Source organism: Dufourea novaeangliae, unplaced genomic scaffold, assembly GCF_001272555.1.
Source record: "Dufourea novaeangliae isolate 0120121106 unplaced genomic scaffold, ASM127255v1 scaffold96, whole genome shotgun sequence".
Taxonomy (NCBI): Eukaryota; Metazoa; Arthropoda; class Insecta; order Hymenoptera; family Halictidae; genus Dufourea; species Dufourea novaeangliae.
In genome coordinates this window covers 346187-490365 of record NW_015373974.1, presented here as the reverse complement: position 1 = coordinate 490365, position 144179 = coordinate 346187, and the positions used below count along the sequence as shown (strand labels likewise).

General features: G+C 38.9%; 9 protein-coding genes across 11 annotated transcripts; 5 read left to right on the top strand and 4 right to left on the bottom strand.

The window, feature by feature from the left end:
* The first annotated feature begins 1299 nt into the window (after nt 1-1299).
* On the top strand, nt 1300-4739 carry LOC107186999 (Bardet-Biedl syndrome 7 protein-like). Its single transcript, XM_015574988.1, has 13 exons — nt 1300-1441; nt 1501-1690; nt 1778-1946; nt 2011-2087; nt 2151-2403; nt 2532-2794; nt 2849-3038; nt 3112-3192; nt 3256-3399; nt 3460-3581; nt 3637-3746; nt 3861-4140; nt 4553-4739. Exons 1-13 carry the CDS (start codon nt 1300-1302, stop codon nt 4683-4685), a joined length of 2154 nt encoding a protein of 717 aa, XP_015430474.1. The 3' UTR covers nt 4686-4739.
* Nucleotides 4740-4742: 3 nt separating this feature from the next.
* On the bottom strand, nt 4743-8019 carry LOC107187000 (zinc finger protein 354A). Its single transcript, XM_015574989.1, has 7 exons — nt 7759-8019; nt 7179-7697; nt 6947-7103; nt 6654-6872; nt 6440-6582; nt 5335-5987; nt 4743-5254 (listed from the first exon to the last, which is right to left on the bottom strand). Exons 1-7 carry the CDS (start codon nt 8002-8004, stop codon nt 5236-5238), a joined length of 1956 nt encoding a protein of 651 aa, XP_015430475.1. The 5' UTR covers nt 8005-8019; the 3' UTR covers nt 4743-5235.
* A 1064-nt stretch (nt 8020-9083) lies between these two features.
* LOC107187019 (transmembrane protein 184C) lies at nt 9084-15288 on the top strand. The gene is made up of 7 exons (XM_015575009.1): nt 9084-9444; nt 9524-9839; nt 12648-12684; nt 12762-13039; nt 13385-13591; nt 13673-13888; nt 14611-15288. Exons 2-7 carry the CDS (start codon nt 9592-9594, stop codon nt 14891-14893), a joined length of 1269 nt encoding a protein of 422 aa, XP_015430495.1. The 5' UTR covers nt 9084-9444; nt 9524-9591; the 3' UTR covers nt 14894-15288.
* A 1433-nt stretch (nt 15289-16721) lies between these two features.
* LOC107186968 (dynamin-like 120 kDa protein, mitochondrial) lies at nt 16722-24179 on the bottom strand. Of its 3 annotated transcripts, XM_015574942.1 has the most exons (19): nt 23939-24179; nt 22961-23204; nt 22755-22890; nt 22528-22659; nt 21898-21942; nt 21285-21371; nt 21037-21194; nt 20802-20965; nt 20456-20720; nt 20189-20380; nt 19915-20099; nt 19682-19843; nt 19199-19386; nt 18916-19130; nt 18581-18838; nt 18299-18499; nt 18018-18222; nt 17613-17723; nt 16722-17529 (listed from the first exon to the last, which is right to left on the bottom strand). In XM_015574942.1, exons 1-18 carry the CDS (start codon nt 23965-23967, stop codon nt 17659-17661), a joined length of 2931 nt encoding a protein of 976 aa, XP_015430428.1. In that variant the 5' UTR covers nt 23968-24179; the 3' UTR covers nt 16722-17529; nt 17613-17658. The 3 variants fall into 3 exon arrangements, with proteins under 3 accessions (XP_015430428.1, XP_015430427.1, XP_015430429.1); XM_015574941.1 differs by having other exon boundaries at nt 16722-17723; XM_015574943.1 differs by lacking the exon at nt 21898-21942 and having other exon boundaries at nt 16722-17723.
* A 3131-nt stretch (nt 24180-27310) lies between these two features.
* LOC107187065 lies at nt 27311-89886 on the bottom strand. Its single transcript, XM_015575060.1, has 10 exons — nt 89839-89886; nt 79666-79787; nt 50739-52366; nt 49614-50639; nt 47323-47746; nt 45997-46097; nt 40352-43536; nt 33994-40261; nt 31813-32336; nt 27311-30651 (listed from the first exon to the last, which is right to left on the bottom strand). Exons 2-10 carry the CDS (start codon nt 79727-79729, stop codon nt 27747-27749), a joined length of 16125 nt encoding a protein of 5374 aa, XP_015430546.1. The 5' UTR covers nt 79730-79787; nt 89839-89886; the 3' UTR covers nt 27311-27746.
* Nucleotides 89887-109331: 19445 nt separating this feature from the next.
* On the top strand, nt 109332-125626 carry LOC107187013 (Golgi integral membrane protein 4-like). Its single transcript, XM_015575002.1, has 7 exons — nt 109332-109445; nt 120235-120417; nt 120751-121193; nt 121446-121577; nt 124616-125025; nt 125383-125498; nt 125571-125626. Exons 2-7 carry the CDS (start codon nt 120237-120239, stop codon nt 125624-125626), a joined length of 1338 nt encoding a protein of 445 aa, XP_015430488.1. The 5' UTR covers nt 109332-109445; nt 120235-120236.
* Nucleotides 125627-130391: 4765 nt separating this feature from the next.
* On the top strand, nt 130392-131852 carry LOC107187060. Its single transcript, XM_015575055.1, has 2 exons — nt 130392-130769; nt 131476-131852. The coding sequence occupies exons 1-2, from the start codon at nt 130398-130400 to the stop codon at nt 131569-131571; spliced, it is 468 nt and encodes a 155-aa protein (XP_015430541.1). The 5' UTR covers nt 130392-130397; the 3' UTR covers nt 131572-131852.
* A 665-nt stretch (nt 131853-132517) lies between these two features.
* On the bottom strand, nt 132518-138090 carry LOC107186942. The gene is made up of 6 exons (XM_015574914.1): nt 137893-138090; nt 136283-136296; nt 136043-136185; nt 135227-135424; nt 134113-134321; nt 132518-132697 (listed from the first exon to the last, which is right to left on the bottom strand). The coding sequence occupies exons 1-6, from the start codon at nt 138088-138090 to the stop codon at nt 132518-132520; spliced, it is 942 nt and encodes a 313-aa protein (XP_015430400.1).
* A 3171-nt stretch (nt 138091-141261) lies between these two features.
* Nucleotides 141262-143909, top strand: LOC107186941. Its single transcript, XM_015574913.1, has 2 exons — nt 141262-141425; nt 141804-143909. Exons 1-2 carry the CDS (start codon nt 141262-141264, stop codon nt 143584-143586), a joined length of 1947 nt encoding a protein of 648 aa, XP_015430399.1. The 3' UTR covers nt 143587-143909.
* Nucleotides 143910-144179: the final 270 nt, after the last annotated feature.

The following is a 144179-nucleotide window of genomic DNA, read 5'->3' as shown; positions in this document are numbered from 1 at the left end:
TTTGTAGAAGCCTCTTGTCCCTTCAAAAGTACTGAGGAATTCAAATTAATTATTACATTTTGGGAATGTGTTTAGCTTAACAAGCACTCTGGTAGCATCCTCCTTTAGGATCGAATGGTTTAATCATAGACAGACGTTTCTTTTTTATTTTTTTTTTTTCAATTTCCTGCCAGTATCTAGATATAAATATGTAAGAGCAACCCCTTAGATCAGAGTATATTTTTTATTCTTCGGTTAGTTGTGTCCAATGGACACGGGTATATATAGAAGGAGCAAAATAAAAGATTGTTAAAGTCAATGTGTACTTCTTTCTGAAAGCACGAGATTACCAGTTAGGGACTAATTCGTAGAAGTGTTAATATTTAATTCAACCGGCGCTAATAAAAGGACCAATACTAACCCCCTTGCTGTTCTGTTTCTTGCAATGACTTTAGGCCAAATGAAACGAGAAGGTAAATAAGTGTACATCTCAGTTATATCTGAATTATAATGATATAGCCAAGGAGATGATTGAGAAGGGAGAATTCGTTGTATTATTTTTTATAATAAAACTATGTGTAATTCAACGTTTCCCTCTTTTACTACAACGTTCTAGTACTTTTAAAGCGGACGAAGTTGTAGACTGTCTGCAGTGATCATTTGTATCGTAAATAATTACAAATTCAGAAATTGTTTTAAAATATACTTTTCTAAGTATTATATACAGAGTAATGTACAACTAATTTAGATAACTTTTTATGCTTGATATAGTTTACTGAAAAAAAAATAAGTTTGAAAATACACTTACACTGCCAACCCTAGCCTCGACCAATAATTGTAATGTATTGTATAAAAACCATGAGAATACTCAAAAGTTTATATAAACAGTTCATTTAAATAAAAGATCCGTTGAACATGTATGTATATAATTTGATTTAAAAGAAGTCTAATTTCTTTATTGTATACATATATACATTTCTTCATTTCTTCAGAGATGTAGTCATGTTCATGTCTCTATTCTTGGGTTAACACTTTTTTATGTTTTTTTAAGTACCTGTTATTTTTCACGTGAAGTAATCTACACATTTATTCAAAAATCAGTCCATACATGAAAAATAGTTTGTTGTGCTAGTTGTTGCTATAGTTAAATTGATCGTCGCGCATGTGCGCCGAAATCACTGTACAATAGAAACAATCCACTATTTGTTGGACAATGGTTCATCATCCTTCTTTGACCACACACGAACCATTTCCTAATTTACTATTTTGAAATTCGAGAATAGAACCTAAATGTTCACTAATTCATAATTGTTGTTCAAAATGACTCTACCATTATCAAGAATAGACTATGTAGCTGTGGGTGTCACTTCTAGAGGCACGACAAAGATATTCTCTGCAACAGAGCACAGGCAAACTCAGAAATTTGCTGTCGGTGATCATGATGGAGTATTACATGTATATGGTAAGTTTTCTGTAATCTACCCTTTGAAACTGTTTCAATATATAAAACTATTGATACAGGTATGAAGAAAGGTGAGCTACAGATGTCATTCAAATCTCTGCCTGGACCCAAGATCACTAAACTGGCTTTAGGAGGTACAGCACGGGACAAGATTTTCATTGCCCTTGACAATACCGTGAGGGGATACACAAAAAAGGGAAAGCTGTTCTTAGATTTTGATACGAACCTCATAGATCCTGTCTCAGCAATGTCAGATATTATTTTATAATCATATACAAGTACCAACAAGTTCCCCTGTAAAATGTATAGAATATTAATAGTAATAATTCTTTCTAGGTATGTGCTTGGTCCAAACCTTGCAGCCTGTGCCAGGGATCTTTATCACAGATACCAAGACTGCAAGGATGCTGACTCTTACCTGGCTGGCGAAACCTTGTACGATGTTCTCCTTTTGCCTGCTGATAGTTCCACCATTTATGCACTTCTTGCTTGCGGAGACTGTGCTGTGAGTGTTGAAACGTGTGACGTTGAAAGAACTAAATTGACTGAATGAACTTCACTTCTTCCAGATACGTGTCCTGTATGGCACTAAGACTCCAGCAGTTCTGAGACTTCCAAGTGTGCCTACTGTACTCGCCTTGTACAGGTACCTTGTTATTAATTACCTTATACCTGGTATTGTTACCAACAATATTCTCCTCTTTTGCAGGGAAGGGGATGTTGAGTCCAAAGATCGTGTTCTACTTGGAACCATGGATGGCAGAATAGGGTTACTCATTCTTCAGGGTAATAAGACTCTAAGGATCACCTGGCTGTTGAACATGACAGGCTCTGAAGTCACTTCTCTGGACACGTATGAATTACAAGATGGCATGGATATACTAATTGGTCGGCAGGATGGTACTGTTGAAGTATATACTTTCCCCGATGAAGACACATTACCATCCCTTCGTTTTCGTCATGTAGGTACAGTATAATTAAAAGTCAACCCTTTTAGGTTATTTGTTACACACTGATAAGATGGATATTGGTATTTTATAGGATTGGATAGAAATTTGAAAGAGACATTAAACAACTTGTATCTTTTTAGAATGCCAGTGAAAGCATCAGCTCAGTGGCAGGCGGAGTAATTGGAGCCGCAGGATACCCTGAGGTTCTGGTTACAACCTATTCAGGACGAATATTTGGCTTGACCACCAGACCACCTGGACTTCTAGAATCTGATCAAAACGAGGGCATAGCGAAACTGAAAGCAGAGATCCAGCAGCTGCAGGAAAAGCTGAATGAAGAAAAGGAAACAGCTAACTTTACCGTTGATCCTTTAGCACCTTTAATTTTGTCGGTGAATCACAGGTAATTACGGGTGATTTTTAGGAGTGCAACGAAATGTAAATCAATCACTTTCAGAATGGTTTTGAACAAGGAGGATGCATCGTATTCACTTTCCATAGAACTCGATACTCCAATTGATAATATTTTGATACAATCAGATACACCAATAGCGTTGTTGGATGTTGAAAGCAATAGTGCAGTTGTGAGCCTTTCTGCATGTAATCCGAAGGAAGGTAATTTTGTACTTGCCACGTACCGTTGTCAAGTAAGTAAAAATGAATGGGGAGTGATCGTTAATTGAACAAGTTTGTCATTTAAATTGGTCGTTATTCGAACAGGTAAACATTAATCACCTTGAAATGAGATTAAGAACTATAGAAGGGCAGCCAGGTACTTTGCAAATCTATGTGACTTCACAGGTACGTTTTCTTTTGTACATGTAACATGAAAAATATAGAATTTATAAATACTTTCCAATATAGGTACAGCCAAAGTGCTGTCGTAGAATATCCATACCCATAAGTGCCCTTTCCCTTCACGTAAGACAATATGAAGATGACAGCACAGAGTCTGTTTGTGGACCTTTCAACGAATTGAAAGTGATTGGAAGCTTCACCGTTGCTGAGGTACATTCATAAATATTATTTCAACGTTATCTTTCAATAATCATGTTTCACATATTTCAGATGCATGCTTGGCTCTCTTTGGTATTACCTAACATTCCTGAAAGGCCTCACTTGAAAGACGGTGAAGCAGTTTTAACATACGTCTCATCTTTTGTGGGTACAACCCTGAAATGCACGTACAAGTAAGTCCATGATTGCACCTTGTCGCTCTGTGTTGTACATTTTAGCAATTTTCAGGAAAGGAAACGCTGTTTTCCTGGGTGAAAATATATCCAGCATTTTAATTCTAAGAGACATTTTGACCAGGGAGGCAACGAAAAGGAAAATCAAGCTAGATGTGTTTTCTGGTATGACGTTCTTCTGCAGAAGTATAGATTACATTTACATTTGTGTCCTAAGGCTGAGTGTACAGTTAATAGAACAATTCGTGTATACAAATTACACTATAAATATTTTTATAGATACTTCAGATGCCAGCATATCCAGGGTATTGGAATTGGTTTTGCCGCGATTAAATGCTGCCCATGAGTTGATTACGAAGGTGAAAATTTTAAATGTACTCGAGGAATGGGAATTGAAGGAGAATCCAAAAGAAACACTGTGCTCGGAGTACCAAGAGTTGCTGCAAACGGAAACGGAAATCAAATCGCAAATGACGAAGGATAATGCAATTTTAGACAGGCTGCATGCAGTTATTACCGATCTCTATGTTGATTGGGAGAGAGCAAAACGAGCCCGCAGGTAATGGTATAAATAATATGACGTGTATTGATAATATAGTACAATTAACAAAATTTTGCATGCCAATTTTACTTTTCGTCTGTTTCTTCTTTTATCTTTAGAAATTTAGGTTAAACATTGAATTCTTCATTTGCCATTAGTTCTTTTTTCAAATATTGACCATTTATTCTATCAAGCTATAAATTATAACGAAAAGATCAGGAACATAATGTTTAACGCAATATCATGAAAATAATTGGTACATTATTTCCTTAATTATTCTATTAACAATAAAATCTTTACTCATTATCGTAGTTGCACGTATATTAAAAATTAAAGTCCATTTGAAAAAGTCATTCGGGAAGAAGTTTGAAAATATTGAATAATAAATTGCACCACAATAACTTTTTATGTACAATCCCATGCGTTTCAGACTCACTAGCAAAGATGCTGCTGAGAAACTTAGCGCAGCGCTCGAAACGCGAGAATTAGCTCAGCTTCTACAAGCTTTCATTAATACAAATAGTACGGTGCCCGCACCATCTTCCACCCCTTCGATCACCTAAGACTGAGCTGTAGACATTTATTCTGGAGAATGCAATAAAAATGGACCACACAGTATTTCTATAAATGTCTTCACGTAAAAAATATATTTTTCAACGACCATTCGCGATATATAAACGGCTAACTTACCTAGACTTAAAAATGTACAATGTTTCCTTGATTAGTGTTAATTATAGTACAATATGTATATATATATATGCATATTCATATATATGTATATCGTTACGCAATTAAATTGATATATGTTTTTAGGATTTCCTTTCAGCTTTGTACTTTCCCGAGTTTCCTGCTAAGAACAGTCTTACGAATATTATTTAACCAGTGTTATGCGTCGTGAACGCGCTCCCTTAAAAAGTATACCACAGAGAAACTGGAAAGTACACTATGCATATTACATAGGGCAGTGTATCGATGCATAGCAAGTCGACTGATCATTTACAATGAAGTTTCGCCATATGTCAGAAAGCTTCCTGTTTATAAACCAGACATTCTAATTTCAATTGCTGCTCAGTGGTTATAGTACAAGTTCTTCGGTTACACACCCAATAGTCGTTACATGAAAAAATACGGCCTGCAAATCAATAATTCAAGAAAATAACTCCCTACAGTAGTTACTAGTAAATTAAGGGAAATTTAATGAAATTAACTTACATGTTGTCAGCAGTACGTACAACCGCTTCCAATGGATCTCGGTCTGGATTTGCATCAGGCGTAGTTGTTACTGTGTACTCTAGAGTCGGTCCTCCTGCATGGGGCAGAATGCTCTCAGGATTATCATCCGGTGGGATAATCTCCACGACACCTGTCGCCTCCACTTCCAACTTCAAATCTCTGACCAGATCATGTATCGTTTTTGCCTGCGATCCCTTGTCAGCCTCCTCCTCCATGGAGTTTACGGTCTTGCCCGACATCACTCTGGTCAAAGGCCTTTCGTTCCTTCCCCTCGAATGCGTGTGCATGTGTCGTTTCATGTCGCTTCGTACTCTGAACGGTTTCCCACAAACTGTGCACGCATGCGGTTTCTCGCCGGTGTGTATACGACGATGATTCTGCAAGTAGCTACTCGCCCGAAAAGTCTTGTTGCAATACTCGCACCGGTAATTCTTCTCGCCAGTATGGATCCTTCTGTGAACGATCAGGGAATATTTCCTAGCGAAGTCTTTGCCGCAATATTCGCATTGATACTGCTTTTGCTCGGAATGAATGCTCGTCGAATGATATTTCAAGTCGCCCCATTGACGGAAATGCCGACCACATTCCTCGCATTTGTACGGCTTGTCGCCGCTGTGAAGACGTTTGTGTACCTGCGCACCGAAAACAGCTCAGTTAACCTCAAAATCCTACGGCGGTTGGATCCATTGAACCAGAAAATCGAAAAATTTATAATTGGAACCACAGTGGACACTTGATATACTGCCGTTTGGCATATTGCCGCGGGAAACACACCCTTCACACGTACACTGACGAGCAAACTCCGCTTCCGCTAGGGGAAAAAGTAATGTAAGGGAAAGACCTCTCACTTGGTAAATTTATTTTAAGTACTGAAATAAAGTTTAAATCGAACATTAATTTGGCATAAATTTCAGGAATTCCCAATATCAAGTGCTCAACGGCATTTCTCCTTCGCCATTTTCCAAGCCCATAAATTCGCCTTCCCAGGAGAATTTTACTCTTTTACAGCCACGGCAATATATCAAGAGGTCACTGTATTTCATTAGTGTAGAGTTCAATATAATCATAACAATATTTGCATTACCTTTAATGCACTGGCAGCGAAGAAACTTTTCCCACAGACTTCGCACTGATGCGGCCGTTCCCCGCTGTGTGAACGCATATGATACACTAAACTATTTTTATGATGGAATGACCGGTCGCATTGCGGGCATGTTACCTCGTCATCTATGGAAATAAAGGACTGTTTTAAAACACGCTGTTCACAAGAAGAAATCTTCGTACGTGGTTATACACACTTGCTTTCCGTGCTTTGTAAACTTTTTTTTTCTTTGTTGTCGGCGGAATATCAGTCTTTTCTTTTTCATGCAAGTCCTGCTCGTTAACTGTTGACGGTTTCACATGGTCCCTATGTACATGCTCCGTGACATCGGTGATAGTCCACAGTGGCGATGCATTGTTTACAGTAGACAACGGAGATTCCGTGTCATCGTCTATGTGTGCACCAGTCTCTTCCACTAAAAACATTGGAAGCAATGTTAATCGAAGTAGAAAAATTGTTGATGTTATTCAGAGCACACCGTACGCTTACCAACACCTCTGATGCCCTCCATGAGATCTTCAGGTTCACTGAATTCTTCGATCACAGTGTTTTCAAGACTTTGGACCGACTCTTGTACAGATATCGTGATGTTAGTATTTGTTGCTTGCGCTATTCTTGCTTCCTGCTTCACAGGTTCGTAATGCACCTTAAAGACGAACGAACGTTACGAATAACATCACAGCTCTGATAACTTGATAAACCATTGTAGAATCCGAAATACCTTAAGATGCTCAAAAAATGTTAATTGACTACTAAATCTAGAGCTGCACAGTTCACATTTGAACATGGGAACTTGCATGTCTCCAGACGGTTCCGTCTTAGCAACGTCTAAATTCAACTTGCTGGTATCCTTCCTGGCAGAGCTACGCTTCGTTTGTTGTTTCAATTTACGGGGAATCCTCTTTTTGTGCGGCAAGGACCTCTTCGGTCCGGAACTCGGCGCCGCATCCTCGCTACTATCCGCCGACACGTCAATCTCGTACTCGCTCTTCACATTTATGAATTCCTGCTTGACATTATGAGGAACTCGTTTGAAAGGTTGCAAAGTCGGATATACCGGTGGAGCACTTGGCTCTGGTACTGTTTGAATGGAATACGTATTAACAGGAGTCAATGTTTCCAATTGAGAAACATCTGGCAAAGTGGGATCCTCGTGTTGTGATTGACTATGAAGTTGCTGCTGTTTCTGTTGTTGCTGCAATTGTACTGCAACTAGAGCTGCTGCCAATCTACGATCCTCCTGCACAAAAAGAACAAAGATTTAGCTTTTAACAAGTAGAGGCAAGGAAAAAAACATTTACCTCTGTTAGTTCGTGCTGTAACAAATCTTCCGCTTCATAATATTGCGTTGCTGTACCATAATCTGTACCGACACCAGCATTGATCATATCGACAACCATTCCCTCGGAAATTAGCTCTCCATTCAACGTTAAGAGTGGCACACTCTTGCCTAGAGGCTCTCCATCAGCCCTCTGAATGGTGATGTATTGCGCACCTTCCATTCCCTCCAGCAACACAGCTTGGGCTTCTTCCGTCGTAACTTCCATAATTACTTATTACCACTGCTGATGGGAAAAACTGTACTCTGTAATTATTTCCTACCCATCTGTGAAAGCTGGCTGGTTGTGCCTGAAAGTAAAGTTACATTTTTAAAACCAATAATCAGTGTACAAAGATATACTGATGTGTTTTTCACTTCTGAGGGCAAATTACGATTGCAACCTAATCCTCTGAAACGTTTAACTTTTCGATTTGAATTGATAGGCAGAAAAACATTGGAGGCGAATTATTATTTTTGAATAGGCTTAAATGGATCCGGCGGGCCGGGAGCACGATTCGAAATTCCCGCGTTCTCATACTTTAGAGATGACAGAGGAATCAAGGTCACTGCACCCGGAGCTCGCAGAAAATTTCTCTCACGGCTTGATTCGCGTCCCGGCGAGAAAAACCGCTTCCTCCGGCCGTCTTGTACCAATCTTCGCGTGTCCAGATGGATTTCTTCTCTCCTTTCGTTGGAACACGAGCGACATAAACAAAGCAAAATATTGAAACACTGTAGGACAAAATGTGACAACAGTGCTTGGGTCTTGACGCCATTAAAACGGATGTTCCCTTCCCCTTCTAGTGTTCGCGATCGTGATCAGCGGCACCAACGTGAAGCTTCGAAAAGTACTATATAGAAACCATTGAATCAAGGTCTTAACCATAAAATAATATTCCTTCCTCGTTGTCGTCAACGAATTCTTCCGATATGTTTTTGGACCTTGGAAATGGAGAGCGTGAATGCTCGATCGACACGTTCCCATACCGATTTCGAGCACCACCAGCTCACAGGGACTCATTCTCCCCGAATGGTATTGGGCCCGCCTGCCAGATGACTAAGAGCACTTCCGGGAGCAGAGTTCAATACAGTAATATACGCACAATTACCGGAAAATGTCAAAATAGTATTTACACTGGTGCGATACTTTCTCTCGTGCAAATTGTACTGCTTTAGATATTCGCGGTTATCTATTCGTCTATTCGTTAAATCTCGCTAGAATGAGTCATTCGGCTGACATACGTTTGAAAGGTGATTTCACTTCGAAATCCGGCCTATCAAAATCGTAACGGAATATTACGGTATTCGTATTGAATTACAGAAATCGAAGGAACGTATGGTTCTTACTTCAGTGGGAAGCGGAATTGATACGGTTGAATCGGAATTGTTAATCCCCCGTTGATCGTGTAATTAGGGACGAGGGTGTCCACGGGTGGCTTCCCCCCTTTGTGCTGTCATAGTCAGCTGACTCGGGTTCATCGTCGATTCATCGTGTCTGACAAGGTTGTTATGACTTTTTTAACATCTCGGTTACACTGCGTGCATCATGTTTACGTCGTCGTTAGCCTGTGAAACGTCGTAAAACTCGATGGAAATAATTTTCTGCTCGATGGAAACGTCGTTCGAACCCGCTTATCTCGCCGTCGTGTCAAGGAGCATCAGCTAGGTTCGTTGTAACCTAACCAGTGGACCAGCACACGCGATATCGTAAGGAGGGTCATCAGAACGCCGGTTTCTGCTTTCAGAGGCTCGAACTGGGGACCGACTTGGAAAATTATGTGATACTTTCCCTGCTCTACTTGAATTCACCGCGATGGCTTCTATTTGTCGCCGCTGGCGGCTATGGATTCTGCCAGTTTTAACTTGCCTCTACGCGCTGCTCATCATTGTTTTGGTGCCTATTCTGTTGGCGAACTCTATTAAGAATGGCTTCAAGAAGCAGGATCAAGGAGCTCTGGTCGGTGGCGCGTTTGTACTGCTGGCATTGCCCATTGCTTTCTACGAGATTGTGCAACACATGATATATTACACACAGCCTAGACTGCAGAAGTACATAATCAGGTGAGTCCGTTGTTATTTGTTGGGTTCGCTTTGGATTTATAATGTAAGGTGAGCATGGCTGGTGGTTGAAGTAGGAAATGGACAGACAGGTCGGTTGTTGGCTATTTATACTCTGTTCTTTCAATATGAAGGATATGTACCTAATCAGAGATTTGAGGCTTTCATGGCCGGCATCATACAGTTCTCACTGTTGAGGCTTTCGGGTTCAGCTGACCAATTAAATTTCTCTTTTGATTGGTAAGCAATGAACCGGAACATGACCAAGCTCCAGTGTATTAGAGGAGCACCACAAGACACACACCAGCATCAGTGTGTCTTTGACCCCCTGATGAAGCTACCTGTAATGCTTGCGAAACGTTAGGAAAACGATTCCACAAGGACACGGCTTACACCCGAAAGCCTCAAACGATATGTACCTGATTATAGTCAGTAGGTTAATCGGCTGTATACTGGACACATTTGACACAGTCTGTGTTATGTCAGCGGGTTAATCAGCTGTGTAGTGGATACAGCTGACAGAGTCTCTGTTAAGTCAGCTTTATGTAAATTGAGGGAAAGGTATAGGAATACAAGAAAGAAAGAGAGAGTAGGCCTCCTGTTCTCGTACCTCTTACCAATCATGGGCAATGAACCTATCTGCTGTTCTCAACCTGACTATAACACTTGTTGATGTGTAGGAACTCAAAATAATATACAAATACAAAGTATTGGACATTAAAATAGAAAATTATGAGAAACTCGGATTGAAAACTCTCTTACTTAGATCGTTTTTGTATGATATTTTTACACGATTATGTAAATATAATGTACTTAAGCAAATGTATGCATAAAGTATCTACAAACTTGTCTAATGGGTCTGAATAACCTTTAAGAGCAACTTGCTGTTGCATCCTTGTTGGGAGTTACTTCTTGAATTATATAAAGGAGCTTTGATTCAGTCATTAATTGATCCGTTTTCATGTAGAATACATACCAGTACCCGGTTACATAATACATGTGTGGGTAGTATATGTGTGTTGCTATAAGCAGATTGACCATTAAATGGATATCTGTGCCATTGTTGATAAGAAAATGTAGAACCAACAATCGAAAATTGAAATTGCAGTAGTGATGAAAAGTTAAGAGAATAATATTTCGTTAAACAAAAATTTAAAAGTTAATAGCAATGTAATTAATTTTATACTCTAATTATATATGCAAGGTTATTCACTTAACTTAACGACTTGAAATTGTGAAATACAAAAGTTGCATGATTTTGAGAACATTTGTTAGAATAATAGGGTTCTTTTTTACATTGTTTACACATAAATTTTTGAAGGTCAATTTTTTTTAACGGAACACTATTTTTTACGGAAATTAAAGGACCATTCAGAACTGAGTAAATAGGTATTAAGGTATAATAAGTCTAAAGTGAATATTTATTGAAATACTTACAATATAAGTTAGACTAATTTTCATGGAGAATAATTCAAGAATGTATTATTAGTGTATCTACAAAAATCGTCGGAAGTATACTAGACAACGTGTGTCCGTCATTTGCCCGACGATTAGATGTCTTTATCAGCACGAGCGGCCGACAGTTCAAACACCTTTTACAATCAAACTTTCATTGTAACTATCTCAGTAAATACCCACTTTCGACGCATTATGCATTAACACTTATTCGATCAGCTTTTAACGATCTTTTAATTTTCGTAGAGAAATATAGGGTGTTCAATTTTTTAAAAACTCAAGGTGACCTTCAAAACTTTACGTGTAAACAATAATTATTTGTATAATTAAATTAATATTATTATAATAATTATACAATAAAATGTTTCCTTTGAAATCCTGTAAATTTTGCTTCATACGCTTTTTCGTACAACAAATTGTTTCGAGTAATTTCAAGATAAAAAAGGAGGAGATTAAATGTACTTTACGTTGTTCGCAATATTACGTTACTTTTTTTCGTCATTTAGTTTGCGACATTATTATTCTCGTAGCAACTGCAACTTTGTATTATGGTAATATATGCGATGCACGTATGTCTTAGAAACTCAAGGTCAAAGAACTGTATTGATTGACCTTTGATACAGGAAAGGTCAGCAGCCACAGATATAAGTAGCTAAAGACTATAAGTGAATAAACCCATTTCTTATACGATCTAGAAATTCTAAATTTTTTAAAAATAATAGACATTTTTTTTATAACAATATTTAGTTTCATAAGAATAATGTTTTAACAATTGCCGACGAACGAAAAAAGATTTTTTTAATCGTATTTGTCGCAAAAAAGACCGTTTACTGCATAAACAAAATAAAAATTGTAAAAATAAATTTAAAAAAATAAAAATATTACTATTCATAGAATATTAAAACAAAATTCACTTTCCTAGAAAGTTGATACAGAACATCATGTATAACTCAATATTATTGTTTAATAATCGAAAATCTAATTGTATTGAAAAATGTATTGTTATAATTAAAATATGTATACTAAATTGAATACACACACTGATAATTTTGTATTATCTTACAAATTTGCAATGTTAACATTGTAGCTCACTTATCATATTTAAATGCTTCAGACTTATTACACAATTATCCAGACCGTTTCTTATACACACAGATACCAATCTAACTTTGATATACCGAGTGCTTGAAAAATCTGCGACTGCGATTCAACGTCTAACCGAAGTTATAATACCATAAATATGATCATGTTGGATCAGTGTATTAGAATTTATACATGTAAAAGTATCAAATAGATATTGATTTATAATAAGTATTATTTTTACTTACTATAAGTAAATTTTATAACTTGTTTCAGAATACTATGGATGGTACCAATTTATGCAGTAAACGCTGTAGGTATACACAATTCTATTTTGTAAAATCATATATTCTTTTATTCTGTATATAATGCTTTTTTCATTTTGTACAGTGGCTTGGTCTGGTGTATCCAGAAGGGAGTATATACGTGGATAGTTTAAGAGAATGCTACGAGGCGTATGTAATATACAATTTTATGATGTATTTATTGGCCTATTTGGACGCGGATCGCCAATTGGAACACAGACTTGAAATCTCCCGTCAAGTACATCATATGTTTCCCTTGTGTTGTTTACCCGACTGGGAAATGGGAAGAGAATTTGTACATATGTGCAAACATGGAATATTGCAGTACACTGCTGTTAGGCCCATATCAACTTTAATATCATTGTATGTATTCTTAATACGTAACGTTACATTAACAATGTATCCTATAAGTATCGTGTTTGTTGTTTTGTAGTTAGTCCTGTCCTAAGTTCTGTTACAAATGTCGTCGGGAATGAAATAAGAAACATTATTTTCAACTAATCAGAATTTGAGGTCACACTTGAGTGTAAAAGAAACATAATGGTAGTAATTTTAAAACAACCCTATGATTTTTCACTTGTATGCAGTTACAGAAATATATTCTGATCGATTGAAAATTGTAATTTCATTCGTGTAAAACAACCTTAATATATTTGCAGCAGCACAAAATGGTACAAATGTATTTCACACAGATTCCAAAATTTTCAGTATTTGTGAGCTGAATGGTGTATACGGAGAAGGTGAATTCAGAACAGACGTAGCGTTTCCGTATATGATTGCTGTAAATAACTTATCGCAATTCGTCGCCATGTACTGTCTGGTGCTCTTCTACCGTGCCAATGCGGATGCTTTACAGCCGATGAAACCAATCGGCAAGTTCTTATGTATCAAAGCAGTCGTGTTCTTCTCCTTCTTGTGAGTTCACACAAGTCTGAATACGCCCTACGAGGATTAGTATCGTAAGATTTGTCTGTAATCATCTTTCTTGTGTTACAGTCAAGGTGTACTTGTTGCGTTGCTAGTGTATTTCGATGTCATATCAAGTATCTTCAATACAAATGACATGGATGATATCAGGAGTATATCGTCGAAACTGCAAGACTTCCTAATCTGCATCGAGATGTTTTTGGCAGCGGTCGCTCATCACTATAGCTTTTCTTATAAACCATTTGTAAATCTAGCACAAGGACAAGCATGGTGGGATGCATTCAGGTAGCGAACAGTTTTTATGTACACCTAAAAAATTATCTTTCTTTCTCAAAGTACAATAGTTTACGTAGCGTACCGAATTCCCAGCCTAACTAGGTTCAAAAGTAGACGGTCGTACATATACAATTCATTTATATTTACAATTTTCATCTACAATTACGTGAAACTTCATTATTCAAAAAACTCATCTCTTACTCCTGCGTTATTATATAGGGTGTCCCAGTATTGATGGTACAATCAGGGAAGAGGTATTTTCTACATGAGAAAATAAGTTGAAAATATGGAATACATTTTTGTTCATTTAAGGCAAGGCTTTGTTTTCGAGAAAATCGACTTTGAAAATTAATCTGAAACACGTGCATTGGTCATGGTATTAACTAGAAACGGAATGCAATGGACAGACACGCTAAACAAGTCCTATTAAATCGCACGCGTATCCAGCAGATGTACCATCAATACTCGGACACCCTATATACTGTCACGTATACGAAAATAAGTTAGGTCCATCGTGTGCGTAAGGGTCAGTCAGTGAGATATTTAGCTTTACAACCGGCATTTAGAGAGGCCTCTGAATACCACACATATTTATGAATGATTTATGACCGGTCGATCTCACCATTTCAAACCGTAGACCTTTTTCTATTGACTGTTTTTCCATACGTGAATTGAATGACATCTGTCGACCGAACGAATGTTTACATCTATGAAGGACCTTTTACTTGCAGAGCCATGTGGGACGTCTCGGACGTACACAACGACATAAAAGAACACCTGGGGGTAGTGGGGTCGTCGTTGAGTCGCAGGATACGTGGTCGCAGTGCTTATCAGCAAGCCTGGAGCAGCGCAACGGAACGAACGTCTCTGTTACCCGAGGCGGCGGTGGTGGCCATGGCCAAAAGTGCACCAGCGTGTTCATTTTCTGGTTACAATACGGGTGAGATGGGACAGAACGATCCAATCGATCAGATACCAGACGTGCAGGATACCAATAACGCGGTGAAAACGTAACTCTGACAGTGTGATGTGTCTTGGACTCTCGAGAACATTCGAAGTGTCAATGTCGTCCTATTCCTAACCTCATCCAGGATCACTCTGTATCGCTAGTGCATTGTATGTTTAACGAAAAGAAAGAGGTCTAGTTTTGCAACGAGCGTGCTCCACCCACCCTGTGTATTTGTACAAATTCTCATGTCACGGGAGACGATTTGCAACTACGAATTAAGGATTTGATACGTCACGACGTCACTGCGAGTAAGTGTCGTTTAACCACACGTCCATTTAAAACGCTTTTTTCCTCCTTATTTGCGGCCAAACCATTCGCGCCTTCGTGTTACCAATGGTGTACTAGCAAATAATTGTATATAGTAATGTTTATACATAGAACAATATATCGGTGCAGTCCTATTTATGAACGTGTTGCGCTAATTTATTGCTGGTTTTACGACCCTGGAAGTATTTGGTGTCAAAAAAAGTTCTCTATTAACGATAGATTCAACGAAAATTTTTTATTGTTTAGTAAATAATGTGTCGATATCAGTACATAATTCATTCTGTTTAGTTTGTAAATTTTATGGTATTTTCACTTTTGCATTTGTGATATGAATTTGTACACATTTAAGAATTTTATCATATCTTATAATCTATTGTTTTCTCTGCACAGTTACCAGTTACTTTTGTTTGTATAAGTCTCTTTAGCAAGTGTTTTCAAAATTTTGACAGAATACGCACTGCAATTAGTACATTTTTGTGTACCAATATTCAAGACTTTATTGTTAATGGAATGTACAAGCTTATGAGACCTGAATGAGAAACTAGATTAAATGGTGCTATATGGTTGAAGATAATTATATTTTAGGCAAGTTATTAATGTCTGAAGTTTGTATTGTAAAACATGAACTTTTTCCGATACCTAATACTGGACTGAACAGAGTTGGGCATCATTTCTCAAATGAATTTTTCCTCGTGTAAGTAAAGGGAAAAATTTTATGCAACTATATAATTGTTTTGACACTTTTTAGTCACAATTATAATTTTCTATTGGCATTGGGAAATTTATTAGTGAGTTCTGTTAAAAGTTCCCAGGCAGGTAATGTGTCAGTATCGATTGCTTGTGATAAATTTTACTACTTATCAGGAAATTAGAAATCTGCCAAACTCTGACTCTGAGTGTACCGTAAACAATGAGGAAAAAACATTAAACATTTCTGCCAAATGTACATCGTTGTTTAATTTTATATGAGCTGCGTTATAAAAAAATATATACAAAGGGAGAAATACTCAGAAACACATAGATTTTAATGCGCTAACGACAAATGGAAATTCACATATTTTAATCAATTCCATACAAAGAGTGAGTTTACTGAAAAAAAAAAACATTTAGCCCATGTCGTTGATGTATTTAACACACAGGAACATACACATACACACCATATCGACCTATTTCTCGTGCATAAGTGTGTTAATTGTCGTAGACAAAAAAAAAACATTTTATTTTGTGTACGTTGAGAAAACGGCCTATAATTTTTACAAAATTTTGGCATCCAATCAAATCAACATTTACAAATGCTAGGATTGCGAATTTTGCGAAGCAGTCATGGTGGAAGTGTACGAACTTTAGATATTTTATCAGATAATTGGACCAAAGATAGGGTATATTTTATCTGGGAGTAGTATTCTTGGAATTCAAGTACAGGTTAGAAAGAATCGTAGTTACTCCGGCCGACCTAGCGATTTCACATAGTCAATTAAATCCTTAAAGAGATAATATGAATATTTTTAAAATGTTTCTACCAGGTTATTTGTAAGTTTGTAATATATTTGGATTCAGCAGGATACATCGTAAATATCATGTACTGTTAGGGGAATCGAGAACAGAAATTACGTATTTTAATAATCTCTACCATTCTTGTACAAAAGCATCTTCCGATTTCGTGAGTACTTAAATCAACGATTCTGCTGGATTGTGAATGACAAACTTTCTGAGGGAGTGATGGTTATATATACAATAAAAAGAGCAATTGAAACAATGTCTGTAGACAGATGAAATTGTGTATGTGGGAGCTACTTTTTTTCTAGTATTTGGGATGAAAACATTATTCTCACGATACGGGTTCATTTTTATTGAAACAAAAAAAAAAATAGAAAGAAAATGATTTCGGAATCACTTCGCCATACAATTTACAATTGTAATTTAAAGAGCACTCAGTTATTGTTCTATCCGTTTATTTCAATCGGTTCCCTATCCGTACAACAACGTTTGTTCCATTCATTCCGTGTATGGAGACAATATATACAAGATGAAATGACCGTTATTGTTTTTACATGAATTGTTAAATATATATACGTAAGAATTAATATCTACACACGACCTGATATACATGTGCACTGTTTAATACGTATAAGAGGCGTTAGTTCAGAAAATTTTCCAGTTACTCTTGGCATGATCGGTATTGACGGTACTCGTAATAATGCATTCGTGTCCAGGGATACATTTGACAAAAGCATTGCCAAATATACAATCAATTTTTTTGTCAGTCGTGCGATGACTGATCGAGAACGAATCGTGACTCTGTATCATTAAATCGTGTCTCTCGGTTACAGAGTGTCTCGTTAAAAATCGGTGACTAGTTTTATTCGTCCCGTTGCTACGTTCAAGTAACGGGAAAAATAAATTAATACCTAAGCATTCGCACATCAGCCACCAGGGCTAGTATCATTTATCACATACCATGCATTTCTGGCTTCAAATATCTACATTCTCGAGTTAATCCCCTTCATTTCTCTTTGTTCAGCGCCTGAATGAATTCCTCTAGCTTCTCTTGAATTTGCCTAACACGTTCTGGAACACAAAATGAATGCGATAATGCCTCGAATACACCCTTTATACGCGGTATTCATCAGACACGGGCACAATTTTATTCGAATAATACATAGTGAGAAGCAGCAGTATCTATGATCGTCATCCTGACCTTTAACAGTTCATGAGATTAAATAATTGTTTGGAAAATGTTTACTCATTCCAGAAGAAATATTATTTCATGATAAAATTTCTTTTCACCTTTTATTCGTTATTCGAAACTTTTTATCTAGATAATGAATTTGCCCATCTCTGGTATTCGTGTAATCTACGTACTCAGTTCTTCGGCTAACGTGACTCTTCTACCGGTTAGCAACTTCTGCTTGATTTCACCGTCCTGACTATAATCCTCCAGGACCTCTTTGATTTCTTTGTCTAGTCTACGAGCTTCACGGTTCATGATCTGCTGTCGTAACGCGTTGGCAGTAACTTTTAGCATCTGCTGGATCCTCCAAAACAGGACCACGTCGCTACACTCCACCTGGAAATTTGTAAAGATAAATTCTTATTTAAAAAAAATACAGGCAACTGATTTTCATTGCAATTCTTCTACGTACTTCACTCTCGTGTCCAGTGTGATACAGATAAAATCCCTTCTTGCAGTCGTATGCCCTAGCCAAACTCTGTTGCAGGAAGAATCTTCTGTAAACGGGATGCCACGTTTCCCGAATGAATTCGTGATCGACTTCCAAGCCATTTCGTTGTATATTCTTCCTAATGGTTGTCAGCTCGTCCTGCGTGAGGGTGGGAGCGTGTCTCTGTTAACCGAAATGACGTATTAATTCTCTTGAGTTTAAAGATTTCTATGGTATAGCACCATTTTCCTTCGTTCCCCTTACTTTGTCCGAGTACAGAATTTTATCCAACTCGTTCTTCACCAAGACACGGTTCTGTTGTTCTTCAGTCTGACTCTGCCAGTAAAGCCAACGTTCCTTGCGACCAGGGCCCAGCATTTCCCGCAAGATCTGCTCTGTTGCTTGTAGTTTCTCCCTAACGGAAGTTTCCAAGAAACGTACCGCCTGATCCCAATCCCTTTTATCGTTCACACTTCTATCTTCCAAAGTGTTCAGTTGAATGACCCGTAACATTTGAGATGCCTGGAAATATATGTTCCTAAACACCCTGTAATTCACTATAGTGTTACAATACAAGAAATCGTTTTCAGCAAATTTACTTTCTCCTCCCACGTATGTCGTCTCATCGCTTCGTTAACAACTGCGTTTTTCAGATTGTCAAAAATGTCGTCGTGATCGGTGCTCAATTTTGCTTTGTTCATGAACTGCTGAAACTCTTGCTGCAGACATTCCCAGCCGCTCTCGACGCTTTTAGCTGGTAATTGTTGTTCCGCCCATTGTCGAAGCTTTATGTCCGCGGTTGTGTTAAATGTGCCTGAATCGCAAACATTATTTGTATTGTATAGAAACTTCAGTGCTTTTGTTATTGTAAAATTCACGTACTTGAATTTCCACTTTGACCAGCTGGCAGGTAGATACTCTCGAACACGTGCATGCTAACCTTGTCCCAGAGTCTGGTCATTAATACCTCGTCCCAATGTCGCGGTGAAACCTGGGACAAGTTGACAATCTCATCCAAGATCTCACCACGCGCTTTCTCGAACAGTTCGTCCCTGTCCAGTTCCCTCAATCTACATAAAACAATAATAATTCTTTGAATCTGTATCAGAGGCAACATAACTTTACTTTGACGAATATGCATAACTCGCAAGTAGACTGCGGATGTTTATGCAATTTACACCATAATCTCTTAACTTGGAAAATGCAGTAAAGGTTTTACCAAAGTTTAATACTACGTATTATTAATGTAGTAAAGCATCTAGAACAGAATTCAAAATTGTACTCCATTTGAATTTGTCGATATTAGTACCCAAAATTGCGAATTTGCATAAACTTCCGCAGTCTACCCGCGAGGGATCACATCACCTTGGGAAATTATTCTTCCATTCCGTTTCAAGATTGAATCTGGTCGCTTTGAAAGCATCGGCCTGCTGCTCGACCGTTTCACGGACCATTTTCCAAAAGCACTCTGCTACCGCGAGACTCAGATTCCTTGTGGTCACTTGTCCAGACATTGCCAATCCGTCCCTATCAGAAGCAACGAATACCATTAAAGGAACTAAATTTTTATTACACTTTTAATATAATTACCAACGTACTTGAACATCTTCGAATTTCTAAAGAATTTTTCCTCGTAGTCTTTAATTGTCTGTATACTGTCATCCTGTCTGCCACGACCGGTGACAACGGCAAAGTATCCTAACGCTTTCATAGGAAATAATTTACCAGACAATATTTTACGCAGACGGTCCGGATTCGCCAAATTCTCTTCTGCCAAATCTACCTGTTTAAGTCAATGCACTGTACAGTCGATTTTTTCGTACTGAAAATGTCCAGTAATTTTAAATTGCCATTATTTCAACGTAGTCGTACCTTTGTTAGAACGAAAATGGTCCGTTTACCGGTCGGATCCATTTGAGCCACAAGGTCTGTTACATTGCTCCTTTCGGCGTCCACAGATCCGTCTTGGATGCAAAGAATAATCGCGTTTGGGTTGCTCATGTACTGCTGAGACATTTGTCGAATGGCGTCCCGTGTGTCTTCCGCCATGTCAACTGTAACTGTCTGTTGCAAAAGTTTTATGAGCGTCCAATTCTTTTCTTTTTTCATTCAATTTAATTCACTCGAGGTATCGCTTACGCTAATTATTCCGGGCAGATCAACCAGAACCATACGTTGAAGGCCTGGTCCTTTCACCGTCATCGAGATCACATCCTGACTGACTGTTTTTCCATTTTTAACGCTGTTCTTCATGCGTAACTCCACCTCGCGTCTCAGATCAGCCAGTTCCGATTCCTTCGTCAAATCGAACTCTCTGGAGCTGTCTTTGAACTGAGCTATGTGATACGGACCCTCGCTTAATGTGACCTTAACCGGAGCTCTGGTCATCATTTCACCACCACCTCTGAAAGCAGAATATCGTACAGAGAAATATATTATTGGAAAATTTGTAAATAAATTGCAAATTAAATGGTGTGATATTTACCTCGGAAATATTCTTGCCTGAGCAATCATCTCTAAGACAGAGGTTTTGCCTGAACTTTGATCACCAACGACTACCACTCTTGGTAAGTGATCAGCAGTAGAATAAGCACTGTCGTAGTCGCTGAGTTCGTCTAGAACATCGCTGTACATGTCGATTAACGATTTCTAAAAGCATTTACAATGATAATGTTGGAATACCCAAAGGTTATGTTTATGTTTTAGATAGTTTGACTAACTTTTATCTTTTTGCTGCTTAGTTTTTGATTTCCACGTAGAAGCATCTGCTTTCTGAGCTCCTTATTCTCTCTCTCTAGTCTCTCAAGCTCACGTTGGTACTTCAATTGCATTTGCATCACTTCCTCCTGCATAGCGTTCAATCTCTGTTGCGATTTTTCTTTTCAATGAAATTAGAAAACGTGTAAAATTACAAGTTACTATTTACATCTACGGTACATTTATTTGTGATACACCGATATGTACATACGAGCTTTCTTACGTTCCTCTTCGATATTGTCGTCGACTAGTGGCCGAGCATATGCTACGGTATTGTTTATGAACTCATCCTTGGCTTCTGTTTAACAGAACATTTGTGATTTGAATGAAGCCCGGAACAGCTTGCAAGAAAGCTGGTAATTGAAAACGCTAACACTTTGCCAATACAAATCGTTTCTGTGTATATTAATACATTCATCATTATAATTGCTGGAAAGCAAATACCGTATTAAATTGCACAAAATTCGCTGAAACGACTGTATTAATTTCTTCATGGAATGAAACAGTCACACGTATTATAAGATATCAGCAAAGTGTTAATGTTACGGACACACAAGGCAACCAAATACTCAAAAATAATGAAAATAAGTTTAATTCAAGCTATGTTTGATGAGAAAATAAAATTAAAAAATGGGTCTGTCCCATTCAGTATTTAAATTCATTCCTATTGCTTATTCGATTAAAAAAAAAATCTGTTAGTTGCTTGCAGATGGATGTATATATTAGAATTTCAAAATCGACGAAAATTATACTAAAACTATGGGCAAAAAAAATGCTGAATGGACAGACAGTTGTATGCGGATAATTTTGAGTATTTTACACACCTGAATAAAGTTGGTATACTATTGCTCTGATCGCGTCAAATATACCTGAACAGAACAGACCATAATGAAATATTTCTAGATGTGTAGTGGAACAATGTACTGTATAGAACTGAATGGCATTGCAACATGCTAAATTTTATTCATTGATCTATGAATGAGACACGGGTTGAAATTATTTTAACGATAATTTAAAAAGTCAAAAATATTCGCTGGTGATGTATTGAAATTATTTGAATAGAAAATTTACGATTTAAATTACTTTATGTATCATTCATACATTTTGTTCGCATAGGGGATTATGTTGCGTCGAACGCACTAATGATACTAAACGTTAAAATCACAATAATAATAATTATTTTTGTTTCTTCAGTTCCTATAATTATAATTTACTATTTTAATTTATATTGACATGAATATCGTCAATGTAAAATGCATCAGTTTAAACGAATATTAGTGCGAAAAATTTGTGATGAAGGCGTAAAATATTGCTGCAAATATAATTTAAAAAAGCAGGTGAGAAAACGTCAGGCAAACTGAGGGACTGAGAGCAGGGAGGATGGTAATGACACTGAAAGTAGGACGTTCAACATGCAATGATACAAAAATAACACAATCCTGTAGACAACTCACTCTTAGAGGAAATTCCCAGACCCGACTCAGTGTCTGTAACTTCAGCAGCCTTGATAGCATCGTCCAGCCTCTGATTAAACCACTGTCTGTACTCTTTGTACTTAGCTTCCCCAAACTGCTTTATACGTGGATCTGTTTGTGTTTTTGTCCATTTTTTTTATGCCTCCAATTTCTTTTGCCTCACGTTTTCGCATATTTGGAATAGTAATGTCTGTTTTCTTACTTACCGATCTCTATTTTATCTGCCATGGTATCCTTTACAGACATTAATGTCCCACGAAAACCTTGCCATTTTTCTTTATCTGGAAAAACATCCTCTAACCAGGTCATATCGGGCAGGATTTCTTTCCACTGGTCATATTTCTTAAAAAAATAAAGAAAGCAGCATAAAGTGCATAGTTGCAAAGGGTTCCAATACTTTTATGATACTGACCTTCTGTAATGTTACTCCACCACCAACTGCACCTCCCAACAATAAATATCGAATTTTTAATGCTCCCTTTAAAATTCTTCCAATAAACATAGCATATGCACGATTAGGGTTTCCAAAATATCGTACATGGGGTGATGATAACAATGGCCTGTAAACTCTGCTCATTCCACCAGACGTTAACTTCCTTGTACTGATTACAGAAATTGGATATCGGGATGACTTTGAGATTAACAGGACACTGTCCCTGAAAAATGAAAATATTTCATGTTTCATATAACAATACATGAACTAGTAAAAATCAAATTTAGGAACAAAATATGCTTTCATAATCAATTATAGAACTATAATTATTATATGATGTTCTTATAGGTGTGTGTTTTCAATTCACTTCAAATCAAATTCAATTATAGAACTATAATTATTATATGATTTTCTTATAGGTGTGTGTTTTCAATTTAACTTTACTATCATGTACCCTAATAGTAAGAAAATTATCTTTTACCAGTTTTTTTGTATCACTTTATTTCAACATTTATTCTGCTTTTATTGATGCAAATTAACTGAAAACTTATTCAGCATTGTTTCTTCAAATAAAAACCTATTGATTCATACAACAAAAGGGTACAAGTAATTAAGAAAAAATAGAAACTATAACGGAGTAGTGTTTAGGATGAACATCTGTTTTTTTTGGTCTAATAGAAGCAGTACAAAAATACGAGATGTACAGTTTTAAAATATCATTTCTGTAGAATGAAAGAACGAACATCAAAGGGACAGTATCATCTGGCAAATAAAATACTGATAAAACGGAGCTTTTGACAGTTTCATAGTTTTAATCAAAGACGAAGACATAACCTAAAAGTTGCAAAATCTAGCACGTAAACATACAGTGAAAATATGTTACGAAACATAAAGTACACCTTGGGAGAATCGAAAGGTTTATTTACTTAGCCCGTTTGACGACTTGATTGATCTTACCCTATCTTGCCACAGAGAATTTGTTTCATTTTGCGGGATACTGGTCAGCGGCGAGATACGAAAAACGATTACTAAAATATATTTTTCTCGGTGATATACATATAACGTGTATATCAAAGCAGGTTTGTAAAACTTCTCTAAAATCCGACGGATTGTGGCGTGTGTTTAATTAACAATTCATCGCCTCATATTCCGACCTATTTGAACGATGCACACGGACATGAGGGAAAGGGGGTTCCGCTAAATCACACGCGTGAACATATTTTTAATATTTTTATGCTTGCCAATCGAATGAATTTTGGTTCTAGATCTCGACCAATGCGATTACGATGGTCACAACGATGAAATAACTAGAATATAATTCAACGTTGATTCATCTGCAACTTCGAACTTGTATTAACTTCTTTAAATTTACGTTTCTCGTGTGAATTATGAATTAATTATTGAAAGAAAGATTTGTTTCTTGTTGTTCGACTAAATACTCATTGTATTTATGAACTTTAAAAACGTTAGTTCATATTTCCATGTACAGACACTATTTTTCCGCGTTTTGGAGGGATTAAAATTCGAATACGAAATCGACCAACGGTAACAGTCAACGAATTTTTTTAAAAGTTTGAATGTCCTCTGCGTTAACTGTACAAATACTTACATTGGAATAGAACGCTTGATTTAATTAAAAGGCACTTTTTAACACACGTGTTTCAACGATAAAACTGCTCAAAGATTCCTTGCAATGAATGAAAAAATATTGAGATAAATCCAAAGGTAAATTCCACTAACCTACATTGAAGAATAGGACAGAAATCATTTAGTTCCTAAAATTGACTTCTAAAAGTATAATTAGAATAATAATTGTGTGAACTCATTTATATTTTGCTAAATAACACAATCATATTTTGATCAATAAAATAAAATATTTCGTTTGCATTGATCTAATAGAATTGAATTCAGTTAAATAAACAACAAAAACTGAAAATGATGGCTCGGATAAAAATGCACTAATTTTCCATCGTAAAAGGGATTTTTAATAGGTATAATCTTAGTGATTTTTTTTCTTCTTCATGTAGTACGGGTGTAATGGCCATAGATAGACAAATTTTAGCAGTGCATTGTACTCATTTCAAGAATGAAAAAAGATCATATAAACTTGGATCTAAAAATTTTTTCATTTTTTATGGAGATATTAGTGTTTGATTGACAAGTAGCCAATTAATTTAACAAAAAATTAAAGAACACACTGTCACATTATGTTATTTAAGTTTTTCTATTAAGCATATAAATATTTACATGTTACACGGTGATTATTTGGATCACAACAGTATTACTAATTATATTTGTAATATTTCCATTTAGGACTCAAAGATCCCTTTATATAATTCAACGGTACTAATCACTGGTAACTCCCAGGGCCAGTACACGTGTGTTAGTCAAGTAAGCGTACAAGAAACTGTTTATAATCTCAAGTAGGAAAACATTTTGGGAGCCACATTTACATGCCATTTCTTCATCCGTAAGATGAGCAGAAAGACACCAAAGTTTGTCTAGTCACCTCCGTTACACCCTGTGTATGTATTAAAAAAAAGTTTTCTTATTTTCTATCTAGTGTCGACTATAATTACTTTGAAGAAGAGAACTCAGATCAATCCAAGGTTTATTTAAATTCACTTCAAGTTTGCTACACCAAAGCTATGTCCACGTACCGCAACTTCGGGATACCCTGTACATATACACCGTTACAACGCAGTATGAAATCTTCCCCTTTGCACGATTATCATGCTATCTCTCTCTCTCTCTCTCTCTCTCTCTCCGTCAATCAAGGTTCGTCATTCATTCCATATAACACGTGTAACACATTAGGATGTGTGATTCATTAATAATTTTATTTTTCCTTTTGCGATCCTTATATTACAAAACATACTTTTCCAGACACATTGAAAATATGCTCTATATACAATCGGATTGTTGTCTAGTTTCTTTTTTTTTTGTGCTAAATATTTCATTTTTTTTTCCTCCCTCATGTCGCTCTGTCCGTTGTTTTTTTTTTTGCCGGTTGTTCATCTTTACAGGAATTAATAATTAATAACTATATTCGCATAGGCTCTCGTATATAATATAATAATGATTATGGCAGTACATTTTTATAATTATTTATATTTATACCATATGAAAATCTACGGTACTTAGAATTATGTGCATCAACTAGGCGTGTACGAAAGGAAAATCTTTCTAATCGCTTCTTCTCCGTTTTTTTTTTGTTTTGTTTTACAAGCTTGCTGCTTTTTTTGTTCTTAATATTCCTTAAATACGTGGCAATCATCACAATGTCATTGATGACGCGACACATGAGATCTAGGAATTCGAACGCATGGAAACGGAGATGGGTTCCTCTATTATGGTAAAAACGCGGCTTAAGCAATTATCCGCGTGAATGGTTTTCTAATTTTTGTTTATCTTTAAACGCGGTTCAATAGTTCGTTTCTTTATTTTATCTTCGGATATCGCGATATGTACGATCACAAAAAAAGCGGGCGAAAGCGCTATGTAACTCGATTGGACCCCAGTTTACAATCGTCCTTCGAACAGTTAAAATATCAGCCGTTTTTATCCATTCACCCACCCACTTCAGTTTCACTGCTGTACTTTTCCAACGTGACACGGATTCCCTTTTCTTGTTTTTTGCTTTTTTAATAATATTTTTGATCAGTCACCTAAAGATCCACTACGGAATAACTAAAAACGTTACAATTGTCCTAGGTATTGTCTAAAGGTGCTCTTTTTTTTTTTCTTCTCGGTTTCGTTTAATTAATTTCGCTATTTCTCACATTCAGTCTAACGTTAGGGTAATATTTATAATATTTATAAGAGCTTGGAATCATAATGTTCCTTAACGTAATACGAGCTTGCCCCCATTTGAACGTGAACGCCAAGCTGTGTGCTATGTACAAAATGGTTAACCTAATCTAATCTGCTTCGCGGTCTCTTTTTCATTAAAATAAAACAAAAAACAAATGTGACCGTCTCATTACGACGCACGAACGAACAAAAGAAAAACTCGAATTTCTCCCCCTTGGCAGTATGTTACATTTCGTTCCATCGTCCGATCGAACAAATAAGCGTGTGTCAATTGTAACAATTTAAGCGCCACGTCCACTACAACTAATAAGATCGTCCTCTGCCACACGAATCATCCATGAACATTTAAACGAAAAACTAAATTCACGCAACAGCGTCCATTTTTTTTCTTTTCTGTATACTTGAGAAATAATACAAAGAAAACTTGTCCACCACCGTCAGTACCTCTGTCCTCTGGAGTTCCTCTAACTGGCTAATCTTGAACGTGTGTTCGTTCTGCCAGACACGAACTGGTTAAAAATTCTCTCTCAGCTTGGAAAGTTACTGATCCTGTCTCGTTACTTAATGATATACTTCGATCTACCTCGATGGACTTAAAATTCCCTCGTAACCTAACCAAACCTAACCTAGGCTAGGTTAGTCCTCAACCTAAGGACTAGTATCAAAAAGACCTAGTTATGCTACATCTTGTTACAAAAAGTGTCTCTCTCTCTCCACCTATTCGTCTCATCTATAGAGTCCTGGGGGCGTATGATTTCAGGAATGAAAACTACGAAATATTCCCTCAGTTCCTGGTCCTTTGAGGTACTAAATTTCCTTTCATTGCCAGCGATCACATCCTGCTTGGAGGATCACTGTGCCCTCCTGGTGTATTTGCCTTTTAAAAACAAAATAACCAAACGTTCTCTGGTATTCTGAATTGTTTAAAACGAACCTAATCATGAAACACGTATCAAGAGGTGCTATTCCGGTGCTTTTTGCTCTTTGTCTTGCCAGGCTCGAATTCATCCTCGCTTCTTCTTCGTTTCTCTTTTAATTGCTTCTCCATAGCCAGCATGGTTATCATCCTCTTATGGGAATCACCCACGATCCAACCATGCTGCTCCTGGCGGTCGTCCTCCTCTTCCTCGACCGCAGGAACCACATCCAGCATCTCTTCTTCGTCGCTGGAACTGGACCAATAGTACAACTGATTGGCAGCGGCGCGTTTCCGTCTACCAATCGCCACACCGACCCCCTCCTCGACTTTGTTCCACGACTTGGTCGTCTTCAGTTCTTCATCGTCCGAGTCTCGTCGACCACTCGAGGATCTACGCTCCTTATCCTTAGATCCTTTAGCGTCTGTTTTGCTCTTGGACTTGTCAGCGATCGAACTCTTACCCTTTTTAATACTCACTGCTACCTTAGTGTCTCCTTTCGAATTCTTCTTAGGTTTCATTGGTGACTTTGAATGTTTTTTCAGCTTGTTAGCAGACTCCTGGTTCGTCTCACTATCCTGATCACCTTCTAGGCGAGTCGATTTGCTGCAATTGCTCTCAAGGCCATTCAGTTCTTCATTGTTCTTCGTAATGCTGACATCCTCCTCTGATTTGTTCAGCTTCTTCTGTTTCTCCTTTGTTTGGTGTTTCTTCTTCTGCGTTTGCTCCTGAACAATTTTTGCCTCGCCAGATGCTGCATCGTCTGGCTCTTTTGTGTCGTTGAAGTCTGCTTTTGCATCGATACACTGAGTAAGGGATTCCTTCTTCTTCCCAAGCTCTCTAAGGATTTCTTCTTCTATAGCCTTTTGCTCCTTGGCTATCATTTGTTCGTGCTTCTTCTCTATGTACCTTTCCTTTCGTTTTTCCTTGGATTCTCGTTTCTGTTTACGTGGCTTCTCGTGATCCGATTTGTCGTTTGATTTCCTGCTGTCCCTCAGGCTGATTTCTTCGTCCGAGCTACTTATTTCTGCCAGCAGTCCTTGCTTCCCAATAGCGCACTTTCTCTGCCTCCTGGTTGGCTGGAAGTCCATCAGAATCCTCTCCTGTTCCTCTTGCATCTTTTTTAACTGCTGTTCCTTCCTCTTTTTCGATTCTTGCACCTTTCTGCTGAGGAACACATGTAGTGGAAGGTTGTCAGACTCCTTTTGCGGCTTCTCATTGGTCGACAATTTCTCTGGCAGAGACAGAAGATCATTGTCAGGCTCCTCTTCCTGTTCCTCCACAGGGCTGAGAGGCTTGACTTCTGCTTCTAGAACTGGATCTGGTGTTTCGTTTACAGGTTCTATGGGTGCTATTATGTCAATTCGTTCCGCAGACCTGGCTTCTTTTCTGAAATTATCATAGTTCACCTCTAAATTAGTATCAGCCTGATCCAAAAGGTCCAAGGCCTCTTCCAGCGGAATCAACTCGTCCTCCTGCATGTAATCTATATTATTATCTGTCTTTTCTTCAGACAAACTTGGATTTTCGACTTTGGATTCCTCCAGAGGATTCGGAGCTTCTGAAACAATTGGTTCTTCAATATCTGAGTCAGCCACTGAACTGTCCTCCCTGTACAAATCATCCAGATCAAAGTTTCTCTCGTACTGAGTCTCAGTTTCCTCGTCGCTGTTCCTCTGTTCGTCCGAATCCTTTCTCTCATCGATGACCAGAGGTTGTTCGGACATCTCTGACTCGGACTTCTTATTGTCACAGTCATTCTTGTTATTATCATCGTCCTTTAAATCCTGGTCCCCCCAATCGTGTTCACGATCTTCGTTCTCCAAACAGTACTTATCGACCAGTTCCTGATTTCCTTCAGCATTCCCAAGCTCGATCACCTTTTTGGTTACCTTCTTAGCTCTCCTCTGTCTCTTCGTCTCGTAATCCACGTCCTCGTCGTCGAATTCACTCTCGGACGAGGTATACAGCTCCGCGAATATATTCTGTTTTCCTTTGGAGCAGGTTCGTTGGCTCTTCGAGATCCCCACACCAACATCCTCGGCCTTTACAGCAGTCCTGTACTCGTCCGAACTGTCGTTCTCGTACCAGGCGTTTCTAGGCTTTTTCTTAGGGTTCTTGCTACGCTTCTTCAGCTTCGAGTGCTTGAGACTCTGTTCCATAGGTCGTTTTGGCTTCTGTTGTTGCCTCCTCTCGACAAAGTCATCCATAGGTCCAGTGACCTGTCGTTCTTCGCTTTGGAAAGCTTTCAGTGCACCTTTGGTCTTCGGAGCGAACTTCTCCAGCTCCTTGAACTTCCTGTCTATCATCGACTCCAACCTGCTGCTCAACGCTTCGCTAGCTTTCCCATTCTCCAGGGTGTCACCGATTGCTTTGGACATCAGTCCAGCCACATCCACTTCCTTGGTCCTTATGCAATTCACTTCGTAGCCCGGTCTACTCCTGTAGGACATCACGCTGCCTAAATTGGGCTCGATTTGGCTCTCCTCCTCGTCGAACTCGTAGACATCCTTTATCCTGTCCGATGAAAACTCTTCTTTTCTCTCGAAACCATCGCGACGCTTCTTCCTTTCGACCAGTCCTCCGTGCTCGTTGCGACGTATCAGAGGGAAGTCCTGGTGTTTCTTGGTCTTCTTGGTCTTCCGTTGTCTGTGCACGTTCAGCTCACGAAGAGCAGCTTCTGTCTTGGATTTCTCCTGTTGCTGTTTCCTCTCGTTCATCTCCTTCTTCCTCTCAAAGAGTTCCTTGATGGGGTTCCTAACCTTTTTCTGTAGATCTTTGGCGATGGTTGGTGGACCTACATCAGGGGTACACTCTTTGTTTATCGCAGAGATTTTCATTGGGACTTGGATGTCCTCTTGGGACGGTAAGTCTCCTGTTGTGGATGTTGGGGCTCGGGCACAGGCCAGCTCTGCTAGAACCTTCATCGGTGTGGATCCACTGCAAACAAAATGGTTATATTAGAGTGCTGGTTGCAATTATATTGATCAGCAAACTATAGTAACTTTTCCATAGGAATTATATTCCATAGACGTAAGTGAGATTTCTTTATATTTCAAATTACTTGTTGGTGAATTATGAGAGAGATCTGACGATACGCAGAAGAACTAAAGGTCCCCCAAATCCACTGTCATTTGAATTTCTCTGGGGTAAATGTAAAATATAAGAACTGTCACTGGTGAAGTAATGGATTCAAATCAATACATAACACCAATGAATAGGAAACCATTCGACTATAGTTCTTCACTTTTCTTGTTATTTCCAGATACCTCTGCTTGGACTATGTCATTGTTAGGACTGGAAATCTGAAGTTTCTTAGAGCTCAAAATTCTAAGCTTTGAAGTCTAGTGAAATTGGAGGATTTTAGAACTAAAAACTTAAAGGTATGGATATTTCTTATTTATTAAAATTGTATACTTTAAATATTTCAATAGGAATGGAGAGTCACCAAATTTGGAAACTATAAAACGTGTTATTTGAAAGGTGAAATGTCGAATTCTCATTTCCACAGAACAATTTACTTCGTGAATCGGGGAGAAAAACGTAAAAGCTTTTGGCTCGCAAAGTGGGGGGGGGATTTAGTTCAATATCCATCAGTTTTTTTTAGGACAATGGCAGAGTGATGTAGCAGTCCGCGTAATTGACAGACTGAATAGAAACAAGAAATCGCGGTGAGATTAAAAAGGCGCGATCAACAGGTTGTAGAAATGAAAAACTGGTTATTTGACATTTGATCCATTGTAGAAATTGTATTTTTCACAAGAAGGGGTACTCATTCAACGATTAGCAATGTAGAGTTACGGTTTTTATGTAATACAACAGCAAACTGTATTCACTGGTTTGTTAAATATTTTTTAAAGAAGTACAAATGTGTTAGATTCAAGAGACTTTCAATATATACAGCGAAAGCATTTCTGTTGACTGCAATGTCATCTGATCTGTCAAATCCCTGATACTATCATAAATTTCTGTAACATTTTCAAGACTCCTATTGAAAGCAGTTCAGAGTGTTTTTTTTAATTTCACACACTCGAGGATAAGTGTAAGGTCAGTACTAATGATCTGAAGTACTTGCTACAGTGCAACACTTAAATTACTTACTTATGATCATGCTTTCCATTATTGTGGAGCAAGTTGGATAAAGCTTTGTCCAACAGACCACCCAGTGCGGAATTCATCTTGCTTTTGAACCCTGAAGACTCTAGATTTAGTTTTCCAGGATGTTGTTCCTGTAAGTTTCTGACATTTAGATCATCATTGTAGTCTCCATTTGATAGATTTGGTCCAGACAAGTGACCCCCGTCTGGCATACGAGCATAAGAATTTCTCAGGATGTTCTGTTCCATATTCTTCGATGGGTGTTCACCATCCATAACTTCGTTGCTGCTCTTCTGGCCAAATGTGCTGGCTATCAGGCTTTCACTTTCCCTCATACGCTGTTGAATCTTATCCCTGAGCATGTTGTTGTGTTCGAATGCTACGTCCAGACTGTCCTCGTAGCCAAGATTGTCCGCTCTGGATATGTCTGGGCTGGCTGATCTGCTGGAGTGCTCGCTCCTTATGTTTCTACCACCACGTTTCGGGTAATCCCTTTCTCTGGTGCTGTACATCTCCTCTCCAAGCAACTGAAATCGTGTGAACTCATGAATATCGATTGACTTAAGCTGACATTTTCTGAAATGAAACTCTGCACCTTCAGAATTGTTTTTAGTTCCTGTGAATGTACAAAGTGGACCACTTCGAGGATGACGGAATCAAGAAATTAGATGTTTTTGTTCTAAATGATTTTTTTAGTAATTTCTAAATGATTTCATATAATATTGAAAATTCGAATGGGTCACTTTGTAACATAGTAATATTGAATCGCAGGTACGTGTTAACTGATTGAATTGTATCTTATGATATTAAGATAGATTCTTTTAAAGTAAGTTTAAAAAGAGAATCATTTTGTTGGCAGATTGATAAGATCGAGAGGAATATTGTATTTTAGTGAGTGTAATGTTAAAATGAATGAGGAGGATTAGCAATGCCAAGCTGAACATTCTTTTCTACTAGAAAAAAATATAGGGAAAGCTGTAAAGTTGTTTTTTTTTTTTGTTTTAAGAAAGAATCGATGGGATGAGCCTGACAAGTATATATAAGTATGAAAGTCGAATGAAAAATTAAAAACTGAAGAAACAAACTGTAATTAGAGTTGTGTAGTAGTGGACAGACTTGATTATTTGTAATTGTCGTTAAATAATTTTATGCAACATCGTTGGAATAGCAGACAACTGTCATAACTACCGTACACACTAAGAAATGTCGAAGGAATGAGAGAACTACCTTTTGCATGCATACTGAGAGACATTGTCTGTATAAAGCTGGTTCATAGGTCCTGCAAACATTATCACAATAATGTATAAAGTATTTTCCATGTGGAACTCCGTGTAAGGGTGTGATCCATTTTACTACTGAAATTTTATTCCTAGAATATTCAAACAACTAAATCTACATATGTTTTGTAAAAGGTGTAATTAGATCAAATTTGAATGATAATTTTGACAATTGGTAACATTAATAATGTTTGACGAAATGTATTACTTGATAATGAAGATTCCATTAGAATATAATATCATGTATGAACAATCATTATAAATTTTTGTTTAAATGGTAAAATAACTAAGAGGAAGAAATGTAGGCTTTTCACCACAGAAATCGAAAGTAGTATTGTTCTGGAGACACCCCTACAGATAAAAATTCCATGAGCATCTATAAAAAGAAAACGATCTGCAGAATTAAAAAGCTTTCTTTATAAGCAAACTGTAGAGCACACAGTGTGAAATCACAAAGCAATGCCACAAAAAACGGAAAGAGAAAAAAAAGAAACAGAAAATGACTGCATGCAATGTGTAGTGTTATCGTGAAACTGTGGACTTCTTAGAAATATTCTGAAATTTCTTCGACTTACCGTGAACATTTTCAATTAATACTATCTTTTAAAACAAATACAATACAAAAAAAAAACACTAATTTCTGCAGTTATTATTTCCAATAATAATTCTTCAATATTTTTAAAGCAACACAATAGTGTCAAGTTGACGGAAAGAATTGAATTGTGTCTACAAAACAACAATTATGTAAAATTGATTAAAAATAATGCAAATTAGGTTTCTAAACTTTACATCAACTTGACGCAAGGTTTCCAACATAATTGAATCTTGTTCACCTCTTACGTGACCTAAAATAATTGAAAAAAATATTCTCATGCATGCAATTTCAGCACTCTATTCAAATACTCACCTGATTCACGGATTCCAGGAGACTTCCAAGGCTGTTCTGGCTCTCAACATCCCTCCACCGGTCCCTGGGTCCTCTGAATCCTTGTTGCTGATCTTCCTTCCTATGATAGCCCTCGCTGTGATCCAGCTTGATTTTCTTAGCACCTCTGAGCTCATTCTCTGTGGTGGCTTTCAACCTGGAGCAGCACTCAACAAACAACTCCTCATCGAAATTCAACACTTTCCCTTGCCTGGGTTTCGCAGCCTCTATTTCTTGGGGAACATCCAAAGCATTGTCCTCGATGGCATCGGTGGGTGCAATGGTGACCATTTCGGTTTTATGAGTGGAAGAGGGTGATCTGATGACGATTTTCTCCCCAGAGAATTCACTGGAACTCCTTTTCCTTGCTGCAGTCTCACTGGCATCTAGATTTTCATCCTCTTCTTCATTTTCACTGTTCGAACTGCTCTCGATGGAACTTCTGGGTGTTCCACAGACAAACAGAGGCGATATCCTCCTGTGCCCCATATCCTCATTTTCTTCTTCATCGATCTCAGAGTTCCTAGTTGTTTGAGAATTCCTGTCCAAGCTGGGTGATCTGTTCCTTACGCTGCTTGGGGCCACACTGCTGCAACTGTTTGAGGATTCCAGATCAACAGACAGTTGTTCGGTCAATGTATTCTCTTGGGGAAGATTTTTAACAGAGTCATGTTTATCCCCAGATTCCTTGACACTCTTCTCTGTATCCTTCTCCACTGGATCGTCCCAATTATCTTCATCGCTTTTGCTTTTGCTTTTTCTAGAGGCTGATGATTTACGTTTCTTTAGTTTCGGATTCTTCTCCATGGGTTCTTCCAGGGTCTCCAGCTTCGAGGGGTCATCGTGATAGTTGTAGGGTCCATTATCCTTGACACCCGAGTCTTTGCTCTGGTTTCTCAAGCCATAATTAGCTTCCTTCTGCTTAGCTTTTTGCTCCTTGGTCGCGTTGGATTCAGAGAGTTCGTCCTCAAAGGCTCTAGAGATTCTTTCCTCGGCTCGTTTCTTGCTGGGCCTACAGCTTGTCGGTGGCAGAACCAAGAAGTAATAGTTGGACGCTTCTGGATCTGATTTCTTTCTGTTGTTCGAGTTCTTTGACTTGTTGTGTTTACCAGAGCGATGCTCCTCCTGAATTTCAGGCGCTGAGATCTGATCCTTGGTTCTGTCTGAGAAAGAGCTCTTGGTAGGTTTCTTGCTTGTTCGTTTCTTTGGACTGAAAGGTGCGGATGATGAAATGGAATGTCTTTTCTTGTCCTCCTGTTTAGTCTCTGATGTTTTCAGGTCATTCGTGCTACCAGGTCTTGACATATCAGAGTCATCCTCTGATTTGGAGACCCAATCGTTGAGGACCTCTTTCACTTTATCAGTCTTTTCACAGCCAAAAACCCTTCCGAACACACTTTTCACAATTTTACTCTTGTTCTGAGACTCCTTTTTGTCTTCCGCGTCGCTATCATCACTCTCACTGGTCAGATCAGCGATCTTGCTTTTCAGGGAAATCTTTTTGTTCTTAGATCTCCGATGACTATCCTTGCTACCATATCTCTGCGACCTGGACGCCTTCTTATTTAAATTCTGACGCTCGGAGGTGTTTGATTTGCGCCCATTGCTAACTGTTTTTGCTTCTTTATCAACTTTTACTTTTGGCACTGCTTCAACGTTCTCGTGTTCCGACGAAATTGTATTTTTGTCAGAGTCTTCTGCTGGCTTCAATATTTCAGATTCTTCTTCAGATGGAATTTGGGACACAATTTGCTCATTATTAACCATTTCATTCTCATCAGATATTGGATCATTTTCATGAATATTTCTGGTATCATTTTCAGTACAATCTTGATTTTCTAACTCGACTTCAAGCTTTGATTCCTCAAGATTCTTCAGAATATTTGAAGATTGTCGTCCTTTCTCTTGCTTAATATCTGCCTGCAATTTCTCATCAGCCATCAATAAAATCTCCGACAAAGGTTTGTCCTCGAGACTAGACGAGGAAGCTTCATCTTCTTCATGGAAAGACTGGAGGATTATACGTCCTTCATTATAATTTGAATTTTTCTTTGGTACTATTTCCACGTCAGGACAAAATTGTGGATTTTCAAAAACTTCTCCAATGGATCTACATTCATCTTCGTTACTTGCCTTCATAAATTCAGACAGATCATTCTCCAGCTGTAAGTTCGACAATGAGAATTCTTGTTTCTCGTTCTCAGATGTATCCAGTCCCAAAGTTTCAGAACATTCTGTGGATTCTTGGTCAATTATGGTCTCTGGAAGTTTCACCAATTCCTTTTGGAGCTGCCTGCTCTGATTATCTTTGGACTTTGATGTTTTCTTAACAGTTGAAAGATCCGAAGGATTCTCTACTTCTTCTAGATGCTTCTTACTCTTGCCTTTCTTGACTTTAGTGTGCCTCGAACTCTTCATAGACTCACTTTGCAATCCTACGACACTGTCTGGTTGAGTTTGTTGATCTAATGGCTCGTTTGACATAGTGCCATCCACCTTAATATTATTTTCATCACAATCTACCTGATGCGCTTCATTTACATCCTTAACTCTTTCTATATTTCTTTTATTTACCTTCTTCAGGTCTTTAGATACGTTAAAACTCGATTCTGCATCGTGCTGATCAGTGACAGGTCTCAAATCATTTGAATCTTCGACAGATTCTTTTTCCCTGTTCTGCACAGAACTGTAAAAACTATCAGTCTCTTTAAAAGGTTTGGATTCGTTGCTATCAATCTCTGTTTGATTATAATATTCTTTGTTGCGTTTACTTATGGTCAATTTTAGGCTGTGACGTTCTTGTGGTTGATCATTTTTTGAGGTAGGTTGTTCATCATCCGGAACAATTTTTGAGGAATTATCAGTCTTTTCAAGAGGAAGTCCAAAATCATATACATTGTTGTCAGAATAATTTGTCTCCTGCTTTTGTTCTTTTTCCTTTACAATTTCCATGTCCTGATCGTCGTTTGACATGAAGATATTGCTACCATCCAGACATTTGTTCTTAAAACTTTCCTCTTTCTGGATCGATTCTAAATTGCTTGTAGTCTCTGCATGAAAATGTATACTTTCAGTATGTTCCAAATCAATTTCAGCATTTAAAGTCTCTGAAGAGTTCAAACACAGAGACTTTGCATCCAAACTGTTCAGAGTTGGGGATTCTGAAAGTATCTCAGGCTCAGAAGTATCCAAAGGTTCATCGATCAGGTTCTTCTTTTTCCCCTTGTCCTTCTTTCTCTCGTGTTTCTTCTTCTTTTCTGGTTCTTCTAATTTCTTAGTCTCTGTTTTTATAGGCGTCGAGGCGCATTCTGGAATGGGACTGGTGTGTTCAGTGAGGACATACTCATCGTGGCTCATGTTTTCAGTGATCTTGCAGATCTCCTCATCCAGGAGTTCATCTTCCAGGGTACGTTGCTTCATTTGAGGATCAATTAATAATTCCTGCTCCATTGAAGCTGTGCAAACAGCTTCCAAGTCCTCTGAGCCGTCAAGACTACAAGAATTACTCTCTTTCTGGTCATTCCTACAGTCCTGGGGGATGTTCGCTGAGTCATCAGTAAAATTCTTGCTATCCTCGCTGAGTGTTTCATTCTGACTGGACATTTCACTTTTCCAGGTGGTGTTACAGTCCTCATCGGTGATATCAGTGGTTCCTTTATCCTTTTTGGAGTTGACTAATTGCAGCAGATGCGACTGAGAGAGATTATGTTTCTTCAGTGAGCTCTTTCTGGTGAAGCTGGTCGCACAGACGTCGCAGAAGAATCTGGCTGCCTCCTTCGTCAGTTTCTTTCTCTTTTCCACTATCAAAATCTCGCCTGTCTTCTTGTGCACTACCACAAAGTTACCTGCTGCACGTTTCTTGGGAGCTTGGAAGTCCTCCTGTACTTGAGGAGTATCATCTGTTTTGACGTTTATCTTTTCAGTCTCACTTGTCTCTTCGTCTTCTTCTTCTTCATCCTCTTCTTCCTCCTCTTCCTCCTCCTCTTCAATACTCTTCTCAGGTTCTTTAGACTCTGCAGGTTTTTCAGGTTCCACAACTGTTTCCTCTTTCTCCGCTGCTACTTCTTCCTCATTTTTGTCACTGATAGTGACGTTGGGTGTTATAGTATCATCAACCTTATCCTTCGCAGTGGATAATTTTGTCTCCAGTTCCTGTGGAATGTTGCTGATAATATCCTGCTGCTGTAGGCAGTCCTCTATGTCCATGGGAATGTCGAAGTCGTCGACTAGGTCGAACTGGTCTTCAAAGAAGGATATGTTCTTCTTGGCTCGCCTCTTCAGACTCTGCCTTCTGTCACTGTTCCTCTCAGTGTCTGCAGATTCAGAGTCAGTGATCGAAGTATCTGTTTGCACGTCATCTGGAAGCTCTTTCGAGGCTTTCTTCTTCTTCGAGAACCGTTTCTTCCGGAAGTAACTGGACTCACTGACGCAGGAGCTCTCAGACAAGTTATCTGTACTCTCTGCACGTCGATTCAGGATCTCCTGGCCCGACAGATCCTCAGAAGACAGTTGTTTCCTCTTCGAAGACCTTGTTCTGCTAGTCTGAGTTAGATCAATGGATCCAGAGGAGCTGGACCTCTCCAGCCCAACCTGGCCACTGTTGGAGGATTTAGAGGCACGTTTCCGACCTTCAGGCAAATCCTTCTGGGATGTATTCTCAAGCTGATTCCCTTTTTCACTGACAGCCTTCGCTTCTGAGCCATCTGCGTTACTTTCGGATTCAGCTAGAGAAAGATTGCTCTGATTGTCCAAATGTTCGTCGGTTGTCGATTTTCTCTTGGACGTCCGTTTCTTGGTGTGCTGCAGCACCTCTGTCACTTCTGGAATTTTGAAATGATCTGAACGAGCATCCGAATTCTTGCATTGATCCTCAAGTTCTTCAGCAGGTCGACTTACTCTTAAAGACTTTCTGCTAGGAACCTGATTCACGGCAACTGACTGTGGCTCTATAAAATGTCCATCCATCTTAGAGTCGTTGTTCTCTTCAAGAGCACCGCTTATTACCGTGGATTCGCTAATTAACAACTTCTTTTTGCGACCCCGTTTCTTGGGGACTTTTGGGGGTGTATTCTGTGGTTCTTTCAGACCAGTCTCCAGCACACTTTCACTGCCGTTTTCTTTCTCCGTTCCTTCACTCTCTGGATCTTGCATGCCAGAATCTTCCTTAGTAACTTTTGTTTGTTTTGCGACAGGCGATGTAGGTTCCACCAAAGGTTCACCCTTTGCCAGCAAGCCTGTCAATGACTCCCCAATATTTTCTACAAGAACATTGTTAACAGTAACGTCACCTTCAGGTTCTTTAAACATTGCACCTTCGTTTTTTGATTGAATACTAAATTTTGTCCTGGAAGACCTTCTTCTTGTTGTATCAGACGTCTCCGATTCGTCTTTGGACAACAGCTCATCCTCCTGATTCAGTTTATCCTCCACGAGTGATCGCCTTTTAGAGGATCGCCTAACTGGAGACTCTATTTCAGGTTCCTTTTCACCAGAGGATTTTCTTTTCCCTTTTACTTGCAACGACGAGGTCTCATTTTGTTCAACGTTCATTAAAGTCTCCTCATTAACTCGGTCTTCAGTCCTTCCAATTGACACCTTATTTCCTCCATCCTCTGTCTTTCCTGCAGCTTCTGTTTTGAGTTTCTTCGACGGATCAGTGGACTCTTCCAGCCTCTGCAGGTCGACAGTTACTTTAGCAAATGATAAATCTCTCGTTTCAGATTCGTCGTTCAGTGTTTTCCTCTTGCCAAGCTGAACTTTTCCAACGAAGAGATCGTTCTCGATGTTTTCTTTGGTAGAAGGCACTTCCTTTGTTCTGTTAATCAACTTCATGATATCAGCAAGATGCAACTCCTCAGAGATTACACACTCTTCAGGTTCGTCTGCTGGTTCGACAGACTTTCTCTTGTTCTTCTTTGGTGAATTTCCCTCCAGTGAACGTTTCTTCGATTTTCTTTTCACCTTCGTGTCCTCTGTCACTGGCTCCTGATCGTTCCTCGGTGACTTCTCCTCTGGCTTTGGCGTGCATGTCCCAATAGACTGCGAAATACTTTCAGGTAATGTAATTCCATTCGGTACAGAGTTAGTTTCTCCCAGAACAATCATTTTTAGATCCTCAGCGTCTGTTTCCGTGATTTCCATTGAATTATTGTCTTCTCTGTTCAAAGATTCAGTTTCAAATCTTGTATCTAATGGTTTCCTCGAGGATTCAGTTTCGACACTCTGTATTTCCATTGAATTATTGTCTTCTCTGTTCAAAGATTCAGTTTCAAATCTTGTATCTAATGGTTCCCTCGAGGATTCAGTTTCCACACTGAAAGGATTCTTCTCCTCTGTCGACTCTTTCGCTTCTTTTTGATTATCACTGTGCAGATTATTAAGTATTTCTATGTCCATGTTCTCACTAGCTTTAGTGTCCTCGGAGCCCACAGCAGAAGTTGATAAGGACTCCTGACAGTTTTCATCGGTCACATTTGTCTCTGCCTCTTCCTGTCTCTTGCCATGAACCTTTTTCTCAGCTACAGGCTTACCGACTCCTGGATTCTCCACTGCTTCCGAAAGGCCAGGGCCAACTTCGTCCAGAATACTGGTCAATTCATCAGCCGCTGTGTCCAGCAGCGAACCAACTTCACCCTCCAGCAAAGCATCCTTCTGTTTAGCTATCTTCGAAACGATCTTCTCCAGGAAAGACCCTTTTCCTTTTTGCTTCCTTCTGGACAGATCTAAAATGATGTCATTGGTAGGTTCTTTGATCTCATTAGGGGCAGACTTAGCATTCTGAGTCTTGGCCAACGAGACCTCCCCATTCAATTCTTTCACAGAACCAACTGGTGTCTGCACTGGCTGCTTTTCTTCAGGATTTGGAACACAGGATCCTTGGTCATCGTTCAGTTTGCCAGGATCATTAGCAATTTCGGTTTTGTCACTTTTGTCTGCGCACAAGGACTTGGAACTGCCCTCTTCTGGCGGTTGACCACTGGTCTGCAGGGATCCATCGGGATTCACATTGTCCAGGCTGGTCTGAACAGTCAGAACCACGCTCTGCTGAGACTCCACAGGAATATTCATGCCCTCTGTAAGGATCCCGATCACATTGTTCAATGATCTCTTAGATGCCCTCTCCCGTTTAGATCCCCAGGACTTTCTTGGTCTGCCAACTTTCAGTTTCTGTGGACCAACCACTGTCTCCAGGGAGTTCTCTTTGCCACTGTCCATCGAGCTGCCAGTCTCTATCTGCAAACGATTCACGTTCATATTTACACTTTCTACTTCAACGTGTTCCTGAGGATCAACATTTGGTTGATCGACCTTGGCCAAAGTATCCGGTTCCTCTTGATCATTCTTGGCAGGCTTATCATCTTCTATCGTTGCTTTGTCATCGGTATTTATGTCACTGTCTTTACTGATAATTTCAATGGAACTATTTTTATCAGTTTCGTCGCTCCTTGCCTGAGAAACCTCCAAGCTCTTTCTGTCCGAGGTGTCGTTGTTGGATTTAATCCGACCTCTCCTTTTTCCAAGGGACGTGTTCTTCTTGAGGGACATGTCGTTTAATTCCACGGAGGTTTCCTTGGCCAATTGATCTTCATTGGCATTTAACAACGAGCCTCTAGTTTGCCTCTTACCGCTCGTGTTCTCGTTGTCGCTAGTTTCTGGCACCTCAATTTCTGTTCTGGTCTGAGACTCTGAGGACGACACCGATTTACTTTCACTGGACAGACTACTGCTCCTTCTCCCTCTAATAGCTGTTTTCACTTCATTCACTGCGATTTTAAGTTTGTTCACTTCTTCTAACTCTGTCTGATCATTCTTGGGCGCCCTTTTATCCTTTTCCAGCTTCTTTTCAGTCTTCCTTAAGGACTTTCTTCGATCAATCTTCTCCTTCTTCCCAGACATATCTGTAATTAATTCTGAGTCAAGGGCGAATTTTTCGAACTCCAAATCTTTTTGAACTTTACTCTTACCTTGGTCTCCTTTCGCTTTTGGCACGGGTTGTCTCAGGCAACGCTTAGAGTTGGTGGCCCTGGACGTCAACACCAACTTGGTTAGCAGATCCTCCTTGCAATCAGATCCGATTAGTTTCTTCACCTCGAATGGTACACTCTGTATTTTTATTTCATCCTCAGTGTCTAGAGTTTTGTCCAATTTAGCTCTGGAATTGCTTCGAGTTTCCAATGCTTTCTGCTTCGAGTCCTTCTTTGGAGTTGTCTCCTCTGGGGTCTTCGCTGCGCTTACCTTCTTCTCTTCCACAATTCTGCCTGGTGCACTTTTCCTTTTGAACTTCTCTTTCGCGACTCCTTTCCCCTTTTCCTTCAGACTTTCATCCTTGCTAACGTTCTCCAGGCTCTTCTCTAAATTCTTAGCATCGACCTTCTGTCTCCTAACTTTGGTCTGCTTCAGATCCTTATCTTCAGGTGGGTCTCTGGTCGAATCCTTCTTTTCTGCCACTGTCTCAACCTGATCTCCTTTTTTAGGGTTCTCCTTGTCGTCCAGGTTCTTGCTGTTCATACTCTTGCCACGCAACACTTTCTCTGCACTCGACGATGGATTAGCTGGCGACAGGATCGGTAGATCGTTGGCTGAGGCCTCGACATCCTCTTCGTTGTTGGAGGCAATCTGGACGGCAGGCTCCAGTGTTGGCATCTTGTCACTGTCTGAAGACAATCTGGTGATCCTCTTGGGCAACTGATCGCCGGTTTTACTTTTAGGCGTTGTCCTCAGCTTGGATCTGGTGACCGATGTGTCTGGACTAGCCTTGTTGCCCTTCCCCTTGACCACTTGGCGACTCGGGGGTCGAACCTCCGGTGACTTCTGGGGACTTTTATTAGGATTCCTAGCGAACTTTCCATCCTGGCTCCTGAGCTGCGACTTGGCTTTGATGGAGGCGTTCAGAGAAGCCACAGGATCCACTGGCCTCTTCTTCTTTGGGGTGGTCTGGGTGGATACTTTAATCTTGGTCGGTGGATGGGGCGATTTCGATTCTGGAGAATTAGCCTCCACCTCTGTCGCCTTCTCGGTAACTTTTCCCACGACTTTTACGCTTTTTGGAGTCTTTGCAGGCTCGTTTGGCGCATCTACCTTCGCCTCTGAAGGATTCTTCAGTGCACTTCTCGGCCTACCTTTCATGCCACCGGGCTTCTTGGGCTGGTTAACAACCTTGATCCCTTCTTTTATCTTAATGTTTCTCTTCTTCCCGAGAATCCTCGGTCCCCTCGAAATTTTCCCCCTGATAACCGTGTTCGTCTCCCCTTTCGTGTCCTCCTCCTTCGTCTCTTTGGCATCCTTTTCAACGTCCACACTTTCTACACCGTCCTTCGCGACCTCGACGGACGTCCTCTTCTCCTCGACGTTGTAGTTTCTCACCACGCTCTCGATAACCGCTGATATGTTGTCGATCCGGCAACGATTCCGCTGTATCGACTTCGCGTTCTTCAGCAGCTTGTTCCTCAGGGCCGCTTTGTTACGGGACATTCGCGACGCGGTGGAAATATCGCCGACCATACGTGGTCTCGACCTGGTTTGTACCTGTACAGATAGGTAAAGCCTTCGTGGTACTCTGTGTGTGTGTGTGTGTTTTGGTGAATGAGTAGATAGGTAGCTTCAAAGCAGTAGCGTGGTAATAACACCATAAGTCGCTGAAATATTATATTAAATCTTCAGACAATTTAACGCTTCAGTTTCAAATTGGACTAAATCGCTAATTATTAGGACCATTACCCTTGGGCACACTATCATCCCAGTGTTTAGATTTGAAAATACATTTTGAATCGCTGTTTCAAATCCTACAAATGAAGGTGGTCCGAATTAGGGATTAAGCCGCGAATACTTACATAAAGCTTCATTTTAATAAGCAATCGTCAGTGTTTGAAAAGGGCTGAACTATTAAAAAGAAATTGTAAAAATTCCAGAATAAGAAATATCTTCAAGTTATAGAATTATTTTTATTAGTCACTCGGTTTGAGGAGGTGTGCTTAACTTCATAAAAATGATAAGGACCCCTGCAGCTTCATTTCGAATCCATTCAAACCCTAGCAGTGTCTTCAAAATAATCACGCCCATATTTTACAACTATTTTTAGCAACTGCTCCATCTTCCTCCAGTGAAATAACAACCTTCAAATCCCAAGGACGCTATCAAATTCCCACAACCCTTAAATTTTCCCAGCATGAATCATATTCCTCAGTAAAGTCCGGAATACCCCAAGAACAACCACCCTTAAATGTCAAGGCCAGCATCAGTAACTCCCCCTCCACTCCTCACCCCCCCCCAGGGTCATCTTCCAAATCCAATCTCCATTTCACCCATTCCCAAAGTCCTTCTGTGCCATATCATTGGTTTGCTTTCCAGATTAATTCAACCCCAAGGCTGCATCCGACGGACTCGTGTCGAATCAATCCAGACCAGTTGTCTTCCAATATGAGATTTCCGCAAAGGGCTCAGGGGAGTGTCCAACGAGGGGGTAACCGTGCCAGTTTTCTTAGCAAAATATGGGGGAGGGGAAAGGTGGACGTCATCGACAAGAAACAGGAAGAAAATCATCCTGTCTGTGTAACCACACACGACATATCCAATAGCAGTGTGTTCGTCTGGCGTATAGTGGTCTCTTTAGTGTGTGTGTGTGTGTGTGTGTGTGCACGTGCGGACGGGCGTGTTGGGTAATCAATACTCCACTTATATCCGTGTCGTCCAGCCGAAGCCGGTCCCCGCGTTATTGCCTTATCATTATCGAGTTTCATCTTTTTTCACCGCGAACGAACAGGATTCGGGTCATCGGCTAACTTCGGCCCTGTTCTCGTTCACCTAATTTCAAAACTGGACACGACCGCACCGCCCGTTGAACTCTGTTTTAGGTTAACACGTTTTCCCGCCAATTTCTTGGCGTTAGACGGGAGCCTCTGCAATCGCTTTCTCTGGTTTGTTAGTCCATAATAGCGATGGACGATACGGTATCGATATTTTTCAATTTAAATATCGATTATTTTGCATCGATCTTTTCCATAATAGTGATGGGCGATACAATATCGACACTTTTCAAATCGAATATTTTTTTAAAAAAATATCGATACAATTCAAACGTATATTCATCACTAGTCGATAGGGTTGGGTTGGTGCTCGCTAACCAGGATTGGTCAATGAACTCTCCATGTGTCACTGATATTTTTTTTCCCCAATTATATTTGATGAATTGTATATCCACTTTATAGACCATTTCGGAAAAATGTTTTAATGAAAATTTATTTTAAGGCCACGTTTTTGTAATTTTTAATTTTGTTTAACGTTTGTTTAATTAACTTCTCGAATCTCAAAATCTGCATGCTTTGCACTACCTTGGGGTGGCATTTTTCTTATAATTATAGCAGAAATTTCTTTGGTCGCTATTCGAACTAATTTGAACCACCTATTTTAATAAATGTGATAGGTAAATTTACACAGTTTAATCAATGAAGTTTCATTTTGTTAAATGATATTAAGTATCTGGCACCAAGTTTGGTTCAATGTAGTCCAAAATGCATTAGGTTACAATTGGAGCAGTCTAATTCATCTTATAATAAATGTAGAGCCTCTTATATTGGAAAGATTCACTAACTATTTCAAATTTTTCTATGTTCTTCTTGTGTTATTTAACCGTGCCAATATTTCGAAGTGTTTATCAGTAATTAAATAATAACACTACTTTGTGTTAACCCTCTTGCTTCCGGCATAAAGCGTCCCTATATTGTTAAAATATAGAATATAATAGAACAACATCGAAATCTAACTCCTTCTATTGATTTTAAACAGAGACATCTCCATTTAAAAATTGGCGCCAAAGAATTCTTCGCGCGTGAACCGAATAGGCGCGAATTGACACACGGGACTAAAACGGTTGAGTAGCATTTAGATGGTAGTATGTACAATTTAATGTTAATGTTAAGCAACACTTAGAAGGAAAATTGTATTAGGTGAGATAGAGGTAGTAGAATTGTTTACATGTTTATAACTTACATTGCGGAGTCTACCCTGTGTTCTCAGTGCACTGTCCTGCATCACTTTTCTGGTGGCCCTTTTGGGGGGTAAGTTTGCCAACATTTTCTGAATACTCTCACCTGCATAACAAAACAACATACAATCATGAATTATTTAAGCACGGATACAGACTTCACTAGTATTAAATACAAGGTGATCAAAAAGGACTCTACCATCCTTGTAATTATATGTCATATGAAAGAGTAGTGTGATTGTAAGTAACAATTTATAAAGCAAGTATCTTGCTAATAGTATTAATAATTATATATACTCCTTAATATTAATAATAATATTGATGTCATTAGAATATTCTAAAGTAGCAGTTAAGCAATTTTTTCACCTGTGAAAAATACATGTCTTCTGCTTTTAAATTTCCTGTGAAATAATTTGGATACTCATTTCAATAGTTTGCAAAGTCATATAAGACTCTGCTAAGACAGAAACTAAACAATCAATTTTATTTAACTAGGATTGATTTAAAATATGTATCATAAATTATACAATCTCACACTTTAAATTCTGTGGGTCATTTAATGTTTCACTGTCTAAGAGTAATTATTTAATTATATAAAATATAACTTGATTTTGAGAAACTGGTTAAGGGGGAATACTGTTTCTTAAAATGTGCTTACCAACTACAACGAGATATTAATATTAATCAGGATACGATTAATCAGTTCGAAGTTATGCCATAAGCGGCCGATGTAATTATTGCATGGCTAAAAGGAAGTTATTAGATAAGTGATTCAACTAAATGAAATAAAGTTTTAATTAGTCCAGTAATTAAACGCTCATCTGACATGGCTCAACAAACTCAACGATACAAGAGGGCATAGACTTTCTCTTGACACATGAAATCACATAATTAATGTTTTCTTAATACCCCCTGAGAATTCGAACAAGGGTGAAAGGATATTTGCTCACTTTCAATCACACTGTATACTTCAGAATTACATGCAACTTTATTTAAGCAAAGATAAAATCTTATGTAACCCTACTTAAATTTGGCTCTTATTTGACACTCTGGTTCCATAAAGAACAAGCGAAGCAAGTAAAACTTTTGAATCTCCACTAATCTTTATTTGTATACCTTAAAAAGTGATCTCAACTTGAACAAACTGGGTGAAAAGAATTTATAAATGAAAGAAATAATCTTTCTTGTGTATCGGGCAATTATATGTTTAACTAGTTTCAATAATACAACATTTTTGGATTCCTGTGCTTGATTCCATTTGAATTAATAGAAGAGTCTCCCTGAACGTGAACTATTGTTGCAGAAAACATAAGCTGTAGAAAAGGACTTACGGTCACTGGGTCTAACTCTTGGGCCAGTCGGTTGCTTCTCCTTTGGGGTGGTCATCCTAGGTGTCTGGGAGTTCTGGATGTTCCTCTTCATTCCTCGCTGCCTTCTCCTTCTGCTGCGACTGCCGAATGGTCTCCACTTGCACTTCTTCTTTCCATTACCGAACAGGCCCAGCAACCATGCCTGGTCACCGCCACATTCCAGCATGTGCCTGTGCAGCTCTGGTAAGGTATTACAGTTTCTGGAGCACTTGGTGCAGACCTTCTCGACTAAAATGGCAGCTTTCGCCTTTGCAGTGGGATCGTCCTTCCCTGGCAGGAACAGGTGCTTGTAGAGCTCCCTTTGGTCACCGGAGAACTCGAAGTGCGAGCACCAGACATTCGGATGAGTGGAAGCTTTGTGGTCCTCCATCTCCCTCAAGGTGACCTGGAATCAGAGGGTAAGAAAATTCGATTAATCCTAGCAGATTGTGTATCATATTGTAACTAAAATCAATTTTTCATAGTATTTTTGATCTATAAAAATCTTTACACAGTAAAGGATCGGTTGAAGTAACAGACTGTTTATTGGGAACCATGCTAAGATTTATAATTAATTTTCAATGAATTATTAGGTATTATTAATATTGACCAACAGTTTGGACATGCTGAACGAAACTGAGAAAGTAAGTCAGAGTGAGATTTATAGGCAACATTTGTTACATTTCAGGAGTAAAAGTATACTCCCGGTAGTTGCTGACAGCATGAACTAGATATTTTATCAAGGAACTAGATGCTCTTTGACATCAGAGAGATACAAAGCATAACGGTTGAGTATAAATTGTCCAGTATCTCCATAGGCATTGCAGTCCCTCATGATCTCTTGTCTAGAATAAGAAAGTTACATTTTGCTGGAATTGGAATACTATTAATGTACAGTATTTGATTATTTATTTCATCATTAATATGAATACTTCTTTAGTTCGTAAGTGTAACTGAAATTACACATTTGGAAATAATTTGAAAGGAAAAAATTAAACAATAGTTGATTGATAATTGTCTTGATATTATGCACTTGAATCGATAAGTCTGGACTGGAAACGTATTCCAGAGATTCATTTAAGATAGCTGATACCTCTTTCGACGCTACTGACATTTACAAACGATTAGTTAATTAATCGACCAATTGATTGGCAAGTATAGATCGAAATCGTGACCAGTGAAAGGACGTCCCTTGATATTGATTGACAATTAGTTGGCATCAAATGAATCTCGATTGATCACTGCTCTCTGTTACAAATTAATGTAACGTCTACATGCAATAAGCGTGATTACTCGATTTGAATTAATTACTCTGTTTCATTATTGATTAAGCTCTTCTATGTCACTCGGGAATTAAAAAACCATTCGAATATGTAGAGGAGACGATAAAGTATTCATAAAACAGTTGAAATATATTCAGTACATTCAGAGTATTAAAATTACAGTTTGACAGACCAATACGATATTAGATAATTTTAATACTGTTAAATCACCTCATATTCCATCAGTCTGGATTACTTGCTATTGATTATTTTGCACTGACTTTTATTCAAGGGTATTCTCGTAATTTTATTTAACATTAACAAACGTTTTTGACCAATTTCAACATTAATTCACAGCCTGTAGAATACTAATTTTAGATATTAATTTCAAGTTGAACTGAAATTTTCTCGTTCTTCTACCATATTTCACAAATTAACCATTTATACCACCATGTAATTGAAGTCATACACTCATAGGGTAGATGTCCCAATTATTGGTACCTTAAGATTTTAAGGTAACTTCATTCAATCATTTTATGTGTTGTTTAATCTAAAAATCGTCCGAGTTTAGAATATATTATTTAGTATCCTAAAACAATTGTTTTATACATTAAGTATGACGAATTAATTAAAATCTTCGAGCAATCCCAGATTCTTCTCCACAATTCTTTCCATGTTACGTTTTTATTAAGTAAAATAAATGAATTGGCAGGTATTAGAGACATTGGTAATAATTGGGACATTCATCCTATATCTGAATTAAAAATTTTACTTCGTGTTTTCACCACAAGGTGGCATAGCATCTCATTATTGAACCACCATTTCACAATCAAGGATTTCAATACATAACAAATTAAAAGAAAATTCTTAAAAATTGTAAATTAATTATTAATTCACATCCAAAGGTTAACGTTTGCTATTTTGAGGTTATATAATTTTCGTTTTCTGTCACCAAAACAAAGCTAGGTTATAAATGGTTAACAAACGTTTCATAAATTTCAAGAAACTCACGTGTTTGGCAGCGCAGGCGCCACAGATGTAGATCCGTGGTCTGGACCATTCCCCGGTCAGCTCGGCGTAGACACGTTCCTGCTTCTTCGCCTCTTCGCTGGTCGTTTTCTCGTCCCACTTCCTGAGTCTCAGGAAATTGCCGAATTCCGGGGTGAACTCGGTGAGCAAGTGGGATGTTTTCGCCTCCCGCACGTCCATCTTGTGCTCCTTCGATTTAACGTCGCAACGGGACGACACCTGGTCGATTTCTGGGACTTTCCTGTCCCCTGTTAATTCCTCCAGGTCCTCCAACTTCCTTAAACTAAGGATCTCGGTCTGGTCGATGTTCGTGGTCTCTGACGGGCTGTGAAGTGCAGTCTGCTGTATCCTGTTCAGAGTGATCCGTTCCTTCAGCAACTGTTGCTTCTTCCTCAGGGTCAGCTGGGTGGAGATGTCGAACTTGCTGAGGTCTTTTATGGAGCACGTCCATTGTTCCTTGCCGTCGTACTTTCTGGGAAAATTGTACTTCTCGAAGGACACCCGTCTTGGATGGGACCAGTTGCTTTTCCCGGGCTTCTGGGCGTATTCACTGGAGTTCTCATAATCCTCGTTAGTGTACTCCTTGGAGTAGACAGGGGTGGCAGCGGTTAAGGAGATGTCGATGGGGAGCTGAATCTGGCTGACGTTGTGCTCGTAGAAGGACTGTTGTTGTTGAGGTTGCTGCTGAAGCTTCGAGTCCATTATGGACGTGGCCGTTGAGGTTAGGGCGGACGTGGAGCTCTGAAGTTTACCGTCCAGATGGTGAAGTAGGTTCTCCCTGATGTTGCAGCTGACACTGCTGTAGAAGGAACTATCGAATTCTGGACTGCCTGGGTTGCTGAACGTTTCCTTCCCCGAGACCACTGGCTTCAATAGGATAGGCTCTGTTCTGTGCTCGTGGTCAGGCTCATCTGGCCTTCTTTCTTTGGGACTTGGAGGTTCTGGCTTCTCCCTGGCACATGGGTTAACTAGGTCCTTGCTGGGCGTGGATGATTCCTTCATTTTTTCCTGGGAAAGAAAATCAGAGAAATGTAAAATTCATGCAAACGAATTCGATATAGTATATGGTCTGTCCAGGGGTTAATCTGGTCTAGAACTTTGTCTTACCTGAAGGTTCCTCTCCACGTTCACCCCATGGTTCTCGGTCATGTGGCAGACCAGAGCTTCCCTGGTGGGGTACCTCGTGGAACACTGAACACAAGCATGGTACTTGTCGCCGTGGCTGCCCACCATGTGCTGGAACAGTCCATCTAGACTCTCGGCGCACTTGTCCGAGCAGTACTGGCAGTTCTGGGAAGGTTTCCGCGAGTTTCTTTCCGATCTTCTGCCGCCACCCTGCTGGTGGACCCTTTCGGTGTGTCTTTGCCTCAGAGATATGGAGAGAAACTTTCTGTCGCAATAGAGACACAGATGCCTGACTGTGGGGGATGGGGGTTTGATGGGAGACTTGGCTCCCTGTGACGAGGAGGAGGAGGAGGATGAGGATGAAGGGGATGATGGTGACTGGGGAGCTGCCAAGTCATTTGTCTGGCAATTCTGAAGCACCGAGGCCACCTTATCCAAGGGTAAACTACAATGAAGACTTGTCATAGAGAGGTCTTGGTTCCTGGTATTCCTGGAGTCCTCCTGAGAGTTCTCCAGGGTCATCTCCTCTTTCTCTTGACTGTTCTCATCGATCAGCTGATTGATGCCGTTCAGAAGATCATTTAAAAGATCCCTGCAAACGTTCCTCAGCTCCACGTTCTCAGACACAAATTCCTTAGGATCCTCCTTGGTGAAATCATTGCTTATCTTCTCATCCGACTGATGATCGCTCAGCCTCTCCATGATGATCGTCCCTAACGAACGGTTCTCCTTCTTCTCCTCATCGAAGCTCTCCTTTGCTGTCTCAACGTCCTCCACTTCCTTGGAAGAACACTTGCCACTCTTAGACACGTTATCATCATTGGTTTCAGCTTGACAGGGTTTCACCTCTTCGTCGGGAAATTTTTTCTGACTACTTCTCACCTCCGAACAGCTTGAATCCTCACTCTGCTGCGAGGTCACGTCTTTCTCGCCCAATTTCATATACTCCAAGCAAGGCTCCTCGCCCGCGGCGCCACTTTCCACGTTCTCGGGCTTCCCTAAAAGGAAGACAGCAGTCTCTGTCCTGCTTTCGTTTGGCTTCGAAGGCTCGAATTTCGCGCCTGGACCTTTCGAGTCTTCGTCCTCCTGGTCCTCGGGCAATTTCTCCGGCTCTGTGCCTTTTTCACATTCCTTTTTCCCGACCTCTTTGCCGTCCTCCTCCTCGTCCTTGATCACCCCGTTCAGCACCGTCATCACATACTTCTCCAGTGTCTCCAGGTTCCTCTCGACGCTATTCCTGTCGTCCTCCTCTTTTCTGGGGGAGTCCCCGGTCCTCGAGTCCGGTACCTTTTTTCGCAGATTGTTTATCACGTTGCTCAACCGGCTCCGCTTGTCCTGGGCGGTCTGGGCGGATCTGTACGTGTGCCCGTGCTTCTCCTGTTGCTGCTGACGATCGCCGTTGGCGCTCGCCGGGTGACTCACGCCGAGATCGTCTAGGTTATGCGTGGATGCGACCATTCTTGCGTCGACGCACGATGGGGACGACGCTGTTGTCGTCGTCGCGATCGTGCTCAGCGTCGACGTCGTCGACGGTGAGAACCTCGACGCGCGAAACACCTCGGCCGATTCGCTGCTGGTCTTGCTTCCAGCCACGTCTGTGGAAGCAGCTTCTGGAAATCGATTAATGAGTTCGATTAATTCGCTGACATTTTTCAGGATCGAGATTTTGGTTTTTTTTTTTTCACAATATATACTTAAAAAAAGTAGTTGTTCAGAACAATATTTCGTACTACAGACTTCTCTCGATTATCGTCCCGAACTCGGGTCAACGCCGGGACAATAATCTTGTAGGGAGAAATGCTTCAGACCCTCGTAAATTTGTTTTTTGCCCGAAGTCTGAACCTCAGCAACAAAAGTGGAGGGACAACAAAGTGACAGATTCCACCCCACCCCTTCAGTGGTGGGAAGTACGCCTGGACAATAATCGTGTAGGACAAACCAGACGATAATCGAGACGAGTCTGTATACTTATACTGTTCTGTATTGTACTTATATTCTAAGGAAAGGAACTTCCCTAAAAAAAAAATTTTTTTTTAAATTTGGATTATTATTATTATAAGTATAAATCAGTCATATTTTTCGAAATTTTAAGGTCTTTGATATTTTTTTTAAAATGCGACTACATTTTCAAGATCTTCGCGTGACCTTGAGTACGAAAGATCCAAATAAGAAAATAACGGTAATAGAGGGATTACTGCAGAAAAGTTTGTCTCTAAAATCTTTCACTGTATAACATTGTTGCAATACATATCTGTGTGTTTAATATTCTTATAAATATCTCTGGTACTGGTAGACCCTGCTATATTTCTGATTTAATATATTGGATGATTGTGGATTTAAATAGGTGTGGAGAAAACATCCTTACATCTTTAGAGTAGTTATGATTGGTGGTACAATATGAAAGGTTGTGTTTACGTTATTTCATTATATTATACAATACTTTGTACCCATATATTTTTTTAAGCTGAAATTCCTTCTATCAAGTAACTTTTATTCCCCAGTGCACCGAAGATCTCGATGCTATGATAAAAATACTTCAGACTAAACTTATGAATATTTTTCGGGGGGGAATAGCAAATTATTCATTGTAATACTTCATAAAAATAGGACTCCAAATGAACATAACCAAAATTATCGTTTCCTATGTAGTTATACGAACTTGTTTATAATTTTATTATTTTCTATCTCCAACTATATTTCGGATTGCGTCTGCGTTGACCGATGCACTATTACTTCGACATATGATCAGGAAGCAATCAAACTTCCCCCAGGATGCACATGCAACAGAACTGAAATATCAACGACGTGTGTCTAGCGAATGAGAAACGTTTCCCAGTGCGGGCAAAAGTGAACGAAAAACACAGGTCAGGTTATATAAGCACTGTAGAGATCAATAATTCCCTGGTTGGACCTCTGAGGGAAATTTACTGAAAAGAACTGACACCTGTTATAAAACTGTGTTTATTTTCTAAAAAAAAAAAACAATTCCCTTGACCCTTAAAAATTCTTTTCTATTCAGCACTGATCCAGTTACTATTATCAAACTGGCACACAATGTACTTACTGATATAATGAAACTTTAAACCACACTATATAAGGACTTTGACAAATTCTATTTCATTAAAGTAAATTCTAATAAGTCGAGGACACTATTTGTGACAAAGCACAGTTACACATGTCTTATGAGATACAAGATATATATCTTAGTATTACACAATGGCTGTAAAATGTGTTTCATCAATCACTGGGTACATCAAGCTAGATGTAAAATCATTTGTCTTCTAATTAATTCTTTCATACGTATTATCTTGACTCGTCGTACACTGCAATTTACTTGAAGTAATCTGAGAACAGTGTAATTATCAGAACAATAGTACGCGCTAATCATTTCCACAGATAATTTTCTATTAATAGAATTATAATTTTCGACTATACAAATGTTCTAAAACTACTTTTAGCAGTTCTACTCTAGTATTTGGTAGTTCTACTCATGCTACTGTAAATTTTTCTAGTAATAGAAAAAATTAAATATTCATATTCTTATATATTACATTTTATATTTCATTTATAATTAGATGTAGATATAATATATTTTATATTTTCAACAAATACAAAATTTTCTGTTAATAACAAAGTATAGTATATAATAATTTAAAAATTTCCATTCTGTCGTCTTGTTTTTAACAGTCACAAACCAACTATATTAGAGCAACAAATTATGCATTGAAGGCAATACATTGCTCTGTTTAATAAAATACACACTTAGTAAGGTTTAGCGACAATTTTCATCCACGATGTTGCATCCACTGCAATTTTCTCTGGGCTATTGTCCCGTCGAATTTCGAAGGGAAACCGTGTTTCTTTCGAGGGAAAAACAGATTTACACGAAGCCAAACAATCCTCGAGCGAATAACACCGGCTGGAACAAGTTCGCCGATTCTCGTTTAATATCCCGTGTAGAAGTTATTAAAGCCTCGCTTGTAAGCCGATTAAGTTGTTATACGGCCGTAGACCGGCGTCCCGTCCGTACGAAAAATCTCCTGAAGGATCCGCCCGTTGTTTCCGGTCGCGCGGTAAATTAAATCCTCGGCAAAGGAAAAACTTCCGTTTCTGCTTAAACAACACACCTTTTAAGGAATGGACGGAGCTTTGATATAAAAGGAGATTTTAATTTAAATTCATTTATTTCAATTGTAATTGTAATAAAATGCAATGACATATAGTAATAATGAAAACATTAATATTACATTGATATATTGTTATATCAATGACATGGTATAATATAATAATTATAATACATATATTTTAGAATATATAATTAGAATTATAATATATTATGAAATATATTATAATTAATATTATAAACTACTTGATGGTAATTATAGCACCACTTAAAATCAATTAGAAACTAATAATAATGTTCATTGGGATGGCGTACTCCGATCAAGATCGCCTGCAAACACTAATTCGTGGAGGTTATACTTTCTGGAAGCAATATCCCTTATCTACAATTTCACATTAAACAAGGGCATTTAGAGGATAGTGAACAGTGAAACTGATGAAAATGGCATTGCAGTAATCCGGGGAAGCTCTCCGTTATACCTGTCCCTTTTTCGGATATAACCTCGAAAGTCGAAATTTCAGGGTCTATTTTTTGTCAGTGACGACATAAATTTTCACATGTTTAGATTTACTGGAAAAATTCATTTAAAATCAATTTTAAAAAACTGACCACAATGATCCACGGAATAGCGTGCTCCGATCGAGATCTGCGAACACTAATTCGTGGAGGTTATTATTTCTACAAGCAATATCCCTTATCTATAATCTCCTATTAAACAAGGGCACACAATGAAAACTACTGGAAATGACATTGCAGCAATCTTGGGTAGCTTCTATGGTGTACCCATTCCCTTTTCGCGTTTAACCTCAAAAGACGAAATTACAGGGTGGTACCGGAATCCAAGAGATATCTGATTTAAAGGAGTCAAGATTTTCAGACGAATCTGAGGTCTGATATCCTGGAACATTAAATTAGAGGTTAGATGAATGGAGTCTTCGGGGGTTCAGGATGTCTCTAATAATAGTTTGCAGTCTCAACAACGATAGGGGAGGTTAGAATTAGACGAAAACGTCGGGTTTGATTCCCCCCGATGGATCCAGACCGGCTGCTGGTCAGGTATAGCTGAAAGTTCATCGGGATTGGAATGTCGAAGGGTCCGCTTCGGTCAAGATGCGTTTATTTTCACGGGCTGAATGCCAAGTGGTGCGGGAATACGGCGCTACTGCGTCCAGAAAATTGCGTTTGCGAAACGCCGCCGGATATCTCGTTACCGATTTACAGAGTTTTCCGCGTGAATCTTCCTGGGAAATTGGAGTGGGCATTGGCGGACCGGAGATGATTTATTTTGTAGGTCTATATATGTCTGGATCTATGGATGTCACGTGGATGTCCAAAGGAAAAGAGGGTCTTATCACAGGTTGTTAGAAAATAATATCAAAGGAAAACAAAAATTTCTTAGCTATTGGATGTTGGATTAAAGTCTAATGTTGAGTGAAGTCTAAGTGAAAATGTTCAAGATGGATTAGGGACACTAGAATATTGTGATGTCTGGACCTATGGATGTCATGTGGATGTCCAAAGGAAAAGAGGGTCTTATCACAGGTTGTTAGAAAATAATATCAAAGGAAAACAAAAATTTCTTAGCTATTGGATGTTGGATTAAAGTCTAACATCGACTGATGTCTAACAGAAGATGTTAGAGACAGATAAGGGACATTGAAATATTGTGATGTCAAGAGGATATTTATATTTCTTGAAGGCCACTAATAGGTTTTCTTATCGCGCAACGACAATTGATGCCAGGATAAGATACTTTGGACACACAACATCTATTGAAAATGAAGGAAATCCATTATACTGATGTCATCATTGGAGGTTAAGAGGAAGACAGATCCTTTGAATGATGTAAGAGACTTTTGACTCTGTGGATATTGGATAGAAGTAGGAAATACACTCTGTAGGAAGATGATTAGGACTGAATAATGAATTACATTACCATACTATAAACTATAGTTACATTTGTTCAAAAATAAATGTAATTATGCGTTATCATGTAAAATCATCTACCAAATTGTTAGTTGAAATTATAAAGACTGTGTTGCACACACCTTCTGTTCAGGTGTAGAGGAAACAAGATTTACTTTCTCCTTTATCATGGTAATAATAGTGATACTTTTCTGATTGGCTGGAATGATCATGGTGAAAGCTTTTCTTTTCCATCTATCAAGAAAACTGGAGCTCGCTAGGATATAAATAAAGGATTCCTTCATACCTTCCTCTGATTACATGTAGGGTAATGGATTTCAGATGTAATCAAGATTACAAAATAATGAAAAATGCAGTTTAATTTAATAATTCTGAATCTGATGTTGATATAAGAACCAATAGAAGAAAGTAGAACAGAAGAACTATGCAACTTTCTCACAGTATGCACTACACATCACTGCACTGATCGAAATGTAGGTGAATCTACAAAGTAGTGAAGAAATTATTACATCAAATCACTACAACCTGATACTTCAGTGGAAACTAGATAGCCAAGCCTTTTTTCTTTCAGAATAAGGTAGCACAATGCTCATCCCAAGAAGTCAGCAATGCACGAGAATGAGAGCGTCTCCCGTTTAGGGATGCATAGAATTTTACAGAAGCGTCATCCTCGCATTTATCGGCTCGCGCGCCTTGAATATTTTTCCAATATTTTTCGCTGCACACGCCAACGCGACGTCGCCGGCGACAGCTGCATCGAAATTCTTCCGGTACAGGTTTATCTTCTGTCTGAAGGCTCGTCTGAGACCTTACATCTACCTCCTTCTTGCCTTTAGACCCAATTCAATTCTTTGATAATTAATCAGCAGCTTATAAAATGTAATACTTTTTGAAAGATCAGTGATACTGGGTCTGCATGACTTTTGCTGAGAACAAGTAGATAAAATTTAGATAAATGAAAACTGTATTCAATAGATACGCAATGTTCTTACATTGATTTGTTTATTGGGGCAATTTTAGGTGCTTTAGAAATCAACAATTTCATGTAACGAAACACAACCTACCAAATTTTTATGTATATTGGGGTAAATAAAACATAGAAATATTGAAAATACACTAGAAATGGAAATGTACCTCGAACGACTTAATTTTTTGTTTTAATGATCTTTCCATGAAAATAGAGAGTAAATAATAATATAGAAGTAGTGTGTATTGCATTTAGAAAGAGTATTTCTATTATTATGGCAAGAAAATTCTGGCAAGGTCAAAGGGACTTCCCCCTTGGTGAAACGGAAATTCCATTTATACAAAAAGTACTATAAACAGGCCTGCAAACAATAGAGGCTTGTAACTCAGGTACTGGTCACCAGATGTTCTTGGTCAATAATTTTCATCAAAATAGTTCAGTCTTCTTCCAACTCTTAAAGTGAACGGACGTGTCTTGGAGGTTCTTCGCGCGAAATAAATCCAAACGTGATAAACAAGAGAAAGATACGATGTGATAAAAGACTGAAGCCACTAAATAGTGGCTTAGTGGTTTCCAAGTGTTTGTGACTGTGTATCAGAGTGAGTTTCTATTGGATATTTAAAAAGTGACACTAACCAATAACATGTTAATTTTAATATCAATAACTGAGTGTTGTAGAGTGAGGTAAACTTCGGGTAAACAATTTTTCTGGTAAAATTGGTGAACTTATTCTTTGAAAACTGTCTAGGGAAATTAGTCAATAATAATTCAAAGAAATGTTACCATCTACTGATACAGTAAACTTTGAAGTACAAAGGGATTTCTATTATCCACTGTGCAATGTGATAAAGGAAACTTTTCTATTTCCTTGTAAAGTATAACGGGATTCTTTTTGCTTTGGTAACTTTTAACTTCGTTACGATGGTAGTCATTGGAAACTGTAGAGATTCTTCCTTACGGAATTGTTCAGTGCTCACAGCAGAGATCCATTTTCCTGGGAAATGGAGTCTTGAAAGTAAGAAGAATTGGAGTAAGAAAGAACAGTATTCGAGTAGTAAGAGAACAAAACAATGAGATAACGTATTTTGAGCTAATCAGTGCTACCAACTATCGGTACATTTCTTTGTACCCTTGACCTACAAATTTTACAGTTTCATATATCCTTTAATTTTACAATGGACAAATCAGACTGATTTCTTATATTTTTCAAACGCATACTCCGTAGTCAGCCATTTCGAACAATTTGTTACAATTTATCAGACATAATATAGAAAATATTTGATTGCTTTCTATAAATATTAGAAATGGTACCATCGATAGCTCACCCAGGCAACAATTTTTTTTTTTTTTTCGAATTTTTAACGCCAATTACATTTTCTATCCAACCAGATGATTAAATTTACAATCAAATATTATTACGTTTCATTTAACTGTTTGCCACAGTGCAACGGGAAATCGAACGATCGCCAATATTTCCACGAACGCGACGATTCGAGCGAATTACGGGGAAAAAATATAGGGAGCGCGCGAGGTCGTGCAATTTTATCGCACACATAACTCCTTTTTTTCTCTCTCTCTTTATCCCTCTCTCTGCAGCATCGTACAACCTTTTCCGCCGATGTAGTTTCCTCTCGAAGCTCTTCCCATTTCTTTACTTTTCCCGTGCTGAACCGGTACAGTAGGAAGGAAGAAGAAAAAAAAATTCACGGAATTCCTCACAGATAATACTCGAAGCACTAACCACCCTCGGAATAAAAATACTTCTGGTGAATTTCATGTGTATGGAGATTTGACGTTGCAAAAAATACTGGAATCCTTAATATCACTGTAAATTTAATTTATAGAAAGATCTCGTGTCGGACAGACATTGGAATTTAAACTGCAGTTAAGTTAATGTTAGATTCCAGATAAATGAAAGCTTTGGAGGATGAAGGTGTTACGGTGGAAATATTTAGTTTGTTATAAAGTCAGTTTAAAAGTCATTCTTCCTGTATTTGCCTTTTTGTACTTTTTTATTCTGTGGTATGACAAAGTGAAATAAGGTATGTATTGTATTGTGAAAGAACATGGCATACCACTTTCGTTCACTGAGAAAGCTTAATTCTCACAGAAATGTTATACAACCCCTTTGTTCCTCTGAAGCATTCAAATGTTAACAGTGGTTGCAGAAGTACAGTTTTGAGTATTGTTTATTTGTAAGGCTGGAATGCAGTAAGATTAAATAGTCTGGCCATTATTTTTAGATTCCAGTAGCGAAAATAGACTTTCAGTAGAGTAATAAATAGACTGTGCAAAATTTAATTCTGTTTACACATTATTATCAACATATTAAAACTGCTAGTATAAGAAATAAATTTGTATTCAGGTTTTATTTTTATGCATTAGTGTCTAAAATAGTTCATTAACAGTCTAGTTGTACTAAACATGCTTTATAAATCATTGTTTAATCTTTAGTGGAGGTTTTATTAGACAATATGGTCATACATAAATCAAGAAGACAACATTGTTCACTCTTTAAGTGACTGCTGATCTGGACTATCATTTATCTAATGAAGTACATAACAGTCAGTTGTAGTTTCAATGAAGTTCATCATGTAACAATGATTGACAAGCATTGATTAATCATAAACAGTACTTCTGAGAATTTTAAATTTTGTATGTAGTGAGCAGAATTAACAGAACATTGAGGCAACAAAGTAGATTCAAGCTAGGAGGATTTTAGGGAGTTCTAGGAAGATCACAGTGTATAGTGATATCTGTGGTGAAAATACTTCTAAGTACACAGTTCATGCTTTCCCAACACACATGCTGCATCTGTTAATGGAGGTCATTCTAACCGAATAGAAAACACATTAAGTGGTTAATCATTAAAGCATGAGTTAATTGCAAACCTGCATACTACAGCCTTAGGCACTAGTTTCCCAATATACTTCTTATTAGAATTTTCATATAAACCTATGCCTACAAAAATGATAACACAGTTAATAATCGTTAAAATATTTAGGAAGATTAATTATACCCCAGTCTGCTTCAACTTTTGAACTGTGTTGTTTGATTACTCATCTGTATTTAATACTCTTCCTCCTTCAGTAAGATGAAGTTTCAAGTCAGTCTTCAGGAGTACTGAATTATTTGTTAATCAGGAAAGTAGTTAAAGTAGAAGTCTTGGGGTTCCAGCAAGTGGAAGAAAATTGAAAATTCATTGCAGTATACACTATTTTAAAGACTTATCACCCTATTCACTTTCCAAAGAATCATTAACATTCAGATCACTATACTAAATTTACTCTTTAGCTGCTTTAGTATTGTATCAAGTAAATAATTATTATTCAAGGAAATTGTTATATTGCCTTAAAATCACAGAATTTGATTAGATTCAAAAATAAATATTCAACTTCCTGTAACATCTACAGTTTCTACAGTACCGGGTAGAACTTTACCAGGCTGTTTGAAGAGAAAATCAGTGTAACTGTATTTGAACTATCAGGCAGTTCATGTAAAACGTTTACGCAGCCGTAAGGTGCATCGAATGGAACGGTCTAACTTGCATACTCGGTTTCCGGTGGACGTAGGGTTTGCAGTGGGCTCCGCAACTTGTAATTGGGTCATTTGGTTGATACTATACTGAATATTCGATTTTTCGGCGCCCTCCCACCCTGTGCATCGGTTATCACGTTACTATCATAAATTTGAGAAAATATTTGCATCATTTTAAACTAAAGGATCAAAGTATTAATAACATTTCTATAGCAAACGTAAGTAACAAAAGTTGAGGTTATACAAAATGCATATCAGGTTATACAAAATAGGAGTTATCAGGTAACTAGTAGATTATCTAGTTCCTTTAAGTACTATTTTTCAAGTAATTATATATATTATTCAGTACACAAGATAGGGAAAACTTTTCAATTTACATTTATTTTAGTTTCAGCTTTTTGAAGGGTCTCTGAAAACAGTTACACCTAAGCAAAATAAGTTGTTAGGTTATGAACAGTAAAATTGGAGTTACCACGTCACTAATAAATTCCCTAGTTCCTTGAAATACTACTTCTGAAATAATCAATCGGCCGAAGTGATTATAAATATTATTCAATACACAATATCGGGAAAATTGTTTAATTTCTATTTATTACAGTGTAATGGTAATAATTCCTGATCAGCATGCAGTATTTATAAGGAGAGACGTTTCAACAGTGATTGTAAATTAGTTTGCAATTTAAATAGAAGAACCAGTGGACCGCGAAATAATTTGCAGAGGGGATTCTCCGGTGTCGAATAATTTGCACGATAAAACTTTAGATCAATCGGCACTGTTATATATGAATAATAATCCGAAAACAAGTCCGTTGAAAATAATGCCCGGGCCCCACTGGCTTAAACGATTACCTTCCTCTTTCTCTCTCTGTTTGCGTTCACTCGTGCCGAGTGTGTTTTGCATTTCGCTTCCCTTGTTTCCCGTTCGCTGCACGTGACGCGCGGTATTGTAAAACAATTTTTATCGCTCGAAAAACCTTGTACCTGTGTCCGCAAGTCTCCACGTTGTTGCCCTCGCGCCGAGCCGTTTTGTTTATCACAATATTTGCGCCACGCCATCAGGCAAAACGAGCTTTCATTCGGCAACTGTCCGAGAGGAACAATAACTTTTCAATATTGTCGAATTAACTTTTCCAAATGGATGGAAATTTTCGACTCCAATCAGAGTCTATTTTCGAGGCAAATCAATTTCAAGCGAGTCGACTGAATTTTCAGCTTTTTCGTTATGTACATGAATGTTCTCTGCTCAAACCTCTAAATATATTTTTCATTTGTTCCCCTTAAAATATTTCAATATTTTGGATTGTTGTAGTATTATTGTATTATTCTGAAATTTCAAAGAAGATAACATTTTTTGAATACTTTGTTTCTTTTTATTTTTAATATTATTTGAAATGTTGTGATGCTTTGTGACTTTTAAAGTTACTTTCCTTTGCCACAATGTTATAAATACTTCAATATTCTGTAGTACCCAAGAAGGTAGCATTTTTTTATTAGTAATTCGTTCTTGTTTCCTCTGCTTAGGCTGTGAAACAGTGTTTGCTACCCTCCATTTATTCTTTTAACCATGAGCATCCCTAACACAGTATTTCAGAGTATTCTGTAGTTTCAAAGAAGGTAACAGAATTCCAATAATTTTATCTTTCCTCTGCTTGCAGTGAGACAGTTTTTTACATTGCCCCATACATTCTTTTTACCACAATATTTCAAAGATTTTATAATTTAAATTGAACATAATTCCAATAGTTTGTTCCTCGCTCTGCTTGGAATGTGAGACAGTTCTTTCCATTTTACCAGTCCCAGCCCTTCACCGCAATATTTGAAATATTTCAATACCCTGCAGTTTTAAAGAGGACGTAATCCCTAACCCTTTATCAAAATATTTTCAATATCCTGCATGCTTGAAATACTCCAATTATACAATAATTTTCGCTAATTAACTACTGTAATAAACGGAAAATCTGAAATTGCTCAGGAGATACCTTTAAATAGAACACAATATCCAGGTGAATTAAAGGGACTGTAAATTGACTGGGGATGCTAGTCTGTATCCAAGGAATTTAAGAAAATTTCTGTTGTTCTCCCCATTTATTTTCCGCTTATAGCTTCCCCCGTCCCCTTCTCTCTCACACTTTCCACCAGTAAACAATATTTCCGCTCCTCTCGTCGGCTGGTCGTCCTCATTCGACCAGTTTCCAGGGTGGAACGAGAGGGCTAAAGGGGGAGAAGACAGGGTGGAGTGAATGATTAGAGGGAAACGAAATGGAAGGGACAAAGAGTGTCGTGTAAACACATGAGTCAGAGTGAGATGGGGGGCAGAATGGAGAAGGTAGAGAAAAGAGAAGGAAGAAGGGATGGTAGGAATGAAAAGGGAGAGAAGGAGGGCGCAACGAGGAGAAGAGAAACGTGTAGAGTGAGAATTGAGAGGGACTCTTGGCTGGAGGGGGAGAGGAGGCAAACAAGGAGGGAGGGGAGCAGTGTGTATACAGGGTGTTGAAAAAGTATGAGGAAGAGAAGCATGAACTGTGAGAACTGGCAGAAAGAATGAAAAATTAAAATACAGGGTGACTCAGTTAACTTGATCACCTTGAATAAGCGTCAAAATTAAATGACATCAAGGGACACATATTATAAAGTACGTGTTTTTTTGAATGACCTATTTTTTATGTCATATCTTAATGCCATTTAAATTCGACGCCTCAGAATTTTTCATAAAGTGTACTGTTAAGTCATTATTCGAGGTGATCAAGTTAGCTGAGACACCCTGTATTAGGATGGATGGTTGAATCCTGAATTTTTGTGCTACTTTAATTTGTCAATTCTAGGAATCAATACTTATGGTTGGTAATACTGAGTTCGAGGATGTGTCATTTAAAACTAGCAGTTTCTGGATTTCTCGTGAAAAATATTTAACACTGAAGTTTGAGTTGACAGTGCAACATCTTATTCAAATTATGTTTAAAGAGAATCTTGTAATTTTAACTTTCCATTTTCAATTATCAATCCATGGTCTGGAAGCTTCAGTTCCATCTTTGACTCAGGAACAGGCAATCCTAGTTTTCGATTCTGTAATTCCTGAAGGTCATTTCAATTTCAAAGCCTGACTCGAGACATTCTCAAGTCACCATTGAATCTAGATCGCTCAAATATGAATTTCCACTCGAGAATCCCTCGGCTTGAATTTCCAGCTATCCCCTATCCCTCGTACTATATTCTCCTTAAAACTGGATCGTGGATTTCATACAGTTCTGGACTCCCCCTGTCTTCATTTGACAATTTCGCAATTCCGACTCCAGGATCTCCCCTTTAATTCCAAAGCTTGAGAATGCCCAGGCGCCGAAAGCCACGAAACAAAAAGTGATAATAAAAAAAAAAAAAAAAAAAAAAAAAAAAAAAAAAAAAAAAAAAAAAAAAAAAAAAAAAAAAAAAAAAAAAAAGAAACACGCCCGCCCTAGAACCACGGAACAGAAAGTACCCAGAACGATAAAACGAAAAAATGGACGAAGTGGCGGAGGGTGGAACACGAAGAAAGCATGAAAGAAGGGAAGAGGGTGATCAAAGAAACGAAGACCAAAGAGAGGAGAGAGAAAAAGACAAGGCAAAAAAAAGATAAAGCCGGTGCACGTTTCTCCTGACGCCGTTCTATCCGGAAGTCGAGGAGGGAGGGAGAGCTCTAGAATCGATAACCGCCCCTCTGCCACGTCGAAAGGGGTCGCCTCCACCCTCCTTTTAAATGGGGGAGATTGAGAGAGAGAAGAGACTCGAACGCCAGGTCGACCCCCGAGGGGGAAAACCGGCTGGCTGGGCGATGACGCCGACGATGACGATGATTCTCGCACACTCTGATCGCTTTAAAAGACCCGAGGCACTTCCGAACTTCAAACGTCATTCCTGACGTTCAATTTTGGTCCTGTTGTTGGAAAAGACACTTTTTTAAAATTCAGATTGCGGATTTTATGCATTTACAGCGAATTCAGGTGTCTAAAATTCGAAACGGGTAAACGGTTGATAAAGTTCAAAGACGTTTTTATTTTATTTCGAACCTGAGTTCAATGAAGTTTTTAGGTTACTTAGAACCCGAGTGCAGTGAGGTTTTTATTTCATTCAGAACTGAAGTTCAATTGAGGTCTTTGTTTCATTCAGAACCCAAGATCAATTGAGTTTTTATTTCATTCAGAACCGAAGTTCAATGAGGTTTTTATTCCATTTAGAACCTGACCATGAATCTAACGAGGTTTTCATTTCATTCAGAAGCAAAGTTCAATTGAGTTTTTATTTCATTTAGAACCTATAAGAATTTTTAATAGAGTAAAGAATTTTTCCATTTGATTCCAGTTTCTGTAAATAAATCCACAGAAATCTATATTGACAGTCTGGTCTCCATTTTATGGACCCTTGCATTTCCAAGATAGTGGAAGATCATTTAATTCTCCTGTATTAACATTTAAGGTTTCGAATAAATGTAACACTTGCCATAAGAATGGAATTCCTTTTGTGTAATAAAAGAATAAATCGATTTTCTTGAGATTGAAGTTGTAAAAGTAATCGTATGACAAGGGGTTAACTATAGCCCAAGAGAAGACACCCATATGGTTAGTGTCGATAATGTACCAAAGCAAACTAGTTTATACTTATTTCCAGACAAAGAAATTCCTTCAAATATTTAACTATGACATTCATTTTCATTTATGGTCTTGACACTCATATACCTCCATAGCTGCCGGGAATATTGAACTGTTTATTGAAAGGAAATCCGTTTCGTGCCGCGCGAGTTTTTCAATTTCCACCGTGAATCCCGGGGCATTCGAATACACGGGATTCATGTAAAACCAATTTACATGACAAGAGTGAAATCAAGAGCAAGAGGCATGGATTGGAAGGATAAGCCCATGAATACTCCATTTCTGTTAACAACGGTCTAGCATGAATGCACCAGACGAAGTGGGACAGCCAGGTACCCTGAATGTACTGAACGATTGATGAAGCTCAGAGCACAACTTTGTATTTCAGGCCGAGTTTCCAATTAAGTTTCCAGTCGTCCTCTGTCTGATAAGTTCTCGCGATGGAATTAAGTTTTCGGGACGAATGCTTGCTGGAAACTAGTATCCAATTGTTAAAAAGAAATTGTACCTGATCATTTCTTCAGTCTTATAGATGGAATAGGATTAAAAATTGAATTGTTAATATCCTACTTATTATCATTTGTATTCTACCTATAATAAAATACATGAGCCAATTCAAGGTAGATTAAACAATTTAAGATAGATCGCAGTTCCTATGGCCGAGTCACCGGTGACCCATCGGTAAACACAGTACCCAACTTTTTACACATCGAGGAAACGAATATTTCGAGATGTTGCTATGAGTCACGGTTGACCCAGCCACAGTTTTTAACGGTCCGTACTGTAAAGGTTAATCAATTCAAGACAGATGAGCCATTCCAAGATAGCTGAGATTTCTCCTCTTGTAAATATCAGAATTTGGTTTTCCAAGATTTTCTCGCTCTCCTCGCAGCAAAATAAATGCCGAATTCCATACCGATTCGAACTGGCGAGTTCTTGGACCAAATAACAGTGTCCAAATTAGGCTGATGGGAGCCAACAGATAAGGGACTAATCAGTCAAGAAACTAGTCAGAATCCGTGTCACTTCGGAGAATCCCCCCAAAAAAAGGAACCGTGCCGGAAGATTAAAAGGAGGCACTGGCAACGGTCCAACCGTCGTCTGGATTCCAAAATCGTGATCCACGAGGACACACATACATACACACGTCCGGTTGGTTGTTGATGATGATTGCCGGGGCTTCATAATTCCAGGCCACGCTCGTTAATGATCCTTCAAGCGTGTGTGTGTGTGAGTGTGTGTGTGCGTATGTGGGGCCGTGTTTCCGTGGAATCAACGGTGACGGCCCATTGACGAATTCAATTGCGTCGAATGGGGGAATTCACACGGTTTCCTGTGTACCAACCAGAACGGGACTCTCTGACGGTCGACCGTGTGTACCACCCCGGAATTGTCCGGGTAAGTTTACCTCGACGTCTAAATTTGAGCGGCGGTCGACTATTTCTGGGTGATTTGTAGCATCGCGTGTTGGAAGCGGCATCATTCAACCCACGGGGATATCAACGTGGAATTGCGAATAAGTGGAAGAAAAAGTGGGCCGAACAGAAAGACAAGATGGACGTCGTCGTTGCTAATTCGAAGATTCTCCAGCTCTGAGTGCTGTTGAGTCCACGTACCAGTAGCAAATTATGGTAGTGTAATGTTAAGTAGATACGTATAGTGCAGTATACAACAAGTATAATATAGTATAGCACATATTGCAGAATATAGTAAAAAACGTAGCACACGGTATAGTGCAGTATATAGCAAATATAACACAGTATAGTATATAGTATACTGTACTGCAGTATACTATAGTGCACAGTATAGCACACAATATAGCACTCAGCATAATGTAGTATATAGCAAATATAATACAGTATAGTATATAGTATAATGTACTGCAGTATATTATAGTGCACAGTATAGCGCACAATATAGCACTCAGCATAATGTAGTATATAGCAAATATAATACAGTACAGTATGTAGTATAATATACTTGCAGTATACTATAGTATCGCATATAGTAAAGTATATAATATAGCCCATAGTATAGTATACAGTATAGAATAGTATAAAGTATAGTAAAGTAGAAGTAAGTAGTCCAAGATTACAATTAGGCTGATTTCTTAAGCGAAGCTAACATCAGACCTAAAGATAATGTGAAAGTCTCTGTTGAAGAAGTCAGCACTGAATGTTCAAGATTTCCCTAATGACAATTGGACGAACAATGAAGGGTTCCAAGAAGAAAACAACGGATCTGCTGGAGCCTCAATTCATTCCATAAAGGGGCATTAAGTTACCCTCATCAAAAGTTTCGATTCAAAGTATAGAATCACATCTTAAGATTCCCCAGCGTATAAAAGATTGTATATCATGATAATCTTAAAGTTTCTGGATACGAAAATTCGCTATCGAACACACATACGCGCGACTGATCCATTTCTCCTTGTTCCTATTGTACTGGTAAGGAATATCGTTCATAAAAGATCCGCTAGGAAGTGACCCAGATAGAAGGAACGTCTCGAACAGAGGCTTCATCGATCAGGAAACTCTAAGCACAGCCACTCCAAGTTTCTTCAAACCCGGCTAAGAAGTCCGCCGCCGCATCATTTAATCAGTCTTACCAGCCGGACCGAATTCAACCCCCCCAGGGAGAGCTTCTAATGGAGAAGCTGGCTTCTAGCTTAGCTTCTTCGTCCGTTCGCCAAAGTTTCAGGAAATTTATGAAACGTCCGGTGGCGATGATCGATGACCAACAGTCCTATCGTTCAACGTGCAGGCAGCTCTGTTAGTTGGGTCTGTTGAAAGGATCTGGCGTGGTTCTAAAGCAGTACTTGTTATTCCCATTTTCGTGCTTTAGGAGAAATCATGCTACTTAGTAACTTCGGCTTTTAGGCGAAACACGAGTAAAATATATGGACTATTAGTCATGTAACGGGACTGACAACTTGGCAATCTAGAAATCAACGTTATCCCCTTCAAGACAGTTCCCTTGAGAAGCCACTGGAGACATTGTTCCCACTTCTTGGATGTCTTAAACTGCTTTCAGCTAACCTGTCTCAACATATTGGATGTTGTTCACAATTCCAAGATGATGACCCCTAAGTTGGTTTTTTTCTTTTATTTTTAGAAAAAGGGAACAGTCACGTGGATCCAGATCAGGGGAATAAAGGGCTTGTGGACCCATAAGAATATCCTTAGTGGCGAAAGAAACACATCCACAGAGAGTGCAGTCTGACAATGAGCATCTAAAAGAACTCCCTGCAAATTAATTTTTTACCAAAAAGGAGATTCTTGTGGCACCACGTGCTCTTTGCTCCCCTGATCCGAGTCCCTCTTACCATTTTCCCCAAAATAAAAAGAAACCCACTCAGAGGTTATGTGGAACTGTGAAGAACATCCAATAGGTTGTGACCAGACCAACTAGAAGCAGTTTCAGTCGAAGACTTCCAGCTCTGTTTCCAGAAGTGGGAACAATGTCTCCAACAGTTTGTGGCTTCCCAGGGGAACTATCTTGAAGGGTATAACTTTGATTTCTGGATAACTTGATAATATAAATGTCTACGCCATCAGTTCAGTTCTTTTTCTGACAGAACTTTGGACCTACTTTAGCCACCAATTGATTCTATAACCACACCATATTTTGACCAACGGGAACAGCAATTAGAAATATTCCCTGGACGTAGTTTAACCCAGGGGAGCATTCTGGGCCAGGAAAGGGATGGAATAAATAAAGATTTTCAGAGGGGGATGGGACTCGATCAGGAACAGGCTGTCCCATTGTCGAAATTCATAACATTAGACCCAGCAGGATATCTCGAACGTGAACCGCGCAGAATGGAAATCGAGGTCCCTTGATCTAAATATTTATGGTGGACGGGAATAGCTTGGCCGGTGATTCTCTCTGTTGAGAGACAGAAATTGTGCGATTCTTTCTGTTTGGTCGAACCAGATATTTAATTACACTCTTTGGGTCGAAAGCACTTTGGGTTCATAATATTAAAAGACTCCATAATTACAGAATCTTGTGGAGCTCTAGACCTTCAGCTGTTAAAATTGGTCCATTTGACTCTATTATAAGCTAGATCAAATTAAAATGATTGTAGATCTCATGGTAGGGAGAAATAATGTTTGCACAAAAGGTTCAACATTATCAATTATCATCAATCTTTTTTCGTTGGACCAAAAATTTAATTTTATTAGTACAATTTTAAAAACCACCCAATTTGCCTTAGTTGTTTCTACATAGTGATCTGTTCTAGCACATAGATGGTCTAATCCAGAATTCTATTTTTTATGATTCCTTTGTAAAATTGCAATTGTTATTGATTTTCCATGATTCTCCGTGTATTCTACCCCCTGAAAAGTCTCGTTTGGAGGGACCTCTGTTCATTCTTTCAACTGAACTCTTTCCTCCTAAGACTTCATATAAAGGTCATTAAGAAGACAGCGTTGCAGCGTGAGCGTAAAGAAACCGTGGCTAATCCATGCGTCCCAGACTGCACGCCATCTTTGGCAGATGTTCTGAACCGTGGGGAAGTGTCATGGGCTACTATTTTCCTGGATTCGTCGTGAAAAGAGTTAAACATACACCCAATTCTGGGCTAAAGCATGGAACAGAAGAATATAAATTGGTTGGATATATTTTATTTACCGTGAAGACTGAAGAATATAAATTTTCTACTTTCCAAGAGGAATTAAATGGAGTTGGGATATAGGACAGCCCTAAGAGTAAAGGATGTTTTCATCAGTGGGAGTCCCAATGCTACTTGGTGAAACTCGAAAGAAGAAAATAAAATAAAGAACGTGTAGAAATGGAAGAAAGTTTAAGAAAAGAAGATAGATGTTCTGAAATAGATTTATGGTATTTTAGATGGTGTTGGGACATGGAATCCAAGAAGAAAAGAATCTTATGATAGACGAAGTTCTCAAGAGTTTCTCTCTACAATTTTCTACCTAAAAATCATGAAGGGTTTAGGTTTAAAGAAGACAGAAATTTATGTCTTTCAGGCAGCATAAAATATTTCTGGGTCTGATGTCTGTTGCAAAACTTCCAGATCTGAAATAAAACGAATTGTAAATTCTGTATCAAGTAGGATTGGAGTGTATTGAGTTGAGCAAAGGGGCAGAAAATCCAAGTGAATAGAGGATGTTGAGGATGTTTCTGTTCCTTTTAGCATTCTTTATCAAAGCAAGAAGTCATGAATAACGGGATCAATATTTGCAGGGTTTTGCCTGAAGATTTAAGAATTCAACGCAAGGACGGTGAAGAACTGAAGGGTTTAGGTACCAATATATCTCCTGTGAATATACATCAAGCTAACGGGGGGCCAGAAGAAAATTTGTTCACTAGACTGTGGATTTTCATGCAAACTGACTTTTTCTAAAGGAATTCATAAAGCCAAGAAAAAAGAATAGTAATTCTTTTCTTCCTTTATTAGGTCAAGAATAAAATATAAAAAACTAATTTTTATTGTACTTTAGAAAGAGACATAAATCCGTAAAATCTATAGTCTAGTGATCATCCAACATGGACAGCACCTAAAGAAACGGAGAAACCGAAAAACTGAAGCATATCGGATTCTTTCTGAGACTGTCTGTTAAAAGAGAAAGAGTAAAAGAAAAGACGAGACCATGGACTCAATAAGTAGCCAGAGAATTTCAGCAGAATACCGCTGTGCATAATCTGAAGAAAATGAAGAAACGGAATAACTGAATAGTTTCAAGTACTAAACAGTCTTGTTGGCCGTAGTCCTCTATCCAAGACGTCTCACGGTTGATATGATTTAAGCCAAGGCACACTCACACACATACACATTCATTGGAAACAAAATGCAGCTCTGGTAGCCAGATTGAAAGGCTCGACCAGTGGGTAACTTGGCAGCACAGAGAGACACTGCCTGATTTAATAGCTGCCACCTAGTGTCGGTAGGATCTAGTGACGATTGTATCGAAATTTCGATATTTATGGATTTAGAATATCGATACTGGAATATATGTAGTCACATTAAATATCGATTTAAAATATCCATATTTGAATAGAAAAGTATCGATACTAAATATCGACTTTTGAATTGAAAAGTATCGATATTCGAATTGAAAAGAACCCATATTCGAAATATCGACACAAAACATCGATATTTGAATTGAAAAGAATCGATATTCGAAATATCAATACAAAATATTCACTTTTGAATTGAAAAATATCAATATTCGAAATATCAATACAAAATATCGACTTTTGAATTGAAAAGTATCGATATTCGAATTGAAAAGAATTCATATTCGAAATATCGACACAAAACATTGACATTTGAATTGAAAAGAATCGATATTCGAAATATCAATACAAAATATTCACTTTTGAATTGAAAAATATCAATATTCGAAATATCGATACAAAAAATCGACTTTTGAATTGAAAAGTATCAATATTCAAGATATCGATATTCGAATTGAAATGAATCCATATTCCAAATATCGATACAGAACATTGACATTTAAATTGAAAAGTATCGATATTCGAAATATCGATACAAAAAATCGACTTTTGAATTGAAAAGTATCAATATTCAAGATATCGATATTCGAATTGAAATGAATCCATATTCCAAATATCGATACAGAACATCGACATTTAAAGTGAAAAGTATCGATATTCGAAATATCGATGCTGTATCGCCCATCACTAGTAGAACAGTTATTTGTCATAATTCAAGTCGTCGGTTCTGGTTCTAAACACGTGACATGGAATCACGGGCGAGGTTAAAAACGACACGAAAACTAGGACCGTTCCTTCGTGGATTCAGCAAAACGTGTCCCCGGGGTACGTTGAACCCCACGGTTTAATTACACCGCGGGGCTTCGCCAACGGCTGCAAACCGTGCAAGAGAGAGAAAGAGAGCCTGAAACGATACACACGGTCGGATCTTTCAGGCGCGTTCTAACGATTAGCATGATCATCTTTATTAATTCGAGGACACGTTCCGCTGAGCGTACCCCCCCCCCCCTTTCTCCGCGGAACGGAATGGAACGGAAGCGTGGAGAGTGTTCGCGGAACGGACAATTTCTTCCAGTTGTGCAGGAACATTAGAGTTGAGACTTCAACCCTCTAAGTGGTTACATACGTTTACATCTTTCGAAAAATCGGATCTTTTTCCGTTGAAAAAGAAAAGAAAAATATGTACATATATCGTATTATATTGTTAAATTTATCCCCGTGTATTTTGACACTTTTTCGCCCTCTGAAGATAGAATTTTAAAAAATGCGAAAATTACTTTCCATGCATTTGAATAAGTTGCATTTTAAAGTAAAAAGCAGTGGGATATCTCGACGGGACTAAGAGATAGTAAAGATTCCCAGAAAATACATGTTACCCTTTTTCACCCCTTTAGGGGTTGAATTCGGAAAATCCTTTCTTAGTGGATGCCTACGTCCAAAGGGGAAGCCATCTTTTTTAGAACATTGGTTCATGGCGACAGTTTATTGTAATATAAGTGGTACTATAAAGTACTCTCAGGAAATGAACGGTTAAATAGTCCTGGTCTAATTAATTAGTGGTCCAATTTCAAATTTAATATGGAATGTTATAAGGTAGTGAGTGGCTGCAGGTGCTTCTACTTTTGAAATTTACAAAGGTAAAGGGCCGTTACGGGCTAATTATGTATATGGTGGACTAATTTCAAGCTTGATAGCCCTAATTGAAATTATTAGGAAATTGGGGTAATTTAATATTTCATGTAGAATAATTGTATAGGGATATGAGAGGCTCCATGTTCTTCCACTTTTAAAATCTCCAAAGTTAAAGAGACATTACAGCTTAACTAAGTTCAGCCTCTTAAAAACGAGTAAACTTACAGTGTATAGAGGTTAAATTAATTGGTATAATAATTTTGAATTTGTTATAACAAGATACGAATAGAAAATTTGGTAAACACCCTTAATTGCAGAATTCAGATAGTTCTAAATGCCACACTCTCGAAAACCAACAAGCTTATAGTTTATGAAAAGCTAATTAATTAGTAGAATAACCTGAAATTCATTTCAGCGAGAAATCCATCGAAAATTCACTATAAAGTCAAGATAGGGGTCTCGGGAGCTCTGCAGACCGCCCCCCCCCCTCCCCTCCACGTCAACCAGAATTCGAAACGAATTTCAACGTCGGACTATCCGGAAGTCGTCAGGTTAATTGCTTACCAGGAGTTTCTAACCTCACAATTATGCACGCCGGCGGCAGCCGGGGGGCCTTGAACGGTTACATACGTGGCGGTGTGCACGCGTCGTCGTCGTCGTGAATGTCCTAGACCCGTATGCATCGAGGCTGAACTTAATTAATCTTAGCCGGAATAATGAGTCGCCGTTAATGGACGACACCCGGTCGATTTCGATATCGCTTCCCTGTCCAACTTTCCATTGCGCGATCGGGAATTACAACTGTGACGACAGGACGGGGCGGAGCGAGGGAGGAAAGTGTCGGCGCGCGCGATCGATAAAAAAAAAAAACTAAGAATGTCACTTTTACTCTTGCCCGTCGTCTCCCCGACACGGTGATATTGATCAACCGGCTGATCCGCGGTGACGACGGAACGAGCTCCTCGAAATATCCTTGGATTAGAGATTTCATGAACGCATTCATCGGCGTGACGGTCACCGGTGACCGTCAGTGGAAATTTCTTGCACGTCGTCGTTGAGCGTCATAGGAAGTTGGAGATCTTGTGACCGTCAGAGGAATTTCCGTCCAAGTTGTGTCGGTCACCGGTGACCGTCATGGGAATTTTCCATCCGCGTCGTCGGTGAGCGTCATAGGAAGTTGGAGAACTTGTGCCCGTCAGAGGAATTGCCGTTCAAGTTGTGTCGGTCACCGGTGACCGTCATGGGAATTTTCCATCCGCGTCGTCGGTGAGCGTCATAGGAAGTTGAAGAACTTGTGACCGTCAGAGGAATTGCCGTTCAAGTTGTGTCGGTCACCGGTGACCGTCGTGGGAATTTTCCTTTGGTCAAATAATAAAACACATATTTGGAAGAGTGAATGAACTACACTGGACATTCGGTTGGATCCAACGGCTTCCTCAAAGAGTGAAAGATTCAGGTATAGAACTGTAAACCCTTTACGACCGCGCACTTCAGATTCCGGGGCAACGTTTTTACGGGCGCAACAGAAAACGACACTGGGTTTTATTCGTCCGCTTCGAGTGGGAGATGGATGACCGGTACGAACGAGGGAAAATTACAATGTTCCAACACTCACCGGGGAAATAGGCTTTTGGACCCTTTTGTGAACGCGCGCGCGGTTGGTTGGCAATGTTGCTGATTGCGAGTACAGTCTAGTTTTTTTACGAAGAGGAAAAGAATATAGGAATGTGGAACTGGGATAACGTGTGGTTGGCAATGTTGCTGATTATGAGTAGCGTCTAACTCACTTTAAAAAAAGGGGAAGAAAAAATATCTCCTTAAAATTTTGTTAGTTGTAATGAAGTTGGAATTGAGTTACTGAGATGTACGAAGTCTGAGGATTTAAGAAATTCAAAGTCAGAGGAACTGAGAAACACAGAAACTAAGGATCTGGGGTCTCAAAGTCTCAGACTTTGGGGACTCAAAGACTGGGGGGGGGGGCAACGGCTGAGGATCTAACATAGTCAAATGCTGAGGATCTGAGAGTCTCAGCATTTCGGGATCTGAGTGATTCAATCTTTGAGGGTCTGAGTGGTTTAATCTCTGTGGGTTTGAGTGGTTCAGAATATTGAAACCTGAGAGTCAAGATATAGCGATCTGAGAGTCAAATTATTGTGACATAAGTGCTAAAATAAAACGCAGTAGGTACTATGTTTTTTCTACACTAGAATATTCAATATTTTCGCTCAACGAAGGTAAAGTTTTATTGCACTTGTCACTTCGTTTTTTGTCCACTCACACCACGTATAGCCTCATTTTACGATTAAATATTCACAGACGATCTCTCTGTGATCCGTTAATTAAGAAAAAAACATGCTGGTGACCTTTTTTTAGGCTATGCATTCCGGGTGAGATCGGCGAATTCGTAAAACTTTTAATTGCAGCGCGTGGTCCGGTTTTCGCCTGGTGCGCGCGTGTAAACGCCTCACTGATGGGTAGAAAGGAAACCCTGCAGGGGCTCCCTGGGTCCGCCATCGCATGCAGACACCGTTATGCATGTCGCACGCGCGCGAACGAAAGGGACATACCCGCGGGGAATGCAATCGCGAAGCGAGAAAATCAGCTTTCGCAGGGGTTCTCAACCAATCGGGGGGGGGGGGGGGGGAGGAGGAGCCAACGACGCCATGATCTGATTACAGTTTCATCTCCTCTTGGAACATTTACAATTTTCAATCACTTATATCACCTCGTCGTTGTTCTAGGAACATATTTTCTAGTTACTTTTTTTGTGATACAATATGGAATCGAACGAAAGTAACTTAAAATAAAACATAAATAAACATAAACTTTAAATAAAACATTTAAAGTCTTCATTTCCAGAATGAAAATTTAGCAGGTCATACTCATTTAGCACACCAATAAAACAATGTTGAAGTTGATAAATGAAGTAACTTCTATGAATTTTAGGGATCCTCAGTGTTCTCAACTTTTATGTATAGATAAAGTTGACCCACAGATAGATAAAGAACACCAACAGTGTTCTCAACTTTTTCATGGAAAGCACGAATTTTTAGGGAATTTCGTTTTTATTTTTGACTGAGACCAATGACACAAAAGGGTCGGAGGAGAATAATAATGTATGGAACAAATCTGCCATGGTTAGGTTGATGTCTATTTTCATTTAGAGAATGAAAGAAGTTTGTTTTTGACCATTCGAGATGCTCAGAGTTGAACCGCTGTCCGTCGGGTTGAAGTCCAGAAAATGAACCGACGAGGCACTGTTTTTGGTGGACGTTGCCACAAAACGGATTTGGTGACCGAATGTGAGAAAAAATTCTGCGTCGGTCACTGGTGACCGGCACGACGTTGAAGATAAAGTTGTAGCGGTCACCGGTGACCGGCGTGGCATTTAGGATAAAGTCGTGACGGTCACCGGCGACCGACGCGGTATTTGGGATAAGGTTGTGCCGGTCACCGATGACCGGCGCGGTATTTGGAATAAGGTTGTGTCGGTCACCTGTGACCGGTGCGGTATTTGGAATAAGGTTGTGTCGGTCACCGGTGACCGGCGTGGTATTTGGGATAATGTTATGCCGGTCACCGGTGACCGTCGCAGCGATGAATCTGTTAACATTCCTTGATAGTGTTAGTAATAGTGATTCATCCAGTAAATTCGAGCGATAGTGACAATTTGCCCGGGATTAATTTTGGTCGGGATGAAAGGGTCAATTGGATGCGTGTGTGAGCTGGTACGATAGTGTCGTCGATTGAAAAAGAGAGGCGGATCAGGCCATATGCGACCCTCACACAGGAAAGGGAGAGTGCAGGATAAGTACGGATCGCTTCGAGTTGATGCAATGGCGAACCGGTAACACGATCAGGGGGCCTTAAGTACGGGGCCCTTTGCCCTGAAAACCGTTGTTGGGTATTTCGAAACGATGGATTCTGGGAAGAGAAAGTAGCATGTAGTAGTACGTTCTTGATACTACGTTTTATGTAAATATTTTATGTATAGTTATACGTTCTACAGTAGTGCCCCGATAGATGGACATAATCGAAACTAACACCCTTATTGTGTGTATATTGTCAATGCAAAAAATAATCCAGTCTTTATTAACACTTGTCTCTACAGAAATAATATTTACTACGGTACTGCCTCGAAACATGATCATATCCCTGAACACATTATGTACGATCACGTTTCATCTATACATATAAATCAATATAATTCTACGGCAACAGTAGATTTAGAATTTCAACAATGACCATTTATCGAGGCACTACTGTAAATACATATAAATCAATATGATTGTATAGAAAAAATTAGAGAGTAGATTTAGAATTTCAACAACGACCATTTATCGAGGCACTACTGTAAATCAGATAAAAGTAAGTTCAAACTGCATCTATACATATAAATCAATATGATTGCATAGAAAAAATTAGAGAGTAGATTTAGAATTTCAACAACGACCATTTATCGAGGCACTACTGTAAATTAAAGAGAAATAAGATCAAACTGCATCTATACATATACAAATCAATATAATTCCACAGCAGCAGTTAAAGAGTAGATTCCGAAATTCATTAACAAGCAGTTATCGAGACAGATGCAATAACTCGGAAGAAAATCGCAGTTCCATCGAGTCGGTCTAGAAACGTTAGCAAGTCGCTACGCGTGTGATTATTTAGCAGCGGTTTTCAAGGCCTCCGAGCAAGCACCATCGCGCGCCAGGTCGTTTTCACTGGCACACATATACCGTGTACCTACAACCTGTCCCGCGATCGCGGCGACGGCTTGGCTCTATCGTGCCTTAATATCGCCGGCTTATCGTTACTAGTTTCCCAGTGCGTGTGCGACACCCGCGCACGCATCCGTGCGCACAATCGCCCCGGTTGCAACCTGCAAACCGCACGTTCCGATTACATAACCGATCGTTCACGAACCCGGCAGTTATACGGACAAACTGGGTGTTTCGAAAGTAATCGAGCACTCCGGGGCTGACGACGATTAGTCGCCCAGAGCGTTGCCGGACACCGTTTGCTGCCCGTCCAACCGTGGCGCGGTTATTATTAGATTGAACTCGAACTCGTCGTTCGAACGCGTTCGTTTCGGTGGATTCTGATAGATTGGGTGCTGATGCTGACTGGTTACTAGCTATTTCATGGCCTTCAGTTATGTCATAGTTATGGTCTTGTAGTTATAGTCATGTTGTGTTCATGTTATAACCATGGTACAATCATGTTATAATCATATTGTAATCATGTTATAGATGTATTACAGTCTTAGTACAATAATATTGTAGCCCTATTACAGTCATAGTGTAGTCCTAGTGTAATCCTAGTACAGTCCTATTATAGTCGTATTATAGTCCTATTATAGTCGTATTATAGTCCTATTATAGTCCTATTATAGTCCTATTATAGTCCTATTATAGTCCTACTATAATTCTATTATAGTGCTAGTAGCTCTACTATACTTCTATTATAGTCCTAGTAGTCCTACTATACTTCTATTATAGTCCTAGTAGTCCTACTATAATTATATTATAGTCCTAGTAGTCCTACTATAATTCTATTATAGTCCTAGTAGTCCTACTATAATTCTATTATAGTCCTAGTAGTCCTACTATAATTATAATATAATTATAGTAATCCTACTATAATTCTATTATAGTCCTAGTAGTCCTACTATAATTATATTATAATCCTAGTGTAGTCCTGTTATAATGTTATTGTAGTCCTAGTATAGTCAGGCTATAGTAGCATTTATAGTCTAGTAGTTACAACATTGTCTTTGATAGTTTCTTTCCGTTCAATTTCTTCATTGTATTTGGGTCCAGAAATTAGATAGTTGAATTTGGACGTTTTCATAACCTTTGGAATTGGCATGCGAGGAACTGGATCGCTGATTAAGTTTTTCAAATAGAAAATGTTCTTCTATAGTGATAAATAGATAATCAGACACCTTGTCACCGGTTAGAGTTCAGTTAGAGTTTAGTTGAGTTGTTCTTTACATCTATTTTCCTGTAAAGAATTTAGTAGTTTTTCCTTCAGAAATAGATTAACGTGGGTTCTTAAGTCCAGACTAAAGGCCAGTCTAGTAAATAAGCATTAACAGCGACATGGAATGAGACTCACCTCTGGGTGGTGCCGGTGGGGCCCTCTTAGGGGTGTCGTCCGCAGAGGGTGTTCTCTCCCTCATGCTTTCCTGTGGGACCCCTTAGAGCCACCACTTCGGCGAACCCATATGCCACGTCCTCCTGAAACATATCAAGAAGAAAAATCTTAAAGACCTATTCATTCGACGGTCAGTACTTTCACTGCCAACAAACACAGGGCTATGTCCCTAGTTCTTTGCAATTAAAACCCACTGGGGCAGAAGTACACCGTCGAGTACTTCAGAATAGTTGAGACACTACTGTGTGTCACAATGAGTAAAATATGGATTTGCATACATGCAGTTTGTTTCCACGGAGATTGTTATAAATATTTCTGCTGTTCCAGTCTACTTTACAAACTTTTAAGTATTACATTTCTAACTATTTCACTTTCTTATATAATATTACAATTTTAAGAAATACGGTATTAGCAATTGAAGCAATTGCAATATCTTTATGACGAGTATACTCGACAAATGTACAAAAAATTAACATTTCTTTATGACATGTATACTCGTCAAGAACAGAAAAAAAATGCTATATATTTATAACGAATAAAGTCGTCAAATATATAAAAAATTACCTTTTCATTATGACGAGTATAATCGTCAAGTACATATAAATTGCCATTTCTTTATGACGTGTATACTCGTCAAAAGAAATTATCAGGTTGAGTATCTTACTAGGTTCAGAATCAAAATAGAAGATATTGATGCACATGACGAAAGTTTTGTCTTTAATTGTATTTTACAAAGCCCTGTACGCAATAAATATATAAAATGCATAATCTGGTAATTATAATACGTAGTTGTAACGTCGATCTATCCCGACGACGGTTTTGCGGTTGAGAACCGCTGTCGGTGGTGTTCCTACGCTCGATGATGCAGTAGGAGAGGTCTCGCCTAGCTTCAGCCTGGCGTATTGCGATGCCCGCCGTCGACGACGACGGTCTATCGTTGTGGTGAGCGTGTGTGCCTCGTAACATCGTATCACCTGCACGGGTATACTGTTACTCGATTCTGTTTCCGAGGCCCTCCGCAACCATCCTTTTTTTTTTCACCATCCGTCCGTCGCGAAGCGATGCGCAGAATCCGCTCTTCTGTCTCCGTTTTCCGTGCTTATTGGGACACGATGCGCGCGCGCGCGCGCTGGTCATCGAAATGGATCGCGAGGAACCGACGGTTTCGGGGCTTTATTTGCTCTTGCTTTTGATCGGTTTGTTTCGCACATTCTCTTCTGGTTTTCCATCGCACAAAGGCACACGGTCGTCGCGTGACTACAACAGTACGTACGTCTGAGGGTTCTTGAGGAGATATCTTTGTCAAGTGAAGTTTGGATTGGAGTTTCGAAATACTTGATAGTTTAAGTGACTGGAGACTAGAGTACCTAAAGGTCGATGTACTCGAGGATCAAAGGATCTGAAGAGTTAAGTACCCCAAAGTCGAGGTACCCGAAAGTCGAGGTACCCGAAAGTCGAGGTACCCGAAAGTCGAGGTACCCGAAAGTCGAGGTACCCGAAAGTCGAGGTACCCGAAGATAAAAGTATCTAATGATTGAAGTATCCAAAGTCCAGTGCCTGAATTTAGGGTATCCAAAGTCCAATGACCCTGAATCGAGAGTACCTACCAAAAGTCCAAAAGTCTCAGAATCTGGAGTACCCAAAGTCCCAAAGTATTAAAATCTGGAGTACCCAATGTCCAATGACCCTGAATCGAGAGTACCTACCAAAAGTCCAAAAGTCTCAGAATCTGGAGTACCCTCAGTCCCAAAGTATTAAAATCTAGAGTACCCAAAGTCAAACTTTCCGGAATCTAAATGATCAACAGTGAAAGCTTTTGGCATTTGGAGTAGCCAAAGTGAAATCACCCTAAATTTAGAATTCCCAAAGGCTCATGAACCTGAATTCAAAGTAGCAAAAACCTATCGAATCTGGATCTGGAATATTTGAACCTAAATAATCTGAACCTCAAATGTCTCAATCATGAAGTATCTAGGCTTGAGGAGTTTAAAGGACTGATTTACCCATATCTACAAATAATTCCTATTTTCCATCTCCCTTCCGGTACACCCTGTATGAGTAACAGAACCGATCGGTTCGACCGATAGATAACGCACAATTTCGTGGATGTTCGAAGTGCCTCAAGCAGCAGTCACTGGCAAACATTAAGAGATAAGAAACATTTGAAGTAACATCTTATCTGGGACACTCTATTCTTCGCTGATAACCAAATAACCCGGAATTACTCAATACTAATAGATAATCACCTCCATAATATAATTGATCTTAAAAACATCCAAATCCATTCTATTCGACCTGCTTTCGTTATAAATTCCCTAACCTGCTCGATATTGTAACCAATAAAGAAACACGTGTTAACGATTAACATACAAACTTTCATATTTCATTGGACCAGCTGCAAATGCCGATTGCAAAGTGAAAAGATAGTGTCACGTTACGACCACACAAAGGCTGGATCAAACAAACACACCGAACATTGTTCGGCTCCTGTACAAAACTAAACAAACGATAAGACAGAATCCGCTCGTTTCTATCTCCCGGCTGCATGCACGCACGCGTGCATCCGTAATCAGGCGCCAGTGGTGCTCAATCACCAATTTCCATCGTTCCTATTACCATGAATTTCCGTGAAACGCCAGACATTTCGTATCATCGAAATGCTGTGCGAACAAATAGGCGCTCCCGTTTACGTTAACGCTTGCTCTTAGAACAGTGTTTCTACCAGTGGTTCTCAACTTGGGCGTGAAACGCTGGAACACCACTGTGGATCGTTTATTGGTCGGTTCTACGGTGTAATGGGCATAATTGCTACGACTGACAGTCCGTTATTAGACGTGTCGCTCCTTGAGAACCGCGAGATACTTGTGTCGAGCAGTGGTTCTCAATAAATCGATGACATAATTGCTGGTTTCTGAAGATGTGCATGTCATACAGGACGGTGACAGGTAATCTTGTGGTCTCTACAAGGCATTTTCTTATCAACTGTCTCTCAACGATTAGGTTATTCTTCAAACAGAAGTGACAGAGGGGTTGTAGGAGGTTAGGATGAGTCATTCGTAAAAAATGTAAGGGTCAATCAAAAGACAGTCTGTTCAGACAGTCGTATCAAACGAGTAGTCCTTTATTTCTTCTCAAGTTCATTTCTTACCAAGAATATCAGAAGTTAATCATACTTTTCGTCGTTCCTCCATTCGGACGCCATTTTGATTAAGCCTAAGGGCGGGAAAGTACACTCGATTCAAACTGATAGGGTTAAGTCGTAAGTTATTTTATCGTAAATTCCGTATATTTAACGAATAATAAGTAAAATTCTTGGACGGATATCTTGTTGCGGGTCATGATTGACCCAGCCACTATTCGTATAATGGGGTGAAGAAACTTTTTTTCTAAAAAAAAAACAAAGGATCAGTTATTGTGGACCTCGGAGCAGAGAATATGAACGCCTGAACACTGAATCCCTATAAATCAAAGGTTGTCCAGAGGGGTTGTGTTTGGCTGGAATGCTGAAACGCGGCATTCCGCCGTCGGAAAAGTTTGCAGTGCAACACTGTTACCGGAATCATTCCCTTTTTATCCACCTTCTTCTTCGTCGTCGTCTTTTTCGTTCCTCGACAGTTTTCATAGAAACGCGACGGTACTTAAAATGACCGTGATATCGATTAAATGCCTGGATTTTGTACTCATCACACAGGTCGGCCGATCGATACTAATTAAGTAAACAGTTCACCTAATGTTTGCCTTTCGATAAACAAGAGGAAAGATGGGGGAGATTAATTAAAATTCAAAAATATATTAACGATATTGTAAATATTTACGTAATATTCTTTCGAAAAAAAATTCATCAGGCAGATACCCTGAAATTTTAGGACCTGGGCTAGAAAAGGATAGTGAAGCAGAGGTTTTTTTAATCGATTTTCATGCTTGATCGAAATTAGGTTAGAAAGTGAATGGTTGGACGTCTAAATAGCTCGGTGTTACGAAACTGTGGCACGATCACCTCCCAGTGGTTAATAAAGCACGGTATAAAGTAACCATCAACGGTGGTTTTATTCAATGATTCCAATGACACGGGGCACGTCATGTGCAGTGCCTCTCATGGTGGAGTGGAATATCAGGTCATGCGTGACATCGTGCATGTTTATGCAAAATTAGACATGTATGTTTTTTCGTTAATATTTTACAGTTTGTACAAAGTTTGTAGTCTAATTATGAGCGGTAGGAAAACGGTAGCCCCGCCCTTTTTTCCATTAGGAACATTTATCAATAAATATATCAGATCCCACTTGATCTAAAAAGTTGATATTTTGAGAAAAGTGTCTCCTTGGCAGACTGATTAAATTATGTAATTCTAAAGAGTAAGATATATTTTAAGGTTCGTCTGAAACCCCGTCCCATTATCTCCAATCCCAAGCCACGCCCCATTGGTATTGGTCATCTTACGAAATACTATTCTCCCTTAACAATGAAATTATGTAATATCAGATCAGAGCACGTAATGTCAATTAAGCCACTTAATTAATTATATGTTGTATAATTCGATGGATTAGTGGATATTGTTCTAGGAGGAGGATTCTAGCCCCGCCCCTTTTTCCATTAGGAACATTTATCATGTAATGTTTGACATAGTACTTGATCAGGAAAGTTGATATTTTGAAAAAAGTGTTTCCATGACAGACTGATGAAACACTCTAATTCTTTATTCGTTTGAAAACCCACTCCTTATTCCTATCAATCCTAAGCCACGCCTTCCTGGTGTTGATCACTTTACCAAACAGTATTTTCCATTAACATAGTATCAGATCAGAGCAATGCCAATTAGAACACTTAACTAATTATACATGGTATAATTCTGATGGGATAATACTAGCCCCGCCCCTTTTCCCGTTAAAAAAAAATTCCTGATTTAATGTATCAAAAATCATTTGAGCCAGAAGTCTAGTATCTAATAGAAAATGCTTTCTCAACATCTTCATTAAATACTATTACTTCAAGATCCCCAATGGCTTCGCCCTTTTATCCTAACAAGTCCCAAGCCACGCCCCCAAGATCTGTCCAACGATACCGGGCCATGTACTGTCCGTTTGCAAATAGTTTCGGTCACGTTTCCATGCAAAATATTCGAAGCATAATATTATTAAATCGGCCGACACGCGATTGTTCACCGCCTGGTCACGCGATATTTAACAACTATAGCCGTTAATCGACGCTTATCGGGGGCTTTATAATTACGAATCGTTATTGGCGGCGTTGAAGTAGCGCCGGGGGCCATTCATAATCAATGACGAACGGTATTTAAATTTGTGTGCGAATTGACGTTAATCGAGAGAGAACTGCCAATGGACATCTGTTTAAAAAAAAAAAAAATAGCAGGAAAAACGAGCACATTCGAGGTTATAAAACGATTCCTGACCCATTTTCATCCACGAATCGAGGGAAACTGGGGGGAAAAAATAAAATTGGAAAATCGTATCCACTTTCTTTGTTCCATTTTCATCGGAAACGTTCGCTCGGTTTGCCTGGCCACAATTCTTTCCAACTTTTCATATTTCGGGCGAAACCTGAAGGGAAATTTCAAATGTGATTGGTCGAGAATCCGTGAGGGATTTGGAATCATGTACCGGGTGGTGAGAAAAAAAGAGAATAAAAATTATTGGTTTGGTTTTTAAAAAAAATAATGAAGGACGGTATAAGAAGACCATGGATTCGTATCAAATTCATTTTTTTCACTGGAATAATATACCGGGTGGTAAGAAAAAAAATATTAAAATTGTGAATTTATCGATAATTGTTCGTAGTGTTTAATTTTTTTAAACGACGTCTGTGATATTATGGCGTGATGTTAAAATTAGAGTAAATTTTAAATAGAGAAGGATTTCAAAAGGGGTGGGGGAAACCACAAGCGTTAATTCGATTGTTATGAATAAAATACGAATCGGTGAAAGCTCGATATGCGCCCGGTTCCACCTTCCTGGCGGTGTGAAACTTGCGAAAATAAACGGCAACGTGTATATATCTCCAGCTCGATTGTATAAGCTTCCTTTGCGAATGACACAGTATCGACGTCACGCGCAAACCTCCCTCGCGCTGAAATTCGCTGATTCAAATGCAATATTCCATGGTTATTCGCTGAATCACTAAAAATAATTTTCCTTTATTAAAAACGTATAGAAACTAAAATACAGCACTTTATTCGGTACATTTTCTAGACACTACCTTTTGTTATCCTAAAAGCTGAAATTTTAACGAACATAACCTCAATTCAATTACTCGATTTTTGAACCTATTCTGGCGTGAAATTTGGAATACTCAGAATGGTGTCGTGAAAAAAGACAATTTTTAGCTTGAAATTTGAGGAATTATAGTGCTGATAAAAAATCGAGCATTACCTCCCTATAATACCTCGCTTAGGAAATTATAGGGAGCAGTGGATACGATTTAGAATCCTTTAAGAGAAGAAATATTGACGAAACTTAAAATAGTAGAAAATTTAATTAAATAAATTTGTGTCATTCCAGCTTTCGTAAATTAACCAATAAATACCACTTCATTATCGATCCCCAATATCGATACTAATCGGCCTCACATTGCACCAAGGGGGACATTTTAAAATACAGGTCCTCTATTCTTATTAAATACCAACACCACAAATTTCGTGAATTTTTTGTTCACAGTCACGGAAACTGGTTATCAATCGCAAAATGCTACTTCAACGACCAAGTATACTATCTATAGCTTGTGGTTTTCGCGAGTAAAACGTTCTCACGGAAGAGGTTATGTATTGTTTCGAGGGAACCGTTTCTTTCGCCTTCGCGCCACAACACGCGATTCCGTCGTTTCGCCGTCCTTTTCTCAACAGCGTTCCTTTCTCTCTTCTAAACGCTCTGGGGGATTCGGTCCTTTTCTTTAATATTCCTGATGTCCCCCACTCAGCAGCCCATGACTCGAAATCCAAGTACAAAAGGAGAGAGAGGGGGGAAACAGAGAGACAAAGGGGCAGCACAAAAGCGAGGAGAGGACCCGTCTTTTGTCCACAACGCGTTCGAGCGTCCTCCTGGTTTTTTCGAGTATTCCGGAAAGGCTACCGAAATACCATTGTCGACGACACGGGTCGAGTATAGAATCGCAGCGAGCCGAATTCGTGTGTGTGTGTGTGAAGTCTGCGTCGAGTGTCCAATTCAATTTTATCGAGTGTCTTACACGATTAAAAAATTATTTCAAAGGCATTACGTGGATCTGTTGCGACAGAACTGTCCAGAAATGCATCCTGGGAAGGTACACACACACACACCTTCTTTTCCACCTTCTTCCAACGTTGTTACTGTCCTTGTGATTTGATTCGTTCCGCCACGAGCTTCAGAGCATGGAGAAGGTTCTCCTGCCCAGGGACGCGAATCGATATCTGTAATCGGTAATTGGTAACTGACGTACCGACTGATTCTGGTGTTTATTTTTATTTTTTTTATTTTGAGGCGCTTATTCGTCGATGTGATTAAGTCCACTACACAATCATCAAGGAAATTTATTTTATACATAAAAAGTTTAGCAACAATTCTTTGGTGTTGAAATGTGGAAAAATGTTTTCAGTGGAGTTAGTCTACTTTGACCTGTGAATGGTTCAATTAGAATACACTTCAAGAGGATGTTAATGTTTATTTACGTTTATTTTTGTTATTAAATTGCATGTTATGTAATTTCTACGAACAATACTTGACATTGTTTGGTACACGTAAATATATAGTGAAAGGAGCATTTTTTGTGAGAGGTATTGTCGGTACGTCAGTTACTATCACCGATTATAATTACCCAGATGAATTAGTCCCTAGGAAAGGGAAGCTTCTCCATCATTCCTTGAAGTTCGTACGGAACGAATCAAGTGACCTTAATGTGTGCACACAAATTCCACCTGAATGTAGGATCCAATATGGACAGTTTCCATGAAAACGACACAATTGTGTTTTATATTATATTTGTTACACCTGTCTTTTTAGCGTCGCAGTTTCCCAAAGTAGACATGTAGTGTGGAAGGGAAAGCAGGTGCACAAGGGACACTCGCGCTGGATATCGGCGTATTAAGTCGTTACGACTTTCCAGCGCCAATGGTGACGCATTTTTAAACATTTCAGTCCGGTTGAAAGATTCTAATGAAAACACGCCTTAATAGTGATTCTACTGAATGCTCTATCTAGTTACTTTTTTGTGAATAGAAATTATTGTCGATTGCCCGAATAGGTACTACTGGGGGAATATTTATTTAACCCTTTGTGATTCAGAGGAAAATGGACAATATATATATACACAGGGTGTTTCAGAAGTCAATTCCCAGTGCCACTGAATATTGTATTAAAATTAGATTGTTGAATCAAGAATAATGTACCACGTCGAGGTTTTAAAATTCCTTGAGCGTATTTCGTTGAGTTTCTCGAAATGACAGGCGTCGGGCGGGGCGTTTTCGTGCGACAAAGGCAACCCTCGTAAATGGGATATGAATGAAGGAAAAGTTCCACGAGGCCAGCGATATATCGCGGAATGGAATAGCACTCCCCGAAATATTCGCGATAAATTCACCTCTATCTACCCTTCTATTCTCCTTCGTAAATAATTCCTTGCTTACGATCGACTATTAACCCTCGCGCGCTGCCAATGGTAATTACAATGGCGGCGAAAACTCAGACCTGAAGAATCGAGTCGACAGTTTGAATATAGTATACTAGAGTTAAGCCTGCCGTGCCAGGACACCCCAACTTTCGAACGTTCTCCTATCTGAATGTTATACCATTTGAACATTCTCCTATCGGAACCCTCCGCTATCGAAACCCTCCAATATCGGAACCCTCCAATATCGGAACCCTCCAATATCGGAACCCTCCAATATCGGAACCCTCCAATATCGGAACCCTCCAATATCGGAACCCTCCAATATCGGAACCCTCCAATATCGGAACCCTCCAATATCGGAACCCTCGAATATCGGAACCCTCGAATATCGGAACCCTCGAATATCGGAACCCTCGAATATCGGAACCCTCGAATATCGGAACCCTCGAATATCGGAACCCTCGAATATCGGAACCCTCGAATATCGGAACCCTCGAATATCGGAACCCTCGAATATCGGAACCCTCGAATATCGGAACCCTCGAATATCGGAACCCTCGAATATCGGAACCCTCGAATATCGGAACCCTCGAATATCGGAACCCTCGAATATCGGAACCCTCGAATATCGGAACCCTCGAATATCGGAACCCTCGAATATCGGAACCCTCGAATATCGGAACCCTCGAATATCGGAACCCTCGAATATCGGAACCCTCGAATATCGGAACCCTCCAATATCGGGACCCACCAATATCGGAACCCTCTACTATGGGAACCTCCTACTATTAAAATCTTCTATTCCCCGAACGTTCTGTTATTCGAACAATGTAATTCACGGTTCAGGAAAGTCAGTTCCGAGCAGCGGATGTCCAAACGCGTCGGCGCCTAATGGCACGTGAGCAGTCTTTCGAAAGCTCGCCCGGTACGTGTCGCCTGTGTGTGCAAGCTTGCGATTGCAAGCGAGGCCGGTCCCAGTGCAGCTAACGTGATTTACCGACGTCTACCGCGATTTATTTGCAAATCGACAGCGCAGAAACAGCAGGCTTGACGCTCGCGCGGGCGGGGACGGCAGACACTGTTTGCGAAAGCCCGAAACACGAAATTACGGATTTCGTGTAGACTTTGTAATAGGGGGAAAAAGGAACTATCGATTTCCTCGGGCACGTTTCAACATGGCGGACAGAATACGTTTCCACATAATAGGAAATCTTGCAACGTAACGTCCGTACTCAATAATCTGGCAACACTGAACAACTGTACGGCGTGAAGTGTAGAAAGACACCATGTAAATTTCTTATATTTACAATAATTCACTAGGTAATACTTGATTGTTCAGGTTTTTATGGAAACTTCTAAGAAATTGATTAATATGGCACCTAGAGGATCAATAAAGAAAGAACAAAACTATTATTTCTATAATAATTATGCGTAATATTTAACTGATACAATGGCCAATAACATATCAATAATGCAGCAATATTGTATTAGTATTGCAAATGTTCGAAGCCCTTCAATTAAGAAAATGTCTGTACATACCTGGGAAAATAGATGAAAGTCCATTAAAATTGGCAGAATAGACGAGGGTTGGAATGGCAATAACTCGGAACTTCCATCTCTTTTCCCATTTCTAAATGCAAAAATGAATTCTACGATAAAATATACATCCATATGCACTGCAGTATAAGTAGGGGAAGAAATGGACCCTCATCCCTTTCCCCCTATACTCTTCCTATTAATACACCCTTCCATACAGTTTTTATGGTGTTCAAGACAAATGAACCACCTTGTATAATATTATTTAAATCCATGTACAGAATACTTCATCAATCATTCTTTAATTATTTCGTGAGATAAGTAAACAAAAAAGGAAAATGTAAATTTAATTTTTCACTCGATCCAAAATGGTGTTCACAAAATGGCGGCAATTTTACATTTGACGATTTTCCATACTGTCATGTGACGATCGAGGAAGCTCTCGCAGCCACTACCACTACGATCCGTCGGGTCTACCGTTGCGGCCGCGAGTTCGGTGTCGCCAGGAATGGCGCAACGCGATTTTGCGGTACCGATACGAGCCGAGGCCGACGAAAATACACCTCGGCCGTTCCTTAACCGTCTTGCCGACTCTATCAAAAGCCAAATCTATCCCCGTCGAACGGGAGGCGGCGGCAAGACGTCCGATCCGACGGGATAATTCCTAGTCACGGAAATTCTCTCCAGTCTGGACACTGTCTGTTATTGTACCGTGTATTCGTATACCGGGTGTCCTAACAGAACGGAACTAAATCATTAACTATATCATTCTGCGTCGAAAAAATTCGAGTTATAAGTCCCAGATGATCATGGCTTTTCTTTCTATTCTGGAAACGGTCTGCCATTGTTCCCATGCGTTCGTATACCTGGTGTCCTAACAGAACGGAACTACACGATTAACTATTATATAAAATTCTGAATTAACATTTCATCAAATGTTTTACCTTGCCTTTCAGGATAGACTTAAAATTTGAGTCTCGAATGACCCACGTTCGTCATCCATGGGTCAAAGCTGGACCGGGTCAATCGTGACCCATAACAAGATTTTGCAGAGATACGTATACGTGTAATTTAGTATTCGCTTTATCGCTGCGTGAACGATCGACGACGGGTCGCCGATGACCCAACCGTAGGAAAATACAAAGACGCGTGAGTTAGAAACGTATAAAAATATACCATTCGACGTAGATTGTTAATTGTTACCTAAACGACGTTTTAACTTTTACACTTTCTCCGAAGATAATTGTTTAACAGACGTTTCTTTGATTTTGCAATTTCTGAACTACTCACGAACTATTAGTCCACCTGCGTTCGTTATGATCTGGCTAACAAGAAATTCTAATCCGAGCGCGATAATTGGAGATCCGTGAGCAGACACGTTCCTTCTGGTCCGTGTGTTCTTAGCGAGAGACGTTCGCGATTCATACGCGAGCAGGAAACTTTACCCTTATTAGGAATTTACCTCACGGCAGAGCGCGTGCCCTGTCTCGGTCCGCCATTTTCTTTGCCCTTATGCGGCCGGTTGTGAAAGTGTTAACACTTCCATCGCTAGTTTCCGAGCAGCTTGACAACCGCTGTTAACACACGGGCCTCGATGCATAACCGTGCAGGCGCGTGGAAAACGTCGATACCAGGAAAACAATGCCCAGCCTGAGACGAATGTTTAACGAAACTTCTGATCGCCAAAGCTGGGTCGACCGTGACCCACAACACGCGTACATTCACATATAATTCCATTGAACCGATATTCACTTAGGTGATACAGAAACAGTTTGATGGAGAATATTCATCACGGGTCGCTGGTGACCCAGTCGTAGGGACTCTAATTAAAATCCATCGAACTAAATAATCTACAATTACTAATGTCGAAAATGATTATAACGCTGATACAGCAATAATTTGAAGTTTGAGCTGATCGATGAGTCGCCGATGACCCAGCCATAGGAATTCGAGGGTTGAAGTTCATCGACCGGAAAAATCGATTACGACCAATGCAGAAAATGATGATTACGATGATATACTGATGGTTTGGGTGCTATGCGCATCAACGGGTCGCTGGTGACCCAGCCATAGGAACTCAAGTACAACCCAATATTGCGGCGATAGGTACTTTCGTTTGCGAAAGGTTATCGTTGAAAAAGATCGAGTCGTAAATCACGGGAAGAAATTACAGAGGGTCGGGAGTGTATTTGTTCAAGCATAGTAACCGGAAGCGACACGATCGGAATCGGCTCAGACCAACCGAAACCGAAAAGCACATGCGCGCTGTCCGCCGGACGTCTCGCGGCGCGCGCGGTCGTGGGCGCTTGTTAAACCAGTTTCCCTATCGTCCCCCGGGGGTGGCGGCATCGATTTTTCGTAAATTCTTGTCGAGGGCCACGAACGAGAGTCACGGCGAGGCAGCCGTTCGCGGCCGCTCTGCAACACGGGCAAGCCTCGCCTCGTCGCGAAATTCTACGAGCAATTTGCACGGCATAGGCTCTCTCGCGCAACTGGGTCATCTACCGCGCGAAGAAAAAGAAGAAGCTTAAGGCGCTGTCTGCCCCATCTCCGTTCGCTGTGAAGTTCAACGATCTATTAAGTCGGATATTCACCGGCGGAAAACATCGTTTCGTATTTAAAAAAAAAATTGATAACCATTCAGAACAGATGGTAAGGGCAACTCCCGTATAACACGGTATCCCTAAAATAGAGTATCCCTACAATAGAGTATCCCTACAATAGAGTATCCCTACAATAGAGTATCCCAAGAACAGAGTATCCCAAGAACAGAGTATCCTTACAATATAGTATCCCTACAATAGAGTATCCCAACAGCAGGGTATCCCTAGGACAGGGTATCCCTAAGACAGGGTATCCCTAAGACAGGGTATGCCTAGAATAGGGTATGCCTAGAATAGGGTATGCCTAGAATAGGGTATGCCTAGAATAGGGTATGCCTAGAATAGGGTATGCCTAGAATAGGGTATGCCTAGAACAGGGTATGCCTAGAACAGGGTATGCCTAGAACAGGGTATGCCTAGAACAGGGTATGCCTAGAAGAGTGTATGCCTGGAACAGGGTATGCCTAGGATAGGGTATGCCTAGAACAGGGTATCCCCATAATAGGATACCCTTATGGTATGCCTAGAACGTGGTACACCTAGAGCACGTTATCCCTAGAACACTGTATGTCTAGAACAGGGTATCCCTACAGAAAATTACGTTGTAAATGTATAATAAATATTTTTCGCACGAGTTTTAGTTCCTGAGAAAATTAAGTTTGAAAATGGGCCACTGAACTCGATCGCGCGGGCACGTGCTGGTCGTAAATTTTCGAATTCGATTTTCTCGAAAATGAAGCTTCGTAGGGGAGAAGAAAATTCATTCCACGTTTCGAACTTGTTTTTACCCTGGAATATCACCTTTATATACACTCGTGTCACGATTAAGTCGAGTTTCCATATATTTCGTAAATTCTCGAGAGTTCGCAAGTTCCGCGAAACCAATGCTAAGACAAATACTACAGGTTATTACACATCCGAGATGAATATTGAATCACGTAGTTTCTAGTTTAGTCAAGAACTAGTTCGAACATTAGTCACTAGAAACAAAATGGAACCTGAAGACGAGTTATCGTCTAGGGAAAATTTTCGTTATTTCCGCGCGGATTCGATGAAACAGGCGATGTATCCTTGTGTTAACTTCGCTATCAACGACCGACTCGTTTTTATTTTCTGTCTATACCGGAATACGGATTGAAACGTTCTCCGAAAGTCTGGTTGGTTTTAATACAAACAGACGATGACGGGGAAAATCGATCCCGTCTGATGAAAGAGTCGGTGCCGATTTGAAAGCTTTAATGGAATTCCTGTTTCCATGAAAATCGCGGGAAAAATTGCGAATAATGCCCGCCGCGAGGAAAAGGATCTACCCCCCTTCTCCACCCCGCGCCATTTGTAATTTCGCTTTTGATTGAACAACGCGACTGCTTCTGCCTGAAGATATTTAATTTATTCCCAGCTACAAAGGACAGTTTCACAAATAAATCTCAGAAAATATCGACAACTTTTCAACAGTTTGTAACACTGAAATGCTACCAGAAACTTGGTAACTAGCTTGGAATTCGTCATTTTGCTTTGAGAGTGACGAGTCGGAGACAACAGTGATTCTAATAACGATCCATTTAATATGGGATTTTCACGAACTTCCGTGTAACTAAAAAAAATGAATTTGCAGAGGAAGAATCGTAGGACGCTCGGACAGCAGAACACTCGGATAGTGGAATGTTCGGATAGTAGGGGGTTCCGATAGCAGAAAGTTCGGAGAGTGGAGGGTTCCGATAGGGGAGGGTTTCTAGATTGGAGGGTTCCGATAATGGAAAGTCCGGATAATAGAATGCTCGGATAATAGAATGTTCGGATAATAGAATATTCAGATAATAGAATGTTCGGATAATAGAATGTTCCAATAGCAGAGGGTTCCGATAGTGGAAGATTCGGATAGTAGAAGGTTCCAATATTGGAAAGTTCTAATAGTGGAGGATTCGGATAATGGAGGGTTCCGATAGTGGAGAGTTCGGACATTAGGGTATTTGGTACTACGTTCCAGAGTATAATTCCCCGATCCTTTCGCTTACAAAGTTCCTTTTTTGTCTTCAATTGAGTCAGCTTGATTAACTAATGACTCTCTCGAATGGCAAGGCATTTCAAAGCCAAGCAGCGATCGATCGGACAACAGACTCGAGTTTTGTAACACTTGAAGTAAACGTGTCGTGTGCGCGCGCGAGCGCGCACGTACATGGCCGTGTCGTGATCATCTGATTGAATCGCGATTCGTTTGACGTTGTAATTCGCACGATGATTGCGACGGGATTGATCGGCTTTGACGAAGTAGCTGAGTGCACTGATTGATTTAATAGGATTCTTTGAAAATATTCACGATCACCGAAACGAGACGGTTCACTTCAGAAAGGGGATCGATACTCCGCTCCATTCACTGAAGGGTACCACACACCGCGCGCGAATGATTCTTGCTGCTCGCGGCACAGTCGTTTATGGAACATTCGGCACAAATTTAACACTAGGTTTACGGGCACTTATCGTGTAGGTATCACCACGGCACGCATCAACGAAACCGCAGATTTTCTTTAAAAAAACAACTTATTTTATATAATACACAATTTATGATCTCTGAAATTAATGCATAGCTATAGAGATAGGTATACCACATAGAGAATTTCGAGGTTAGAAAACATTCGAAATGCGTCAAAATGACGCGTCCCGTAAACCTAGTGTTAATTAACTGGACCATGTCTGTTGCATTGATCGGAGTCCTTCGTACATACGGACGACACGTAATGGCTCGTTATATTTTCTTAAACGATTTTTTCCAATCCTAGTTGCAGAAACATGCTCCTTTGAAAAACAGGACAATGTTTTTCGTAGGCTAACCTCGGGTAGAATTGTGTGGGACGTCTACACTGACCCATTCACAAGAATGCCGGACCCTCGCGTTTCTATGGTCGTCTGATCGGCGATCCGTAGATTACCCGTTGGCTACTCGTCGACTACCCATTGGCTACCCGTTGGCTACCCGTCGGCACGGTGACTCGGAAGCTATCCGTCGGAACGGTGACTCGTAGGCTATCCGTCGCCACGGTAACTAGTAGATTACCCGTCGACTACTCCTCGATTATCCATTGTATGCTCGTCGATGACTCGTCTACTACTCGTCTACTACTCGTATACTATTCGTATACTATTCGTATACTATTCGTGTATTACTCGTCTATTACTAGTCTATTACTAGTCTATTACTAGTCTATTACTAGTCTATTACTAGTCTATTACTAGTCTAGTACTCGTCTACTACTCGTCTACTACTCGTCTACTACTCGTCGATTACCCATCGACTACTTATAACTATCCACTGACTACCCATCGACTACCACTCGACTACTCGTCGACTACTCGTCGATTACTCGTTGAATACTCGTCGATTACTCGTCGATTACTCGTTGAATACTCGTCGATTACTCGTTGAATACTCGTTGAATACTCGTCGATTACTCGTTGAATACTCGTCGATTACTCGTCGATTACTCGTCGATTACTCGTTGAATACTCGTCGATTACTCGTCGATTACTCGTTGAATACTCGTTGAATACTCGTCGATTACTCGTCGACTACCTATCGATTACTCGTCGACGACTAGTCACCGATTTACACGGCGACGAAACGAATATTTCCAAATGTTGCTACGTGTCTCGATTAACCCAGCCGTCGACTTTGACGGTCCGTAGTATACGTGAAATTTCGGGGAACGCTAGGACGGGGCACGCTGCGCAAAAAGTTAATGGCTGGCCGCACGATACAAGAGAGCAGCCGTTGTTTTCGCGCGGACCGGTTCGATTTCCTCGGGGCGACGATGAGCCTGCAATTTTCATTCCAACGCGCGCGCGGACAGGAACGTGAGCATTTCCATTTTCTCCTAACCGAGCCGCGGCTCCCGCACGATCGTTTTATCGTCGTAAACGCTCGTATTTACGGCAGTTATTACGAAATCCGCCCGACTTGTATTACTCGTTTGAAAATACAGTAGAATCTCCATTATCGGAACTAATAGGTAGAAAGACCGTTCTGGTGCGTGGTTTCCCGAACAATGAGATCAGGAAGACCCAATATTACGTCTACAGTAGAACTTCGATTATCGGGACAAACCGTCGCTTAATCCAGCGTTCTATTATCCGAACGTCTATGCACGGCAAAAACACGTTCCGAATCGATCTTTCTTGACGCTATATAAACACGTAAATTTTGCATAATAAACGCTATAAATAATATAAATAAATTCAAACAATAAAATTGATTTTTCAAAAAAGGAAAACAAGTGCTATGTCCTTATAATTGAATTAAATTTTAAAGCAGTTGCACATACTCTGACGAGTAAACTCGTCATCGCATCGTTTTAGCGAAGTTTGATAATTTCTGATTGCATGAGACCTGAATAATCGTATGAACTGGTAAATTTTGTTTCTGGACCACGATGGGTCGTTGGGCTCCAAAGAGGCTTTCTTGGGTTGGACAGAAATAATTAGGACAACTTTTCCACGACAACCAATGAGGGCTCAGGTAGACCGACGGAGGATTCAACGGAATCCGCTCGAACGTGCCGCGATAATCTGGCATTCCGTGCGGGATTCGGTTCGAATGGAACGCGCGGCGAGCAGGAGGAGAGCCACGGTGAATCCCCGTGACCACAATAGCCTCCTGCGCCACCGTATATCCCGGGTAGTTTCTTCTTGGGGACGCGCACACTTTTCACGTCGTTGAATCCATCACTAAGGCCAGCCTGAAACTCTACCGTTAGAAAGCAAATAGACAAGACCCCAAAGGGAGAACGAATTAGAAGCAAAGCAAACCGAAAGTACAGTAAATCCTCGATGACTGTCCGAAGGCTCCTCGGTACTGACAAGGAAAAGTCCCCAAGTGTAAAACTGACTTTTTAATGGGGTTCAGCATAGAGTTTAGGATTCTGAAGGCAATGATATTTTTTTATTAGTTTATGAAATATTCAATGTTCAGTGTCGAGGAGTCTTCGAACACTCATTTACTGTAGTATGTTTTTTTATATATGTCCAACGATTACTCAGCAACGAATGTAGAGGGTGTACCCAAGATGGTCGCGTTTGCAAAAAATTTCCGATTTTTTCAGTTAATTACAAGCTACTGTTTTCATTCAGAAATTCCTTCCAAATAGTCCAAAGTTGTTCCCTTTGATTTTTTCCTGCACAACTGCCTAACTAATAATAATGAAAACTATCTCACTCTGGCCTATTGGCACACTACATAGTTATTTTCTATTTTTTAGCGTATTTCAAAGAACACGTTTTTGGATAAAAAATGTTGTTACTAATTTCCTCAAAAAGTCCCTATTAACGTGGTATCGCCTGTATAGTATTCGAAGGTTGGTAACACTGAACGTAGTTGGTCACTATGAACTATAGACAGGCCTAGGACAGAGTCACATACGAATGTACGATGTCATTTGCAGCCGATTGTAAACTAGAGAACGTGGCCGATACGTCATCGATCGCGACCGTGTTGATTAAAGCACTCCGCTTTTTGTCGCCATAAAGTGTCCGACAAAAAACATAAATAACGCCCCTAGCAAGGACACAAAGAGGAGTTTTCGAGGCGAACGTCTCGGAAGTGTCCCTGCGTGTTTGTCCCCCTGTGAGTTTCTCGGACCTATACATATACGCCTTCCTCGCAAATCGATCCTGACAAAAAACTAGGCGGTCCTCCAAGTCGAGTGGCGCTCAACCTACTTCGCCCCCCCCCCCTGGCCACAAGAATCAGAACGGAAATCGTCGGACAACCAGCAACTTTGTACATATTCTTTATATTTCGTCACATCTCGATCTTCGAGGTTTTCCACCGGTCATCGAGGAATCGAACAGCCTGACCGGGCCACTCGTTGGGTCCCTAGTGATAATTATGCCCCGTTTCCAACGGCCTGGTTCACTTTCATTAATTAAGCCCGTATGCGCAGCGTGGATGGATACCCATTGGATGATACTCGAGCCAACCACGACGTCGACCTTTCGAAACGGATCAACTGAATTGTGAGATTTGGTAACTTTGGGGTTACCGAAAGTCACTAGGTTCATTAGTCTACTCTTTCTGGGAATCTGTGGAAAATTTTGGAAGTTCCCATTTTCCCCACGTTTTTCAGCCTTTACCAATCGATCGACCGATTTGTGAGATTTTGCAAGGTTGGGATTACCAAAAGTCACTAGGTTGTTTAGTGAAAATTCTGAAGTTTCCCATTTTCTGAATTTTTATTAACGAATCAACCGATTTGTGAGATTTGGTAACTTAGGAATTACTAAAAATCATTAGGTCGTACAGTAAAATTTCCCAATGAATCTGTGGAAATCATACAGCTTCTCATTTTCACCCCAATGTGTAGCCATTAATGTTTATTTTACAGTTTAAATTACTAGAGTTGTCAATCGTTCCCGATTTTTAAGATTCAGTGACTTTTTAAAATATTTCCCTAGTAGATTTCAATTTCGACCTGTTCTCACATGATTGTATCGTATGTAACCGTTTATTATTCTCGCTAGTGGTTATTGACAGGGCGGATCGTGTGGATTCATCTATCTCAATCTCTCAACAAGTAATAATACTTTTCTTATACGTCATCCGGTCGGGCAAAAAGGCGGTTTAACGATCGGCAACGTGTTCTTCAAAGAGGGACGATACACTTTGTGGCTACTCTTGGTGTTAACATATCCATGTTGATACATTGAAGATTCAGATATCTAATCGGACTGGTCGTTGCGCAGTGATTCTCAATTTCCATCGACAGGCCTCGATTATTTTATGTCTGTACCTGTATGCCGATCCCTAATAATTCTACTTCGACGATCTAGAGATTATTTACGGTAAACAATATTTCTACACTCAGCTGTTTTATAATAAATATATTGACCAGGTTAAACAATACGGAACAGTAAAAAAAAATTAATTGAAATTTTATTTAAGATAGGGTACGATTACAGGGATTTCGATAATGTAATCTAGTAATATATAAATGCGTGCATTTCAACCAAACAGGTGCGTAGGAACATTTATAAAATATAAATCATGTCTATAGGTGCATACAATCTATTTAGTTTTTCATTTGTATTCATCTGGCAACACGGCGAAAATACGATGGAAAAAAAAATAACTAGAAGCCCTTTCAAATCGACAATTACGTTAATGCCACGCAACATTTCGAAGCCAGTAGATCCAGATTACTAGAATCGAAGGAAAATACGACGGAAGAATTACGAGAATGAAAACACTCTTGATCCCCCATTACATTATTCACATTTAATTCCCCCTAGATTATGCCTGCAGCTTACTCGACCACGAATGTAACAACGTTTCAACATTTTTTCCACTCTCAACACGTTTCTAAATACGAGCTTTTTTTCAGCTCTGGATATTTTGATCTATAAATAACACATTAGTGGTTTTGTTGTAGAGTTTCTTCGAAAATTCCATTGCATCCCATTTTTCAGCAGTTTTCAAACGTAAATATCCCTAGATCTGGCATTTCACTGCTGCGTCTAAGGGCGCATTTTTCCTAAAGATGCAAGTTTACGCCAAGAAATCCGCGATTGCAATACGGATTTAAAAAAAAAATATGACCGTTTCGTTGCTCCAGTGACCGGTTTTAACCGGAAAACAGCATTATTTGCATATTCCTATATAGAAGTATCCACTTGTGCACCGCACGTTCAACTTTCGTGACGTGGCGTGCGCTCGAGAGACTCGAATCAGATGACACCAGCACATTTTCTGATCTAGACGGAGTTTTAAATAAGTTATTTACACGAATTTTAATAATAGTAATAATAGTAATAATAATTGTTAATAATCAAAAAGTAACAATTCAGCTACAAGAAATGACTGTAATTTCTGATACAAAATCATTTTTTAACTTCCCATACGATCAAAACACGACAAAGTTTCAAAAAGTAGGCATTGCAAAATTTCGCCAGGGCGCGAAATTTAAAACCATAAAGAATCAACTTGACAAAAATTGAAAGAAATCCTTTTATTTTCAAACAATTTATTACATAAGTATTTGCGGGTGGAAAAGCTGTTAATGTCGTGTACGGTTGTATGGAATTCCGCTGGGAAAGCAGTAGGAAAAATAATCCAATATTATCGTGGACTTGGAGTGCACGGTTTTTCAAGGGAAAACATGGCGGACCGAAAATCTTGTTTGCCTCTCGGAATGGTACACGTCACTGGCGTAATACATACCACACAGCATAGGACGGACCGTTGCTCCCTATTTGCTTAATGAGTTAAGGACGCCAGTGAAAAATGGCGTCTAATCGCCTCTGTGTTCGCGCGGTGTTACGTAAGTGGCTATCAATTTCATAGATTTCCAAAGCATCATGGCATCACGCGATTCCCTTCGAAGAACCGTCCCAGAGAAAAATGGCGCGATCCGTGGGACTCTGCTGGTCAATACCAACGCTGTATCGTCTCGAAATGTCTCATCGTAAATATCACAATATATCGGGAAAATTAGTATCACGATTATCATCATTTATCGCTAATGTTCGCCCTAGGGCATTACGTGACTTCCTATGTGCATTTTAATGAAAATAAAATATGCATCTAGATTCTAGATCGATAGGTACTAATAATAATAATAAATACGAGCATTTATGTGAGAATTCGTGTAATTTTCTTTGTAATTCATTTATTGGTAGTGAACAAGAATATTATTTGCACGTATTCACTTAGTTAAAGTAATTATTTAGATTCCTTAGATTAGTAAGTTACCTACTTAGTAATCCTTAGTAAGTTTTTTTATGGTAGCAAAAGCATGGTAAAGTAGGAGTTTCGGTAAAGTTTAATTGTATGCTTATTTTGATCTTAACCGAATAAAATTTGCAACTAGAATAATATTTTTTTGCAAACCACTTCGATAAACCAGATTTAAAGAAAAATTGACTTTACCAATTCAATCGTCTATTAAAATAATAACACTGAAAATATTTATTACTACACTAGTAGTTACTTGAACCACAATAAATCTGTCTCGGATTTAGCCTAACAACTGCTAATGCCATAAATAAATCTGAAATCCATTCCGTTAGTCAATAATGAAGAAAGTATTCATGAAGTCAAAATTAAGATTCTACCTCATTCTACTGTGCCACAAATGTGAAAATTCACACATTAATTACTAACAGATATTCAAGAATTTCTCGATAACGTTTCCTCATTCCAAATAAATCATTCCTGTTCATTCCTCCAAATTTCTTCCTCTACAATCACTGAAACCATAAGGATGCCTTTTTCAGAATTTATGTTTCCCTTCAATTTATTCTACATTTCTTATTCTACTTTAACACCAGAAACACTAAACCAGTCAAAATAACGAATTTCAAATTTCTTACTATACAATTACTAAAACCATAAGAATGTTTCCGTCTGAATTTATATTACCCTCTAATTTATTCTACATTTTTCATTCTATTTCAACACTAGAACCACCAAACCAGTCAAAATGATGGAATCAATACAATTACTGAAATCCCACAGGTACTTCCGTCAGAATTTACATTGCCCATCATTTTATTCCACGTTTTACAATATCCCATTTATGCTACATTCTATTACATATTTCACAGTACAATTCCCCATGCATTCAACGATGATAGGTACTACTGTTAATCAGCCATTCGCACCTAGTAACAGCCAAGACACATCGAGCATCGCGCGCGCGTACTCTCCCCCCCCCCCAAACGCCCCAACGGGTCTAATCTTCGAAACTACTACTGGAGTCGATTCCGCGACTGAAAGCCCCGACACACACCACTGATCTGTATAACTGGGATCTGTATATTGTATCTTAGCATAGTACAGTTCTATGATATCTCAAAATCGCCATTTTTGACAAAAAAATCATTTCGTCACCTGGCGAAGGAAATTGGAACTAAGTAAAATTTGCCAATTCGTATAGAAAAATAATTTATAAATGCGTTCTACACCATCTTAAATTTAATTATTATAGCAAACAACTTGTTACAAGTCTTGTCATAAGTCTTAACCTTCACTCTGTGCATAGTAAATTTCCCATGGTCTGTGCACGGGTTCAAACTGACCCCATATATATTTTCATATATGTTACAAAGTTTTTTTTAAACACTTATTTTTATTTTATTTTTATTAATTCATAACAAATATTTTTTTTAGCGATGTGTGTGTAAAACCTTAGTTGAGGCAATTCTAGTTGCTTGGCATATTTATTTGGTGCAAAAACTTATTACGTCGCATATTACAATGACTGGGGTCCATTTGACCCCAATGCACAGACTGAAGGTTAAATTATTTCAATGGTAATTGTACATATTTGTCATGTATATACACATTCCAGTTTGTAAATTAAATCAGTTACATATAATATATATATAAAACTTTATTGTTTATTCCTCGTTGTACTTTTATGTGTAGTATTTATGCATACGGTTTATTACCGATTATTATATACCACAATAATATCTTTCAGTACTTTTTTTTATCGAAATTTGCCATTGATTTACGGTTTCTATTTTCTATTAGTGTACGAATTATACAAGTATAAAAATTAAACAGACAACAAGTGAAGTAGACAAATTTCGTGCTGATACCCTTCGCCAGGTGGCAGAACGATTTATTTGCAAAGATGGCGATTTTGAAACATCACAGCCCGAGTGGCTCATGCCGTATTCAGTTATACAGATCAGTGACACACGCACACACAAATGGGCAGCCTACCTTTCTCATTGAATCGCCTTCGTGCATCGGACACACCAGAGCCCCTAGAGCCGTTACAGCAGTGCTGTCCAACTCGGTTCTTTAGAGCCAAGAGCAGAGATGGGCAAATTCATTATCTAGATAAAAAGTTTCGAATAACGAATAAAAGATGAAAAAAATATTTCGTCATTTTTACTTGGTTGAACGTGGTAATTCCAATTTTTATTATAAAATAATATTTCTTCTTGAATGAATAGACACTTTGCAAACAATCATTTAATCTGTTTAAAGGCCAGGATGACGATCTTAGATACTGCTGCTTCTGACTATGTATTATTCGAATAAAATTGTGCTCATCTCTGGCCAAGAGCTGTCCCCCGTTTCTGTGGAGTTGAGTTGGGCATAATTTTATTCGAATAATACAAGTGAAAAGTAGCAGTATCTAAGGGAGTCATCGTGAGCTTTAAATAGTTAATGAGATTAAATAATTGTTTACTAAATGTAAACTAAAAAAAAATCCTTTTTTTATATTTTATTCGTTATTCGAAACTCTTTATCTAGATAATGAATTTGCTCTTCTTTGTCCTCCGCAGCAAACGCGTGAAGGGCCCCTCCCAAGAGCCAAATTGAACAGCACTGCGTTACAGCAGCGTTTCTCAACCTTCTAGTATTTGGGACCCAACTTTCCGTATCAGTTTTATTCGCGCCCCAATGATTTTTTTAATAGTTTAAATAGTTTTTTTGAATTTGTCCCCCATTTGTTATTTTGCGCCTTCTGAGAGGGCGTGCCCCACAGGTTGAGAATCGCTGCGTTACAGTATTCCCTGCGTGCGTGACTTCGTGTAAATACACCAGAAGAGCCGCCCGTCGACGAGTTCCGCGCAGAGTTGGGCATAATTTTAATCGAATAATTGCATAATGAAACGCTGCAGTATCTAAGGGTATCGTTTTGAGCTTAAGAGAGTTAACCCTTCCAGACCTGAGTTTGTCTTTTAAGAGTGAAAAAAATATTTGATTACACATTTTGGACCCTTGGACTACGATTGCCGGGGCCTGTTGGACAATCCAAATCAGAATTACAATAACATTGTAATTAACCATACTAAATTTACAATTATCCCGTAATTACATTGTAATTGCAATTTAGATTTTGTAATGACATTACATTTTGCCAAACTTTGGTCTCCATGAACATCAAAAACGTCCATACTGTTTAGATATTTTGTTTAAAAAAAAAAAAATGTTCATAGTAATGAGATGATGTAATGAGACTGTGTGAAATTGTAGGAAACTTTATGTACACAAATGTGACCACCAAGTCTAAAGGGGTTAAAAATTGGAATTTCCACGTTTAAATAATTATAAATGACTAAGTACTTTTTTTTATTATTATTTGTTATTCGAAACTTTTTATCTGGATAATGAATTTTCCCATCTTTGGTTCCGCGACGACGAACCCCATCGATGTACGGAATCACTAACGGACAGAGAGGAGATATCTCCATTTTTCTAAGGAATTCATTTTTTGGCAGGGTGTACCCACTTTTGCATGCTGGAATACACAGTTTACTGCAGAAACGGGTCATTGTCTATACGTTATCTAGTGAGCTATGGATATAAATAAGTTCCGTTTGGTACAGAAACGAAACATATCCAAGAAATGTCATATACAGAGTGTCCCATTTCCCAGGAAGTTGGGATATTTTGTGACTTTAACTCGATGTAAAGTAATACATCTAACACAGTTTTGAAGACTTTATAAAAATGATTGAAACTTAATAAATATTCACATAATTGTAGAAAAAAATGTCACTATTAATTCATCATTTTATGCTCTTTAATATATGTTATCAGTTATAGGATTTATTATACATATTATTGTAAAATGTTCACTCGAAATGCGTCTCTTCGACAGTCGTCAATTACATTATCATGCGAATGTCTACTTCTAATACTATTTTTTCTATTTAAAGTGACGAAAAAAGTATAAACGACGATAGTTTCTGATAGACTGACTCTTCTAGTATTACTTTCATGTAGAATTTTGACTGATTTCAAGAAAAAAAAAAACATTGTTCAAATGTCCGAGAATTTCTTATAATCGGTCGACTGTGGGACCCTCCGTCTCCACGCTGGGCCTAGGCTTCTTTCGGGGGGGCTTATCGGATGTCGAAAGCGAGACTCTGACGCGCGTGGGGGGCAAAACGTGTTCGAATTACCCGAGTTCTCGACCATCCACGGTTCGAAAGAAGTGTGTGTACAACCGTCGCCTCATTGGAAACACGCCCGACCGAGTGAAATCTATGGCTTCGAGGCCAGTCCACGAGAGACACACACAAACGGTGTGGCCGGAAACGCGTCTCGTAACGGCACCTCGTAGTGTCCCGATCGGAAACCCTTTTCGTTCGGGACACCGAACGTTCCCGTCGGGAAAGAGCCTCCTCCATATTAGCATTGAAACCCGCCGCCTTTATTGCGCAGCGGAGCCAGCGAAACGGACTCTAACTTGGAGGGAGAGAAAAAAACTGGACTCCACGGCTTATCACGTGAAAAAAGGGGAAAAGAAAAATACAGAGGACAGCCATACTCAGCGAGCACACACGAGGATACCGTGTGTTAGAGGCTACGGAACTAAGGGAAAAATAATCTACATCTGCAACTCTGCCGTTTTATCAGTAAAGGCAACGTCCTCGTTATGAATTTCTTTTCATCCATAGATCGTTCTAGATTGCCACAATTCCCACAAAATATCGATACCTCGAGGAACACGATCCTCGAGTAGTCGTCGAAAATATTTACACCCGAAGCAAAGACAAGGGAAGGTATATAGGGCCGACGGGACAAAAGAGTTTGCGGTTGCATAGAGAAGTAGGTAAAGGGGGGAGCAAAGAAGGGGCCACGATAGTGAAAATCGTGATAGGAAGTCTGGATTTCGACCTATTTCCGGCTACGACCTTCGTGTTACCATCTGCGGCACATAAACAAGGGGTACTATACCAAGAGGGACACTAGGTAATTCGGCCCTAGAGAATATTTTCACGGGCATGGAAATAGATACACAGCCCAGGTGACAAGAAAGAATATATTTAGGATTATTCCAGGCGGTACATATACTCACTGCATCTCCTCGACGGCCGAGCACACGAAGCAGCACATCACGCTTGTGGCGACGGCGGCGGCACGGCGGTAGTAGTCACGGTCACAGTCACGTAGGCTCCGGGCAACGGGCGGCACGATGACGACGAGGTGCACAGAACACTCATAATATATCACTTGTCACCACCAAGCCCGTTTTTTGGGGAAACACGGAAGACTTCTGGATATCTCTTGGTTCGAGAACGTCCGAGGTAGTCCAGACGCTTTCTATCGGCCCTAGGTGTGTGACGATTACCGTGGAAAAATCAGCTTACTTAAGACCTATAGACACCCGAGAAAAAATAATAACACGTTCAGCGCAGAGACGGATAAGGCCGTTTGCGCTGTGGCCGGGAGAGGATAAGCAGCAGAGAGCACCCGCGCCTCCTTGGGCTCGTTACCGGATTTTACACCTCGGTTCCGTAGTGATTCGGTGCAGTCGAGTTTCTTGACTGAGCGGCCGATGCTCGCCGAGCCGTGCCCCGCGAGACATCAGCGCTGCCAACACGATTCGCGTCGCGGCGAAATGTCACTAGATTAGGCGTGAAGGCGCTTCTTTGCACCTTGTGCTCTCTCTTGTTTAGCGATATATGTACAGATGGTTTTTTTTTTAAAATACTTCATCACCTCTACAGGGGGTTTGTTAACGAATTCGGTTGATACTTTTGTCTAGGGCATGTATCGTAGTTGGTATTTTGTACATTGCATTCCTTTCAACTTCTGGATTTGACTGAGCCTTGTTTTTGACTCTTTCTTCTCTTTCATTCATTTTATTCTTAAATTCCTCCCCAATTCCTTTTTCCATTATTATGTCGATCAGTTCTTGAATTAATTCCTCGTCTGTCTTTTCCTTTGCTTTATTTATCAGATTGCTATTTATTTTCTTATATTTGTTTGTTTATTCATTTTCTTTCCCTTCCACTTCTGACTCTATTCTGAAGTGTCTAACATTTCTTCTATACTTTTGAGAGTGTTCAGTACCTTTTTTTTAACCATTATGTACTTCATTAATATCACTATTAATCTCTTGTCTTTTTGAGAATACATGAGGATCGGCTTTTGGGTTTTCTAGAAACATCATTTAGGCCGCCCGATTAGTAGATTGCCGATGTTTATGCAAATTTAGAATTTTTGAAGAAAATATTTAACGGAATTTTAATTCCTGTACTTGGGGTTTTAATGGGTTAGTTAGAATACATATGTGAGTACTACTTAATATAACGTTTTTTGTATTATTTTCCTAGATTTTTCAAGGGAATGCTGTAAATGAATAAACATACGCGGGCTAATGATAAGCTTCGAGGAAAATACATGTTGGCAAAGTGATGAGGAGGACACTTTGTGTAGCCCTTTGATAATTTGTTCGGTGTTTAGATGTTTAACGATTAATTGTGAATGTGTATAATAATTAAATAATAAATCAAATCGAATGGTTTAACTCGATAAAGTAAAGGAAGGGATAGCTGATATTGGTACGGACTTGGAAATAACTTCTAAGGAATTTAATTTTTCAAAATCGCTGTTTTGGTCATTAGTACAAGAAATTAAATTGATATGTTTGTAATTACCAACAAAATAGCACGGTGACTAACATTTGTCCTAAACAAAATCGTTTGCAAACACTTAAAGTAAATCATCGCAACATAAAAAGTAACATTATTTATCAAAACGTTACTTTTTAGTAAGTAGAACTGCCCATTAAAATGGACTTCTTATTCATACTTTTTAGTGTCACTTGAGGCCACTTCCATTTATCTTCTACTTTCGTCAAATATTATTCCTCTATTGTAAATATTCACGAATGACATAATAATTTGACATAAAATTTTTTAAATTCTATAAATTTTCTGTCATTTATACCATTCTCTCTTGACTTAAATCAAACTATCCCACGAATTTTCGTATAATTTCCATTAAAAAGGAAATCTCCGGAAAAGGCGAAATCAACGAAATGCATCGTCTTCAAACAAGAAACTCGTCGGCGACCCAGTATCAGGAAGAAGGTCACTCTCACATCTCGTGCTTTCGTTCGCGGAACAAGAAACTCCAGTCGACATCACGATGTCCACCTTAATCGATCTAACGAGCTAAGTGCTCTGAATCAACCTAAATAGACATGTCCGTTTATATTCTCAAAAATTCTTTACAATCTTCCAGCCTCTAAATTCAATACTCTCGCCCTTCATCCAAACCATAATCAATCTACCAAATTGAACAAAGAAAAATTTCCACCCGGTACATTCGATGAACCTTCATAAACATTTACAAACCAGGCAAAAGTTATAAAAGGTTTTCTTTTTCGTCACCCTACGTAGATATTCCCATAAACATATCAGCTTCGTTGTCGTCGACACCCAGCGACGGGATCCAAGAACTTCCGGCGTTCATGTTGGAACATTTCACGAGGAACGATTGGCAGCACTCGCGCCGCGGCATTGGTCGGCGGCCGAAGTGGCGGCGCGCGATTAGTCGAGGCCCGTGCCGCTATGGCGTTGCATGGTATCAACGGTTTATAAATAAATGTATACACGTCTAAACTCAAGGATAACAAATTTATTAATAAAAATTATTTACAAAACTTAGCAACGATAATTAAACATAAAAACTGAACGTCTAAATTAATCAATAAATTATTATCAAACTTCAACATTCAAATTTGGCGCGCAAAACTACAAACAAGTCCCTACAACTACTCCCCCTGAATGAAAGAGCTACCTGAAATATAACTTTTTTCTTCGGATCAGAGTAACTTCGTAATAAAACATTCATATTGACAGTAACAGATTGTTGTAATAAATTATATGAACAATGAATATATGCAGGTTAAGTCTATCGACAAAGCTATCATTCAAATTTGGCGCGCAAAACCACATACTTACACACACCTACAAACAAGTCCCCACAGCGTCGATGGCGGACGGAAGGGGAAGGGGACGCCGAGGCGTCGTACACTGTTTAGAGTTCGTGGCGTTCCTTGTACTGCGCGCGTACTCTCCTAACCTTGTCGAGCATCGGTACACTTTCAGGTGTCTCGTGTGACATTATTCCGTCTGGCTGGCCGGACGATCGCGTGCTCGCGTCTCTTGTGTCTACAGAACACGTCTCCTACGGGACAAGAAGAATCTCGAGGACGATGATGGAGAGCTGAAAGTACGGTGGCTCGCGTTGTGCATGAGGTAGGGAACCTAACTTCGTTTGACCTAAGAAACCGTGTCTGTGCTGTGCGTTATTTTAGTCTCTTGGAAGATCGATGTGATACAATGTGAAACAGTAGGATTCCGTTGGGCAGAGTTATATTTGAATAGTGTTGAATAGTGTCGTATCCTGACTTTTAACCTCTTGAGGAATACTAAGATGTATGTCTATATATTTCTTTTATTGAAGCGTGCTTACAAAGATACGATGAATATTATTGTGAATAGACACTCGCTTGGAAGTTCCCTGAGAAAAAGAAAGGATATCTTACCAAGTGATTATCATTAATAAACTGCGGATGTTTATGCAAATAGAGATTTTTATGGACTAATTCGCTGAGATTGGAATTCAAAAGAAACTTATTCGTTGGATTAAAGTTTTTATCAAGTTTCAAATAACACGAAATTTTCATTAAGTGTTATGAAAAATTTTATTATTTTTATTTCAAGATGATAGTGTATGCTATAAATACATAAAATTCGCAGTCTGGTCATTAATATTCATAAATGTATTTTAAATAGATGCAGTTGACAAAGAAAGTTATTCTTTTCTGGTTTTAATAATTTATCCCTGAAGAGGTTATCGGTTAATGAGATTGTAGGATTGTAAGAAGTGTTATTTTGTTATAAAAAATTTTAGAATTTCCACGTTTAATCAATAGAAAATGGCGAAGTAGTTTTAGAAAGAATACTATTTGGGGGATGAATTTGCCCAACTGTGCTGGATAGTGTCGATATGGAAAATGTAGTGTAATTTAAGAAGTGGAAAACGTTAAACGTTCCTGATCGATTGGCTCGTGAACTGTCGGTCAACGGAAATTTTTTTGTGCACTGATCAATGTTTTTGGGTATGGTCTGGGTTAGGCCCAATATATGTGCAGGGTTTTAAGTGATTCCGGTTCAGTTGCGAAATCTGATGTGACTCGCGTGGTTTTGAAAACTTTAAATTGTATCAACCCTATTACTGTGTTAGAGACTGACTCTAGCCATTTAGTATAACGAAGTTCATTGTGTTAATTTTGTGATCGATATTTTTTCACTTTTGGGTAAGGTTGTGTAACAAAACTCCTCCTCAGGTTTCATAGGAATATAAACGTAATGTATGTAATGTATTCTGCATACAATGTATCGTCTTATTACAATGTGAAAGGACTAGTCCCTCAGAGCTTGCCCACTGCGTCCCTAAATTGGGTCATCTTTAAGAATTTCTGAAGATGAATGTAAGCTGAACTTTTATAAAATTTTTATAAATTTTTTATAAAGTTTCTTAACATTTCAGACCTGAATTTTCTTTTAAGAGTAAAAAAATATATTTAATTACACATTTTAACTCAGTAGACTGAATATTTTGTTACAAAAAACTTTTTTAGGGTTTTTTTTTGTTCAATTCTGAATTCACTAGACCCGCTAAAAACATTCAGAACATGAACAAATTCAAATTTCTAAGAATTATATGGGTCTGCAACACATTGTACCTAAGCCTTTGTGTGAAATTGTAAAAAACTTCAGGTACATAAATCTGACCACTAGGTCTGAAAGAGTTAAGAAGCTCCATAACTTTTGTGTTAAAAAATTTGATTTATAACAGGTAGTATAAAAAGTGCCGCGAACCTTGGTGTTTGACACCATTTGATTAATTTTCTTCGTGCAGTGGAATAATTTGTCAAGTAACTTCGAGGTTAATCACCCCGTATAAAATGTATAATTTTGTTTCCCCGCGACAATCACGATCAATGCGTACAGAAGAGATTGATAAACGATATGCACCGATAACAATGCTCGATAACCCGCGATAAAAGTTGGGTAATATGGGTAAATATTTGCGATGGAATCTCTCGGATAAATTTCCGGCAGCGTGGATATAGTAAGTGATTTTTTTTTTGTGTATTTTCGTTAATGCGCGTGTTTTAATTGAATATTCAAGAATTTAACAAAATTTTTTTTTCGATTATTTCCCATGGAGTTATACATGTGTTTCTTATTTCACGGTAAAAATAAACGAACAGAAGCCATACGGATGAAGGGTGTTATTTAACGCGATGCAATCAGGCAATCAAAGGTGGGTCATTAAGGTTAACGATGATCTCACGTACCGGATGGCACGTATGGTCACTGCAGTTCGACACAATGTTGGAATTTCACGAAAATTGGGGTTATACCTTCTGTCTTTAGTCTGGAACGGTTACTGATATTTGTGAACAAACCTGCATATCCTTTTAACAAAACGTATACAGTAACTGACACAATGTATGATCAGTATTGTTTAATTAATTTTTTTTATTCTTTCATGGTGATACATTTTTTCCCGAAAATTAAATTCCTTACACGATTAATATTATGTAATTAGTTAGTGAAACTGTCATTTTTTTTATTTTTTTACGATGAAGCATTCATCTTCCGAAAATTAAATTTATATCACTTTCGGTTAGCGATGTGAACAAGAATAAAATGTAACTAAACGATACAGGCGATTTTCTTAATTGCACGTTGAATTTCCAATGCTGCGCGGAGTGTGTATCTTGAGAACGTCGCGTTTATGGAGCTTATACACTATGCCGGTTCGCTATAAACCGGTTTTACAGTGGCCTTCTGAGAACTCTATCGTATTGACGATAAAATTGTCCACCGTGCAACATTTACGGGGCTCTCTCGACATCCGAATATTTTATGAACGTTGCTGAAAAATATTGTCAAGCCAGGAGCATAAAATTGCAACAGGCCAATCATGTGAATGGGCTGAGATTGACCCGATTAATCACTAGTCAATAAATCGGTGAGAATTTATGTGCTTGTTTAGAGTTATGTCCATCGTTACTCATGCCAAATTCCCGATACACGTTTAACATGTATCGTTTTCGATAACCAAAAAATAAAAGATAATAACATTGGATTAATAATACGTCATTGAATGACATTGTAAATATCGGAAACCGTATTCAGGCCTAGATTAAGATTTATAATAGGGGGGCACTAATGAAAAATTTGAGAAAAAATGAGGATATAGTCCTGTTTGTCCTCTTTATAGATAAATTTGAAAAAATATGGACACTTGAAAACTGGCCATATGAAAATTAATTGAAGTTAACGGCTGCACATGGGGCAGAGGGAAGACCCGTGCGTGCACGCGTGAAAGCGGACAGTAAAGGACGGGGATCTATCGCGCGTGCTCGGAAGTGTCAGTGAACTCGTATTCGAGACGGCTGCTGTATGGCCAAACGCCTCCTGGGCAGCGTGCGCGCGTTTTTCGTCTGGTCGAGACGTATCGTCTCCCTGGGCAAACATCCTCGCTAATTCGCGGGACTGGCAAGGACGAGCGGGTCGTCGACGAGCCAGGCTACACGGATGTAATTTCCGTTTCGCGGAACCGACAGACGCGGCACCGATAAAAGCGGCGCTATCCTAATTACCGGTGTCCGATTTCAGGCGTTAACCTTTCTCTGTGCTCGTGTTACCCTGATACTGATGGCGGTCCATGATGAAACGGACATATTTCTGTGTCGTATATACCGTTATCGGTGTTCCGACTTTGGGCACAAAAAGTCCTTTTGTAAAATTATTTGATTCGGCTCTCCTCGCCTTTATCGTGGACCTCTGTTCCATGCAGAGATGGGCAAATTCATTATCTAGATAAAAACTTTCAAATAAGGAATAAAAGATTAGAAAATGTATTTCGTCATTTTAAATTGTTTAAACGTGAAAATTTCAATTTTTATGATATAATAATACTTCTTTATGAATGAATCGACATTTGTCGAACATTAATCTTAATTTAATAATTAATCTCATTTAATATTATAAATTTTATAATTTAATCTCATTGACTGTTTAAAGCTCAGAACGACACCCATAGAAACTGCAGCTTTTCACTGTGTATTATTCGAATAAAATTCTGCCCAGTTCCATGTATATCCAAATCCTACTGAATCGGGAAAATTTCATAGATTGATATTATTATAATTTGTTAGAAAATTATACCTCATGGAAGAGTCTGTAACAAGTTTGTATAACATTTTGCATCTCGTTACTTAATAATGGCGTCACATTTGGATATCATATAACTTGTAATATGACACGAAAAATGTTATATAACATTTTTCTTTCGGTTTTTCTAACAAGTTCTGTAACTTTGCTATAATAATATGTTATGCTATACAGTGTAGACGCAGCTTAACAAAGGGAACTTCGGTCCCCGGAAGATTCTGATTTTTTTTGTAAAACTCAGTAGATTTGTAGGGAACTTGCTTTTGGAAAATTATTTGGCACGGCTTGCGTGTGCAATTGTGGAACCTGATACTCCCATGAACCATCTATGATTCACTTCAATCTACCCATATATGCTCTGGCTCGACGAGCCTAGCCGACGGAACGTGTTCACGGCTGGCCAATTCGCGCCCGTCAAACAGTTTTGGCGAGCCAAACAGTCTCGACCAAGCCACGCGCTGCGGCAACCAGTGTTATACAGGGTGTTCGAAATAAAATGGGTCTAACATTTTAGGTACTTACAGTAATGAACACAGTGGTGTAAAAAAAATGTCTGGTCAACAGAGGTCCTGCAATCAATCCTTTCGATGAAAACTACAGAAGTATATTTTTACAATTTGTTACGGATCTTCGACATAGCACACTTGCTACAAAAGCGATACGACTTGGAAAATGTGTTTTCTTGGAAAGTGTAAACCTTTAGCTTTGGAAGTTGGCTGACAGAGAGCAATTATGTTAATCTTATTATTTGGTGTGAGACTCTGATTTGTGACAGTCCTTTGCATTTCTTGAGACATTACAGTAAATCGTCGATTAGTGTTCGAAGGTTCGTCAGCACTGAACATCGAATATTTCGTAAACTAATGGCCACATACGGCTGAAACAAATGCAATTAGTTTCAGAATTCCAGGCTTTTCAAATATTCCATCCTTATTTTGTTATTGTCGTCAAACACTTCTTCTATTTACATTCGATATTTTGTGAAGTGATTCACTTGAGACATCAAATGCACAGTAAATATAAAATTTGATTTTGCATCGAAAGGATTTATTTCAGGACCTACCTTCATTAGACATTGATTATACGGAACACCCTGTACATATAGTCGATCGAAACTCTGATGGATCGACAAATTCCGGTTTGGGGTGGGGGCATGGGGAAGGGGAACCGGGTCATTCGATCGCACCAGGAATTGGAGAAACTGTGAGAACCTTCTCTACGTATATACGTTAGAATCGTCGACTTTTAACTCTTGGACGACCATACCCGGGTCAACTGTGACCCAAGTTTTTGAGGACGTCAGACCATTATTCAAACCAATCGTTATTTCAGTTATGTAAAAAAAAATAATATTATGAAACTTCCAATAAAAGGACGGAGTAGTTATTTGTTATTTGAACAAATCATGAATAAATTATTTAAATAAAGCTTGCACAATGTTTTTGTTTAAATGATTTTTAGATTTTGGTAAACGAAATATTATTGGGATAAATTTCGTTTTGACCGAATGTTTTTATAATAAAAAATTTATTTTTGTTATATATTATATATTGTTTAAATTAACATTTGCTTACTACTAATTAACCTATAGTAACACAAGCCATGAGGTATTAAAAGTCCTAATGGTAATCAGCTGTCGGGTAACAGTGAAGGAACAATAAGTTTTCCCGCTAGTCGATTCGCCTTTCTATGCATTTATCGGCCGCCGAAGACCTTCGACTCTCAGTGCGTCCTTGCTCGCCTCTACCGACGCATAAGTTATCCCAGAAAGGCCGTATAAATTCTTGAAACGCGCGTATATTTTAATACCCCGATCGTGTGGAACGATACACAGTGGATCAGAATAAAAATTTAGTAGCTCAAATGGTTAAAAATAAATTTTTCTTGAATTTCTCTGAAACCCACATCTATTTATCCTTGAGTTCCAAATGTATTGTTCATGAATAAGAACAGAAATTATGTAACTGAAGTTTCGAAGCCGAAAAATACCTATGACTTATGCCACTTTCACTCTTGACTGGTACATTTAATAGAAATTAGGAATTTATGTGAACATTTTCGGTTCGTTGATATTTATCCGATGACTGGGTGCAAAGGGTTAAGTATTCCCGCTAACCTCCAATTACCGGAAATTGTTATTAACATTTTTTTCCCCCTCAGAAGGTTACATTTCATTAGAGTATTCGTTGTTGATATTAAATTAGATATAGTTTCGTTCGCGTGGCAGCCGGTAATTTCGCTTCCAAAATTTTATGAAATGCGGACCGCATATTACGCAGGCTGTATATTAAATCGAAATGGCGGGAAATTTCATGGTGCCGCGGCGCAGGTTTGAATTATTAAGCGAAATTAAATTTGCTTCATGTCGGTGAATCTTAATCAGGTTTAACGCGATTTTATTAATAATGAAACATAGTAGAGACTCGGGTGACGGAATTTATCAAAACATATTTATTATTGTTAAACAGATTTATTTATTGTTATTTTATACGTGGTCACAGACGCGTACTCATACTCATCAGACATATAAGACTCGTCTAATTGAGTAATTAGTATATTTTTTTCGAGTTCTACATTTCAGGTGAAAAGTGACCAGATCACTGGTCGTGTCGTAAACCATACATAATCGCCTAGCCGAGCAATTAGTATGCTTATATATTATAACTCTCGGGTCAAAAGTGACTCTGCCACCGGCAGTGTTGTAAAGGATATGGACTAGTCAAGTAATTAGTATAATTTTTTAACATTTTAAAGCTCGGGTCCAAAGTGACCCGGTCACTGGTAATGTGAAAGACACGAATAACCTCTTCAAGGTCACAGTCACGGTTTTTTTCACCATCTCGAGATTACCATGGAGCTCGAACCCTCTCGAGAATCTCCTCCCGTTGCACCCTGTCCTTGTAATTCAACCTCCCACCCCGTGCAGACGCGAACCGCAGGTAACACGGAATATCCAATTTCCAGAATAAAATAAAGGTGGCTTCGTGGTATTGAAAAAAACGTTGTTTGGACCGGTTCACAGACAGATATCGATAGATCGCGATAAAAGAGGTATCATGACAAAGCATGTATCGCCCATTTGTCGCGGTTCTACGCTGAAACGATAAAAATAACTGTTGAAAACATTGGCCGTTGACTGGTATCCAATATGGCCGGGTCACTGGCGACCCATCGACGTACACATTCATCAAACTGTTTACGAGTGAGAATTTTTGGGAGATCCTGTCATGGGCCGTGGTTGACCAAGTGGTGGGTCATTATCGACCCAGTCATCGACTTTGGCGGACTGTACTACAAGGATTAATTGAAGTACACACTTTTCCAACTCTGGGGCAGTGTATGAAGCAACGGTAGGACGAGTTATACGATTATAATTCTCCTCGTGTACGTTGGTGCCTTTCAGGGGATATAATTAAGATGGATTAAACTGGGAGGCAGGAGACAAATGGTCTGCGGTATCTTCCCGCTGTTGTGGTGTTCACTTTGACTTCTTTGTGATGTAGGAAGTGGAAATGCGCCATGCAACGTGTTATACCATTTGCAAACGTGTTTGTAGTTGATTAGCATTTAAATTAATACCTGTCTGGCGGGTATTCATTGATAATCGTGTAGTCTTGCGATAGAAATAAAATGGGCACTAGAATTATGCTTCTAATTGTAGGTACTTGATTGCTTTGTGTATAGAGATATATTTCTAGGTCTTATCAATGATCTACAAACTATGCAAAAATCTAAAGAAATTCGAAATAGGTGTTGACGAAAAATGTAGGTGACTTGGTTAATTGCCAGACTTAATTGGTACCAAGACATGTGGATAGACCTTCAAAATTATTCCACATAAATTGTTTTAACGAACCTAGCAAATCGTTACAAGAGAATCTTTATAAAAAGATCTTTATTAGAGGTTGAGGTGAAGCTAATGGGTAGCATGTTCGTAATAGCACCAAAGGATTCAAGTACCTCTGATATAATAAGTACAAAACTAAGTCTGACCACACTCTTCCAATCAGGATATTTATTTTTTATCTACCTCTAGCCAGAATTAGGAATTTGGGTAACCAAATGCTCTCATGAACCATTTAACCCTTCGATAGTCAAACTCCAGGAATTAAGTATTATTCTTACCAGGAATGAAGTATTTTTCTTAATTTACTTAGGATCCGATTATGATTTCAGGTACTACTATAAATAGGGGTATCTAGTTAGATCTACCTCAACAGAAAGTTCAGAGCTACCTCGATTATTCTAATCAGTTCACTAGCATCTCATGTACCCAAGTCACAATGAACAATTTGGGTAACCAAGAATGTACCCTCGCGAGCAAACTCTGCTTCCGCTAGGGGAAAAAGTGGCGTGGGGAAAGGGCTTTCTACCATTTGGATTCGGAAGTTTCTGAAATTTATGTCAAATTAACATTTATTTCAGTGCTTAAAATAAATTTACTAAGTGGTAAGAGACTTTTCTTCTACGCGACTTTTTCCTCTAGTGGAAGTCGAGTTTCCTCGCGAGGGTACATCCATATGTGACCAAACCAAATGAATGCAATACAACATAACCTAGACCAAACACGAATGCAACACAACCTAACCTAGAACAAATATGAATGCCATAAAGTATGTAGTCTGGACTCCAGGAACAAGGTTGCCTCTGGACGTTTTATTGCATCGTTTACGAGTAACAGGTTCTCAAGGAAGCTGGAACTTATTAGAATCGCCGGGGCGAAGACACGTGAGGAGAAAACATGGACGGAAGACATAATTAGGACGAGCTAGCCTCCGTTTAAGTTTCCGAGCACTAGTCGCTACCATTACAAATTCTGCGGCCTTGTTCTTTGCTCGTTAAATTTAATGCCGGCCAATTCCCTCGTCTCCAGTGTGCTCGCTTGCACGCTTCGGAGGATCGTGGCGCTTGAGCAGTCATCTTCTAAAAATCTGCTTTCGCGGGAATTGTTCACCGTTTAGTTGCAGTCTCCTTTATTGGCCACGGTTCTCCGTCTGTTCTATGCTGATTTATATCTCTGAAAGATGATTTGAACCTGCATTTTTCGGTATATTAACGGATTTTATTTTGATCCTATTTCTGTAATCTAAAAACACTTTTGTTGTCCCAGTTGCTAGCCAACCTGTCTACATTTTTCACAGTTTGTTTCTTATTCAAATAGATAGCTATCTTATCAGAGTGTGAAAATAGTACAGCTTTAGATGTTAGACATCTGAGGTGTACAGTTACTTCATGAGTCCAAATTCCGAGGAATCATTTAGACTTCAAAATGTAACAATTAGTAATCCAGGTCTTGGATACTTAAATGTAGTAAATAGAAGACGGCAGATTGATGAATTTGTCATGTACTCAGATAATGAGTAAATGAAAACAGAAGTTCGGATATAAAAAAAGATAAGAAAATTTTGTATGAAATACACTTATATTTGAAACGCATAAAATAATTAATGAACTCAAAAGAGCAAAATAATTATTTTTAGCAAATAATTTATCGTAAGAATGATTCTCTTTATAAAATTCATCTACAATTTTATATGACGAATAATAAAAGCGTGGGGCGCCCTTATTAGGAAATCAAATTCCACAGAAGTTGGGTTAGGATCGTGAAGCGAAAGCGTGAATAATATTCAGCCGTGGTGAATTGAAGCTTCAACAGGTATAATTGATTGAAGAAATGACACAACGACAAGAAATATGTGGGGAATAAAACAGGAATTATTGACTACGCGAAATTCCAACGTCATTTCCAATTGCAAATTTTTTACCTTAAACGATGCAGGCAGTGTTGCCAGTCTGGCAATGGTACCTTGAGTTTTGTAGCATAATGTAGTATAAGCAAAAAAAATGTTCAGCCATTTGCCTATGACGTTTTGCCTCTTGAAATTTGACACCTTTAGGCACACGGCCTCCGCCAAACGCAAGATTTCCGACCAACCAGACTGGCGGTTTTGTGATTGGCAACGCTGTCTACATCGTTTAAGGTAAACAAATTTACATTTCGAAATGACGGTAGAATTTTCGTAGCCATCTGTCCGTCTATATTGTATGACCCGTTGCAGTCATCGACTTTCACTCGCAGTTAACGCCGAGACGTTGACTATGACAAGTGCCGGCGTAAATTACTTTCCTGTTTGTGAGCCTCTCTCACCCCTTGACCTTATTCTTCGTTTTCTCTTCACTGCGGGAAACAAAAGGATACAGTAACGTTTTCTCTTGAATGAATATTCAATTTTCAGTTTCTTTATTATATAGAAACTATGTATTATATATCGAGAGTCTGATTTACGAATATTTTCTTAAAAATGTTGTTTCCTTCAGTTTTCTTCTAATTTTCCTTTGTGCTAGCAACATTCTCAAAAACAGATTTTTGTAGGTTTCACCCAAGCCTTTGATCATTCAGAAATTGCTACCCTATGTGCCATGAAACTATAGAAAAATAATGAAAAATATCCACATCATTTTTGTGGATTGTTTTATTTGAAAAACGTGTCTGTTGCCAAATGGCAACACTGTGCATTCAAGATACAATATATTATTTTCTTAATATCTGGTGTTTTAATTTTACTTGGAATCTGATTGAATAGTGAGTTAAAAATGTATGTCATCTATCTCTCAGTTGCAGTGGCAATTGTACATTAATCTAGTTCTGTCCATGCCCTTTGTATAAGTAGATTCAGAGCACAAAAGTGTACTTATATTGCATAGAGGTAAAATGATTTCAGGAGATTATATTGAAGTGTATTTGCAGTGATCGGTGGAGTAAAGGAAGTATGGTCTCCAATGTTTTCAGAGATGAGCGGTTCTCGACTTGGCAGGGGCCGAGGTGGCCGCCTGGCCGTATACGGGGGTTGTGGCGTGGTGGTTGTTCTTTTGGTGATCCTTTACCGGGCCGCTACCTCGGAGATGGCCAGGCTTCGAGAACTTCACGTCCAGTGTGCTCATCAGCAGGAGGCCCTTGCTGCTCAGCTTCAAGGTACGAATCACTGTCCCCCGACAGTTAGGTATCCTTAACGTCTTGCTCTCGTATTTCACCAGTAATGATAGATCTGAGATCATTTAAAACAATATGTGGATACCAGAAATGTGTACATAATATAATTTGCTTCTCTCTAAAGGTGTAAATACTAACAGGGTTAAATAAAATTGTAATGTTTCCATGGACACATTAATACGTATGGAAGATATACACAATATTCATTGTATAGTAGATGTTGAAAGTTGCAGAACATCAAAGGGTTTACTTAAAGTTAACACATTACTTGTCTGTGAACAAGAGTATTCATGGACCTGTGCAATTGGTTTTCAGTTATATTTGAGTACAAAGTGCGACTGGAGAAGTCTCTGGCTGAGGAGAAGAGCTCAAACGTGGCAGTGAAGCAGGAGCTCCAGCAACGTGCCTCTAGAGAGAAGTCCCTACGCGACAAGGATGGCAGAGAGGCGATGCAGAGGTTTGAATCCTTGCAGCAGACGTACAAGATCCTGCAGTCGGAGCACCAGGATCTCCAGGAGGAGTGCAAGAAACACGAGAGCCAAGCCCTGGAGGATATGAACAAGCTGGAAGGAACGCTTCAAGAGCTACGGATTCACATGAATCATCTGAAGAACAAGTACCTGGAAGTGGAGACAGATAAGGGAAGAATTGAGGACAAGTACAAAGATCTATTAAAGAATCATGGCAATACGAACAGCACTATTGAGCATCTCAAAAAGGAAGTGTTTCAGTTGACCCGTGAACTGGAAGAAGCTAGGGTATGAGGTTATGTTTATTTCTATTTCTTGTCTGTAAGCCAGACTTGTTCAGAGAATAAAAATTATACTTTGGTAGTGACCGGTTCCAAGCAGTTTCATTTCATTAGAAAAACTTCAGAGCACTAAGGATAACTACTAGTTTCAGTATTAGAATTCAAGTGTAACTCTGTCAAAGGCAGACGGAAACTATTAGATCAGTGTTCGATATGGGAATATTGTATTGCAACGGTTCCTGAACTCTTCTGTTGTCAGAAATTGTCGAAAAGCACTTCGCCTGGCCCAAGCATAGCGAGCCCCCGAACTTCCCAGAAAACGGGGCAAGACATGAAGTCCGCTGATGCAGGGAACGCTGGGCAACCGAATCGTCCGTCGCCACTGCAACAGGTAAGTCCACTGAACAACAACGACAATAATAATCCGCAGCCCGTACACCCGCCCCCTAATCACTACGCGATCGGGGACTTCGTAAAATCGAACGACCAACCTGTCGTCGACGACACGAACGAGAACAACAACATTCGTTTCGCCCAGAAGAACGGAAACATCGTTCCCGTGGGCCCGAACGAAGCGAGAGACCCGGAGCAGCTGCGTGACTCGCTGCCGTTGCCATTGCCCTATGACGTTTACGAGAAAAACAAGCAGGAAGACGATCAGCGTGTAGACAACGATCAGAAATCTGGAGATGAGAGAAATGAGAACCCTGATGAGGATCAGCCGAAACAGGTGATACCACCGCCCAGTAGAGACAATGAGAATGTTGGCGACAAAAAGTCATCTTCAAACTCACCGAGGCACGAGCTCCTATTGTCCAACGAGAACACTGGTGCCCTACAGAAACCGTAAAGAAAGAGAAATTGTGGGTCAGAATAATGTGGAGGTTGTTAGGCAAAAGTTTCAATCAGTTTTGTTGCTTAAGCCAGTCTGCTGTCTGACTGATAAAATTAGGCTTGGTAGCTACAAACTGTTTGCTGGGGTCTTGTCAAATCCTTCAAGATAAGTTCTGTGATGAGTTTGAAAGAGAAGCATACAATGAAGTCACTTGAGAGGTCAATTTCTTGATAAATGGTTATGCTTCGGGTCAGATTTTTGCTGTTGATTTTGAAGAGACACTTGCACCGTTTGACAAGAAGCACTTGATACGTAAACATTTACAAGCTAAGGTATTTTTTGTTTTACACAAACCAGAAAGAAATTCATGCTCCATCCTGTGGAGATTTGAAGGAAGTGTGACTTTATGCACTTCAGTTGTAGATCTGCTTTGCAGGGATCTGAGATTCCTTTTTGGTGTAACTTAACTTGGTAATATGTTTACACATGCACGTAACTTGCATGGTTTTTCTTTTTATGACTGGGTGCTGTAGATAATTTTTCACTAATCGATTCTGGACAATTTGGTGGCAATCAATAGGATATCAGATTATCTTTGCATTTCTAGTGAATTGTTGTGGATTGAGTGTGTTCAATGGTGGTGCTCGATACGAGCAGTTTGTTTGGCTAAAGACGTTAGAAATTTATTGTTAATGAGGTTAGAAAATTGTATGTATAGGAAAGTGTTAAACGAGAGAAAGAGGTAATGAAATCTTGAATGCATGACACGACAACTTAGCTGGTAATTTTATTTCTGTCATTTCACTTAATATTAATGATTCCATTCGTTTTTAAAAGGTGATATCAGTGATATGCGAGTTGCCTTACGGACTATTTTGTAATTAAGTGAGGGTGATAGAGAAGTCTAGTGCCAAGAATGCGAACTTTCGCAGTCTTTAGAATGCTATTAAAAATGGGGTGAAATATAATGACAGATGTGTACACAAGTATTTTATATATATATATTTTTTTTTATTGGCGTCAGCGTGAACTTTGTCACGCATTGTCTCAAATTTGTGCGTGTGTTTATCAGAAACCCGAACTGTAAAGAACTATGAGTTTGTTTATAATGTTTCGTTAATCTATACAAAATTCACTAACATGTTTTATTTATATTATTTTAACGGCTGAAGGTTTTTACAAATTTTTACATTAGGTATTAACATTTACTTTTACGTAGGCTTCTTAATTAAGAATTTGATCAAATGCAATATTTTAGACACTTGCTGTAATAAACAAAAGGTTTCGGTGATTTTTTTTGTCACAATTATTTTAGCGATTGTGTGATTGTCGATCGCATTTTCATTTCACCTTTTTGGTTTAACTTGTGCTGTCAATACTTAATGATTTGTATCTGTGAAGAAGAATGTTGTAGTCTGTGAAGAAGGAACAAAAGAATCATGTACATGTAGCCTGCAAACCGTATTGAATGTGCCTGTATGTTCGTGTCAATGATGCCTTAATAAATTGTTATTATTTTGATCTGCTTGCATTTTTTCTGGCACCCTTGCACAACGTAACGAAACTAAAATCTGCTTCTATTTTACTAGTCTGCTACAATGATACATATAAATCTGCATTAATCCCTTAAAAGTTAAAAAAACAAATGAAGAAAGTGAAAATAATTGGTGAGTTGGCTTTCTTTTTACCATTCTCTTATCTCAATAATATTAATACATGAGGCATTAATTGGAGACTCTGCTAATTGAAATGGATCACAGAAGATTAGAACTTTTTTGCTCTTACTTTTTTATTAAACGAAACTACCCCGCAGTCGGTTTTTGCTATTATAGTTGCATTTGAGTGTTGTTTCTATGAAATGTCATTTGAAACAAAGTTCAAGTGTTAAGAAAAAAATTATAAATCGTATCTTTAGAATATTTTCACTTCTGCTGGATGGTTCTCTATTCCTCAAGCAGCATGCTTTATACAAATTTCTATAGTAATATGCTTTTGTAGCTTCAAATAAGAGGCCTAGGTTTGAAAAACACCTATTCTGTTTTATCAAAAGAATTCTTACAGGTAAGTGAATGCTCTAAAACTTGCTGCATTTAATAACTTCAAAACTTCTTTTACATTATTATTACAGGTTACTTAAAACATATTATTCGAAAGTATATATTAACACATCTGCACTGTAATTTACTTATATTTAACACAATCCGATCTCAAAAATATTTACAAGAAATCAACTCAGTAATTATTGACTTAATGCTCGAAAACAAATATCATATCAGCATTTAATTTTTAGTGTATCAGCATTTTAATATACTTCACATGGAACTTTTATCCCTAGAAGCCGTAGGTAGATATCTGCACCATTTTGCTTTTAAAATTCAGTATAACAAAGAGTATAATAATGTTTAGCTTAGAATCCAACTTCTAATACTTAGAGCCCGATAGAATCCTTCATAGAGTACATTTTAGTGTGATTTCAATTTCTGTAAATTGAATCAAACCTACTAATAACTTAAAGAATTGTCATTGTCATCTAAACAATTTTATTACAGCGATCAAGAATTTTCATTTAATCCCTGAATGAATCAATTTTTCAGAGCACTGCAGCAAGTAGTTCCATGAAGTCCATCCCAGCAATGAGGCTGGAGACATCAACGTCTGCGAGTAACCCTAATCCAGCATCCACAGCCGCGGATAAATCGCTTCCGGCCGCGAAACAGGCGTTGAAGGCCAAACTTCCGATGGGTGTACCGCCGATTCCGGTGATGATCGATCTGAGGCAAGAGAATCGCAAGGAGAAACTGGACGAGGACGCAACAAGGAAGAAGATCGATCCCAAAAAGAAGGACACAGGGAGCCAGGAACACGAGGTTGAAAATGAAAATCTGGATCCGGGGTTTCCGGAAAGAAAAAACGATGGACAGATGTCTGACAGGCGGGGATCACCCGATGTCGGTCCTGGTGTCCAGGAATTTGGGGACGAACTCAATAATCTCCCACTTCCTGGGTGTGTACATAATCTTACGTCAAATTCATTTACTTCCAGGGTGATCGTCCTTTAACAATTAATACAAGGCGAGCCGCACAACTGGATCAAGTCACATTCCTTTTTCTGGTTGTGGTTAGAAAAACATTTTTAGAGGTTTGAATGGTTCGAAGAGAATCTTACTTGAACTTTCTAAACCTTTAAATGGGTACTTTCCGTAACCTTGTGACCAGAAAACTGATCACTTTGACCAGCTGTATTGAACAATTTGTACATCCATCGAGAAATTCTCATTTCCCATTGACATTTATAAGAATATAATAGACAGATAACGTGTCGTTCGAAGCATGTATTAAAACACATCCCAATTACTTTTAGCCTCAATGATGGAGACAGAATTCTTGACGAGCATTATGACGTGGCTGATGACGCGAAGGAGCTCCAACAGAAGAATAGTGACACTAACTTAAATGAGGATGAGGATGAAGCTGAAGGTGATTGGATTCTCCAAGAATATTTTTATTAAATTATTTTTTGTTTGTCGAGCTTTTGTTTGATTCTTTTAGACGAGGACGATCAAATAGACTATTCACAGAACTTGAAGCAAGTGAAACGTGATTGAGAAAACATGGTTAAAGGTAGGGTAGCATCACCACTTAAGAAGCCATCAGTTACTTGAACACTGGGTTATGTTGAGGACAATTCAAGTCTGACAGAAATACTTATGATTACGGATTTGGACTGCAAGAAGGACTCGTAATTAACAATTATGGTTAGTGACAACCTTTTACTTCTTTATTACTTAATGGCTACCAGGATGAGTTCTCTGTTAAACAGAGAATTTCACTGTTTCTCCATTGTACGTCACAATTGAGAAAACTCGTACAAGGTTGTAGCCAAAATATTTAGATAGTCGATAATTGTACCCAGATACTATTTAAGAATCGCTCTGCTCGGCTAAGAAACAAATTGTATTTTTATTCGAAAAATTTCTGGGTAGGTTCGAGCAACGCGTCGATAGATGAAACAGACTGTATTTTTCTAGATTTAAATGTACTATAAGAAAAAGCAAATTAGGTATGTCACGGTAAGAAAATAATCTCTGTTGTAAAAGTTCACTCTTTCAATGGCAGAGGCACGCACGTGTCATTTTCATTAAAAGTGGAATGTGTAATGTAAGCTTGAATTGGATTAATTTCGAAGACATTTACATTGCTTTCTATTTGTATGGATTTTTTTTTTTTGCATCGTAATTGAATTCGTGGTTTTCGTTTGTGGAAAACCACCATTCTGCCAATGTGAGAGTCAATCGCTTTCTTCCCTGAACGAGACGACGTAAGCGGAATCGTGATTTAAACCGAGTGGTGTATTCAGGCGACTGTTCTTATCGAAGTCGTGCAATATGATCGATACGAAATAAATAAACCGTGAGATTTATTTATTGCCTACGAGCCATTATTCAGGCGCTAACAATCAAGACTTAAACAGAATGAAAGATAATATACATTAAGGAATTTACTACGGAAAATAGACTAATATTTGTTATGATGTAGATATCGACTTATACACTGACACGGAACAGTGACTTACTTGTACATAAAATTCTTTTGGTAATAAAAGTTGAAAAATCAGTTTATTGCCTCCGTCGTACTTTCTTGTGATTTTTAAGGAACATAATTATGTGAACAACAGTTTAGGCAGGTCTTATTGAGACAATCATTTAATATTGTTACTCTATGTATAGTGAATATACAAGTACGGGCACAAATTAGGTGTTTTCTAATATAGATTGCCTAAAACGAAAAGAACATTTATCTCGTACATTTTATATAATTTTCTGATAAAAAATCAATTCTAATTTTCATCTTGTAAAAAGTACTTCACTCCCATTGTAGTACAGGGTTTTTACATTTTTGGAGGAATTGTAGTATAGCGCCACCTACTGTTCAGGATTAGTTCAGCTGGTCACCGATAAGTGGCACTACAATGCAATTTTTTTTAAAAACAATTGCACGTCCTCGACCTGGGGAGGCGCCAATAGTTCTTCCGACACTCGACAGATGTCACAAGTACTTTCTGGTTGTTTATGTGATTATTAATGACAGGGAATTAATCTATGTTCTTTAAGCTTCAATCTGAATGCTTGGTCAAGGCGAGTGCTGTCAGCATAACGTTGGAAGAGTTGTCCAAAGTGAACTGAGCGGGGTACGCATGACGAGATACAGTGTCAACCGGTACAAACAAATGTGATGTTGTAAATTTACTTGTAATTACTGGTTTGCAGCCGTTAGAGAGTATTAATCTACGTTTCAAGCATTCAGATTGAAGCTTAAAGTACATAGATTAATTCTCTGTCATTGATAATAACAATAAACAACCAGAACACTGTTAAAATCGCATTTAATCGCGGAGTACCATTGTTTTTTCGACCGGTGGCGCCATCCATGGCAATTCGCTCAAACTGCTAGCCAAATCATACCGACAAGTGAGTGAAAATTCCTAATGATAGAAAAATCTGAATATCTTAATAATTAGGCGCTTCAAATGAAAGCAGTTAGTCTCAAATTACTCCTGACGATCCTATGCATCGACCCAATACTGCAGAACCCCACAATCGGAAGAATTATTTCTGTCAACACGACATACATGTATCAACAATGGTAGAAATAATTTGCCTAATTGTAGGGTTCTGCTCCATTCGTTCGAAGCATTGAATCGTGGGGAATATTTTAAGACTAGTAACCTTAAATTCCAGCTCTTAAGTACTGAGATATTCGCATTTTTCTATTATTAAGAATTTTCACTCACTTGTCGGTATGATTTGGCTAGCAGTTTGAGCGAATCTCCACGGGTGGCGCCACCAGTCAATAAGTGATACCACGTTCTCACCTCACGGGGTCTTTGACGCCTCCACCTGGGGTTCTATGACCCCACGCCTCAAGAGACACGGGATGTTCAGTGATATTTCGTTGGCCTCCGGAACAATTAGATGTATACGTATGGACTACACATTCATAACTTGGAACTTAAGCATTTGCTTAAGAATAAGTAGTGACTATGAATCCCGGCCATAGACTGCAGCTTCTCGTGGAAACAGTTAAAACAAACGATCACGGTAACACGTGCTTGCTGATGTATAAAGTTCGTACAGTTATCGACCTGGAATATCCAAGCAAACCGCGGCGAATAATGGATCTTCGGAAAGTTTCAAATCGACGTTTACGTGGGATCTAACACAACTATTTGGCAAAAGACATTCAAAGAAATGATTAAATTGAAATATAATACATTCGTTAAATAATTAAATATACGAATAAATATATATAAATTAGTCGATAAATTATTAATTATCGACGTTGCAAATTACTTAAAACAAGTTTTCCATTAAATTCTCTTGCTTCTATCAGCTAAAAACGTGATTAAATCTTACAACATCTACATTCCGTTAACAATTCAATTGTATTGTATCCATATAAAACATTTTGTTTATATAAAGCTTAATTTTAATTCATTTTTAACAATGTTTACTTGCAATTACATTAAAAAATAATCCTCCCCAATGGTTGCGGGACGGCTCTTTCCGAAATGAAGGACAGAAAACTTTTTACTCTTCTATTAATTAAGATACATACAGTGCGTAGCATTCTGCGACGGTGTAACGCATAATTAATTAACCGTATCTCCGGCTTGTACCTTGTGTTTGCAAGAAAGTACACACGATATTTATAAAACCCGTGAAATTTCGTTACTCGGAAACAGATTCTGTCGGACAGGGAAGGATGGGAGGTAGCAGAGGCGCCACTTCGTTCTCATACGTGTTTCCAAAACTAATTTCCTACACGTCGGCTCATTAAAATAATTATGTTATTCACGTAACAGTCATTATACTTTCGTTACACCCGGCAACAAGCTTCTCGTGTGCGTTCTATCGCACTCTCCTCTTACCATTGATCCCCCGCTCGAATAAAGCTGTCGATTCTCCTTAAATTGTTCCCTAACCTCGAAAAGTACCTCTATCTCGACGGTGATTGCACCTCCATTATGGTATTTTATTTGAACGAACGAAACAAGTGAAAGTAAAGAGGGTTGAAATAGAACCATTCAGCCACCTATGAACCCTTGTTCTAGCTTAAGGATCGAGTATGTTATAACAGAACCACGTGACATAACCTATTTCAAAGTTTTCCAGAAACTCCACGCGATTACTCTGGGATCGATTTAAAGAAATTCAGTGAAACGTATTTTTCCTTGAAAAAGTAAAGAAGTTTTTCAACCATTTAGATTCCCTCCAAAAAGATACTGTCAAGTATACTTAAAATATTATGTCTGTCAGTAAGTCTACTATCCACTTCCTGGACCAATTAATATAAAAATAAATGACTCCGAGTGATCCCCCGCCCACTACCTATCGCGCAAAGTTCCTAAACCTATACAAAGTCCCTTAATACCTTCATAAAAATTCCCCCGAGCGGTGGTTAAATGTGTCCAGGTTATCCGACAAAGTGACGAAAGTGCTCCTCCGAGACTACATGATCATCCTGAGAGAAGAACTTTCTCGAAATGTCCTCATACTGGACACATTACTCACTGAAGATTTTATCCCCTATGGAACTTTGTCAACCTTTCACCATACTGCAGCTGGATATCCACTTGATCAGGTCCACTTTTCACAGCTGGACCCGACCTTTCCCTAGTTTCTTTCAAAATTGTTTTTAACCCTCATCCGTCCTTCGTTTTCCCAACTTAATTTGTCCCTCGCTGTCAAATTGACCAAGTGGTAAAAATTAATATAACGAAATTATAAATAGTTAAATTTGCAAATTCTTTAAAGTAAAAGTCACGATGGGTCCGCCAAATTTATCTACGCATGAAAGAGTAACGTCAATTCTTAGGAGAAAACTGTGTCAAATTAACAACAAGCGACGGGACGAGGGTTAATGTATTTCGTCAAAGTCGAAAATGTTTTTAAAACTCTATCATTTTATAATATATATTATATTGTGATTTTCTCTTCGCGTTGTTTTTAATTAATTTTGCAAAACATATTACAATTTTTTTTTGAGATTTAAAAAAACAGTCACCTCCAACGTATATATCTTACTTCGTTACTTCAATTTTTAATGAATATTAAATTTCTCATAAAACAAAAGCGTTTTGTTATTCAACAGATGCCAACAAAGGAAATTTAACCTCACTGTAAAATATTACATTTCGAAATAATGATAAATAAGTGACAGAATCCATTGTTCCTTCTCGACTTCACGATCCTCTATTGCGTCACACGACGAAGTTACCGTCACGCAGATACAGCCGGAAGCGTCCAATCTCTCGTGCGAGGTATATAAACCACAGGCTGGATGTGAGACGCACCTGGAACAGGCGTGAAGTCCAAAATGTCGGGCGCAAGCGTGCTTCTATTAATAGCATTCTTGCTGGTCCCATGTTTGACGCTGAACGTTCTGCGTAGATACGAGTCGGAGTGCAGACTGCAAGTGGGGCCAGGTCCTTGTCAAAGGGCCTGCGAGCTGGAAAAGATCGGGCTCACGAAGGACGGGAAATTCAACGTGACTCGAGCCATGGGAATGGTGGACCAAGGGGGACTGGAATTATATCCGGACAACAAGAGAAATTTACTGAAGGCAGCGCTCCACGTCTGCCACAGGGAGATCATGCCCGAGCAAAGTTTGGACAATTGCTCCGCCGCCTCCGCGGTGTACTATTGCGTCCGAGGACTCCTTCGGCCGGAGAAGTTGTATCAAAAAGAGGTATAAGTATATACTTAAGAGGGAATTTGGGTAACCCGAAAATTCCGATTCCTTTTTGACCCTAGAACTACCGACGATAAACGCATGTTTGCTTCGATCGGTCGAGAAACGTGAGAAACTTTTGAAAATTTAGAAATTCACTAGTTTCTTCACTTTCATATTGTAATAAAAGGTGCAGGAGATCTGAGGACATGTATTGTCATAACTAGACTGCGGATTTTTATGCAGAATGAAATTTTCTAAAGTAATTTATAAAGACATGAGCGAATGTAGGAATTTAGTTTTCCTCTTAAGTGTCTTATTGAGTTCAAAATAAAATAGAGAACTCGTTGGATCCAATGAAACTTCTGTCTTTTATTGTATTTCACAGAGCCCTATAGGCTGTAAATGCATAAAATCCGCAGTCTAGTCATAACATTTTTTTATGTTAAACTCTGTGGATGGAACAACGGATAATTTTTCTATTTGCGAATTACTATTTTGACTATATCCCCATCATTTTATTTCTTAATTTATTAGATTATACGCGGTGGGAATAATGGTCCTTGATCATTTGGCCCTGAATCAAGTGATCAAGAGACATCCTTTATCACAGAGTAGCTAAGTAATGGGATCTGGATAGCTATTCGCCTGTTCAAGTGAACGTGCAAACTAAGCAAAAAGTTGATTATCCATTAAAATTTATAAATTGTTCTAAATGTTTCAGATTCCATATAGAAGTTATGGCTGGAAATTGCTACCTTGTAGATGTGGAAAGTTTCGAGGATATTCTGGCCTAAATGATATCAGCTACCAGCAGTAAAGGACCGCAAGGAATTTCGGAAATTAACGGATTCTTTTGGGTTGTTTGTTAAATACAGCACATTTCTAACCTGGCACAGTGAAATAAATGTTTAAGATGCTTGAGAATTCGGTCTTGTTGAGTCGATACCGGTTGATTAGAAGGATGTTAACCTTCCATTCGTACTAATGCCGGTTAATACTGCCGCGAATCGATTGGAATTGGAAATAGCTGAATTGTATCCAGCCTGACCCTCGGTGGGTTCCGTAACGGGCATTTGTATAAATTCGGTATTAAAATGAAAATATTCCGAACCGCCCAGCCTTTTTATTCCACCAGGAAGCAATTACTTAATCCCATCTTTTCTAAGGCGCCTCCTCTCTGCCCTGGGTCCTTCGCATTCATTCGAGGCAAAGTACTTTACACTAAACACAGGTTCACGATGGGACAAAAGTCAGATTAAATTTTTATTTTTAATACGTCCTTCGTCGAGTAAATAATGGTCCTTTTTTCGTAACGGCCACGGGGCTTAAAAATGGCCACAGATGTTCCTCCTGTCCTAATGAATCGAGATCCCCCAGACAGCAAAGAGACTATGAAAAGAAAAAGAGTTAGCGTACCGTCAAAGGAATTTACCAACAACATCCTTGAGCCAGGAAGTTGAAACAGGACAAAAGAGGGACTTCCCGTAATCCCATTAATCATTGCTCTTCCGGTTTTGTTAACGAATCTCTTTCAAACGGGTGAACACGGTTCCTTTAACCAACGCTGGTCTCTCCTATTCATCGTGAAATTCGACATGCACCGCATACGATGGAAATTAACAGATGACTCGATTTTTAACTTCCTTTTTTCGCAACTGACAGCACTGGCATAGTTTAAAACGAGGATAAAAGGGAGACAGGTAATTGGTTTATTTCATCTATTTTTTCCTCCCGATGGATTTTCTCGAGAAGTTTGATTTTCCTCAAACCACTAGGCTGTCGTTTCCGTTTCTTAATCTCGCCGCCGTATTATCGGTGGCAGCATCCGTCGTCGATTCGATGTTACACGATCGATTTTCATTCGGCTGCAGTTGTTCAGGCGCTTCCGTAATTAATTCATTGAATCTGGTGGCCACTTGCTTCCATTTCACCAGGTCAGCTGGCTGAAATGGGAAACGATCGATCAGTCGCAGAAGAATCTGTATACGTGTGCGTATACTTTGACCCTATTGCCTATTGGATTCGATCATTGGTTTGCGCCCGTCTGAAAAGTCGATCTAGAATTGCCCTCGTGTCGAGTACAGTGACTTTATAGAAGGTCATGGACTGCCATATGATAGAGTCGGGTTTAAACTTAATGGGTTAACGCTCTAACCTTAATAAGTACAAGCTCTAAATAGGTTAAAGCTTCAGCCTTAATGGGCTAAGGCTTAATAGGTTATAGTTCTAATCTTAATAAGTTAAAACTCTAAATAGGTTAAGTCCCTAAACTTAATGGATTAAAGTTTTAACACCTTAATAGTTTAAGTCTCTAACGTTAATAGGTTAGAGTTGTAAGTAGGTTCAGGCTTCAACCTTCATAAGACCTAACACTTTAATAGGTTAAGACTTCAATCTTAATAAGTTAAAGCTCTAAATAGGTTAAGGCTCTAATCTTAGTAAGTTAATGCTCTAAATAGGTTAAGGCTCTAATCTTACTAGGTTAAGGCTCCAGTTTTAGTAAATTAATGCTCTAAATAGATTAAGGCTCTGAGTTTAATAGGTTACGGCCTAAGACTCTAACACTTTAATAGGTTAAGACTTCAATCTTAATAAGTTAAAGCTCTAAATTGGTTAAGGCTCTAATCTTAGTAAGTTAATACTCTAAATAGGTTAAGGCTCTAACCTTACTAGGTTAAGGCTCCAGTCTTAGTAAATTAATGCTCTAAATAGGTTAAGGCTCTAAGTTTAATAGGTTACGGCCTAAGACTCTAACACTTTAATAGGTTAAGACTTCAATCTTAATAAGTTAAAGCTCTAAATAGATTAAAGCTCTAATCTTAGTAAGTTAATGCTCTAAATATATTAAGGCTCTAAGTTTAATAGGTTACGGCCTAAGACTCTAACACTTTAATAGGTTAAGGCTTTAATCTTGAGGAAGTTATACCCCTGAAAAGGTAAGGCTCTAACTTTAACAGGTTAAATCTCTAAATGGATCAAGGCTCTAACCGTAATACAGTAAGTATCCACCAACCATATACATATGTAGATCCCAAGAAGTACCAGTTCAGGTCCCACAGACCAGCACAAGATGGAGATTTCATTCGTGTACACATACTATCCTAAATGACTAGACTGCGGATTTTATGCATTTATTGCCTATAGGGGTCTGTAAAATACAGTAAAATACAAAACTTTCATCAGTTCCAGTCAGTTTTCTAGTTCATTTCGAACCTAATATGATACTTAAGAAAATAAAGAAATTTCCACATTTGCTCTTCTCTGTATAAATTGCTTTAGAAAATACGATTTTGCATAAAAATCCGCAGTACATATTTGTCTAATTAGAGATCATCGGTTACAAGTTCGCAGGTCTTACCGTTAACGTGAAAAATACCGGGAGCAGCGCTATCGGAAGTGGCGAGCCGCGTAGTTCCGATCTCTCGGACGGCGGCCCGGAAAGTGTCAAGTGTCTCAGTAAATCAAGAAGCTCTGCCAACAGCTCCCCGTGACGTCCACCGACGTCCTGTCGTATCAATCCCAGCGCGTCCCTTGCGATCACGTGGGCGGTCACCCCTGGATTGTCAGCTGGTCGATGGAAAATTACCATTTAATGACCCCTCGTTCTTACGGCCCTTGTGATAGGGGTAGGGGAATTTATGGTAACCATTGGGTCGCGGCTAGGTGTTTCGTTACGTTCCCTACGTTTACCGTTCGGGTCTGTTCTTTGGTCTCTGCATGCAGATCCCCAGATAACACATGACGCCTTGAAGACGTCCATTTTACGGCTATTTTAAGTCTAACAAGGGAAGGCACGGAAGTGTCCCACTCCGATTTTGATGAAACTTCGTATGTCCGTTAAGCAGTCAAAAATAAGGGATACGTATTTTTTTTTATCGAATAAGACGCGACTTTAAGGGGTGAAACCACCTCTCGAAGTTTCGACCCGAAAGTACTATCTCGAAAACCAGAGGAGATACATGAAAACTTCTAATGGACGAGGTTTGCGGTTTTTTTTATGTAGAATAATATGGTGCTAACAAATTGTCCAAAATATAATTTGTTTATAACAACAAAATTTCGGATCGAAATTTCGAGGGGTGGTTTTACCACTTAAAGTCGCGTCTCAACCGATAAAAAAAAATACGTGTCCCTTATTTTTGACTGCTTAACAAACATTCGCGTATGCTAAAGGAAATTTCGAGTTTAAAGAATTGTAGAGACGTGGGTTTGAGGGTATTACAGAATTCCATTACGTTATTACATAACCTAAAAAAAGATTCATTTAGTATATTAATTTTCGGGACGATGTGTACATATAGTTAATAATTTAAGGTACATTTTGGTAAATATGGAAGGAACGTTTGTTTAGTTAAAAAAAAATAAATGATACTCGATGGTTTTTTTGGCGTATGCTAAAGGAGACTTTGAATTCGGAGTATTGTTAAAGATATATGTATAGGAGTTGCGCATTCAGGGAAGTACGGAATTACCCAAAAGGAGTTCCTGCACGTGCTGAGGCATCACTGGTTTCTTCAAATGGCCCAGGAAGAGCTGCAACGCTGCAGCGCACTCGAGGGCCGCGTTGTCATTGCCCAAATGAGGTTTCTCCCCCTTCTTTAGGGAATTTAGAATTCTCGTACGGATATCACGGCGTCCGGCTCGTCGAAACAGACCTTCCTCTCTGGCGTCTTGCGTGGAAAATATAAATTTTTCATCCTGTTTTTTGTAAATATTTACAATAAGGTAGCCACTTCCGATTTCGATGATTTTTCAATATGTTGTCAAGGTCATCACCCTGAGTTGTGTTGTAGAGGTTTTAGTTGGGGTCACCATTTGTAAAAAAAGTCACTCAGGAGGGTTACCTTGACAACATATGTCAAGGTCAAGGTCATTTTACTTATCAATACTATTAAAATACGATACTAAACATTTTTGATAATAACTATTTTAGAAACGATGAACCCGAGCTAAAATTAAAACCTTCAGAATATTAATCTGGATGATGACCTTGAGAAGATATTAAAAAATCATCGAAATCTAAGGTGGCTTTCTTATTGTAAATATTTATATACCCTGTTTTTTCCTTCCTTTCAATTAATCTTTTATCTACGAATTGGCTCTTGATTTGTTAATAATAAGTAGAAAACTGTGAATCTATAGGTGTGAATAAATGATTGAGAATTGAAGAAAGATGTTAGTTTCTACGTTGAGGAATCAAGGTTGCAGAGTCTTTGGGAAACTTTATTTATGTTGGTTTGTCATAATATTTGGAATAATTGTTTAAACGACGTGTTATTGTTACGTACGTTGTTTGAGGAAGTTTACGATCTGCTTGACCGCTTGCAACGACTTCTTCGATATTATGTCGTCGTCTGTGTCCCGCCTGCGAAGAAATCGATTCGAAGGTGAACGTTTGTCACAATATTTATCGAGACGGTGATCGAGGAAGCTTGATCAAACAGCACTTTTTTCGACAAATTAATAACATATTTTTTTTAAGTAAGTATTAAGGTCTATAGTATACTTTAAAATGTATAAACAATTACATCTTGTCACCATACTGTATTAAATTTTACATGTTTTAATTTCAATTAAATTTAATTCTAATTCATCTATTTTTATCGTTTCTTTAATGGAATTTTTATAAGACTATTGTTTTATTCTACTTTTAATTGTATTAAACTGTTGAGAAATAAAACATGTTAAGGCTCTCACTATAATTGCGAACCGTGTCGAATTTCCTATCGAATGTAAAGTTTGACAAACAAAATAAATTATTTACTATTTGCAAATAACGAATATATGGACTTCGCGTGTTATTCATCGATCATCCGGTTGAAATTGGCCCAATACCGTTTTCAAACAATATGTTCTTTAAATACTATATTTTTCCATCCGTTCTATATTTTTCCCCATACCTATACGAACCGTCCAATCATGAAAGTGGTGTAACTCCATTTTCCAGGAAGATTGAGTTAATAGCAATTATTCCGTTCACACGGTTACAATTGTGAACTTTTTTTATTTCGAAACAATTTACAGTCCGGATTTTTAACTGCCCATGTATATTGGTTGCTACAAGTTTCGTTGTTAAATTACAAAATCATTAATTATAATAATGGTGCAAGTCCACTTTCCGCAAAGTCCACTCAGAAATTAGCTAAACTACTTTAATATTCTAAGAGCCTTTCTGAGACACAAATAGGGTAAAAAAGGTGTTTAAGAAATAAACAAAAATAAATTGAAAAAATATGCGATTTATGAGGTATCTACTAAAATTAACATATTTATCTACAAAATGAATATGTACTTTTAAATTTAAATAATTTTAAATGAATACTTTAAATCAATATTTTCACGTTTTTTCAAATTTTAATATTCCCATCCAGTAAACGTATGTTCCACTATAAAAACTAATTTTATGAAAATAAAGTGTCATTACACGTGCTTAAATTATATTAAAAATGGAAACTCGATATATCGGCTCAAGGTATTTTTCGGAGATCCAAAAAGCCCATATACATATCGGCTTTAAGGTACCAAAAGGATTAGAAAGAAATAGTGCATTACTAATATTAGGAAAACAAAAACTGTCCAACTCTGCCAAACACTAATATCTACTTGCAACTTCATTAAATACTATAATCCATCGAAGATAACACATGATGCCCAATAACGCCTTAAAGACGGCTTAAAGGCGTCTTAGACTTAAAATAGCCGTAAAATAGGCGTCTTTAAGGCGTCATATGCTGGGAAAATGTCCCTCGACGATCGTAGCAATAGCCAGAGAACAACAACGGTTCTTGGTTTGTCTTCAGGCGAGTGCAGCATCATCGAAAAGTTTTCTACTCCGAAAATTGATTCGAAATGCAGGCAAACGACGATGAATTATTAATAGGAGCCAAGACCGAGATTTCGACGAAAATAATGTTTTCCTTCCAGCGACTTCGTTTGCGAATCGAAGAATAAATTTTCCAAGGACCGTCTAATATCCATTCGAATCGTCCAATTGCAGCATCATCGTGACGCAGTGGTAGATCACCATGACGTTCGTGCAGTGGTCCAGACGTTTCAACCGTGACGTTTCGCGATTACAGATACCGAACGCCACTTTTAGTAGATTTTTCCTGCTTCTGGAAGCATCATCGGAGCTTACGATGTCTTCCACCAGATCGAACAGTCGATCCACGTCGAAGACGCCATCTTTGATCACGTGGGATCGTTCCAATTCGCAGGCTGCTTGGCAGGGGTCCAGCGGTGAGTTCAACGCCATCTGGCAGGACTCGGCGGCACTGACGTCCGTCGCCAAGATGGCGATTGATAGTGCTATCAGAAGCAAATACACTTTGTACATTCTTGTTCTAGTTTGATTTTGAGTTTGACGTTTTTTCCCGATGTTTCGAGGTTTATGTAGGAGATGGATCCTGTCGAAATGGCGAACGTTGCACGCAACGTCGCGTGATATTGCGTTGTAGAGAATGGTAAATTGCGCTAGTTTGGAGATTCGACGGCGAGATAGAATTAGGGATAGAATTTGCTAACGCGAGGTGTAAAGTGTAATCCATACCGATCTGGAAATTAAGGTATGTTTTTTTATATAATTTTATTAGGATTAATTTGGTGGTTCAGCGATTTATAGAAACAATATATATTAAGTCGATAGAAGGTTATCTGTACAATTAAGATCGTAGATCACTGACCAATCTGGCCTCTGGGGTTTCAACTGGAAGCAACAATTATAATTATGTGGGATAAAATTAGTATTTTATCGTAGAATTCGAGTAAAACAGCTTTATCTGTTCTTTCGTAACTTAAGGAAAATGTAAAGTTGCACGGATGTAGTCATTGTATTATCAAGCGCAAGAATAAGTAATTCACTATTTTTTAAATCCAATTCGTCTTCCCGCCGTTTCTGTTCCCTTAAAAATGGCGGGCGTTGGAGAATATGAACAGATATTATTTAAGATACACAAAATTTATTGAATGTTATTTTTTAAAATCTACTTTTAATAAATATATTTGACAAAACATGCTTACTTATTGGTGCACCTGATGATTATGGAAAATATAGGATTCCATATTTTAGAAATGTAGATTCAATAATATTTCATCAGTCAAACATGGCGCCTTCGATTGAAGGGAATAATATCTATCTAAAATCATAACTAGAATATGGTTTACATAATGTTACGTTAATGAATATAATTGCATACTCAAAGGTCAACAATTCAATGAAAAATTAACAAAAGGAATCGTAATTATCACCGGAAGAGTATAAGACACTAACAACCGCGTAAATAAATGGATGCTACGAATTTAAAAAATTTCCGACGTTATAATTTAATGCACAAGAATAATTAGACTCTTTCAGTGAATAAACATTCCCCGGAGAACCGAAATGAATGTAGAATTTGTTGACTCGGTTACGGGTACCAACAGGTTCCGAGTAAAATACGAACTTCCATCGGACATTATTAAACAATTCTTTATAAAGCCATAAAAATCTGCAGTCCAATAGCAATACACAGCAGGAATTTATTATTACGGCTGCTGACATCTCAAACCGTCGCACAAAAGAATATCGCGAAACGATGAGTCCCTCTCTGTCCCGACGAATACTTACAACTGCGATTATAAAACGGCAAAAACACAGGGAGGATTATTTATTATTCATGATTTTTCGATGTTCAGCCAGCCGTGTAGTCGATACCTAATTTACTTTTATTTCCGACCGAACGACTGGTAATCCGAACACGCTATGGATTTTTTCACGGCGAAGCATAAAGTAACAAATATAATATAAATAATAACAGGGCCGGGGCTTGGTTGCTTGAAATGTCATCGCGCTGGGTTTGTTTTCTACTAGCTGACAAAGGTTCGGTTACGTCGGGAACATATACAGGATGAGTCAATAAGAATTACAGTGAATCCTCGATGAGTGTTCTAAGGCTCCGACGACATTGAAATTTTTATAAATAGGTCATTTTACGGGTCTTAAAATATTCTACCAGATGGTACGTAAAACAACATGTCTTTCTATTTGGAAAAACGAAGTTGACCTTCGTATGACCTCTACGCGTCCACCTATAAGAAAACTATTCTGATGAACGTTCGGTCAGACATTCTTTTCAGGGTTATGTTCAGGTGGCCTGTTTTAGGTGTACCAAATACAAGGAACTTCAGTTTTCTCGTTCCGCGCGTGTTTGTTTCGAAACCGACTTCGCGCGCAATTACGCTAATCATCGTTTTCTGCACAAGCAATTACGTGCACGCGGGCAAACGTAATTACGGTTATACTGCGTGGAGTTTATCTGTTGTATTAATAGGTTGAGCCATTAATATCTTATTTACCTTTTTTTAATTTCCTTCATTTGTAAACGATTTGCAATTAACCTATATTTGTCCATAATGTCGTTTGGATTATTATTAGACTGCGGAAGTTGCATTTATAGCGTCTCAGAGGTTTAAAAAACGCAATAAAACGAAGGTTCAAATAAAGTTTAATATTATTTATGTGTTATTTTAACGCAGTAAAGTCTTTAGTACTGAATTCAAAATTCTGTCCCATTTTAAGTTTAAATTGTGAATTTGCAACAATTGAAACTTCATAATTTCTATGAAAAGGGGAGTTTCCATGGACACTTAAAACAGCCTAAAATCGATCAATTATTATACCGATCGGATCATGTTTATTTACAATAGGTGTCACGGATTTTTCTTTTTTGAAAGAATTTTGGAACCTTTGGAGGAAGTTATTCACGGGGAAATAGAATAATTTACGCGATAATCTAATCAGGACGTACATTTTTTCGATCTTTCGTGTTGTTCCTCGTAACTATTTATTTAAACACGACGGAACTAGGGGATAATTGTGAGTTTGAAAAATTACGATAATCGTCCACTCGTGTTTGTTCGTCGACCGGAAGAACGAGAAATGACGCGTTGTTTATGCAGCCATCTTGAAAATTAAAGTTAGTTGCATAAATACCCGCCCATACGTACAGTACATTTTACATTAGTTAATTAATATTAAAATTTCACTGATAAAGTTTAATTGATGTTTGTAGAAATCTTGATTACCCAGAGATTATTTGTAAATTTTGGTATTCCGTAATTACGATGAAAAGGAGAGTTTCCATGAACACCTAAAACAGTCTAAAATCGATCGAATACAAGCCAAAACAGTCCGAGACCGCGATTCAAGCGTCTTTCGCAACGATTCTTCCTAAACAATATTACGAAAATTATTTTCCAAACAGAAATCCGTGTTCCATTTCCTCTCTTCCTTTCGCAAAGCCTCGGAATGTGGATCAAGGCCACCTTGACTCGCCTCTTTCGAACATCGATGAGTAAATGATCGAATCATCCCGATATCTTGCACCAACTGCGCGAATCTGATGCAACTATGGACAAAACAACAACAAATCTTACTAAAAAAGAGAAACAGTACAAATCACGTCCTTGTCGTTTTTTTTTACATATATAAGGCGACCACGATCAAGCCGACGCTTAATATCCCAGTAGCATGTTCGAGGGACACTTTCGAAGACGTGTTTTACTTTGTCTAGTCGTGAACGCGATCCTGGTTGCTGGATCGCCGCGGACCTACTCGAATGGTGTACCGAGACGGATCAGGCATGCTTCCTGTTCCTCGTGTCGCCGAGACCGCCCAAGCGCCCTGGCAAATTGGTAAGAAACCGGATGTGACGTGTGATCTTCCTTAGACGATCCACCAAGATAAACCAAAACCCAATGGCAACCGTATAAGAAATCGATCAATCGGATGAAACTACCTTTAAAAACCTTATCCAGGGAATTAGTTAAATGAAATTGTAGTAAAAAATAGAATCGAGTCGCTGCCGAGGCTAGTAATGACGTAAGAAGTCGATAAATCCGAAGAAAACTGACTTGAAATAGTCGAATCTACGGAATTTGTTGAATGAAATAACAGTAAAAAGTAGTATTGGGAGGTAAAACTTGTACTTGTGTAAAACTTGTGGAAGGTAAAACTAAACTCCAACAAAGTAAAAACGATTCATTTGTTTAAATAGTAAAACCTTTTTCCAGGTACGCGCCGCCATCTTCAGGCGAATACCGTGGCGGCGACTCAGAGACCAGCGGATGGCCCAGTGGCCAGCAGTTCCAACCAAGTGCCTCCTTTAATTCGAATCCCTATTCGTACAATCCCCCGAATCCGTACATCCGAGCCCCTGGAGGCCGAGGCGGCCCAGGGATCAACAGGTCCGGGGGCACCTGCAAACGCGAGAATCCCTTCGAGCCCAGGAACGTCAATTCTAACGTGGCTGCTGCACCAGCCGCCCCTGTTCACGGTCTAGTCACGCCAGCGACACCCTACCAGCCTCGCCGCCCGATGTCCAGGAGCCTGGATAGGTCCTCGTACAGAAAGCCTAACTTCCACGACCTGATCAAACGTCAGTTTGAGACGCCAGTGAACGAGGAATACCCTGAATACGATACTCCTATAGCGAGGCCTTCTTTGGAGGATCCTACAACGAAATTGGGCGTCGTCTACAGAGCTGACAAGCAGGATGTTGATCCTGATGAGGATGAACACGGCTATCTTTATCCGTCAGACTATCCTAGGCCACTGGACTTTCCTTTGCCTGATGAAAGGGGACAAGCACCTCAGATGGCTCAGAGGTTCGTTCAACCACACAGTGATCAGAGACAGTATGGTATGATTGATGGGTTTGGTCAGCCTCAAAGGGATCAGAGGGATTCCATCGTAGCTGATAGGTTTGGCCAGCCCCAGAGGGATCAGTCTAGGGACTACAATATGGCTGAGAGGTTCGTTCAGCCTCAAAGGGATCAGTCTAGGGATTCGATCATGCCTGACAGGTTCGTTCAACCTCAAAGAGATCAAAGGGATTCCATCATGGCTGACAGATTCGACCAGCCTCAAAGGGATCAGAGGGAATCCATCATGGCTGAAAGGTTCGTTCAAGCTCAAAGAGATCAAAGGGATTCCATCATGACTCACACATTCGACCAGCCTCAAAGGGATCAGAGGGAATCCATCATGCCTGAAAGGTTCGTTCAAGCTCAAAGAGATCAAAGGGATTCCATAATGGCTGACAGATTCGACCAGCCTCAAAGGGATCAGAGGGAATCCATCATGGCTGAAAGATTCGTTCAAGCTCAAAGAGATCAAAGGGATTCCATCATGACTGACAGATTCGACCAGCCTCAAAGGGATCAGAGGGAATCCATCATGGCTGAAAGGTTCGTTCAAGCTCAAAGAGATCAAAGGGATTCCATAATGGCTGACAGATTCGACCAGCCTCAAAGGGATCAGAGGGAATCCATCATGGCTGAAAGATTCGTTCAAGCTCAAAGAGATCAGAGGGATTCCATCATGGCTGAGAGGTTCGATCAGCCGAAAAGTGATCAGTCTAGGGACTACAGCATGGTGCATGTGCCAGAGGTCAGGTTCAACCCCTATAACCTACCACCGGAGCTGAACGTTCTGAAACTGATGCAGACGATCAACAGAGATGGAATCGTGGTCGGCAACGATAGCACGTGGGAGGACCAGAAACTGGAAGCTGAGAGGAGTTCGCCGAAGGTCGTGGAGAATGACGACGTGGAAGAGGCTGGGGCTGTTAAGGAGATGAATGACAGCGATCACGCTAATGGGGGCTTCGATTCGCAAGAGGAGAAGCTACCAGAGAAGTTCCAGGAGAGGAGGGATCTGGAGGATTGGGGAGTCCATGCGGAGAAGCTGGAGGTGCAGCAGGTTTCGATTTCCACGGAAAGTCTTCTGGTAGAATCTAGCACCGAATCTTCAATTCTTGACTTGTCCAATCGGGAATATAAACTGATGGCTTGATGTTTTGGTTGTGTATGTTGGACTCCATTAAAAGAGGCTAGGGAATTGTTGTTGTGTAATTGGATGCTAGCTAATTTTGTTGATAAGTTGTTTATATGGAATTGTGAGAACACAAACGTGTAGTGATTTAAGCATTTACCTAAAAATAGATTATACAAATTTTAGTATTCATTATATAAAGTATAAATCTGTGAGTCATTGAGTAGCTTTTGTCTACAGTTAGCAACCCTAGTCTCTTTCTACTGAATATTTTTATTGCATCATGCAAACGACTGTAATAATTGTACGAGCTTGAATAAAGATTATTATTATTGTAAGAATTTAACAATGTTTCATTATTTAAAATTTCGAGATGTCTCTTAAGGAATCATGTTATTATTAGTTCTGGTAACATGTAAGAAACAGCAATTAAAATAGATTTAAAATAATGTTGAATAGATTTTTAGCAGAAGTTAAACACTTTGTAAAAGTTCTACACAAGATGAAGCAGGAAATTTTCGATTATACAATCTTCCTATATAAACTACTGTACTTCATAAGCCTTCCATTGTTGAAAGAAACTTTTCATCTACTAGGAAGTTTGTAAAATAGTC

What these genes read in the sequence shown, in the direction of transcription:
- LOC107186999 (XM_015574988.1), top strand. Translation starts at nt 1,300, where the DNA reads ATGACTCTACCATTATCAAGAATAGACTATGTAGCTGTGGGTGTCACT. An exon ending in GAAGCTTCACCGTTGCTGAG is followed by an intron (nt 3,400 to 3,459) that starts GTACATTCATAA and finishes CACATATTTCAG; the next exon opens with ATGCATGCTTGGCTCTCTTT. An exon ending in ACCCTGAAATGCACGTACAA is followed by an intron (nt 3,582 to 3,636) that starts GTAAGTCCATGA and finishes AGCAATTTTCAG; the next exon opens with GAAAGGAAACGCTGTTTTCC.
- LOC107187013 (XM_015575002.1), top strand. Translation starts at nt 120,237, where the DNA reads ATGAGCGGTTCTCGACTTGGCAGGGGCCGAGGTGGCCGCCTGGCCGTA. An exon ending in CCTTGCTGCTCAGCTTCAAG is followed by an intron (nt 120,418 to 120,750) that starts GTACGAATCACT and finishes ATTGGTTTTCAG; the next exon opens with TTATATTTGAGTACAAAGTG. An exon ending in GTGAACTGGAAGAAGCTAGG is followed by an intron (nt 121,194 to 121,445) that starts GTATGAGGTTAT and finishes TTCTGTTGTCAG; the next exon opens with AAATTGTCGAAAAGCACTTC.
- LOC107187000 (XM_015574989.1), bottom strand. Translation starts at nt 8,004, where the DNA reads ATGGAAGTTACGACGGAAGAAGCCCAAGCTGTGTTGCTGGAGGGAATG. An exon ending in TACAGCACGAACTAACAGAG is followed by an intron (nt 7,698 to 7,758) that starts GTAAATGTTTTT and finishes CTTTTTGTGCAG; the next exon opens with GAGGATCGTAGATTGGCAGC. An exon ending in TTACAAAGCACGGAAAGCAA is followed by an intron (nt 6,583 to 6,653) that starts GTGTGTATAACC and finishes TTATTTCCATAG; the next exon opens with ATGACGAGGTAACATGCCCG.
- LOC107187019 (XM_015575009.1), top strand. Translation starts at nt 9,592, where the DNA reads ATGGCTTCTATTTGTCGCCGCTGGCGGCTATGGATTCTGCCAGTTTTA. An exon ending in GTCGTGTTCTTCTCCTTCTT is followed by an intron (nt 13,592 to 13,672) that starts GTGAGTTCACAC and finishes CTTGTGTTACAG; the next exon opens with TCAAGGTGTACTTGTTGCGT. An exon ending in GCATGGTGGGATGCATTCAG is followed by an intron (nt 13,889 to 14,610) that starts GTAGCGAACAGT and finishes TTTTACTTGCAG; the next exon opens with AGCCATGTGGGACGTCTCGG.
- LOC107186941 (XM_015574913.1), top strand. Translation starts at nt 141,262, where the DNA reads ATGTTCGAGGGACACTTTCGAAGACGTGTTTTACTTTGTCTAGTCGTG. An exon ending in CCAAGCGCCCTGGCAAATTG is followed by an intron (nt 141,426 to 141,803) that starts GTAAGAAACCGG and finishes ACCTTTTTCCAG; the next exon opens with GTACGCGCCGCCATCTTCAG.
- LOC107186968 (XM_015574941.1), bottom strand. Translation starts at nt 23,967, where the DNA reads ATGAAACAAATTCTCTGTGGCAAGATAGG. An exon ending in TAAGCAGCAAAAAGATAAAA is followed by an intron (nt 20,966 to 21,036) that starts GTTAGTCAAACT and finishes AAATGCTTTTAG; the next exon opens with AAATCGTTAATCGACATGTA. An exon ending in TGGAAGAATAATTTCCCAAG is followed by an intron (nt 19,387 to 19,681) that starts GTGATGTGATCC and finishes TGTTTTATGTAG; the next exon opens with ATTGAGGGAACTGGACAGGG.
- LOC107187065 (XM_015575060.1), bottom strand. Translation starts at nt 79,729, where the DNA reads ATGAGGGAGAGAACACCCTCTGCGGACGACACCCCTAAGAGGGCCCCA. An exon ending in ACGTGGAGAGGAACCTTCAG is followed by an intron (nt 50,640 to 50,738) that starts GTAAGACAAAGT and finishes TTTCTTTCCCAG; the next exon opens with GAAAAAATGAAGGAATCATC. An exon ending in AATGGAAAGCATGATCATAA is followed by an intron (nt 30,652 to 31,812) that starts GTAAGTAATTTA and finishes TTTTGTTTGCAG; the next exon opens with TGGATCCACACCGATGAAGG.
- LOC107187060 (XM_015575055.1), top strand. Translation starts at nt 130,398, where the DNA reads ATGTCGGGCGCAAGCGTGCTTCTATTAATAGCATTCTTGCTGGTCCCA. An exon ending in AGAAGTTGTATCAAAAAGAG is followed by an intron (nt 130,770 to 131,475) that starts GTATAAGTATAT and finishes TAAATGTTTCAG; the next exon opens with ATTCCATATAGAAGTTATGG.
- LOC107186942 (XM_015574914.1), bottom strand. Translation starts at nt 138,090, where the DNA reads ATGTACAAAGTGTATTTGCTTCTGATAGCACTATCAATCGCCATCTTG. An exon ending in CGTAAACTTCCTCAAACAAC is followed by an intron (nt 135,425 to 136,042) that starts GTACGTAACAAT and finishes TTTCCACGCAAG; the next exon opens with ACGCCAGAGAGGAAGGTCTG. An exon ending in CGGTATTTTTCACGTTAACG is followed by an intron (nt 132,698 to 134,112) that starts GTAAGACCTGCG and finishes TTCCCATTTCAG; the next exon opens with CCAGCTGACCTGGTGAAATG.